Here is a 143,104-nt window from a genome sequence, read left to right on the forward strand (position 1 = left end):
ACAGACTCCCAACAAATCTGCTAAATGAATGTGTCCGTCCCAAATTCTAGCCCTACCCCGGGGTTTGTGAGGAGCCAATTCTTCCTGGACACAATGAAGTACGTCTTGTTCATAAAACCAAAGTTGTCATCACTCCGGCCTGGATGGGGACAGCCAAGCACCTTGGTCATCCACACATTATTTCCTGAGTTGGCACTGGCATTCTGAGGACTAAGGCATGGTCTTTCCCATTCCAGCTCTTACTGAACAGAGGATGAAGCCAGGGTGAGGGAGCTATGGAAGCACAGGCTAGCTCTCTGCAGCTTGAGCCCAGTCTCTGACTCTGCTGAGGCCTCAGGGTGACCCTCTGTAAAAGGAGAGAGACAAGTACCAGAATATCTGCTCTCTAGTGGATGGGGCTTCTAGGACCCAGGTGAAGGAATTGGAGTCTGCCCAGCTTGTTTCATTGCTCCCCATGAGGCCTTTCCGGGGGACAGGTAGTTACAATGGCATTGAAGGACAAAGACTGGGCTGTAGCCTAGCTCCCAACTTATGGTAATGAGCTGGGAAGTCCAGTCACTCAAGCCTGGGGAGGAGTCAAGAGCCTGAGAGGAGGGCCCAAGGGAGAGGGTAAGAGAGCCGAGGGAGTGCGTTTCGAGTGGAGGTGTGACCCACCGAGGAGCTGAGCCCTGCGCCTGACTCTCGGATCGCCTGGCACCCTGATGGGAGCCCGAGCGCCCAGACTCTGCTTGCTTCTCTCTTGCTTTTGTCTACTTAGGGTTGAGCCTGCTGCGGAGTTGGAGTTCAAGCGCACGGTGCAGCACCAGGGTGAGAAGGGTTGTGAGCTGGAGGGGTCTGGGGCTCGGGGAGCGTTTGGGGGAACAGGTCTGGACCGGGTTGTAGAAAAGAGAAAGATGGTGTGCGAGAGGGGAGGAAGACATCTAGACAGCCAGGCCTGGGACCAGATGCTTTTAAGGTAGTTGAGAAGAGCCGGGCGATGGGGAACTAGAGAGAACTGAGGCCCAGGGAGTGGAGGGAAAGAGGGAGACCTTCTCTGGAAGGATCCTGGGAGCTGGAGAAAGGGCTTGAGGAAGTGTGCTTGGGGATGGGGTGGGGCGCAGGCAGTGCTGGGTTATGGAGTTCAGGCTTCCTTGCCAGTGGGAGAACACAGTGGTGGAGGCCCCAGCAGAGGTGGCCTTATGCGGAGTGGAGAACATGGTCCCTCCCCAGCCTCAGCACTTACATGGAAAGCCGGTGAGGAGCTGCAACAGGAGCCTGCTCCTGAGCCCAGGTAAGTCACTGCCTCTCCCACCGGTGGTCCCACGCGGCCCCATCGTATTCTTGGCACACGGGACCAAGACTTGAGTGGAAGCAAGGCTGCTCCTATCTCCTCACATATGCCATTTCTCATTAGCCACAGCTACCAGATGCCCTTTGCAGTAGAAGATGTCACTACAGCTATGGAAGGCCAGGTAAGAGATGCCTGGGGGAGGGGCTTTTTCTGGGCCTGAAATAACAGAAGATTTTCTTGGGGGTTATGTGGAGGAGAGGAAATACTCTGGTGCGTGTCTGAGTGTGTAAATTCATGAAATCTATCTGTTCTCATTTTTCTAGTCTATTGGGTCCCTAGTATTTCTTTTTAGGAGAGGCAGGCACAGTTCCTTTTGGGAGACAGCTGAGTCCCCCTCCGCCCCAGAGGAGAGCAGGCAGGTGAGGGTTTAAGAGAGTGGCGTTCTCTTCTCATCTTACCTGTGGAAGCTGGAAATCCTGAGGCCCCTCTTTCCATACCCTGTGCAGAGCCACAGCAAGGCAACTCTGAGAGGCAAGGCGAAAACTGGGCCACCTGCTGGGGGCTGCAAGGAAAGACTGGTTAAAGAATGGTGGGTAGAGCGTGAGGAGGAGCTCTTGAGATTGTCCTCTGACCTGCACACTCTCACATGTATACACAGACACAGTCACACACACACATACATACATGCTCAGATACACAGACATACATGCTCAGACACATACATACATACACATACATATGTACTCACACATGCACATTCAGACATACATATACATGCTTAGACACATACACGCTCATACATACACACTGACACACACATACACACAAACATACTCACACATACACATGTTCAACACATGCACATACACACACACATGCTCACACATACACATACATGCTCACGCACATACACACATGCATACATGCTCATGCATACATACACACACATTCACACACACATACACATGCTCACACATACACACATATATACTCATACATACACATGTTCAACACACACACATACACACACATACATGCTCACACATACACACATACACACTCACACACATTCACACACACATAGGCTCAGACACACACATATACCTGCTCACACACTCACACACACACATGCTCACACACACATATGCTCAGACACACACACACACTCACATACATACATGCTCACACACACACATACACACACACACACACACTCAGTGACTCCTGACCTTACCCCCAGGGCCCACTGACTCCTGACTCCAGACCATCCTGTGGGGTCTTCCCGTCTGGGCTCTTCCGATTTTGTGAAAGAGGTTTTTTCCATTGGCCAAACTTTGTTGTTGATCTCCGGATTGGATAACTCAGATTCACTGTCTTATCCTGTCTTCCATTTGTCTTCTGTCTTTTACAACCACAGACATGTTACACACCAGCCAATGTTCTCTCAGGAAGCTTGACCCTCATGTCCAGCCTGATAATCAGCTCAGGGGAGCCCTTGTGTCAGGGAGCTAGGGGTGATAATTGATACTGTAAAAAAGTGTCCCTGCTATCTGCCCTTCAAAGCTGGATGCAGAAGCCCAGATGAATAGAAGCGGGCAGGCCTTCTCCAAGGCCTGTCTTTCATCTCATTGTCCTGCTTTTCAGGTTTCAGGATCAGAGTCCTACTCAGTTTGAGTTGAAAGGTGGAAGTTGAAAGGGCGTCCTCTTCATAGACAGGGTAGCTGACTTTCTGGAACCTATAATGCGCAGATACACCAACATGCTTGTGGAGCCAGACTTGCCCCTCTGCCCACATGACTAGAAATTCATACATTTTCATGGAGATAAAGGTCCTTACACCCAAATGCCTCATTCCCAGTGGGCAGAGTGACCCTTGGTGGTTTCCTGGTTAGGCAGCCTTGCCCTTTGCCACTGAGAAGTGTCCTGTGTTCCTTAGGGTTTTTATTGCTGAGATAAGAGAGTGTGACCAAAAGCAACTTGTGGAAGAAAGGGCCTATTTAATATACAATTCTCAGATCACAGCCCAGCACCGAGGAAAGTCAAGGCAGGAACTCCGAAGACAGGAACTTTTAGACAGGAACTCGTACAGAGGCCACAGAGGAGTGTTGCTCCCCATGGCTTTCTCAGTCTGCTTTTATATGGAATCCAAGACCACTTGCCCAGGGGTGGCACTGCCCCCAGTGAGCTGGGCACTCCCCATCAACCATCAATCAAAAATTCCCCCACAGATTTGTCTACATGAAAGTCTTAGGGGGAATTTTCTCAGTTGAGTCTCTCTCCTAAATGATTCTAGCTTGTGTCAAGTTGACATAAAACTAATCAACACAGGTCCTGAGCATCTATACCAGTGACATGGGCAGACATCACCCATTACTCCATAGAGTTAAAAGGATTGACAGTGGCCTTCCACTATAGTGACTCTAGAGCGACCGAGGCCCACATACTGTGAATGAATGCTTTGAGGGCTTCTATCCAGAATACTTGGTCTAAGCAAGTGGGGGCAGGTCCCAGGTAAACTTTCTTCTCTTCTCTTCTCTTCTCTTCTCTTCTCTTCTCTTCTCTTCTCTTCTCTTCTCTTCTCTTCTCTTCTCTTCTCTTCCCTTCCCTTCCCTTCCCTTCCCTTCTCTTCCCTTCCCCTCCCTTCCCTTCCTTTCTCTTCTATTCTCTTGTCTTTTTTCTTTTTCTTTTGAGACAAGGTCTTACTATGTAGTTGCGATTGGTCTACAACCAGCTATGAGGATCAGGATGACCTTGAACTCAAGGGAGATCCCCCTGTCTCTGCAGGGCTCAGGTATTCTCCAGAGGTCTAAGGTTGTAACCCGAAGGCCATGCACTAGGCTGAGGAAAAATATCCTTGTTATTTGAGACACCAAGTGAAATCTAGTATACTTTCAATTATTGCTACTATAACCACAAGCATATTAGCAGTGCCAATCAATCACTGACGGAAGTCAGGGATGTTTACTAGTACCAGCAGATGTCACTTATGTTTGCCGCTCTTACGCAGTCTTGGCTGTGAGGAAACTTGCTGATGGGTCTTATTTTATGTGTTACTAAAGAAGTATAATTTTACCCAAGCTCACATAAATAAAACATTTTCATATTTACATTATAACTGGTTTCCTTTGTAATCTTACATTTCATATATTTATAAACACTTTTCTGAGAAGGTACCACCACATGTTTTTTGCTAGATTGTTAAAGGGGTTCATGACATCAGAATGATCACAAACCTGGTTGGTCCTGAAGATTAATTATTTGGACAGGATTTAAAGAGTTCTCTAAGCTGGGGTGGTGGTGCACACCCACAGCTCCAACACTTGGGAGTAGAGGCAGAAGGATCGGGAATTCAAGTCTGTGGCTAAATATCAATACAGTAAAATCAAGAATTTTCCAGAAAATGGCCTTGGTGCTTTGCAGCTCTGGTTGTCGTCTGACCACAGCAAAGTCTCAGGAGCCATATCTGAGGTGGCGTGATGTACATTTATGAAGGCTAAGCTTAATCTGTCCCAGGACCATGGGAGGAGGGTGGCAAGTGTTCCCTCTACATACTTCTTCCCATTGCCCGTGGGGATACCCGATTCCTGGGGCTAGGTAAGAACTTCTGGGGAGATCCCAGAAACCAGGGGCCAAAGTGGGGCAAAAACACAGAAAACTGACAAAGAATGGGTGAAGGTCTTCTCATGTGGCAAGAAGGAGATGGTTTGAGTGTCCAGCAAACTTCACACACCAAGGAGGGGTGGTGCGTTTGACCAGGCTCCAGGAATGGAGGCTTCTGGACATTCCTTATGGTGAGAGTCCCTGCTGGGAGCCAGGCTTCATCTAAGGCATAGATGTCCAGGTTTAGATGCAGAGGAAGAAGACATGGAGCTTAATATCCCAGTGCACAGAACTAATCATTCTCTGTTCCTAAAAGGATGCTGAAGCCTTCGATGCACCGGCCATGTCTTCATGGGAAAGGCGGCTCCACCGGGCCAAGTGTGCGCCGTCTTGTAAGTTGCTCCCTCTCTGTGGCTATGTGGAGGAAAGTCTGGCCTACAGAAAGCCTAGGAGGGTACCATTTGCGACTCCTTTCTGTGCTTGGAGTCTCTTCCTATCTTCCCCAGCTTGACCTGCATGGCCTCTCTGTGTCCTGTTCACATCCTTGTGGCCCGGCTCCTACCCATATTGTCTGATTCATGAGATTGCTGCCCCACAAGATGGTTGACTGCTCACCCCACCTCATACTCTTCCTGATTTTGCTTCCTACTTCCAGTGGGATGACCCTTCAGTATGTTAATTCTCGCCTCACCTTTCTTAGCTCTAAGGCCTTCTCATCCCCTTCCTTCTGTCTGTGACCTAGTCACATGTCCTGTGTCTGTGCTGCCCCCCCCTTAGACTCCCATGTTTGTGTCCTGTCTGTGACTTTTTCCCTCACTATACTCTGTCCCCTCATTTGCTCATTCTCTCTCCTATGTTCTCACACCGATCCTGGTTCATACGTTGGGCTCTTCCCCTTGAACAGTGAATACTGGAATATCTCAAAGCAGTCATCCATTCCCTCCCGCCCCCAAAGGCTTCATATTCTTGGTTTAGCTGTCTTGCTTGCTAGCCAGGTCAAATGGCATCAGGACCACTTCATGCATACTAAAGGCTGAAGCTCTAAGACCACTCCCAGAATTCCCATCAGAAGAGGGACTGTGCTGTGGCCCTATGAACCCCATGTGGCCAGTATCAGGCTGTCTGGGACAAGGCCTTTACTTCTTGGTGCCTACTGGGAGGAGGTGTGTGTCTTGGCTCTGCTGGACTGGTGTAAGGTAGGAAACATCTCTGTGTCTCTCTTATAGACTTGTTCTCCTGCTTCAATGGGGGTGAGTGTGTGCACCCAGCTCTCTGTGACTGCAGACGCTTCAACGCCACTGGACCCCGTTGCCAGTTGGGTAGGTCTGATTTCTCCAGCCCCAGGAGGGACTGTGAGTGCAGAAAAGCTTTCGGGCAGGACCACAAGGATGGCCTTGCCAGATCTGGAGTCCCCCAGCCTCCAGCAAGATGCCCATACAGATCTAGGCTCACTTTGTCCTGTCTCAGTGTATAATGCTGGTCCTGAGAGGGACAGCATCTGCCGGGCCTGGGGCCAGCACCATGTGGAGACGTTTGACGGCCTGTACTACTACTTTTCTGGAAAGGGAAGCTACATGCTGGTGGGACACCATGAACCTGAGGGTCAGAGCTTTTCCATCCAGGTAAGGCCTCCTCTCTCCTGTCCTGCTGGTCCATGCAGGCTCCATCAGGACCTGGGAGCCTCTGGGGGCTGGAACCTGCTTGAGGCTAGAACCTTCCCTTTCCACTTTTCCCAGCTTCTGCTCAAGGACTCAAGCCACAGTCTAAGCCCCTGCTCACCAAATCTTTCTAGCTACCCATGGCTGTCCTTGGCTGCCCCTGTCTGCTCTTGGCCATTAGCTTCCATGGCATACTGTACTCTTTTTCTGAGTACGATGTTTCATAGTGGGAGGCCCTTAGGACAATAGCACAGACTTGGCCTTTGTCCACAGTACCTTCATTTTAATAGAGGAACCATAGCAAATGACATGAGTTATTTCAAGTGCAACTCAGAGAGCTGAGGTGACAAAATGTCAAAGACTGAAAGGCTTGGGAACCTGATATGGTCTATTGTGAAGGACAGCAATGACAAGGAAGTGACATCCATTGAGACAGAAGCTCATCGGAGCTAGCCAAGAGACGTGGGGGTGGGGTAACAGAAGGCATTCTAGAAGGAGGAACACTCATGTTAAAGAAGAGTATGATGCCTCAGAGAGGATGATGGGAATCTTGGAGTTCCTTTCTCTGAGGGCCTTCCTATATCTTTTGACATCCCAAGCCTCAGGGGAAACACTCTATGGGTAACCACACCTCACCCCAAGCCCTCCCTGTGTGCACATGTCTAACAAGGAGTGCTTCCACACGGGACCTTCTTGGCCAGACCATGTCTTTGGGCTTGTTCCCTGAGCCTTGATGAGTGTTGGACACCTGAATGCCATGTGAGACTCTGATCGGCAGAGGTGATGGGCGTTTCTGACAGATGGCGACTTGGTCAGTTGTGGATTGCAGTGGAGAGGAGAGGACTAGGGAGTTTAGTACTCATCCCTTTCCTGGCTGGCTGTGATCCTTCTGCCTCAGGCATAGAGTGAAGGTCATGGTGTCCTAGATGCCACGACCAGCATCACCTCCTACTCCCTGGTTTGTTTGTTTGTTTCTTTCTTTTTTCATCTTTATTAACTTGAGTATTTCTTATTTACATTTCGATTGTTATTCCCTTTCCCGGTTTCCGGGCCAACATCCCCCTAACCCCTCTCCCTCCTCTTCTCTATGGGTGTTCCCATCCTCCCCCTATTACCTCCCCCCAACAATCACATTCACTGGGGGTTCAGTCTTGGCAGGACCAAGGGCTTTGCCTTACTCCCTGGTTTCTTACTCCTCAGAGCTGTGTGTCATTTTCACAACAGATGTGTTACAATCACATAGTCGGATGAGATGCCACGTAAGTGAGTTATCAAATCGATGGAGTGAGTCACACCCTACATCAGCAAAGGAGAGAATAAACACACACACACACACACACACACACACACACACACACACACACACACACACACGTCCTCATTAATATGAAGATGTAGAAATACTTGATCTTGACCATTCACACACCTTGAAGTCCAGAACAGAGGAGTTGATCGACAGAGGCTGGTGGATCTCTGTGAGTTCGAGGCTAGCTTGCTCCACATAGTGAGTTCCTGGCCAGCCAGGGCTACGGTGTAAGACACCATTTGAACAAAAACAATGCTTGAACCTGAACTTGGGGAAAAAGTGGCTTCCATGATTCCTTCTTCCAGTTTAAGAGGCTTCAGCCTGGTCCACCATGTCCAAGGGTAATAGACTGGAGAGCTGGCTCCTGGGGAGTGTTTCCGCTCATGTCAGGTGACATTTGAAAACCTTTCCTCTAAGCACTAGAAACCTGCCCCACCTTCTGGATCTATGACCCTTACAGTCTGGGTTCTTGAATGGCTGAGAAGGTCACATGTAACAAGCAGCACAGGACGGGTGTGTGAGTGCAGGACAGGGCTAGTTTCTGCATCCCGGGAGTGTGTAGGTATAGAGTGTGTGCATTGAAAGTGTCCGTGAGCATGTGTCTCGGTGTGTCTGGGTTCACACACCTGTGTGATGGAAGGTGAGTTCATGTGTGGCCTTTTGATTTGATGGAACTTGGAGATACCCCAGTGCTCTGAGAAAGGCTTTGAAATCCGACCCATTTGGATCTAGGTCAGAATCCCATCTTTGCTATTTTCTAGTCTTGTGTGCATGTGACTTTTGCCCCTTCTCTCTGTTCCTCAGACAACCATGAGATACAGGTGGTCCTAGCTCTTCCCCTGCTGCGGTGTTGAAGAGGGCACTGAGAAAGGTCATGGAGGAAAAGTGTTCAGCACACAGGGGTCACACACTCACCCCACACTGGTGGACTGAAGCTTAGGGTGGCCTTGGCGGTTGCTGCAGATTGACCTCTGAACACCCTGCTCTGTCCACCCAATCAGGTGCACAATGACCCTCAGTGTGGCCCCGCCCACTACACCTGCCCAAGGTCTGTCAGTCTCTTCCTCTCGGGTGAACGTGAGATCTGCCTGGCCAAGGAGGTCACCCACGGAGGTATAAGGTAACTCCCTGATGTGAGGTAGGGGTTACCCCTGGCAAGCTGCATGGAAATTGATAACTGGGGACAGACACATTGTCCTCCTTGGGGGCAGAAACGCACACCTGGTCTGTGTGTGTCTAGCCAGCAGTACTGGTGATGGATGAGTGTCTTCACATTCTCCGCAGCTGTCAAACCTTGTGGACTTCCTACTGTTTAGGAAAACAGTAAAAGTTTCTAGAAAGTGGAGCTTCCTACTAGAAACGCTGTCCCTAAACTCACATACAGTTTCTCTGAGCAGACATGTATTTATCTTTTTCTGAGGATGGATGGCCATTTTGAATGGCAGTTATCACGCTGGACAATCAGGGACTGCTAGATGATCAGACCTATGGCTGACTGAACTTTTTCTCTTCCTGTCAGCTGGGCTGAGGTGGGACAGGTGTAGGAGGGCTCCTCTCTGTTCTCAATCTCCTATTACCTCATCCCCTTCCCTTTCTATTCTTCCTGTTCTGGATCAGCATAGTAAAATGAAACCCCTCTTACAAGATATCGGTTCCCTTCGGGAGAAAGGAGCTGATGGATTGGTTCTCTCAGGATTTATCCCTGCCCACAATATTATGATCTTTGAAGGCCCCTTGAAGATCAAAGGATCCTCGTGCACTTTGGTACACTTGGGAATTCTGGAGGATGAGGACATTAAAAAAACTCATGGCACTGGGTAGGGTGGTGGCAGCCATCTTTGTGGTAAAAGCAGGCCCCGTTGGAGTTGTGTGGACACTCTGCAGCCCTGGGCTTTGCTCTCAGGATCCAGCTGCCACAGGTGGTGGCGGGTGTGCAGCTGCAGCAGCTGGCTGGTTATGTCATTGCGCGGTACCCATCAGCCTTCACGCTGGCCTGGGATGGTGCCTCAGCTGTCTACATCAAGATGAGCCCCGAGTTTGTGGGCTGGACCCATGGGCTGTGTGGGAACAACAATGCCGACCCTCAGGATGACCTGGTGACCAGTTATGGTAAGAGTCTGAGGGAAGGCACCTTGTGGGATATTTTGTGGGGATGGAGACTGGGTTAGGATTGCTCTGGCCAGACCTCTGGCATCATGGCCATGGTAGAGAAAACCCAATGGGAGTCAAGGGCTTGCTTGCAAAACTCCGTCTTGCTAGGCATGTTCTCAGCCATGTTCTGAGTCTCAATCTCTTCAACTGTGAGGTGTTCATGATGAGAATTCCAACTGGGGAACTTCTCTAGGTGGGTTTGATCCCACATGGTTTCCAGAGGAAACAAGGGATCAGAGGGAGGAGAAAGGGCCAGGCTGGAGCCAAAGTCTCTGACTGACAGGTCGATGGGAGCTACAGGTGAAGCTCAGGGCACATCATGTTGGCCCTGGCAGAGAGCTTAACGGTGTCCCTTTGAGTACTTTATAGCTATAGTTCCTGGCAGCCATCTCCCTAGGTTTTAGTTCTCTTTTCTTTGGGTGGGGAAACTGAGGCTCAAATGGATGTAGACTCTGCTTCAACCTGCACACTGGTCCCTTCAACTATCCCGTGTTTCCTCTGATGAGTATGGAACAGCTGTGAGACAGTACAGGTTTTAGGACACTCACATCTCCTGATGAAACGGCTCCAAGAGACTGGCTGAGTTGGGAACCCAGCATAGGGTGGGAGCGGGTGGCTTCCCCCTAATGGCTCTCCCTTGTCCTCTGCTCAGAGCCCTCAGTTCTGCTGCCCACATGCCTTATCACGATACACGTTTTCCCCGCAGGGAAGCTGACTGATGACATAGGGGAGTTTGTGCACAGCTGGCAGGAGCAGGTCCCAAACAGCCCTCCAGTACCTGTGATGTCTTCCCTGCCTCGCCCACCATGCCTGCAGCAGAGTCCAGCGTCCATGCAGGTGTGTGTCCTGAGGAGAAGCTCCCTCCCCAGTAGAAAGCTATTGGTCACAGGGCCCAGGATGGCTCATACCCATAGCCCCCTTCCCTTCCCTCTCAGCCTACCTTTTGCTTATTTGGGTTCCCTTATTTGGATGGTGAATCAGGGAGCCATGCTGTACTCCCAGCCTAGCTCCTGCCTCTGCCCCACGCAGGGTGTGTATGAGCGCTGTGAAGTACTGTTGAGGTCTCCCTTCGATGCCTGCCATGCCTATGTCAGCCCTCTGCCCTTCACAGCCAGCTGTACCAGTGACCTCTGCCAGTAAGTGGGCAGCTAGGTGGTGGACTGTAGGGAGCGTCTTCCAGTATTGGGATAAGGGATTGGGATGTGGGCCAATGAGCCTGAGAATGCTTGGCCCTTACAGAACTGTTTGCCAAAGCTCTAAAATTCTTATATGCCAAGAAAGGGTTCAGCTGTCCCACTTAACTGAGGCTCAGAGATGGAGCTCAACTCCCTCAGGGTCACACAGCGAATTGGCACCAAGGTTGGGAATGTAGGCTTCCTGCTTTGAGTCTGGGTCTCTGTGTGGCTGGATGCCTTCCTGGAGGAGGATGCTCTGAGGTTCTGAGAGTGTTGATGGCAGCAGTTCTCAACTTGAAGGCTGCTGCTCTCTGGGGTTCAAACCACCCTTTCCCAGAAGTGATCTAAGACCATCAGGAAGCACAGATATTCACATTATGATTCATAATGGTAGCAAAATTACAGTTATGGAGTAGCAACGAAAATAATGTTATGGTGTGGGGGGGTGGTCATCACGTCCTATTATTAGGATGGTTGACAATCACCTGGTCTATGGGATGGTGATGGTTGGTGACAGGCTGGACTTTCTCACATTCAATATCCTCGCACAGATCAGGAGGTGATGAAGCCACTTGGTGCCGAGCACTGACGGAATATGCCCGGGCCTGTGCACAGGCGGGGCGCCCTCTGCAGGGCTGGAGGACCCAACTCTCACAATGCAGTAGGTTCGGGGTGGAAGTGGGCGGGGTGGGGTTCTGATGTGGGCTGTGGGTAGCAGCCACGGGCCTCAGCTCAATGCCCTGTCCTGCTCACTCAGAGCCTCGGCTGTCAGAACCTTAAGTTCTGAGGTTCCATCCTGTGGCAGATGGGAGAAGTAAGGCTGAGCCTGAAGGCTGGGTCTGGGGTCTCAGAGCACCCCGACTTTCACCAGTCTCTTGGGCACCAAATACTCTAATTGGGACTGGAGGGTTCAGGGAAATGAGAGTCCTCCCATTCCCATTCCAGGACTTGGAGTGAGGGTGGGTGCTGGCCAAGCAAATAGACCACAACCTCCCTCCCTTCCTCCCTCCCTCCCCCCTTCTTCCCTTCTTCCCTACCAAGCTGTGCGCTGCAAAGAGAAGATCTTCATCTACAACGAGTGTATTGCTTGCTGTCCAGCTTCCTGCCAATCCCATGCTTCATGTGTGGACAGCGAGATCGCCTGTGTGGATGGCTGCTACTGCCCCAATGGTTGGTTATGGGGAGGGTGGGGGGAAGTTCCTGGCCTGGCATGAATGCATGGCAATCAGGGGACTCAGAGGATGCCTGCCTGTGGAATGAATGAGGGGACAAACAGCGAAACCAATAAGTAAGTGACAGACTTAAGGACAGGAAGGGTGAGGGCAGAGCTAGGCTTCTCGACAGTTTGGTTCATCAAGTAGCTCGACCTCCTTTGGACGGAGCTGTCCAGGCGAAGAGAAGCCACTCATTCATTTTTATGCACACGCTTTTGCTTAAGCATCCATCCACAGTTGTGTTGTCCTGTGTCCAATGGCGTGTTTATGATGAATGAGGAACTTGGCTGGATGGAAAGGGGAGATTAGAAACTGTAAAGCCGGAGTGCTGGCTTAGTGCGTGCAAAGCCTGATGTCCACCCCAGCGTTGCCTGAGCTGGGCATGGTGATGCACACTTTAGCACTAGCACTTAGGAGGGGAGGAAGGCAGGACAGCTAGACAGGCAAGGTCATCCTCTTTATCTAAGGAGTCCAAAGGCCATCCTGGAACACGTGGGGCCCGGTCTCAACAAAGTAGAGTGACAGGCTTTGATTTTAAGTAACAGAGCCTGCTTCCAGGGATGTGGCACTGCAGCCTAAGCTATGGTGAAATGAAGGCTGGCTCAGGGGGTCAGAAAAGAAGAGTTCTGGGGATTTGTGTTATATGGGGAGGCCAGGAAAGGTCTCTGGAGGAGGCAGTAGGAGACAGCATGGCGGGGTTTGGGAGGTAGTGTGCAGTTTGAGGTGATACAATGAGTAAAGTCTATCTAGAAGGAAGTTGATATCCTGCCTGAGCTGGGATTTAGAGGAGAGTTTGAAAGTGGGCTCAGTAGAGAATGGACTCTGTGTATGGGGACTGTTATTCGAGAGCCCAGGAAGCCACCATAGTGGCTTGTGAGCAGAGTTGGAGTGAGTGGGCCTTTGGTCTCACCCTAGGTCTCATCTTTGAGGATGGGGTCTGCATGTCACCAGCCGAGTGTCCCTGTGAGTTCCATGGGACCCTGCACCCGCCTGGCTCAGTGGTGACAGAGGACTGCAATACCTGGTCTGTGTCCACTGCCCGGAGGGAGGGGCCTGGAAAGGCCAGCGCTTCCTGTCAGACTGTTTGCCTGGGGTTGAGGAACTCTGAGAAAACAGGGGTTACTCAACCTCTCTGAGCTCCAAGGGGGATGTCATTAGATCCATGGGCTGGGGTTGGGAGGAGATCCTCTCTACCATTCACTTTAGAGATGGGACGCTGCGGGCTGGGGGCTGGGACAGCATCTGGGCATTGAGGGCAGGGAGACCACCTTCTCCATCTTTGTGTTTCAGTACGTGCACTGCAGGGAAGTGGGTGTGCAGCTCTTCTGTCTGTCCAGGTACATCTGACCCTCACTCAGACCCTGCCCTCTTCTCCGTGTCTCAGAGGTTTGGGCAGGGACACTCTGGGGGCATGTCTACTCAGGGGCACTTGATTCATGGGACTGAACCTGACTCCTATTTCCTCTGCTGCTTTGGTTCTGTCCATCTCCTGCCGGAACTTGGGGCACTGCATTGAGACTTCATGGAACCCAGTGTTAATGCAGTACCCCGTCTCTCCTCGGGGGGGGGCACTCTAATGGGGGTTGTACTAAGTTTGCTCCTGAGCAGGCTTCCAAAAACAAAGGCACCCTAGCCTGACCAATTCCAGAGGGCAGAGCCTGCGTCCTGCCTTAGACTCGGATCTTGCAAGGCTGAGACAGTCCCCAGCAGGGGAGGGGAGCCATCCCATGAGGGAAGCTCATTAGCGTGCTCAGGATGCTTCCATGAGCAAGATGCCTTCTTCTCCCTCAGCTGAATGCTCTGTGACTGGCGACATCCACTTCACTACCTTTGATGGACGCCGGTACACATTCCCTGCCACGTGTCAGTACATCCTAGCCAAGAGCCGCTCCTCAGGCACATTTACCGTGACGTTGCAGAACGCCCCGTGTGGCCTGGTAAGGCTGGCTGGGTCTCCGTGTTCAAACAAGCCTCCCACAGACCTGGGTCTTCCCATGACTCAGCTGCTGCCTCTTACTGGGACACAGAACGGGTTCCAGAAACAGTTGGCACCCAGGCCCTCTGCTGGCTGAGAGTCTCTAGCGTGGGTCCTACTCTCCTAGACTTTCTATGTTTGTTTCTTTTTCTTTTTCCGTGTCTGGAAGGCCTATTTGTCTGATGAATTCAATCATCAAATTCTGAAAACCCGTTGGGGTCAGAAGCTGTACTGAGGTCTGACATTACTTTGTCTTCCAAGCCTCATAGCTTAGTGGGCCTGTTAGGCAACCCAGTTGCTGTGGGGGGTATGGATGGGGGCAGGGTAGGTAAACTTTTTCTTTCAGCTAGTCACTGGGTAGCTAAGGCAAAGGGAATCAGGAAAGGCTTCCTGGAGGAGGTGATCCCTGAGCTCGCCGGAGAGCATAGCTGAGACATTGGCCACAGCTGGTAGGGTAGGTGTGCATTTGTCTGTCTCAGTAGAGACTGCACTGTCCCTGGACTGACTGCGCTGAGCCACCCCCCCCCCCCACAGGCCGTGGTGTGGGTTATGCCCAAGCTCCTCTCTGCAGAGAAGAACCAGCGCTTTATGCCCATTCCTACCCCACATGTCTACTGTCTCCAGTTCCAGACTCTAGGGCCTTGAGCGTGAGCAGACCCCAGCTAGGAGGTCTGGATACAGTCTGGGAACTGTGGATAAGACAGAGGCTGGCTTTCTTCTTTTGCTTTGAGTGACCTCTTTCCTCTCTCTGCCCTAGTCCCCTCTCGGCTGTTCTCCATGCAGGATACTGTCTGTCTTCCAAGATGGTCACTTCTGTTGCATCTTGAATGTGGGAACAAAGAGGGCTGACAGAAAGACACAGAGCAGTCCCCACTTCTCTCGTTCATGCGGGTCAAGAGCCCAGAGCACAGGAGGACTGTGGGGCCCCAGGGTGCCTTGCTCAGCTGTCTCTCCGCCATGTCCCAGATAGACAGCTGGCTAGCCTGAGCCTGTCCAGTTGGCCTCATTGTTGGACGGTATTTCTTGATTGCAAGCTTTTGTTCCTGCCTCAAGACAGGGTCCTTCTTGTGCTTCTATTTGCATGGTAAACCTATGGCAGTCCCAATCCTGTAAGCTTAGGGCTGGGCACAGAAAGGGCTACACAGAGGATCCCACCCAACCCCCTCTCAGGCACGGCATACTGCGTGGTTTGAGGTGTGGAGGGGGGTGGAGTAGCAGCGGGAATGTCAGCAGAGCAGAAGGGAGGGTCATGTGGCAGAGGTGGCATCCAACCTAAGGGTGTCCCTGTAGAGTTAAGTACAGGCACAAGGAGGCAGGTCACCCTGGGAACTGACCATGCCAGAAAGCACTGGCAGGGAGTGGTCAGGATGGAGTGTACAGGGCACAGTGACAGAGGTGGTGGTGGGACCCGTGACACTCACACCCAGTGCACTGAAGTTTGATTTTCTGTACAGCAGCTGATGTAAGTGCACACCAAGGTGGTGGACATCACCGTCCTCCCTGTTTACGTTTGATGGGCTATCTTAGATGCTTGGGGGACTTTCATGACTACCCAGATCTTCACCTGACTCCAGGGCTGGATGCTGTCACGGAGTCAGGTGACAACAACTTAATACTTTTAGAGTGGCTTTGGAGTGTTATACAGTTCTTGCAAAGCTAGGACCAATTCCCACGTTCCGTTTCCTTTGTTAACATCTTATGCTACCGAATGCATTTTTGCTACTTGGTACTTCTCCTTTTTTTTCTTCCTCTGACAGAACACCATGGCCAATGGGAGCTTCTGGAACATTGATTTGGGCTTATGGTTCCAGAGGGAGTGTCCATAATGGTGGGGGTTGTGGGGGGAATGCACAACAGCAGGCAGCTAGAACAAGAGCTGAGCCCTCACATCTCAACTGCATACAGCAAACACACACACGTGGGGGCGGGTGGGAGAGGGAGAAACAGGAAGTGACACACTTTATCCCACAAGGCTCCTGTCCTAAAAGCCCCCAACCCCGAGCACCACCACCAACTGGGGCCATGTTCAAACACATGAGCCTAGGGGAGACGTTCACAGCAACATAGCACGGTACATCAAAAGCAGCCAACCGGGACTGATCCTTTGCCACTAGCTGAGGCCACGGTTTACTCCAATTTTATTGGTTTTCACCCAATGCCATTTTTTCTGGTCCAGCACCTCACGTTAGATATAGTTACATGTCTTCGGCTCTTCTTGGCTGTCTGTTAGACTTTCCTAGTTTACGATGACCGTGAAAGCTTGTGAAGTCCTGGCCAGAGAGGTTGCTACTGGCAGAAGGCTCCCTTGGGATTTGTCTCAGGGTGAGATTTGCATATTATTTGCATATTTACATTTGAGGTGACAATCTATAGCTTCTTTAATTTTGTCACTCGATTGCTTCAGATTTGGCCAACGATAGATTTTTCCGTTTGGGTCCTGCATCCCTTTTATGCACTCATATCATACGTGTACATACATGGTCATCTGCACGCTTCCTTATTTCTGGCCCTATGGGCAACAACACATCAACATGGGCTGGTTATGTGTAACAAATGTAGCGGCTAATATAAGATGTCAACACTAGAAACAGGTGAGCAAAGGGGGCAGGTTGGAATGAGCCATGCCATGGTGGATTAGAGCCGGAACATGGGTATGAGTGCATGTTTAGTTGACTTTGTGCTTTTAGATATATTTCTATGTATCTATACAGATGTGCTATATATAAATGCTGGTTCATATACCTGTGTCCATTGGTTATGCAGATACGTGCAAGGGTTATACATATATTTCCCTTTTATCAACTCGGAGGGCCAAAAAGAAATGTTGCTCCAATGCCAACTTACATCCCCAGTGCTGTGGGTTTCTAAGTCCATCCTTCAATAACGAGACTGGGAGAGTCAGCAGTATCTTGGAGGAATGGGACGGGAAATGCATAGGAAGCATGGCGAAGAGAGGTCACGGTTCCCACATGGCCCTGCCCATGTCACTCAACCATAACTCAAATGTCCCTTTTTGTGCCTCAGTTTTCTGATCTGCGAAAGGGTGATGCTATTTCCAGCTTAGATGTGGGTCTTGAGCATAGTGAGGACTCAGGAACAGAGGTTTAGCTCCAGGATCCTGGTGCGAAAGCCCGCTGTCATGAGCAGAACTCAGCAGGGTCGGGGCTTCGCTGCCAGCATTAGTCTTCACTATCGTCACGTCCCCTGGGACAGGGACAGCCTTTCCTACCTCGGCAGCAACCTCTCTGTTCTTTTGAGTGCTTTGCTGGTAGGTATCCTCTCCTTGCTTACAGCGGCCACTGCTCCTGTTACGGTCAGTCCACTTATTTAATGTCTCTGTCCCACGTAAGTTTGCAATCTTGAGCAGGAGAATGTGCTTGTTCAGTACTTGTCTGTGAAGCCCAGTCTAGGGCGGCCTGCACATGGCAAACACTTAGGACATCTGTGAATAGGATATAGATGTCTTCCTGTGGAAGAGAGGTATGAATGGGCATGCTATGTGCTGTTTGTTTCAAAAGTGGAGAACCCCAGGCCCAGGGACTATTAAGCTCATTTACTGTTCCCCATCCCTGCCTACTGTGGTGGTTGCACGGACCTTATTCATACATGCTAGGCAAGGGCTGACCCTTTACAAAGCCCTTGCCCTTTAAAAGTTTTTTTTTTCACTTTGAGGCAGGGTCTTGCCAAGGTAACGCAGGCTGGCGTGGACTCATTCTGTCTCTCTGACAGGTCTTGAACTAGGTATCTTCCTGCGTTAGCTTTCTGAACAGAGTTGGGTCCTTGCTTGCCCTTCAGTGAGGTGCGGCGTATGGCACATGAGCACATGAGTCTGTGTAAGACTGCACACGGATGCGAGTGAAGCTCTGGGGCTGCAGTTATATGAGGGAGCCATGGTTTCCAAAGCTAGACTGAGCCGTGTGGGAGCCACCTCTGACCTGCGCCTTTGGACAGCTCATTAACCATCATGCTGACTACTGTTATTCCAGCTCTTCAGCCAACCTTGTCCGTTCTGGGCCTGATGGTCTCCCCCATGAGTCCTTCATGCCCCCTTGTGGCTCTGCTTCTTACTCTGAGGAGCCTGCTCCTCAAGTTGGGCTGGGTCTCTGTCATGGAGGGTTCTCTTTAGGCTGTCAGGAGAGATCGCACCAACTAATGCTGCCCATTGGCCCTCCTTTTTCTCTAGAACCAGGATGGGGCCTGTGTCCAGTCAGTGTCGGTGATTCTGCACCAGGACCCTCGGAGACAGGTGACCCTGACCCAGGCAGGAGATGTCCTTCTGTTTGACCAGTACAAGATCACCCCACCCTACTCAGATGGTATGGCTCAGGACGGTGATAGTTCACGATCCTTTCCCCAGCTTATCTACTCAAGGGATCTGCGACACGGGCAGCCCCTCCCAAGGATCAGGCTAGGGGACACTGAATTCAGGAAACAGGACTCCGGCATGAGAGTGTGACAGTTCCTTCTGACAGTAGGCCATTCATGGGACTGTTTCCTGTCTCTATGTTCAGTATTTATTTCCCCTCCGGAAAATCGAATTTAAGAATCCACTGTGACTGTATGGTTGTGTAAAAAATGGGACATTACAGAAGTCTTCTTATGTTAGAGCAAGAAACTGCACTCCCTCTGGGAAAGATGGGTTATTACTTGGAACCCACAATGTGACATTTCTCAGTAGAGGCTGCCTGGTAGGTTATGCCAGGGTTTAGCAAACCAATTCCAAGGCAGGGGTTCTCTGTAGGATGAAGCCAGGGCTGCATGCAGATGTGGGGGTGATGCAGAACTCTGGGCTGCTGCACTAACGAAATTGCTTACCTCCCATTTGCCATTCTGTGGCCAGACGCTTTTGAGATCCAGAAGCTGTCCTCTGTGTTCCTGAGGGTGAGGACCAATGTGGGTGTGCGGATCCTCTATGACCGGGAAGGGTTGCGACTCTACCTGCAAGTGGACCAGCGATGGGTGGAGGACACCGTGGGCCTCTGTGGCACCTTCAACGGCAACACACAGGACGACTTCCTGTATGTGTTCCTGCCCTGTAACAGGAAGCAGAGGGAGGACTGTGGGCTCCTTAGTATTGGGCATCCAGAGACACTGCCACACACATAGACACACACACACACACACACACACACACACATACACACACACACACCACACACACACACCACACACATACATACACACACACATACCACACACACACACCACACACACACACACCCAACACACACACACACACCACACACACACCACACACACACCACACACATACACACACATACCACACACACACACCACACACACACACCCAACACACACACACACACACCACACACATGCCACACACACGCCACACACACACACCACACACACACACCACACACACACACCACACACACCCAACACACACACACACACCACATACACAGACACACACCACTAATTATTTGCTTTTCCACATTTGAATTGAAGCATAATTTGTTAAAATAATGGTTCCAGTCTTCTGCGGGTAGAAAGATCATCACTTGGGGAGTTTGGTTAAACACTGGGCTGTGCGTAGATGTGGGAGTGATCCAGCCAGGTGGTGGGTCCTACTCCTGAAGAACCTCATTCAAGCCTCGTTTTTCCATAAGGACTCCCATAATCCTAGCCTCTGAGATAGATAGGCTGGGCCATGAGAAGTTTCTGGGTTTGATTAGTCTCAGACATTTACTTGTTGAATCAACTGTGAGCACCGTTAGGTAAGATAAGCCTCACTAGCCAGGGGCACTGGAGTCCCCAGGTCAGTCCCAGCGGGCCACCATGACCATCCCTACAGGGTGCTTGAACACTTTTGAGTTTGTACAATGTATGCCTGCCAGTACTCGGAGGAAGGCCATTTCCCAAGAGTTGGAAGCTGAGAGAATTTGTTCTCTGGGTGTGGTCACAGTTCAAGAATTCAGAAGGGGACAGTAGTTAGGCTCCTCAGAAAGGAGAAGGGTGGGAATGATCTTGAGGCTGGAGAATCCTAGCCCGTTCTTCAAGATACATGCAGTGGCTGATTTAGAAACATGGGAGGCGTCCTGTAGCCAGAATGAGGGGCTCAACTTCGCTATGATGAACAAGAAGAAGCCTTAAGTTTGCAACGTATGCACAGAGATAAGTGAAGCTTCCTCCTGTCTCGCCCGGTAGGGCTGGTGTTTGGGCAGCTGGTCAGAGTGGTAGAGGTAGACCTTGGTTTAGTGTTTGGGCTGCTTGCCACCCTCCAGGCATGTGTGAGTTCTGCCTTGTTTAGTTAGAACACTCACAGCTTAGAGCAGTAATGCAGGCATGGTGAGAGTCATGGTGGGTGTCATGGTGGGTGTCATGGTGGGAGTCATAGTGGGTGTCAGGCAGAACCTCACCCGCACAGGATGCTGGCTCTTTTCCTGTAGCACTCACACTGGGTTTCAGTGACTGTCGACACTGCCTCTGTTGAGGAAGCATGCTTGTCTCGACTTTCTCTCCCCTCTTCCCCATGCACGATCCATTTCCCGCTTACATCCCAGGATGGGAGAAGGAGAAGGTCATAGATCGCTGAGGGCTGGTATCCTCTCTAAGAATTGCTTTTTTACGTGAAGAGCTGGGAGTAGTCGCTAAAAGCATGCAGTCCTACACCCAGTGGGATCCTTTTGGGTCTTCTTAAGTGTGATTGTGTATGTGCCCATCTCTAATTGTGTTTGTTTGAATGTGGTTATACAGAACACCTTGACAACTGGTGTGTCTGGAATGCACTTGTGCAGTGTGTGTGTGTGTGTGTGTGTGTGTGTGTGTGTGTGTGTGTGCACGTATGTGCACATTTCTGTGTGTTGATGTGTGTGAGTGGTCTATACAGAGCTGCGTGTGTTCCCCTGGAGCTGGCTCAGAGTACAGCCTCACGCCTCCCCTGTGGCCATGTGTTAGATGTAAGCATGTGGCTGCTCCTGTGGATAGATGTTCTGTGTATCCCTATGTCCGCATGGACAAGTGTGCAACTGTAGCTTTGCCATGGCAACAGGTCTCCAGTGGGGGTCCCTGAGAGCACCCCACAACTGTTTGGCAATTCTTGGAAAACCCTGTCTGCCTGTGTCCCGCTGGCCCCTGGCTCCTTGCTGGACCCCTGTGATGTGCATCTGCAAGCTGGTGAGGAGTGGGGTTCTGGGGAGGCCTGGGGGGTGGAGTAGAGGTGAGCTGTTTTGAGAGAGGTGAGAAGCAACCTGAAGTGGGGGTGCCGGTCAAACGCATAGGAGTGACAGAAGGAGAGGCTGCAGGGAGGGGACAGGAGGGGACGAAGGCCAGGCGGGTGGGAAGCTTCCTGCTATGCCACTGTCGCCGATACTCACCTCAGTACTGGAATCCCATCTCAGATGCTCACGTGTCCCACCAGGCCCCCTCCATGCTCACTGCCCTGTACTCTGCTCTAGCCACACAAGCGACCATGCTGTCCATGCTGCTCTGACAGGCAGGTCTGCCCTCCTCCCAGGCTCTGAACTCATGTGCCCCCTCCCTCCCCAGCCACACACTCTTACCTCAGGATGAAGCCTACCTCAGTCCTTCATTACAACTTTTGCTCGAACATTACCTTCTCGTTGAGGCCTTTCTGGCTACTTAAAGTAGCAGTTGCCTACCCTGCCCCTCCTCAGACTGCCTAGCATTTCCCTAGCCTTCTCAATGCCCTAGGTTCGTGGCTCTTCTATCTGACTAGCAAAATTGTTTACCTCTAACAATGGTCTCATCTAACGAGTTTGTCTACCTGAGGGTCTGGAATTTGGTTAGCAATGTTCATTTCTGTGTCTCCCTTAGCAGACAGATCCTGACCTGGCATGAGGTAGAATCATTACATGAAGTACCTGCTCATATTCCTGCCGTGTGCATGCACATACTTGTCTACATACATGTGCTAATCATAGAAGCACACACAAATACATGTGTGCACACAAACAAATGAACATATGCATGCACACGCACATGCATGCACATGCACACACCCCTCTACAGACCCTGAGGGAGAGCAGGAAAGGGGAGGCTGAGTCTTGGGGCAGCAGTCAGCCAGACCCCGCTCACTGACCGTATCTTCACATTCCAGCATCGTATGCGCTGCAGGCCTGCAGCGTGCTCACAGGGGAGCTCTTTGCACCCTGCTCTGCATATCTGAGCCCGATTCCCTACTTCGAGCAATGCCGTAGGGATGCCTGCCGCTGTGGGCAGCCCTGCCTGTGTGCCACACTGGCCCACTACGCACGGCTATGCCGGCGCCATGGGCTCCCGGTTGACTTCCGTGCCCGTCTGCCAGCCTGTGGTGAGTGCCCCACCCCTGTACATCCGTGGGAGCCTAGGCTCCAGACAGAGGTGTCCCCTAGCTCCAGATGCTTGGACGCAGTGTCCTGTCTCCTCCAGCCTGACTGCCATTCGTGGCCTTTAGGCTTAACATTTGGGACGTCATTGCTCCCGGTCCTGTCAGTCTGGCCAAGTTCAACCTAGCCCACTGCTTACCTCCGCTTCTGCCTTCTCCATGGGCAGAGCCGCATTCGCACTGCAGAAGAATGGGCACACGGAAGAACACTGGCTCTGAGGCCAGTTTGAGGTCACAGATCTTTTCATGTAAATGACCCTGTGGTGCCCCCTGGGTCTTGGTCCTTCCTGCCCTGAGAAAAAGGAATTGTGCTGGAAGACAGGGGCTCTGAGTTCTAGTCCAGCCAGGCAGGTAACGCGCTGTGCGACACTGCACAAGACTGTCGGCCTCTGAGTTAGTGTCTTTAGAGGTGTTTGGGACAGAATCTGTGGTTGCCAACTCTGGTTATACAGAAACTCAAGTAACTTAAAAATAACAATGCTCATGTATCCTTTATCTGCGTCCTGTGTCAACAAAAACATCACTGCTAACTGTGGGTTCCCAACATCTGCACTGGTTTTTTTGTTTGTTTGTTTGTTTGGTTTTGTTTTTTTTTTTTTTTTTGAGTAGCCTGGGATGGGAATAGCTAACTGTCCCTGGCAGTTTCAGTGGATTCGTAGCCTTGGTGCTGTGTGAGCTTCCTGGGAATGGGATGGTAGCCTCATATGGAGATGACAGGCCTGAACCCTAGGACAAAATGCTGGAGAGAGAGTGTGTGATCTTCCCAGTGAGGGATGCACGCCTGTGCGTGTTCATGCACCTTGGAGGGACATGTGTTTGTGTGTGCAAAACGGGCTGAGCACTGCAGCACTGGGGGCTCGACCTCCACTCTTCCCTAGGTCTCTTATCTAAGAACAGCACCTGCTTTTCCAGGCTGCAGGTAATGGATGCTGTACATTGAGACACTTCTTTGACCTTGGGCTGCTGTGTGACCAGGGATGGGACAAATGTCTTACCCTCTCTGAGTTTTTCTTTTCAAGATGCTACCCCCCGCACCCCCCCACAGTTGTGGGAAGAAGAGATACCAAGTTCAGTCTCCTTTCTCCCTACAGCGCTGTCCTGTGAGGCCACTAAGGAGTACAGCCCTTGTGTGGCCCTGTGCACACAAACCTGCCAGGACCTGGCCAGCCCTGATGTCTGCGGGGCTAACGGTGGTGGCAACTTCAGCAGGGATGAGTGTGTGGAGGGTTGCACCTGCCCACCGGACACATTCCTGGACACACAGACTGACCTCTGTGTCCCCAGGTGAGGGGCCAGTCCGGAACCTGGGAAAGGTGGGGAGGGAGGCTAGGGTCTGCTCTGGACAGCTGGGCTGAGCCTCTCTGACCCCTGCTTCCCCTCACCAATACGCAGGCCTTGTTGGAGAGGCAGGTAGCTCCCTCTTCTCAGGCCTCTCCCTCCTTCTGTAAAGCAGATTGAACTGGAGCCGCATCACCTCTCTCTCCTCAGCTTTCTTCTTCCAGGAGCATCTGTGTGCATCTCAGCATGCCGAGGGCATCCGGTTCTGAAAATCCAGTAGTGAGCAGAGCAGAGAGTAGTTTCCCAAATCCACAATTGAAGGTGGAAAGGCAGAACCCCCCTCCCAAACAGGTTCTTAGGGGCCTGGGGAGGTCAGGAGAGCTAGAAAGCCACATAGAGTGTGAGGCCAGAAGTCCTGGGTCACACACAGCTAAGGCAGAGGTGACATCTGAGGGGCCCTGAGGTGAAGGAAGGCAGGGAAGGAGTCTGAGAGGAGAACTGCCCTGTAGCCTGGCTGGTGGAAGCTGGCTGTGTGGCTGGAGGTAGACGGGGAAGAGCAAGCCACATGATTTTCAGATGACTGGAAGGCTCTGGGGTCTCAGTTTCTCCATCTATGAAGTGGTCTATTAATTACTCGGAGGTATACCAGTAATGAGGGGGAGGAGTCACTCCCTTTTAGGCGGCGAATGAGAATCACTCAGAAGCTTGTCACACTGCAGGGCTCTCCCATAGATTTCAGCTGTGTGCCCTCCAACACCCTTAATAAAAACCTCAGCGAGCTACACGGGAAAGACAAGGAATTGGCTGAAGAGTTCTGGGAAAGATGATTCCAGCCAGGGTCCCTCCCGTGGGTCCCCTGAGCCCTGGCCTGTTCTGCTGTAAGACCAGCAGTTTTGGAATCAGCTGTGAGAGCTGTGTGATAAGGACCTAGAGCCAGTGACTGCAGATAAAGATAAAAGACAAAGTGACACCCTTATACCCCAGAGGTCCCTGAGACGAATCCAGGAGAGACAGTGCCTGGGAGGGCCTAGCCTGAGACTCCAGCCAAAAGTGACCTGTCGGGGGAGTGACCAGCCGGGACAGATGCTGGGTCCGATTGACTCTGATGCTATCCCAGAACAGTATCCATTCTAACATGGACTGGGGCTGGGAGGTGGAGCTCTGAGTTGGTCCCCTCTGTGCTCTGACCTCTGAGTTAGGTTGCCTTTGGTGGGGGTGGGGGTGGGGGAGAGGGGGAGGCTGAAAAGTGGTAAACAGTGCTTTCAGAAGCCAGCCATGTCCCCCAGCCTGGCACTGAGTCCTGCGTCTGACCTCAGTGTCAGGCATGTCCCATCCCAGGGATTACTGTGACCTCTCTCTCCACCCCCTCGTCTGCAGCTGCCTGAGAGTGGGCCCTGGGTGTCCTGGTTTCCACTCCCAAGTCTGCTCTAATCCTTCTTGGTTTCTGTAGGAATCAATGTTCTTGCCATTTCCAAGGAGTGGACTATCCCCCTGGGGACAGTGACATCCCTTCTCTGGGCCACTGGTGAGCTTCCTGGGACCCGCTGCTACATGAGAGTAGCATTTACTTCCTTACTCCATGTGTGGGATGGTGGTGGGGAGCAGGGATCGTAAGTAGGGATGTGTCTGAAGGCCACAGGGGCCCAAGGGTAGTAGCTTTGTGCTGAGTGGGCCCCTAATGAGCGGCTGGGCTCATAACTCCCCTGACTCTCTGTAGCCACTGCAAAGATGGCGTCATGAGCTGTGACAGCCGAGCCCCAGGTAAGCAGGGCTGAAAAGGGGGGCTTGGGGGTGGAGGGGACTCCAGATGGTGGGAAGTGGCTGCGGAGAAGAGAGTGAAGAACTGGGGTGCTGGTCAGGATGGGGGAGAACCTACTCTAGCTTGCTCTGACATGGCGTTGGTGTTCCTGAACTCTTGGCGGAGGTCCCAGCATATAGAGTGGTACCCTGGAACGCCATCCTGACTTTAACCTCTGGAGAGCGCTTGGGGATCTGAGAAGTTGCTTGTCTTTGCTAGTCCTGGATTTGTTCCCCCCACTGAGCTGCCAAATGTCTTCCGAGACTTGTTTCGCAGAGACAGAAGGGCAGTTTGAACTATTTGAGCTTCTCCATAGCACAGATAGGGCAGGGGTGGGACGGTGAGGAGCAGCTCTCGGAGTGCCTGGAGGAGGACAGAGCTTGGGGGTTGGAGTCCTCAGAGGGCCTCCCTCTCTGGCAGAAGAGCCCACAGAGAATGGACAGAGATTGGTACAGAGGGTGACAGTAAGCTTACGGCTGATGGTTAAGAGCAAGCCTGGAGACTGGGTCAGCCGTGCAGCCCTGAGTCATATGCCTCATCTCTCTGAACCCCAAATCCTCCCTACCCCATCTCCCTACTGTCCCCCGAGCTGTCCCTGAAGGTGTCCCCAGAGCTGTCCCCAGAGCACCTCTGCTTCGCTCTTTCCCGGCTTGGGTTCTTCCTCTTTTCAGATCTGGCCCTTTCTCTGTGCTAGTCTATCCTGGCCTTGAAACTTAGCTGCCTTTTATTGGGTTTCCCTAAAACAGTCACTCACACAAGTGTGACCGTGCATGGTTAGACGCTGCTGAAGGCCGGGAGAGTTACGTCAGTGAAACGGACGCAGCGTGGAGTTAACTCTCCCTGGCCATCGTTCTAGACCACTCAGCCGTCCACCTTTAGGTCTCTGGTCATTCTGGGATCCTTCCTTTCAGTTTCTGCTGCCTTTACACGGCAGATAGTTCTCCCTTTTCTTGTGTGAGAAGGGAGGTGCAGGGTGCTTGCAATAGAAAATAAGAAGTTTGTTGTGTGGGGGTGCATGGTGTGCTGCTGACAGGGGCTGTCCTGTAGTGTGTGTGAGAAGCTCTATCTGCTTTGTCCCTGTGACGTGGGGACGCACATCATGTCTAGAAGCTGCCCATCTCTTCCAGCTGCCCACACAGCACTGACATCAGCCCAGGCCAAGGGCCTGCAGCATGTAACCCCCTTTCTTCTAGCTGCTACCTGTCCAGCAGGTCAGGTGTTCGTGAACTGCAGTGAGCTGCACCCAGACCCCGAGCTCAGCAGGGAGAGGACGTGTGAGCAGCAGCTGCTGAACCTGAGCCTGCCAGCACGTGGTCCCTGCCTGTCGGGTTGTGCCTGTCCCCTGGGGTATGTAATCCACTTACCAGTAATTCTCCTGCCTAAAGGGTGGCAGATCCAGGGGCTTCAGGTTGGGCATGGAGGTGATCTCACACAGCCTGGGATGGAGGAGACAGTGTGGCTGTGATGTCTGTGGGGAGCCTGGGAAGGAGCAGTACCTTGAGAGCTCAGCCTGAACTGGAGCCTGTCAGGTTCTGTTTCCTGTGAGCCATGGGACCTCAGATGAGGACGGCACCTGCTCCTCTGATACTCAGTATTTCATCTGTAAAATGGGCACCTAAAACTTGTCACCACAACAGGCGGATTAAACAAGGCTTCAAAGCAGAAGCTCGGAGATAGGTGTCTGATGTGCCCCAAATGCCTGAGGAACCCCATGATCAAAGACCAGGCACAAGAAACCCATGCTAGCTCTCAGCCTCCTTCCCTGATCACAGCCGTCCAATGGAGGGTGGTTCCCCTGGAATAATCCCGAAAGAAAGCCACACCTGACAAGAGCAGCCGCCTTCCTGGTTGTCCAGGTGCTGCATGGAGGCCGTGGGGAATTACAAGAGCTGGGCTTGCGGCTGTGATCTGCACACGGGGACCAGTGCTCATTTCTACCAGCATCATTCTCAGGCCTGGGTCAAACGAGGGCCCTGGAGCCACCTCCCTCCCGTGACTTGGCCACATGGGGTTGCGCCCTTCAGTCTGTGCTGAGATTTAATGGTCACTTGGGGGCCCTGGCTCCGGCCTGGCAACCAAAGGGAATGAAATGAGGGTCAGAGCTTCTGTGGTGGCTGGGGCAGTAGGCGGCCTGATGGAGCTTTATAGTGTTTAAGACACTGATGTTACCTCTGCCAATCTCAAAGTGGGGAGGAGCTTGCTCATTCCACAGAAGAAAAAACAGATCCGGGTAGGGTCGGAGGGAGGGAAATAGTCCACTAGAGGAATCAGGCTCAGACTAAGTCTACTTTATTGCCAGCTCGGCTCCTCGCTCAGAGAGGCGGGGTCCACAGTGTGGAGTATATGCTTGTCCCTTCCCCAGCCAGGGCACGTGCCTGCATAGGATCCTAGCCTTACCCACGGCCACCCAGGCCTCAGACTTTGACGTCTGTCACTGAAGGCTTCACAAACTACTGTCCTGTTCGCACAAGCCTGCCTCTCAGCCTGAGGTCAGGAATGCCCAGTTCTCTGCAGTCAGGAGCCAGGGTCGTTCACTGTCCAGAATGTGACCATATAGAGGTTCTGGCCTAGAGGATCCTAGCTCTGGGTTTGGGTCTGCTCAGGATGCTTGGAGGGTGTCTATAGAACGCCATGTGGGGAATCCACCTGTACTCCCAGGCGACTCATGAACCACCATCAACAACTCCTCCCCAGGCCCTACTGAGCCCACAGTTAGTTACCTCTGCACCCCGGTCACCATGTCTCTTTAAATTTATCTAAGAATCCACTATACTGGGCATTGCTCTGAAGGACCGTGGGGCCACTGTACGGGTTGGGCGCGTCAGTATCTATCCTAGTTTGCTTTCCGTTGCTGTGATAACTCACCCTGACCAAAGCAACTTAAGAGAGAAAGGGTTCATCTGGACTGTACTTCTAGGTCAGAGTCCATCACTGAGGGAAGTCAGAGCAGGAACTCAAGTGGTCTCTGAAGCAGAAATCATGGAGGAATGCTACTAACCGGCTTCCTTTCTAGCTCATGTAGAGCAAGTGTTCTTATGTAGCCCAGGCCTACCTGCCTAGGGATGGCGCTACCCATGGTGGACTGGGCCTTCCTACATCGTGACAACTCTAGAAGTGCTCTTTGACCACTGGCTTGCCGTGTCCTTCCAGCCTGCTCAGACATGGGGATTCCTGCTTCCCACCAGAGGAGTGTCCATGTACCTGGAAGGGGAAGGAGTATTTCCCTGGGGACCAGGTAGTCTCTTCCTGCCATACCTGGTAAGTCCCTGAGCTGGCCTCAGTTTTTTTCTGGAAAGAATGTGTTTGTTTCTTCCACCATGTTCATATTTATGTTCACCATGCTCACTACTGCATAGAGTTTGTATGATGTAATACTTAGAATATTTGTTACTATTTGCATGACTGATCAGACATGTCTATGGACATATACACTCGTATGTTTGCAACCATGATAACGTATTTGCATATTTAGATGAACATCATATATATGCATATGAGTGAACATATGAATGCGTGTGAGTGAACATACATGTATATGTCATATATGCATGTGAGAAAACTTATATAGACATACATTAAAAAAGGCAGGTGCCACAGAGTTGAGTAAATCCAGTAATATAGTGGCGAGGATTTGCATATGCATAATGGTGTGTGTATATTTATGTGCATGTGCATCTATTTAGCACATGTGTGTGCGAAGTGAGTGACTGCATTAAATAGACGTATGTTTGAATTCACTTCAATGAAGATTGTGAACCTGTGATTTGTGTTTTGCCTGTGAGTGTGTATGTGAGTGTATTTCTGCATTGTTCACTCAGTAACATTAGCACACATGTGCAGAAGTGTGCACCCAGATTAGATCGATTTCAGTGGTGGCAGGCTGGGGCCCAGCAGTCTAGCAGAGACTCTCAGAGAGGTCACTTTAGAAAGTCATCAAACTAGTGACAGTTGGCTTATTTATAATGGAAGATGCTCCATTTTCAGCCCAGAGGATGCCTTCGCATGTCAATAGTATGGTCACGGTCAAGGCCAAACGCCCAGACTGTTTTTGTATACACCAGGGTGTGCGGGTACCATCAGAACCCTGTCTGTCTGACTTAGGAAGTCCCCGTGTAGGTGTGCTCCAGTGCAGGAACTCATGGATGATGGCCCGAGGTGATTGGTTGGTTAACTAACTGAGTCTAGATGATTTGAACCTGTCAGGGTGAAACTTTCTGCTTCTGCACAGTCTTCTAATGTGACTATGCCTTCACCTTTCAACTGCTGTGGTCTACCCTGAGCCCCTGTCCTCTTGTCTCTAATTCATTGCAGTCACCTCCCAGGTGGCCTTTCCCTTCCTCTGGCCAGTACTAGTCAGGCAAAGGCACTTCTACCTCAGCCCTCCAGAGTCTTCCTCTCATACTCCTAGGAAGAAGTCACACCCTCATGTGGCTTTCTTGGACTTATTTTTTTTAATTTTTTTATTAATTTTTATTTATATGAGTACATTATAGCTGTCTTCAGCCACACCAGAACAGGGCATCAGATCCCATTACAGATGGTTGTGAGCCACCATGTGGTTGCTGGGAATTGAACTCAGGACCTCTGGAAGAGCAGTCAGTGCTCTTAACCTCTGAGCATCTCTCCAGCCCCCCTTCTTGGACTTCTACCACGCAGCTGTCCACTGCCCTCCAAACCTCTTCTGCCCTCTTATCCTTGGATTGTCCGTCTCAGTTGTTACCATGAGTATTCCTCAAGGTCGTCTTTGTAGGCTGCCCCCTCTTCCCACAATGCCCTTCTTCCAATGCCCATATCACTAACTTTCTTAGCTCCTTGAAGTCTTTGTTCCCATGTCTCTGATGACCCGGTTTAAAATCTGTGGACACATTTCTAAACACACCCTGTTTCCTTCATGCCCCAACCCTGCCCCAGCACAGCCTGGCTGCTAAGACAGCCACGATGCCTATTTCTTCTCTAGGATGCAAGCTTCACTAAATCACAGGGCTTTTCTTCTGTTTTGTTCATTGATATTTCTCAAATTCTTGGAAGAATGCCTGAGATGTGTTTGCCACTGATGGTTTGTTGAATGAATGAATGAATGAATGAACAAATGAATGAGTAATAAAGAAGCAGTCAGTCTGCCTCCCTGGCTTCTGTTGGAGGATGCTATGCTTGCTGAAGCCCTTCTCTGGTGCACACACCGTGTGCATTCAGCGGGCAAAGGCTTCCTCAAGAGCATTCTAATATGGTGCGAACTGTGTTCTGTGAGCTCTCTCTGTGTGTTTCAGTGTGTGCCAGCGGGGCTCGTTCCAGTGCACCCTGCACCCCTGTGCCTCCACCTGCACTGCCTACGGGGACCGACACTACCGTACATTTGACGGGCTTCCGTTTGACTTTGTAGGGGCGTGCAAAGTGCACTTGGTCAAGGTGAGTTACTGAGTGTGTTTACCCAGCAGTCTCTAGGGGCACCCAGACTAACCAGGGACAGCACCTGTCAGATGCGTAGATGATCTGGGCTCCAGGCTGATGCATAGTTGGGGGTGGGGGGATCTATAATCCCTGAAGTGCAACTTCTAAAGAAACCTTCCAGAGGAGTCAGTCTTGCCATGTTGCCCAAGATGAATGCAAACTTTCACGTTTGAGTTAGCTCTGTTATAGCCTCCTGAGCGGAGAGAGACATGAACCATTTTGCTCATATTTAAAAAAAAAAAAAAGCCAAACCAATTTCAATTAGTTTTGAGACAGAGTTTCTTTCTTTCGCTCTCCCCTCTCTCCCTCCCCCTCCCCTCCCCCTCCCCCCTCTCCCTCCCCCTTTCTCCCTCTTCCCTTCACCTTCTCCCTCTCCCTCCCCCTAACAATACTCACAAAAATGAATTAGTGGGAAAGCCCCTCAGAGTTCACATCCCCTTTCTTCTGTGCTCTTCATGGGATGCCTCCTCTCCCTGGTTGTCCTGGCTTCTTTTCTTCTCCTCAGAGTACATCGGAGCTCAGCTTCTCTGTTATGGTGGAAGATGTGAACTGCTACAGCGCAGGTGTCATCTGCAGGAAGTCCATCTCCATCAACGTTGGCAGCTCACTCATCATCTTCGATGACGACTCAGGGGATCCCGTAAGGACCTGCACTGGGGAGGGTTGGGCACAGATTGGTGGTGATGGGGTGGGGGAGGGAGGGTTGAGATCAGGAGTCCCACTGAGGCAGAAGCTCTGACTGGATTCTTTATAAAGGGTGGGAGCAGAGGGCATCAGGGAGGAGGCAGGGAGGGATGTTGATGAGGTCCTTGGGTGGGGCAGTGATTCATGGCCACTTCTGGTAGACTTGATGTTGAGGGGACACTTGGGTCTCAGGACTGAGTGACTAATTCTATCTCTCTAGAGCCCTGAGAGCTTCCTGGATGAGAAGCAGGCTGTCCACATCTGGAGAGCAGGCTTCTTCACGTTGGTGCACTTCCCACGGGAACACATCACCCTCCTGTGGGACCAGAGAACCACTGTGCATGTCCAGGCGGGTCCTCAGTGGCAGGTAGTCACGAGACCTGAGTGCCATCGCTGCTGTCCTTGGCTGAGATGTCCCTCTCTGAGGGGCCCCACTACTTCCCCCTCTGTTCTCTGGCCTCGCCCTATCCCTCTGTAACATGCTTCCTGCAGTTGCTTCTGGATCGATAGTCTTGGTGCTGCAGTTCAACCCCACGAAACTGTCAGCTAACATGGTGGCTCTCTCTCCTCTCAGGGTCAGTTGGTGGGCCTCTGTGGGAACTTTGACTTGAAAACCGTCAATGAGATGCGGACCCCAGAGAACCTGGAGTTAACAAACCCCCAGGAGTTTGGCAGCAGTTGGGCTGCGGTGGAGGTAAGGCCTTTCAGAGTAGATAGGACCCCTCACTCTCTTTGATGGACCATACAAATCCTGAACCCAGGCCAGGGAGAACCACAATGGTGCTAGGCTCTCCCTGGGAATACCCTCTGCCTCTTGACTGGGATCCCTAGCCTAAGATTCTATCCCTGACCCACAAAGCAAGCAGCCCACTAACCCTGCCCTTGGCCAAACTCAGGGAACTAGTAAAGCAGTGGGAAAGAGGCGGAGCTCCTATCCTAGGCAAGATGGCCACCTAGTTTGCTAGTTTGGAAGGCGGGACTTGTTGAATTATGTGAGGCTTATCCACCCTCCCCACCATCACCATCACTTCATGGAGGGTGGGATTTAGCAGATAGGCTATGTTTAGACAGGTGACTGCATCAAAGACATGGCCTGTGAGGTAGAGAAGATAAGCAGAATCATGGGGTTTCCACAAGGGTTGGGAGATGCCTGGCACTGCCAACCTGTTGAGTTGTCAGGGCAACAGCTCTGAACTGAAAGCAGGGGACTCGGATTCTTGACTTATCCTTGGGTTTGCTGGGCGATCTTAGTCTTCTGTTGAAGTAAGGGGGCTGTGCCAGGAGAAAAGTCTCACCAGTCCCAAGAGGCCGCCTGCAAAATGTGATTGATTACTTATGTCTACCTTGGGTGCGGCATTGGAGAATGGTGACGAGAGTTTTTCATGTATTGATTGTCTGCACTGGGTGGATCTTAGTTTTTTGTGGGAGGGTAGATGGAGAAGGGGTGAGGCAGAGCAGCTGGGCGTGGCTCATTCTAGAAAAGCTGAATGGATACCTGATCTATGTTTGTGATATCCCTAACACAGATCCATACTCTTCATTGCTGATAACCTCGGGCATGCTGGGTAGGCAGTGCATAAAAATGTAGATTCGGGGAAGAAGGACCAGTTCTGGGGAAGTCTGCGCTCACCATCCTTTGCTGTGTCACAGTGGTGCTCAACGCAACACCCACCACTAAGCAACGGGTGTCTTACTCAGTTCCTGCTGGTTGGGAATCAGAACATGAGGCTAGGGTCTCTACTCTAGGCCCCACAGGCTGCAGACAAAATGGACAGCCAGGGCTGGGAATCTCCCATAGGCTCCATCCTTGGGTAGCTGTGGGTAATTTCTGCTCCCGGACCTGTAGACCCTGAGAGCTTTGGCTTTCAGTAGCTGTCAGCCAGAGACCACCCTCAGCTCTTAGAGGCCACCCATATTTCCTGTCATGTTTTTAACAAAATCTGAAGCATTAGATTTTACCAAAAAAGAGTCAGGTGGTAGATGCTAGCTCAGAGAGATAGAGAAAACAACAAGCAGAACTACCTCCCCAGCCAACATCCCAAAAGGAAGTTCTTCACCATGCCTTCTCAAAAACACTTCAAACTCTGTCCCTCCCTTCTACTTCCTGTGCACCTCTCTATTTGTCCCCCTGGCTCCCTCGTGCTCTATGTTTTGTCCCCTATGTTTACTTCCTGTCATCTGGTTGCTTGCTGTCTCTTGACCTGAGGTTGACTTTATTTAATCCTGTTTACAATAAGCAGAAAGCCCGTGGCTTTAAGGTGTGTGCTACTGCTGAGCCGCACCACCACCAGGAACAGTTTCTACTTTTTTCCAATAAGTAACACACTCTCAGGGTTCACAGTGTGATCCAGTATCCTGCAACAGTTCCCAACATAGCTCCCTTCTTCCTCACACACAGGCAGGAAGGGGGAGACTCTGATGAGGGCTCTGAAACCTCATCTGACACAGTCATGTGATCACGGACTCAGAACTTGGTGTGTCCCCAGATCCTTTGGTGTGTACTCTTTGTTGGAAGAAGTTGGAGGCTCCTTCCACTCCCCAGGGGAGGGGATTAAACAAGGACGTGGGTATCAAGTGGGCAGTTTCAGGGCCTCTCTGTGACCAGGCACAGGCACTCGATGGCTAGGGAGATAGATCCTCTGCGCTTAGTGCCATAGACCAGCTCTTCTTTATCCTTCAGTGCCCAGACACTCCTGATCCCAGGGACACTTGTGTCCTGAATCCTCTCCGAGAACCATTTGCCAGGAAGGAGTGTGGTATTCTGCTCAGTGAGGTGTTTGAGACCTGCCACCCTGTGGTAAGTGGACCCACCTCGGCCCTCCTAAGTCCATCCAACATTCATTCCCAGGACCCCTTCTGCTCAAAGACTCCCTTACAAGAAGGGAGACCTATCTCTTCTCTGGCATTCTCCTGCCTCTGTTCTGCTCAGATGAGCCTTCCCTGAGTCCCTGATGCCCAGGGACAGTCAGCCGGACCTCTGTGATCTTGCAGGCACTGCTGGGCCTGGCTGTCCCTGCTTGTGAGGAAGTTCTGCCTCAGAGTGGGCACGAACCCCTGCTGTACCTCTGCCTTTTCTGTGTCCTCCATAGAGATGGGAACTGGGGTTCAGCTCCACAGGGATCCTTTAGGGCTTTAAAAACCATTGAAGACCAATCTTTGTGTCTCCATCCTGTTGGGGCAGGTCCCACTCTCTGTTCTTTAGTGATTCCCTAGTTCCCTGGGTCCAACGTCTGGGCTCAGGATGAATTTCACGAAGTGGGTATCTGCCAGTGCTTTCCAAGATGGCTGCTTCTCCCCATATACCTCATCCCATGCAGACAGCTCGCCCTACCAGTGAGCATCTTTATGTTGTGCTGTCACAAGAGAAGACACAGACTTGACATTCAGAATCCTTTGACCTTCCTAGGTTGATGTCACTTGGTTTTACTCAAACTGCCTGACGGACACATGTGGCTGCAGCCGGGGTGGTGACTGTGAGTGCTTCTGTGCTAGTGTGGCTGCCTACGCCCATCAGTGCTGCCAACACGGGGTGGTAATTGACTGGCGGACACCCCGCATCTGCCGTGAGTGTTCCAGACTGCCCCAGGGGACCAGTAGGATGTACACAATCCCCATGATGTATATATGATGTATATGGCAGAGAGAGAGAGAGAGAGAGAGAGAGAGAGAGAGAGAGAGAGAGAGAGAGAGAGGTGCACGCCATGCCCAAGGTCACTCAGAATAGTAAGGTTGCTGGAGCTCACCCCTGAAGAGGCCGGTGCAAGCCTGTGTCCTCAACCTCATTGCTAAGAGAGTCAGTCACAAACCCTGGATTCCAAACTGGCTTTGCATGCTGTGTGACCTCAAACAAGCTGCTTGACTTCTCTGAGGCTCAGTTTTCATCATATGAAAACTAGGAATCAAAAGTCCTTTCTCTGGCTTACTGCAAGCTCAAACAGGAGGAGGAACATAGAAGCCCTCCATCAGCTGAGCTGTGAAGAGAGGTTCTGCTTATTCGGAACAGGGCTCTGTGGATGCCTGTGTGAGATGAGAATATTCTGCGGGCACGCATGAGTGTGCACACATGCTCACACACATTTACATGCTCACACAGGCACAAACATATGCGTATATGATTGGGAGTATCTCGCTTTGGGGTCAATGGCAAGTGACCAGGTTTACAAGGGAAGATGATCTGGTCCTGATGCCAGTTCTGCCAGTCTGGGATCTGGGTTCATTCCCTTCTCCACAGCACAGGAGTGAAGCTAAGTCCCCACCTCGCAGATGCCAAGAACCTGGAGCGGTGTAAAGCTCACAGTCCTGGTTGGTGCTGTGCAACACTGCTAGTAGACACAGGGGTGTTGGCTCCAGGCAGGGGCACCTCATGGAGAAGGTGGAGGAACATCCTCCCTTTGTCTCCTTTTATTCTGCCTGCTCCCCCTGAGATCCTGGCGGGGGTCTCCTCTCTCCTGGCCTCTGATAACCACCCTTCAGGATGGAGAGGACCTATCATGAGATGCTACGTGTGTGCTGACTCATGCAATAACCAGGACTAGAGTGAAGCCCTTGCCAGGGCTGTGCACTTACAGGGACGCCAGAGAACCCGGGGATCCCACTCAATGACATTTGAGTGCAGTGTCTTTAAAAACTAAAAATTAGCTGCAAAAATACTGTTAGCGGATAGATATCAAAGGTGCTGGTAGCAGGCACCTTTAATCCCAGCACTCGGGAGGCAGACACAGGAGGGTCTCTGTGAGTTCTAGGCCAGCCTGGTCTACAGAGTAAGTTGCAGGACAGCCAGGGCTACACAGAGAAAAACAAAACAAAAGGTCTGTATTATCGGTTTCCCCTGTGTCTAAGCTCCAGATGGGACCCCATTACTGATGATTTTAATGTTTTGATATGTGCTTATCACGAACCTTTTGTAGTCACTTTAATGTGTTTAGAATGTCGAATTAAAGTAGAATCAGATATTGGCCAAAACAAAACAGAAGCAGTTTCTCCAAAGATTAATAAGGATTTTAGTGACTATTAAAATACCGTAATGGGAATACACGTTCCGTACTGGGCTGTGAGCTTGTGAGAAGTCGAGGCAAGGAGGGTAAAAGTGAGAAATATCACACAAGATATTTTAAAAATCAATAATCTTAGGCCCATTGGGATGGCTCAGGAGGTAAAAGTTCTTGCTGCCAAGCCTGACCACCTCAGTTTGTCCCCAGAACCCACATGATGGAAGGAGTTGTCCTCTGACCTCCACATCTACATGTACGTCATGGCACATGCATCCTTCAGACATGCACACACACACACACACACACACACACACACACACACACACACACTAAATAAGTAGGAAAAGTCCTTTGCTGACACATTAAAATGAGTGGTGTTCAGATCAATAGCAAGTAACGTGAGTCCGAGGTTGGACAGATAGGGGACAGACGTCTTTGCAAACGTGTTTTCTTGCATTGGTGTGAAGCCATTAGACTCCTTGGCCCCAGAGATCCATTTGCTTCTGTGTCCCCATACCGGGTTGAACTCACACCTTGCACTTTGTTCTGGTACCCAACTGAGTCATGCCCCAGTCCCATCTTAGAGTCTTATGGTTCAACATTTCATGTCCACATGGAGGACAAACAAGTGTTTGCCTGTTTGCCGGTAGCCTCATGAAAGCCAGCTCCTGACTCGTCTTGTTTTTGGTTTTTTGAGACAGGGTCTCTCTATTAGCCCTGGCTGTCCTGGAGCTTAATACATAGACCAGGATGTCCCGCCAACCTACAGATATCCTCTTGTCTCTGCTTCCCAAGTGATCCCTAATGACTTTGCAAGAAGGAAAGAGGATGCGTTGGTTGTGAGTTAGGGTGTGAAGAGGAGTTGGTGACTTTCTTCAAACCACACCCCTCTGTGTGAGGCAAATCTGCCCTCAGTCTTTACCCCAGGCGCACCCAGCTGGTTCCTCATAACCTTGTTTGTTCATGATTGGCATAGTCTGATGAGGTCGGCACGGCTCCCCCATCATGGACTGAAGAATCAGTAAGAGAGACGCTACAGAATAGATGCAAACCTTCCACTAGAGGGCGCAAGAGGTCCATGCTTTACCTCCTAAGAGATCTTTGGTGGGGCAAAGGAGGTTTTGGAGCCACCTGGGGTCCCTGAGGTCTTTTGTTCCCTTCCATCCAAGGCGGAGGAACTTCCACCTCATGCTTGGGTTGATTGTTTGGGGACTCTTTTGCAATGTATCCAACCAGAGCTTCTACTCTTTAGTTCCGTTATTGCCTTTGAGACAGGATCTCTTGTTCAGGCTTACCTCAAACTCCCTATATTGCCAAGGATGACCCTGAACTTGATATTTCTGCCTCCCCCTCCCACATGCTGGGATTACAGATGTGCACCACCATACCACAAAGCGCAGTGCTGGAGACTGAACCCAGGGCCTTGTCCATGCTAGGCAAGCACTCTATCTATCTACTCTGAGTGAGGGCTACACCTTACTCACATCCCTTCATTCTAATCTCTACCTTGATGGCTACACAGAACACACTCTTCTTTCCAACATTCATTCATTCATTCATTCGTTCGTTCGTTCGTTCATTCATTCATTCATTCATTCATCACACTGCTAACTGCTACTCCAAGCCAGGTTTTGAGCCTTGAGCTGGGGTGTAGGGAGGGACCGTTGCATTTCCTCCCCTAAGAATATGGATCTCTGGGTGGTGTTGCTGCATGCCTTTAATCCCAGCACTTGGGAGGCAAACCCAGATGGATCTTTGAGTTCCAGGCCAGCCTGGTCTACAGAGTGAGTTCTAGTATAGCCAGGGCTACACAGAGAAGCCTGGTCTCAAAAACAAAACCAGTCAACCAAACAAACAAACATTCCCCCACAAAAAAGAGACATATGGATCCAAGTCCATCCCTCAATCTTAGAGATTTGGAAATAGGTAAGACCCAGTTCTTGATGGAGGGGGGAGGCTGGGTGTGAGTGCCCTGCTCAGGAAATCTCTCTTCTTTCTTCTTTAGCTTATGACTGTGACTTCTTCAACAAAGGTAAGCCAATTTCACCCCAAGTAGAGCCTCAGGCTCTCTGCCCTTGGGCCACATCAATGCTGACCTCCCAGTGTGCTGCTGGCCCTGGAGAAGCTGAGATATGTCACTGGCAGAGCTGTGCCGTGTTAAGTCTTGATGGTGCCAGGCTCAGAGGTGTCCAGGACTACATCCATAGCTGCTCTAGCAGCCCTGTGAGGTCCAGGGCAGGAACCTTCTCAGGGCTTTCCATCATTCAGGGCAGACTCACCAGGCAACAGACACCCATCCGTGTGCTCAGCCCACATGGGCCCAACAAGCCCATGGAATTTACCCAGAGTTCTCTGAAGACCTGAGTTGTCAAAAGCAGGATGATGGCTGAAAACCTAGATGGGTCTTCAAATGCCCAAGGGTTCAGGGAACCAAGATATGCACCAGTATTTAGATTAGAAATGAATAAAAAAAATACAAGTCAATGCTAAGGACCAAGGGAGACTAGTGTCCAGTATTAGGGCCATTTAGTCAACTTGATCAGAGGTTGCCTGGGCTGTGGCAAGATGGCTACCAGAATAGTTCTTAGCAACAAGCTTTGTCCACTTGGGTCAAGGTGTTGTCCTGGAGGCATTTAGTGCCCTAGTCCTTTCAAGACCCTTGGTCTCCTCCCAGCAACAGCCTGCAGGAGTTGGCCTGTGAAGGTGTGGGCACAGGCTTCGTGCACATTTTGGTGCCAAATTTGGGTTTAAGAAGCATCTTTCCGGGGCTGGGGATTTAGCTCAGTGGTAGAGCGCTTACCTAGGAAGCGCAAGGCCCTGGGTTCGGTCCCCAGCTCCGAAAAAAAGAACCAAAAAAAAAAAAAAAAAAAAAAAAAAAGAAGCATCTTTCCAGGCAAGACTATCAAATGAAAAAAAAAAAAAAAGAAATAAGAAGAATGTAATTGCTCCTAGGTAAGGCAGAAGAGAACATTTCTTGTACTCAGGAAACATCAGAGGCATTTGAAAGAGTCCATCGTGAACCTGACCCTGAGCCAGGCCATGGGAGGAGAATGGGGGAAGGGAGCCAAGAGGCCAGGAAGCAAAGGCCGAAAAGTAAAAGGATAAAAAAGGACTGTAACCAAAATGGCTGAATTATATAGGGCAGAGCAGCTACGGCAGGATATGTCAGCCAGGAGGACCCTGGGATGCCGGGAGAACCTGGTGGCTGGCATCAGTTTTAATATGTTATCGGGCACCTCCCTTAGCCATTTGTCCATGGTTTGAGACCTAACGACTATGGGCTGTGGAAAGGACACAGAGACAAGACTAAGGATCTGTAGATGATGGCTGGACCAGCACGGTCCCGCCCAATGGTAGTTCCAAGGGGCTGCTGATGGCCCCAGATCGTCAATGCCCACAGGGATGAAGCGTCCCTGTGACATCAGGCAAGGCATTTCAGTAGCACCGTTCCCAGCAGTCCTCTCACTCTGCGGCATTTGGGGTGTCAGTAACTTGCAAAGGACAAGCTGCTTCTGGTATCCTCCACCCACCCTCCCTCCCACTCACCCATTCCTTGCCTCATTTCTTTCTCCCAGCATTTTCTGTGGTCCAGGCCTCATGGGGTTCTGGGAAAGAGGACCTCTGCAGAGGGACCTGGGAGCACCCAGAGCCACGTGCGTGCTCTGAACCCTGCGTCTGGTGAAGGCGGCCTTTGCTTTGGGTGTCCACCCCATAGAAACTAGTCAGTGCCACACACTGCTTTGTGTTTGCTTGTTGTTTGTTTGTTTGTTTGTTTGTTTGGGGAGCTGGTTGCTGCTGCTGATTTACCAGCACAGCGCACAGGCTGCTTTCCAACAAAGGATACAGGTAGGGAAGCCCAGTGCAGAGCCACACCTCAGAGCTGTGGCTCCTGTGTGCTTGCTCCTAGGGCTGGCAGAGTGTTGGGGGAAGAGGGTGCAGGGAGAACTCCCTCAAGAAGGTGACATACGAGCTGGCCTCCAGGGACTGGGCAGGTGTCCTTCAGGCGTAGAAGGAGGAGGATTTCCTCAGGGAGGAGAGGGACAGACTGTGTGGTAGAGATGAGCCAGGGCTCCTTCAGTGAAGCAGGAGTCCCAGAGTGACAAGACCCCTTGTGGGGCGGAGGGCAAAGGCGGAGTCCAGTATGGGAGAGCCCTGAATTAAAGCTGTGCTCTGAAGCCTGTCTTGTGGGTGAGGAAAGCCAATGAGGACAGTGTCTAGGAAGGTGGCCCAGACACCTATGGGACACAGCAGAGGCAAGAAGATCATTTATAAAGCTGTCACAAATGTCTGAGACACCTACGCCTTCCACCCTCTACCCACAACTCCACCTCCCCCAAACACAAATGAGACCCATGCATGAAATAAACAGAGACAAGCTTTGAGCTCCAGGCTCCTGGCTGTCACCTCTCAGGATAGGGTGGGCAGAGACTGGTGTATCGTATTTTCCCAAAGGCAACCCTGATGGAACACTGTCTGCTATGCTAATGGCCCATGCTTACAGGGACAACTGTCACGGGTACCCTGTGCAGGGGCTTAAGCACAGAGGGAGGTCTGTCTCCTTGGGGACTGCTAGCCTGGGGTTTCCTTATAGTTACTAAGGGTCCTGTGGTCTGGGGTGAGAAGCCATCACGAGCCCCTCTCTAGCACGCTGCCTCTTCTGAACTTCTGACTGGTGGGACATAGGGGTTGGGCGGTGACACTTGTGACAGAGTCTCTTTTCTCCAGCGCTAGGTAAGGGTCCCTACCAGCTGTCCAGTGTGATGGCTGGCAGTGCTCTTGTGGCCATGAGGGCAGTAGATGGAGACATAGCCCTTGTGAGAGCAGAGGACCTGGTGCCAGGGGACATTTCAAGCTTCCTGCTGACAGCTGCCCTGTCCAAGGCCAAGGCGCATGGTAAGGCCCACCCTTTGGCTCCTGTCCAGCCGTCTCCGAAAAGGCGGTGTTGATGAGGGTGTGGGGGACACTGAAGCTTGCAGCCACCCACAGGGCTCCAGCCCCACTGTTTCTAGTTCAGCCTAGTTTCTTGACCTCTGTGACCCCAAACTGCTTAGGACAGGGCCCAGACAGCCCCCCACCACTACTGTTTTATAGAATCCCGGGGAGGGGGTCAGCAACTACTCTCCTTTTGTGTCCCCTCTCTCCCTTCGCTTCTGGCTTCTTGCTCCCTTCCTCTCCTTCCCCCCCCCATCTTCCCTCCTCCCCCCTTTTTCTTTCCTCCGTCCTCTCTCCCCCTTTCTTCTTCTCGCTGAGTCTTAAGCACAGAGCAAGCACAGGAACCAGAGACATTAAGGGACCCAGTCACTGTCCAGCAGGAATACCGGGGTTTTTTTTTTTTTTTCAGCAAGAAAGACACTACTTTAGAGTCAGGTCTGCCTGGTGGGGCAGCTTCTGGTCTCCTGGGATAGGGGATTACTGTGACGGGAGGAAATGGAGAATGTTACACATTGTGAGTGTGCTGAGCTTTCAGAATGACCACATCCACTGGACTGTCCAGAGGATTGTCACCCTGTAGAATGACTAGTCCTACCTGGTGCCAAGCAGAGTAGGTGCCAGGGTAGGCAAGGTTTTCTGGTGGGAAAGGAGAGACAGACAGGACTGGAGACAGCAGCAGCTGAGGCCTTCTGTAACCTCCCACCTTCATCCACAGAGATGATGGCCGAGGGTAGCTGGAGAGGTGGAAGGGAGAAGATTGAGGACAGGGAAGAAATTCAAAGAAGCCGAGGCAGTGACAGGGGAGCAGGGTCCAATAGTCCCTAGGATGCTGTCATCCTCTACCACTGAGCCTGAGAGCACATGCCGACATGCTGCACCCCCAAATCTGTTCTTCCTGCATACTCACCTAACTCCTGTGGCTCTGCAGACCCTGATGTGGTGTCCCTGGAGGCGGCTGACAGACCCAACTTCTACCTGCATGTCACAGCCAATGGCTCTATAAGGCTGGCAAAATGGCGGCGCGATGAAGCCTTCCATCAGCATGCCTCCTTCTCCCTGCACCGGGGGACATGGCAGGCTGGCCTGGTGGCTCTGGAGTCCCTGGCAAAGCCTGGCTCCTTTCTCCAATCATCAGGCCTTAAGCTGGCTCTGCGGACATATGAACACACAGAGGCATTTCGTGGTGGTGCACTCTTCCGCCTTCTGGGTAAGGGTCCGCCCTGGCACCGCTCTGCCTTCTGGGTAAGGGTCCGCCCTGGCACCGCTCTGCCTTCTGGGTAAGGGTCCGCCCTGGCACCGCTCTGCCTTCTGGGTAAGGGTCCGCCCTGGCACCGCTCTGCCTTCTGGGTAAGGGTCTGCCCTGGCATTGCTCTTGGGTCTGGGGCTCTGCCTCACTCAGGTACCTTCCCTGTCCTCTCTCCCTGAGGACAGAAATTTCAGCCTGTTGGCAAAGAGCAGGCTCCCTGGGGTTTACTCCTGGAACAGGAAGTGGTCTGACCTCCATATTGGCAGCTCAGGGAGTGGTGGCAGGATGGGCTGAGACACAGGCCACTTTTGTGGAAATAGGCAGCTTGTGTGGAAGTGAGAGATAGCGCACTTGGCTTCGGTTTCCTGCCGAGGGCACATATTGTTCCCAGGACGCCGGGCTGAGAAACTAGCAGGGTCTCCAAGGCTCTCCAGACCCTGTCCGCAGTTGTCATGGATGCAGCCTGCTTTGACTTGTTTCTTTTTTTTTTTTTCTTTTTTCTTTTTTCTTTTTCCCTGTGTGTACTCACATGTCCTCACCACAGGGCAGGGAAGGCATGGGCTGATCTGGGATAATTCTGGGCACTGGTGTTCAATCTCTCTCAGTCCAGAGACTTGGAGGAGATTGTCTTTCTAGATGCCAAGCCTTCGGGGGCTGCCTACCCCATCTGTGAGTGGCACTATGATGCCTGCGCTAGCCCCTGTTTCCAAACCTGCCGGGACCCGCAGGCAGCCAGCTGCCAGGATGTGCCCAGGTGAGACCAGGTGGTACGGGCATGGTGTCAATGCCATTGAGAGTTTGAGTGCAAGTGCCAGCATGTGTGTAGACAGACACGCGTGTGGGCGGGTGTGTGCGGGCATGTGTACTAAGGTGGGTATAGGAGTGTGTGCGTGTCAGGGAAATGTGCCCTGTGTATGTCTTAGCCATTTTTCTTTCATGATGGAATAGCTGGCAAGAGAGGCTTAAGGGGGTGGGGTTTATTTGGGGGCACAATTTACAAAAGGACCAGTCCATTGTTGTGGGGAAGGCAAAGCAGCGAATCTATGGGTGGGGGCATTCACATTCCAATTACAACAGTATGTGTGTGCCCTGTATAAATGTTACATATTCATACTGTCTACTGGTGCATGGTGTGCACATAGCTTAACTGCCTGCTTGTATGCATTAACCAGGTATGGGCTGTGTGTGGCCATATTCACACACCCGTGTGAGCTGACTCTGTGCAGCTGAGCGTGGTTGAGAATGCCACAGGGGTGTGTGAACTGGTGTTTATGGGCATCTACATAGGTATACACGTATGTGTGCAGTGGGTCTACATTTTAGCTTTTTCACAGCCTTAGAAAGGGCCTGTGGGCCACGTGAGAGGGGGCCAGTGCAGAGAACCTGAGCATGTGCACAGGCATGAACAGAGCCACACGCGTTCACATGTGTGTCCCTGTTAGCCAGGGAATGAGAACATGAGGCCCACATACGTGTGCATAGGTGCTGTTGTACACGTTCCCAACAAGGTCTCTGTAGAGCTTCCCATGAGCGTGTGCCTGATTAAGTATGCATAACACACACGTCACAGGGCAGGGCTGTGTTCTATCCAGGTAAAAGAGGGGGACCAGCTCTATGTTCTGGTCACTAGCCAGCTCCCTGCTCTGTCCTTAGGGTAGAAGGCTGTGTCCCTGTGTGTCCCACTCCTAAGGTCCTGGATGAAGTCACACAGAGATGTGTCTACCTGGAAGACTGTAAGCAGCTTGGGGTTCTCCTTTCTCCTTCAGACTCCAGGGTCTCACTGAGGAGGGTGCTGCTCAGGGCCCTGCATCCCGGAGCAGCAGAGTCTACACAGGGCCCTGGAAGGAAAGATCATCATTGCTCTGGGGTTTTGTCTGGTCCCCATTTCAGAGAAAGGAAAAGTGGAATGTAGAAATCTTGCTTGGGGTCTTGTTTTGGATGCACAGGGCAGCCAGGCTCAGGCAAAACGGACAGAGTCCATCTTGTTGGTCTCTATGGCAGATACCGGCTGTCTACCATCAGAAGCTGTGCTTATTCTTACGTAGGGCACCTCAGCACTGCCCCATGAGAACAGCAAGGGACAATCACCCTTTGTCTGAGCCTCTTCTCTTGTCTACCCCAGGTGTGGAGCCAGCCCTGCGGGGTCCCAAGGAGACCCTTGGTAATGAGACTCTGGCACCTGGTCAAGTGCTTCCCACCACCAGTGACAAGCAGCAGCTTCCACAGGAGCCCCCTGGAGCCTCCACCCACATCCCTGTCCTTGATCCACTAGCCCCACTCACCTCAGCCCCAAATCCACCAATGGCTGCCACTGAGGGGCCAGTGGCATCTCCAGGATCCACCCAACCCACGCTGCAGACATCACTGGGGCTTACAACATCTAACCTTCCTGCTGGCCACACAGAGGCCACAGCCAGAGAGGAAGGGGCTGCCAGCCTCCTAGCTACTTCTCCTCCCCCAGGGTCCTCCTCATCCCTCCCCAGTTCTCTGCAGACACCAACATCTGGCATTTTATCAAGTACAACAGAGACAACCAAAGTGACCTTAACCTTTGCAGGGAGTCCCAACACCACCGTCACTTCCCGGTCACCCCCCGTACCTCGCTTCCCACTCATGACCAAAGCAGTGACAGTCCCAAGTCATGACTCCTTTCCTGTTAAAACCACACCCCTGCGGCCCTCTTGGAGCCTCTCTTCCAGACCTACGACTTCCCCTGGAGTGACGTCCTGGCCCCCCACCTCCCTGGGATCCCACCTGTCAACTGTAGTAACTAATGTGACAAACAAGACAGAGACATCCCTGTCTGTCCTGGCCCAGAGCACTAAAAGTTCCAGCCAGCCCCTGAGCACAGCATACAGGGCTCCTGCCAGTCCTCTTGTCACCAAGGGCTTAGAGGGAGCGTCAGCCACAGAGAAGGGAGACGCTGGGCACAGTCAGCTTACAGAGTTGCCAGTGTCCCCGCCCCCAAGCTCAGCCCCCATTGACCTGCCTCACCCAGCCCAACATACCACCACAGCCCCTGGGTCTCCAGCTCTGTCCCCAGGGATCCTGGGTGCTGGCAGCCCATCCACAGGTGCTCATGGACTGGGGACCACAGCTTTAGCTTCTCTAGAGACAACTCGGCCACCCCACCTCCTCTCTGGCCTGCCTCCTGACACCAGCCTGCCCTTGGCTAAGGTGGGCACATCTGCCCCAGTGGCCACACCTGCCTCCAAAGGTTACGTTCCCACCCCTCCCCCTCAGCACTGGGCTACAACTTCAGCCACAGCCATGACTGTGACCCCACTTACTCAGACGACTCTCAGTCTGACAGCGCCACTCATGTCTGCTGTGGAGGAACAGGCACACTCACCTAGCCCCACAGCTCCCCACATAACAGCTATGACTCCAAGCTTTGGCGCCTCAGCAGGGACTGCTGGGGTGCCCCCCATGGTGTCTGTTGCCCCGCAGAAGAGCACCACCCAGAGAGCAGCCATTCTCTCTAAGAAGGTGTCTCCACCCACCCTCATCTCTGACTCTGTCCAGGGTGGGTTCACAGAACTCACGCCCACAGTGAGCCACACCGTTGCTCCCTTGGTGACTGAGGCTGAAGGCCCCCAGGCTGGCACAGTACCATTGGTGCCCACAACCCACTCCCTAAGCCGGGTGTCAGCCAGGACTGCCTCCCGGGAGGGCCCACTCGTTCTGCTGCCTCAGCTGGCAGAGGCCCACGGGACCCCAGCAGGGCTCCAGCCCCAAGAGGATCTAGTGCGTCAGGCCACCACGGAGCAGACAGGGCGCTCAGCTCCAGCCCAGAGCATTGCAGAGGGATCGATGGAGGCCGAAGGGAACACTTCTGCCATCTGTGTGGTGAGTGACTTGTTGGGTCCTTCTGTTTTGTGGATTGTCCCCAAGACCTGGCTTTCTCCCTGTCTCTAGGATGACCACCACCATAAGCTGTGCCTGTTGAGGCTCCTGTCCATTTTTACTCTATGCTACAAAGTGGCGGTAGTGTCCCTAAACTTGCTCAGGGTTTGGAAGAGAGGCTCAAGAGGGCCGCAGGGGTGTGGTTTTAACAGGAAAGGAGTCATGACTTGGGACTGTCACTGCTTTGGTCATGAGTGGGAAGCGAGGTACGGGGGGTGACCGGGAAGTGACGGTGGTGTTGGGACTCCCTGTAAAGGTTAAGGTCACTTTGGTTGTCTCTGTTGTATCTGAAAAATCGCCAGATGTGAGCGTCTGCAGAGAACTGGGGAGGGATGAGAAGGACCCTGGGAGGAGAGAAGAAGCTAGGAGGCTGGCAGCCCCTTCCTCTCTGGCTGTGGCCTCTGTGTGGCCAGCAGGAAGGTTAGATGTTGTAAGCCCCAGCGGTGTCTGCAGTGTGGGTTGGGTGGATCCTGGAGATGCCACTGGTACTGTAAAACCCACCAGGTCTCCCTGAAACCACAGCAGGGCCCCACCTTGCCTTTTTGGGTCCAGGGCTAATTGAATGCTTGGTGTGTTTCTGCAGGGTGTGGTGGGAACGAGCTTTGGACTGAAAGAAAGAATGGATGCATGCATCGAGAGAAAGAATGAATGCATGCATGTGTACTGCTCAGCTAGCTTTTTCTATGCTCACACAGTCTGGGGCTCAAAACCAAGGAATGGATTGCCCACGTTCAAGCTGGGTCTTCCCGCATCAATTAAAACAACCCACCACAAGCAGGCCCACAGTCTGACCTGATCCAGACAATCCCTCATTGAGACTCTCTTCCCAGGAGACTCTTGGTTGACTCAAGTTGACTATTGAAACCAGCCATCACAGGGCATCAGTCCCTAGTTTTATCTCCATGTTAGCTGTCCTGCTAGGACCTGGCTTGTTCCAGGAGAGTTGAGGTAGTCATTCCATAAGCTCCAAGGAGGCACTCATGTTGACACTCCACTTCATGCCGCAGCCCATCGCCGAACAAGACTGCGTCCGTCACATATGCCTAGAAGGCCAGCTAATCCGTGTGAACCAGACCCAGCACTGTCCTCAGGGTGCCGTACGCCCTCGCTGTGGGGTCCTGGGCCTCGCTGTCCGGGTGGGCGGAGATCACTGCTGCCCACTCTGGGAATGTGCCTGTGAGTTATGGGGTTGGCCAGAGCCTCTGTCTTTTCCCTACCCCAGCATGCCTTGTCCCCTGACTTGTGTTTCCTCCCATACTTCTGTGGGAAATCCCATTTCACTGTGACTCCTGCCCTGACAGATTTCCTTCCCTTGTGACCTGTGAACTCTGTGGGACACCCGATCCCAGGAACTCTCCAACCCCAGGGTGTCTGACTCACTTGCCCATCTTCCTGGTGGCCTTGGAACCTGCTTGCTCTCCTTTGTCCCGGTCTCCAGGCAGATGCTCAATCTTCCCAGACCTGAGCTTTGTGACCTTTGATGGCAGCCATGCCGCTCTGTTCAAGGAGGCCATCTATATCCTCAGCCAGAGCCCAGACGAAATCATCTCTGTGCATGCCCTGGATTGCAAGAGTGCCAACCTGGTATAGTACTGCCCCTTGCTCTCTCCCTGCCAGGGCCCGAGATCTGAGCTAAGCTGAGAGGGGAGATTGGGTGGTAAGATGGAGTTCAAAGAATGCCAGAGGTTACGGCAGACCCTGGGGAGGGTCATGGTAGCATCTCTCTCTGCCGCCCTGGAGGTTTATGAGATGGTAAAGGGTCAGGCCAGGTGACCAAGGGGACGGGTGGAGCAGAGTGTGCCACCTCCTGACCCTGGGATCTGCAGGACTCTCGTCCCTGAAGCTTTCCAGTCGCCTTTGAATTGACACTTAAGTAGAGAGGAGTGGGCAAGCCATTCCAAGGTGCCACCTGTAGGGGCCGGCTGCTAGGATAACCCCACAACCAAGTGGGTGGAGGAAGTACCCTCCCCCTCTCGTTTTCCTTCCCTCCCTTTCTGCCTTCTTCCTCCCTTCCTTCTTCCCTCCCTTTCTTCCTCCCTCCCTCCCTCCCTTCCTCCCTTCCTTCCTTCCTTTTCCCCTCCCTCCCTTCTTCCTTTCCTTCCTTCCTTTTTCCAGTCCCTCCCTTCTTTCCTCCCTTCCTCCCTCCCTTCCTCGCTTCCTTCCTTTACCCCTCCCTCCCTTCTTTCCTTCTTTCTTTCCTTCCTCCCTCCCTTCATTCTTTCTTCCCTTCCTTCCTTCCTTCCTCCCTCCCTCCCTTCTTCCTTCCTTCCTTTTCCCTCTCCTCTCTACCTTCCTTCCCTTTTCTCTTCCTCCCCACTTTCCTTCAGCTGGGCCCGCATGAGGTCAGGTAGGAGCCTATGTACCTTCTACCCAGGCCTGCAGGTGTGCTCATGTTTCCTAGACTCACGCAGTTGGAGGGGAACTTGGGGGAGGGGCTCTGGGATGACGAGGCTGGTCTTTCTGCAGGGACACCTGAACTGGCCCCCATTCTGTCTGGTGATTCTGAATGTGACTCACCTAACCCACCACATCAGCATCGACCGCTTCAACAGGAAGGTGAGCACATCGAAGAGGTGGCCTCAGGGCCGGGCAGCAGTCGGAGAGGGCCAGCATAGGCAGGAGCGCGGCCCTGAGACTTATTTGTAACTAGGGGCAGGGATTGGGAAGACTCTCTTTTAAGAATGATGGCACATGTCTGTAATCCCAGCACCAGGAAGCAAAGGCAGGAGGATCGCTGTCTTTATAATGCCAGCATGGGCTACATAATGAGACTGTCTGAAATGAAAAAGAAAAAGAAAACAAGATAAGGTGTACTAGAAAGTTACTTCATTTAGGACGCTTCCTCCATTGTTACGGGCAGAAGGTGAACAGGCGACATCAGACTGGCAAGACATTGTGACCTTTAATAATTGCTGTCAGAATGTCACCTTTGCCATGTTTGTGAGGACACATAGCCAGCCACACAGAGGCATTCCCAGGGCCTTTTCCAAGCAGGGACTATGTAAGGGAGGTGCCCTCGACTGAAGGTTCATGACTCAAGGCTAAAGTCACCTCAGTCAAGGAAGCTGGAGTGCCCAAGAGCCCACCCGTGGGTGGGCTTCCCTTCGCAGTGAGGGAACGAGCGTCCACACATCCACCAGCAGTGGCTTGCCCTCGTACTGTTCCCCAAGATCAACACTTCCCTGCTTGGCTCTGCCCTCCATCCCCGATTGCGAAGGTTCTCTGAAGCAAGGTTTGGTTGATGCAGTTACGATGAGGTGGAAGTTTAAAAAATAAATAAAATAAAGTCCCTTTATCAGTTGCTTTTTCTGTTTCTGTGATAAAACACTGTGAACAAAAGCAGCTTACAGAAGGGAGAGTTCACTTTGACTTACGTTTCCAGAAGCAGTGGGGAGAGTTTGGCAGCTGGCAGTCAGAGCAGGAGGCTGAGAGGTCACATCTCAACCACGCACAGGAAGTTGCTGAACAGGAAGTGAGGCCTGCACCAGAGATGAGCTTCCTCCAGCAAGGCTGCACTGCCTGAAAGTTCCATAGCCTGTCCAGATAGCACCAAGAACTGAGGACTCCATTCAAATAAGGAAGCCTGTGGGGGACATTTTCTTTTCTTTTCTTTTCTTTTCTTTTCTTTTCTTTTCTTTTCTTTTCTTTTCTTTTCTTTTCTTTCTTCCTTCCTTTCTTTCTTTCTTTCTTCCTTCCTTTCTTTCTTTCTTTCTTTTTCTTTCTTTCTTTCTTTCTTTCTTTCTTTCTTTCTTTCTTTCTTTCCTTCTCTCTCTCTTTTTTTTTTGGCGCTGGGGACCGAACCCAGGGCCTTGAGCTTGCTAGGCAAGCGCTCTACCACTGAGCTAAATCCCCAACCCCATGAGCTAAATCCCCAACCCCTGTGGGGGACATTTTCATTGAAACCATCACAGTTCCCAAAATCCGTTCCTAGTTTTTGTTTTTGTCTTTTTAACATTTCAATAAAAAGGGCATAATTCACACATACGTGAATTTACTATATTTAATATATACCTATAAATACTTCCTTCTTATTAGCATATATTCAAAGTATACCTATAAAATGACCCTATGAAATATTGGTTTTCATGAGGACATTTTCACACATGAGCATCACAGGTTTGATCATTTGTTTTGCCATTATCCTCTCCTGCCTTTGTACCCTTTCTCCTTCCAAACAGTCACCTTCTGCATTCATGTCAACATGTAATATATGTGGATATATATTACACACATGTGCACCACAGGGGAGGTCTTGCTTATTCATTTAACATGATGCTCTCTGGTTCCAGCCATATTTTTTTTTTGCAAATGACATAATCTGATCCTTTTTTAATGGCTGAGGGAAAGTTCATTACACGCGCACAAGTGTATGTGCATGTGTGTGTGAGCACACACATACACACAATCGGCCTTACTCATTTGTCCATTGTTGGGGGTTTATGATGATTCCACAAGCTGGCGATCATGAATGGCTGCAGTAAGCGTGGTGTTTGGATGCCTCTTCTTTAGGATGTCCTAGGTCCTGCCAGTGGGCGAGGCACAGCCGGGTCATATGGTCATTAAGTTTGGGGTTTTGTGAACCCTCTGTGCTGATTTGCCTGTGGCTCTCTGACTCACATTTTGAGTGCAGTGTATAAGGGACCCTTTCCAACCCTCACTACCTGTGCCTCTATCTGTTTGCCTGAACTGTGGAGAGAGGAACCCTCAATCTCATTTTTATTTGCATTTTCGATGACTAAGCATGTTTGACCATTTTCTCATATATTTACTGGCTATTCTTACCCCCCTGGAGAATTCTCTGTTCAATTCATTTTCGCATTTGTTGACTGGATGATTGGGTGTTTGGTGTTTAATTTTTGAGTTCTTTATACAGTCGCTACATAGATCCCCCTCTTAGAGGAATGGAAAGATTCACTCCATTCTACAAGCCGCACTTCATTCTGGTAATGTTTTCTTCACTGTACAGGATTTCTTCAATCTGATGAAGCCTCATTTACCAAATTTGCTGTTATTTCTAGGGCTATTATTTCTAGGGCCACTGGGGTCCTTTTCAGAAAGTTCCTGTCTATGTCAGGAAGCATTCCTCAGTTTCAAAGTTTTCACATCTTATGTTAAAGCTTTCCCTCCATTTTGAATTAAGTTTTGTATAGGGAGAGATAGAATTCTGGTTTCCGTCTTCAGAATGTGCGTCTCCAGTTTGTTCAGCACTGTCTGCTGAGGAGTCTATCCTTCCTTCGATGTGTGTCTTAAACCTCTGTGAAAAATGAGATGACTATAGGTGTCTGTTTACTCCTCAGTCCTCTGTTTCACTCCGTCTATTAGTCTGTCTCTCTGTTGGTGCTGTGGAACATTTGTTTGCCCCCACCCGCCCACCCACTGCGGCTCTAAGGGTAACTCGTTGCTGGGTATTGTGGTATCTCCAGTTTCTCTTCATTACTGGGTTTTTGGCTATAGAGAGACCTTTGTACTTAATCCATAGGAATTTTAGGATTGCTTTCCTATTTCTGTAATGACGGTTAGAACTTTGGTGAGAACTGCATTGAGTCTGGATATTGTTCTCGGTAACATAACCAGTTTTGCAATATTAATCCTGTGGATCCGTGGGCACAAGTGCCCTTTCCATGCTCTCTCTTCAACGTCCTTCTTGGATGCTTAAAGTTCTTATTGTAGATAGATTTGTCTTCTCAGTTAAGCTTCTTTCTGTTTTTTGTTCTTTTGAGATGCTTGACAATGGGATGGTGTCCCTGCCCCTTCACTGAAAGCATCAGGTCTCAGAACTCTCTGATGATGTCTTCTGGGGTTTTTGTTGTTGTTGTTTGTTAAATATAGGATTATATTATCTGCAAGGAGGGATGCTGTGATTTGTGTCCCCTTTCTTTTTTAAAGATTTATTCATTTATTATATATAAGTACAGTGCAGCTGTCTTCAGATACACCAGAAGAGGGCATCGGATCTCTTTACAGATGGTTGTGAGCCACCATGTGGTTGCTGGGAATTGAACTCAGGACCTCTGGAAGAGCAGCCAGTGCTCTTAACCACTGAGCCATCTCTCCAGCCCTTGTGTCCCCTTTCTTATTTGTACTACTTTTGTTTCGTTCTTTAGCCTTCTTGCTCCAGATAGGACTTCAAACGCCATATTGAATAACATCAGAGGGTTTGTCTGTCTCTGACTTTACAGGGGACGCTTTCGGTTTCCCTGGTTACTGTAACACTGCCTGTAAACTTATCATCCAGGCGTCATTGCGTTGAGATCTGTTCTTCCTATTCCTGGTTTCTTCTGGGCCTTCCTTTATCATCAGAAGAGGTTGGACTTCATCAAAGGCCTTTCTGCATCCACTGAGATGATCGCATGATCTCTACCCACGAGTCTTTCTGTGCACTGTTTTACATTTACTAACGTGTGTGCATTGAGTCAGTCATTCTTGCAACTCTGAACCCAATTTTGATCCTGGTATATGATAGATTTATTTTATGAGTGAATTTGTTTGCAGGTATTTTATTGAGTCTCTCTCTCCCTCTCTGTCTCTCTCTCTCTCTCTCTCTGTCTGTGTGTGGGGGTGTTGAAGGAAATTTGTCTATAGGGGTATGTTTTGTCATATTATTAGCCAGCGCGGTATTAGAGTAATATTGAGTTTGTAAGATGTGCTTGGTAGCACTCTCTTCCTCTGTTTTATGGAATAGTTGGAGGAGCAGTACCATTAATTCTACAAAGTTCCAACAGAATTTGCATGGGTGGAGGATGGTAAATCATAATAAATGTTTTATGATCTTAATCTTTTCTGTCTTTTAGTTTTATGGCACAAAACTCAGTCCGCGCTGCTTCATCTTACATACAATTTTAACCTTGTTAATCTGTAGTGGAAGCGATACCCTCGAATTTAAAGTGTTTGTGAGAACCGAGGCGTGCTCAGGAGTTAACAGAGATTGATTGAGCCCTCAGTTGATGCCAAACCCAAAGACAAGTGCTAGGAATCCAAACAATCAGACGGATCCTGCCCTGAAACAAACCATGATCTGGTGGTAACCATAACTTGGGGGCAGCTGCACTCTTCCCGGATGGTCAGCATGAAATGAGCTGATGCCAGGGAGGGAGCACCTAATCCTCAGGCTGTAGAGCCAGGGAACGAGGGCCTGCTTAGAAGGGACGGGAGTTTGTTTATGCGTGCACTGAGGGGTAGCCTTCCTCCTGCCATTGCAGTTCTGGTTTTATTGGACTTTGCACATAAAAATATTTTCAGAGTTCTCCCATGTCTATGCTCTGGATGCATGTGCCCCAGACAACCTGGCACATGGGAAGTGCCTAGTGAGAGTTTGTCAGTTGATTGACGGACAAAGTAAATGGGTGACACAGCAGTAGCTGGACAGATGGATGGATGGTTGGATGGATGGATGGATGGATGGATGGATGGATGGGTGGATGGACAGACAGGTAGATGGATGGACTGAAGGATGGATGGATGGACAGATGGATGGGTGAATATGTAGATAGATAAGTAGGTGCATGGATAGATGAGTGGGTAGCTCAGTGGAAGCTCTGCTCATACTCAATTTCTTACTCCTTAAGGTGACCGTGGACTCTCAAGTTGTGTGGCCCCCCATGAGTCGATATGGCTTCCGAATCGAGGATACGGGACACATGTATATTGTCCAGACACCCTCACACATCCAGATCCAGTGGCTTCACAGCTCAGGACTCATGATCCTGGAAGCCAGCAAAGCCAGCAAGACCCAGGGCCACGGCCTGTGTGGTGAGGAGGGACCCAGCTGGGGAAGGGATGTGCTCCCTGGTCCCTCTCTGGTACCAGGAAGGTTCCCTCGGATCAGGATATGTTGGCACAGTGTCTCAGGCCAGAAGAGGAACCAACAGAACTGTCTGTGTCTGGGGCTGAAGCTGTTAGCAGGGAATAGTTCAGGGTTTCCTTGCCAATTGTCACTTCAGCCAGGTTTGTCTGTCAGCATCCCTGACAGCTTCCTAATGCCAGATAATCTTTCCTGTCTGCATGTGCAGAGGCCTCTTTGCCAGACACTTCCACTCTTGGAGATCATTTACTCCAGGTCACCCACACAACAGTCCCGGGAAGTGGCCCTTGGTGTCTCCACTGAACCAGAGACAAGCAGGGGCTCAGAGGTCAAGTGGCTGTCTGACAGGCACATGGCAGAGTTGCTCTGACATGCAGAGCTAAGGCCCCTCAGACCACGGACAGTACTCTCTTAAAGACTGCATGCTAACTAGGAACACAGGTGCAGGAGGAGCCTGGGCAGGCTGTGACTGATGTGAGTGGCATAGGTTCTCTCTCTCTCTCTCTCTCTCTCTCTCTCTCTCTCTCTCTCTCTTCCTTTCTCTCTCTCTCTCATACACACACACACACACACACACACACACACACACACACACACACACACCATTCTTTAAGTACCAGCCTCTGGGAAGCAAAACAGACCAGGCTCAGGTTTATAGAGCTTCCGTTCTTACTGAGAAAACATCTTTCCTTTTGTCTACCATCACCACCACTCCTACCACCATCACCACGAACACCACCATCACCTCCACCACCACCGTCGCCACTGTCACCATGGCCACCATCACATCTCCTTTCTCTTCCTTTCTACCGTGCTCTGTTTATCACTGGCAAAGGTGACAGGATCCAGGAGGCCATGTTCTTTCTGGGATGCCCCTTGGGGATTCAAAACCCAGACCCAAAATGTCACTATCGAGAAAATTAATAAAACCAAAGAGTTCTGTCTCAAGGAATGCTTTATGTCTGAAAAAGGGGTGGTCAGAGATGTCAGAACAGAAGCCATCACATCTCTACTTTATCTGGACTCACCTTTGACACATGTTAGGCCACAGAGGGAATTTCAGTGAGGTCTGGGAAAGAAAATCCCTTGGCACTCAGCTAAAATAGTTTGTGTACTATTCCTGCAAGCTATTGCTGTTGCACAGGACTGGGAAGGTCCTAGTTGGGTAGATGGGAGACACTAAAGGATGCTCAGGAAAGCACTGTAGGCCGGAAGAGCAGCACAGGCAAGAGAACGTGCATCTGGAGCTGAGAACGCACTGGGAGGTGAGGGGCGCTGGGGAAGTGCAGTCACATGAGCTACTGTAGCAGATAAACCATATTCTTACCCTCATCTCCATACCCAACACAACAGGAACATTTTCTGAGAACATGGCTTCTCAAATGACTAGTGACAACTCATGCCCCCAGATTCCCATCTTCTTATAGCTCTTCACTGCTCCACGTGAGCTCCCAACTCCACAGAGGGAAACCGGTAGGAGCTCTGCAGCAGGTAGTGAGTACCCTTCACCTTAACTCACGCCATTCGCTGGGCCTCAGCCACACAGTCACATCTAGCTGCAAGGGAGTCTGGGGAAAATGCATGGCTGATCCTAGAAAGCAAATGAAACAGCCTTTAGGATTAGCTAGCAGTCACCACTAGCAGTCACCACTGGAGCAGTTCCTAGGGGACAACTTTCCGTTGTGATATGTCAGACATAGAAACTGAGAGAGTAGACTAAATGATCCCTACTGACTTTTACTCAGACATAACTATTCATGTTTACTTCTCTTTGATATACACACATATAGTACATACATATGTGTAGTATATACATACGGTAATATGCATGTATCTCTGAATTTGCATATTTTAAAGTATGTCCAAACCACGGAGTCCCTTCTCCCTAAATATTTTTGGTGCACTTTCCTACACAGCGGGTGCCCTGGCTCCCCCTGCCTCCCTCCCCTTATCTGTCACATGGTACAATGTAGTAACGCCTTTCAGATCCGCCTGACCATGGCTCAGGGTGAGAGTCATCCTAGGGTAATTAGTAGTGGGCTTTGTGCCTAGTGAGATCATTATGCCCCTCTCAGGTATCTGTGATGGAGACACAGCCAATGACCTCACCCTGAAGGATGGCTCTGTGCTGGGCGAGGCAGAGGACCCTGCTCTCTTTCTGGATAGCTGGCAGGTGCCCAGCTCCCTGACCTCAGAGGGTCAGACCCGCTTCCGCCCAGACAGTTGCTCTACAGCGGACTGCTCGCCCTGCCTTCGCATGGTGTCCAACCGCACCTTCAGTGCCTGCCACAGCTTTGTAGGTGCCCATGGAGTACGGCATGGGGAGGGCACCCGGGGAGACACCATGGACTTCTGGGCAGGGTTAAGCTGAGCTGGACCCTGGGATTCGGGGCATCAGGATGGGCAGCACTGACTAATGCATTCGTCCAGGTCTCCCCAGAGTCATTCTGTGAGCTGTGGATCCGGGACACCAAGTACGTGCAGCAGCCCTGTGTGGCCCTCACTGTGTATGTGGCCATGTGTCACAAATTCCACGTGTGCATTGAGTGGCGGGGCTCCGACTACTGCCGTGAGTAGCGGCCAGGGCACCCTCTCCTGTAGATCTCTTAAACTCATCCCTCAGTATGTGGAAGGCCTCCCAGAGCCACCTCAAGTCAACCCTTCTCCAAGCTTCGTCATTTCTTCACTCCCTGATTATATTAATGAGCTTATAAATATTCTGCTTGTATTTGCATTTTATGCTAATGAGCAATGCCTGTTGCTATATTTGCATTAATGAACGATAAGCGACCACTTTGCTTTAATTGATTGTTTTTAATTGGATCATTTCTCTACACTGTGGGCACGGTAATGCTTTGCTTTCTCCCAAAGTGCCGTGAGTCAATAGGAGATCAGGGCTGCTCATTTCTCCACACCCACCTGACACATGATTCTTGGCTGGGAGTTCCCTTTGCTTGACCTTTCTCATCTTTTGGTCCTTCCTTCCCTCCTTGAAGACAGAAATGGGACCCGCCTCTTCCTTACCTCTCTCCTGTTAGAGTTGGGTCAGGCAAGGGTGGAGCGTTTTTATTTCCAGGAACCATGGAGACCGATTCAGAGAAGGCCATATCTATCTATGGCAAATAAGAAGGGAAAGACTCAAACCAGACAGAGTAATATTTTTAAACCGTGGACTGGCGCAGAGGGTATGGGGCCAATTTGAGGAGGGCAACACCAGCAATTAAAAAAAATGCCACAAAATACAAAACATAGTATGTATCATGGGTAGTAAGATTTTTTTTCTTTCAACTTAGCAACCATTTCAACCCAGCTGTTCACACAGGGAACTTGGGAAAAGCTGGGCCTCATCGGAGGTTTACTTAGTGTGGGATGGGGTCCCAGTAATGCGATTTCCAAAATGCCAAAGGACTGCCCAGCATCCTTGTGTGTGCTGGGCTAAAACTCCAGATCCACTGTCTCCACCAAGACCCCTGGGAAACATTGATCTGGAGCAAAGCTTTTCAATGGGCCAGATGGGAAATACTGCGTCTTTGTGAGTCATACACACTCAGTTTCACGGACTCTGTGCTACCCTTGCAGGGCAGAGACAGCCAGAGACCACATGTACATGAACAGGGTATGATGACTGACCCCTGTAACACTAGTACTTGGAAGGCTGAACCTAGAAGATGAATTTTGCCTCAAGTATAAGACCTTGATTCAACAATGACAACAACAACAACAACGACAACACAAAACCCCTCAGCAACACAAATAACATTTACACAAACACTTTGGCACATCTGTGTTCCAATAAAACTTTATTTGACAAGCAGGCGATAAACAGCAATTGGGCTAGGGAGCAGTCCATCGATGACTCCTGACCTAGAGGAAGGAGGTCCAGTGCTAAGCCCCAGACTTAGGCACTCAGCTGGGCAAGGTCGATACTCTGTGCCCCTCCTCACCCCTCCCTACACTTGCTGCCCTCAGCAGGATCCCTGCCCCGGAATTAGACTAGCCCTGATGTCCATTGTACCCCTACAGCCTTCCTGTGCTCCAGTGACTCTACCTACCAGGCCTGTGTGGCAGCGTGTGAACCCCCTGAAACGTGCCAGGATGGGGTACTGGGCCCACTGGACCCAGAGCAGTGCCAAGTGCTGGGTGAAGGCTGTGTGTGCTCCGAGGGCACCATTCTGCACCGACGCCACTCCGCACTCTGCATCCCGGAGGACAAGTGCGGTAGGTCATCGCCCTCCCCAGGCGGCTCCCCCAAGCTCAGTCTCACACTGGTGTCTCCTTTTCTTCCTGAAGACCATGGCAGGGGTCACTTTGCATTTCCAGGTCTTGGCCTTGGGGTGGTTCATGTTTGGATGAGAGGGGTCAGAGCCCGAGGCAGTCTGGTCCTTAGTCCCTGTGCCCCGATCCGCCCCCACTGCAGCCTGCACTGACAGCACAGGGGTACCACGTGCTCTGGGGGAGACCTGGAACAGCTCCCTCAGTGGCTGCTGTCAGCAGCAGTGCCAGGCCCCAGACACCATCACACCCATGGACCCGGACTGCCCTGGTCCCCGACCTGAGAGCTGCCCACGCTTTGGAGAAGTGATCCTGTTACAGCCCACAGAGGACCCCTGCTGCCTGGGGAGTGTCTGTGGTGAGTCCCACTCTTGACTTCCCTGGCCTTCAACTGTTAGGCAGTGACTGGCTCCAGTTGTGTCTGCTGCATGGCCGTGACAACTGGGATAAGACCTGGAAAGTAAAACATCTTTTGGGGTGTTCACTGGGGGTGGGGGGGGAGAACCAGGCTTTGGGGGACAGGAGTAGAGGCTTGAGTTGGAGTGGAAGGGACAGAGCTTCCCAGTCAGCTCTTCCCCCTGTAGACCCTGTAGACCACTATCACCGTGCCATGCCTGGTTCTCCTGTAACTACTCGCCTGCATGAGGAGTTTCACACTGGCATGCACTACACCTAGATGAATGTCTATTCATCTCAGTCTCTGTCTTGAGGGGTCCCCAGAGGCAGCCATTGGAGATTAGGGCAGGGCAGGGCAGGGCAGGGCAGGGCAGGGAGTGTAAGGAGTCCATGTCCAGGCATTCAGTGGTACTGGTGAGCCGTGAGGACACTGGCCACCAGGTGATGTGTTATGTGGCCTGCTGCCTAGTGTGTAACCAGACCCTGTGCGAGGGCCTCGCTCCTACCTGCCGCCCAGGCCACAGACTCATCCCCCACTTCCAGGAAGACTCTTGTTGTCCCAGCTACAGCTGCGGTAAGAGGCTGGGATGGGGCACTGGGGTGGGCCTGAGACACTGAGAATCACATTTGTGTCCTGAGTCCTGGATAAAAATGGACAGGGACAGAGAGGAGTCCGGACATGGCCAGGCAGGGCCTGCATTCAGAGTTTGCACTCTGCTTTTTACCGCAGAGTGTGACCCTGGTCTGTGTGAGGCTGAGCAGGTCCCCACCTGTCGCCAGGACCAGGTCTTGATCGAGGGTCGCCTAGGAGACTCCTGCTGTCCCTCCTACTTCTGTGGTAGGTGGCTGTGGGCTGTGCATCAGCCCCTTCCTCATTCCTGCTTCTGTGGGTGACTGGGAAGAAAGGCTGGTGCTCGTGTGAGAGGGGTAGAGGGAGAAGGATGAAGTCACTATTCAGAATGAACTGTGGGACAAAGAGAAAGGAGTCCTGTGCTACCCTTTGATCGCACTGTGAACCCCAAGATTGTGTTGTTTACTGAAAAAAAAAAAAGCAACCGGTTTCTAGATGCGGTATGGCTCAGCCTTAGCATAGACCTTTAATCCCTCTGCCTGGAATACAGACGCACCCTTAGTACATATCTTTAATCCCAAACAGTAAAGGTAGAGTTAGTCTGTAGAAGGAAGCACACGTGTTTGAAAGTGGTGTCTAATTGAGTGGCAGACAAAGTAACGAATCAGGGAAACAGAATATGCCCAACTCTCAAGAGTAGAGAGAGGAAAGGGAAGCGTGTATATATATATATATATATATATATATATATATATATATATATATATATATATGAGAGGGGAGGAGAGAGGGAGGGAGGGAGAAAGGGAGGGAAGGGGAAAGGGAGAGGGAGAGGGAGAGGAAGAGAGACAGACAGAGAAAGAGGGGGTAGTTTTCTTGGGACAGTTGTACAGACACAGGTTACAGAGAGAGAACAAGGCTCAAGACAGGTTAAGACAGAATAAGCCAGATGATGAGAGGAGCTGGAAGATTAGAACAGGTTGCCAAAGTTAGCATGAGGTCGAGAGAAGCCAGCTTGATCCAGTCAGCTTGGGGAGGAGTTTGAGCCAGAGGAGCTGAGCTGAACCAGCCAGCCAGAGTTCAGAAAGTCTCAGAGGTGGAAAACATTCTAGGCCTAGATAAGATTGTATGGAAGCTAGACTCTTCCAGGACTAGGCCTGGGTTAGCAGACTGAGGCAGTGAGCCTCTGAGATGACAATTATATCAGGTGAACTAAAGTTACATCTATACTACCCCTAGATTGCTGAGCACAGGAAACAGGAGTGTTTTCAGGGCCATCCTGTGAGTAGACACAGGATAAACATGTAGGATCTGATGTCAAAATACCTGAGACCCCAAAATGCTGCTTTGGGCTAGGTAGAGTTCCCACCCCCTTTCTGAGGGGAACTTATATGGCAGTGGTGACCCTTCTGTCCCCACAGGCTGTGGTGAGTGTCCAGATGCCATGCCTGAGTGTCAGGAAGGAGAGGTGCTCACTGTGCACAGGAATAGCACGGAGCTCTGCTGCCCTCTGTATCAGTGCGGTGAGTCCCAGCGGGGACTCAGTGAGGGCGTGTGTGGAGAAGCAGTAGCCTTAGGGGTGTCTGGGTACACGGATGGGTATAAGCAAGAGGTGGGAGGCAGTGATCCTGCATCCTGAGCATTTGTAGAAGTCCGAGGTGTCCGAGACTAATTTGTCGCCTGTCTCCCTACGCCTGCCGCATGCACCCCAGTGTGTGAGAGCTTCCGCTGCCCACAGATACAGTGTGGCATGGGCACTTCCCTGGTGGAGGTGTGGAGCCCAGATCGCTGCTGCCCCTACAAGTCCTGTGGTAAGTTTCAGTCAGGTATGGGTGGAAGAACGAGCCGCCCCCAACCATCCACTTTGCCGAGATCCCCTCCTCCTGCCTCACTGAGCATGAAGCAGCCCGACAGCCTCCAACCCAGGATCACAGATGGTCTCTCATTCAAAGTGTCCCTCTTGCCATCACCTGACAGTCCAGATAGTCCGAGTACTCAGGTCTTCCCAGAAGGCCAACAGAAGCCTTACAACAGTGATCAATACCGAGCAGTAGTGAGCTTTACGCAAAACTCTTGAAAGTTACTTTCAAAAGCTTGGAGACTGCTCTGCTTCCAGCTTTCGGTGGCTCTTCTAGACCTCAGTAGATGGGTGCTACATGAGGACAGGGTCATACTCAGCTTTACTCATCGAGTTGTCTTCAGGGCACAGAAGGAGCAGCCATCCTGGGGAGCATCCAGGTTCCTCTGTTGGATGAGCCCAGAAGAGACTTTCCCAGCTGCTCTGGCCGGCGGCCCTTGGTCCTCAAAGTTAAAACTGCCGTGCCCCTTACTTTAGTCACTGGCACTTCCAGGCCACTCTGCACAGCTGGGGCTGCGCACAGGTTGTGCTGCAGGGCTCGGCTGCTGGAACATCCGTGTGGATATGCAAGTGGGAGGAAGCTGCCTCTTTGGTGCGATTATTCCAGGGGGAGACAAGGGGAAACCTATGTGTGTTCTGTCTGATTGCTTCACTTCCCTCCATACCCAGTTGGAAGTGTGACATTGGGACTACCCACCCATCTAAGCAGGAGCACTCTGTCCCCTGCATGTCGGGATGAGAGGAGGGTGAGAGTTTCTCTGCCCATCTCCCTGGGGCGAGCTAGGATGGGAGTTGTGCTGTTGGAGGAACTGGTCTGCAGTGAAGTGTCAGGACATCCCTGTGAGGTAGGTCCCGGCTTCTTCTGTTTTTCAGAGTGTGACTGTGACACTATTCCTGTGCCCAGATGCCATCTGGTATGGAGACCCTGCCCTTCCCACCCGTGCTGTTGTCCTACCCCTCTTTTCTTTCCTTCTCTCCTCTTTCCTGGAGATTCTTCCTTTAACCCAGTGCAGAGAGCCCTGGATTTCAAATCAGCACACGTATCCCAAGCTCGGTCCCTAGCTCTGGGCGCCATGTCCTGTCTTTGGACAGTCAGCTTAACTGTGCCACCGAGGAATAAGTACGCAGATCCTGCAGGTGGTGGTGACCATGAGGGAGATGGTAGGGAGGACAGCCATGACGGGGAAGATGATGGTGGCCATGACCGATGGGCGATGATGGTGGAGTTGGTGGGAGGATGGTCAGGATGCTGAAGACGATGAAGGTGGTCATGATGACGATGCGATGGTGGTGATGGTGGAGGTGTTGATATCCCAGTGGCAGCTGCTGAGACCTTAACCATTGGCCTGCGATTTCCCAGGTCTTTTTAATGAATTATTTTATTAGTTGTTATGACAAGTCCAAGAGACTGTCTGTGATGGTCTCAACTTCATAAACAAGGGAGCTGACTAGGGCACCTGGTAAATCACTGAGTCAGAATGTGAGCCCTTAACCTCCAGGGAGCGTGGTCGCGAGAAATGTGTATAAAGTCACACTAGTCTGTTTCTGCATCATACACCCCCTACCTTGTCCCAGCAAGTGCTTACCCTCTCGTGCTGCCCTCCCATCCCCCTTTCTAACTGGAAACTGACAAAGAAAGTGAGACGTGGGTAAGGTGTGAGCCAAGTGGCTCCCTGCGCGGAGGTTTCACATCTCCCTTGCTGAGGGCAGGAGGCTGGACGGTGGGGAGAGTGACTGAGCTTCTGGATGCCAAGGGATCCAGGCTTGCTATCTTCTTCCTACCCACCACACACGGCCCCGAGGCACTGCTTCTGAGGGTGGGGTCGGGTTGCTCAGGGTGGACACTGACTTCCTCGGTCACCTGCAGTGGGAAAAGTCGCAGCTGGATGAGGAGTTCATGCACAGCGTGGAGAACGTGTGCGGCTGTGCCAAGTACGAGTGTGGTGAGTGGGAAGGGGCAGATGGGAACCTCAGGTGGGCCAGCTGGGAAGGGCCAGGGTGGGCGCGTGGGCTCTCTGGGACAGACCCTCCCCTGTCCCCCATTCAGTGAAAGCCCCCGTGTGCCTGAGTCGTGAACTGGGTGTGATGCAGCCAGGCCAGACTGTGGTAGAGCTCTCGGCGGATGGCGTGTGCCATACGTCCCGATGCACAGATGTGCTGGACCCTCTCACCAACTTCTACCAGATCAACATCACCTCCGTCCTTTGTGACATGCACTGTGAGGCGGTAGGGACAGTGTGGAGTGCCTGTCGGGAGGGCTGGGCTGGCCGATCCTTAGCCTGTTCCAGAAATGGAATCTAGAGAGCAGGCATCAGAGCCTCCCAGCTAAGGGAGGCTGGGGCAAGGACAGCAAAGGGACTACGTTAAAGTCTGGCTTCTACCAGGGTCTAAATAATACTGCTTGAACGGAGGTGTTAGAATGATGCCCGTCTTTCAACGGAGAAACGGGGACTTGGTGAGGTTGAGTGGTTTATCAAAAGCACAGCAGGGACTGAGAGGAAAGCCAAGCTCTGTCTGCCCTGATGCTGACAATGCTGCCTCTGCAGTGGTGGGGGTCCATGGTCCCTAGGGCTGGGTCTAGGTGCTAATGGGGTTTCAGGCAGAGACAGGAAAGCCCTGCCTGCCTGGTCAGGCTCAGGGAGGCTGTGGGTCTCCTTTCTGAGCTCCTGTAGGTCCTCTCCCCGAGCCCTGAGCTCCATCAGAGACAAGCAGATACCAGACACCTGGAGGATGGGTGTGGGCTTAAGGCTAACGTCACCTTCTCTGCCCCGGCCTTCAGAACCAGGAGTATGACCACCCACGGGACCTGGCGGCCTGCTGCGGCTCCTGCAGGAACGTGTCCTGTCTCTTCACCTTCCCCAATGGCACCACTTCTCTGTTCTTGGTAAGTAGTCCCTAAGCCCACCCGGGAACGGGTCCACTAAGGCCCTAACGCTAAGTCCACGGTTCTCCCTGGGCCCCACACTGGGGCTTGGCTGTGGAGCACTAGCAGCACCCGGTCCGGGGCTCTGCATGTCATTGGACATGCTATACTGTTGGCCAGAGTCCTCACTGCCTGCCCTTGTATTCTCCAGCCTGGTGCATCCTGGATTGCAGATTGTGCCCGCCATCACTGTGGCAGCACTCCCCTGGGTGCTGTCCTGGTTCGCTCGCCCATCAGCTGCCCTCCGCTCAATGAAACTGAGTGTGCCAAGGTCAGTGTCTCCTTCCCCTGAAGCTGGCTTCAAGTTGTTTTACTGGTGGGAGGAAACTGGGTCATAACCCTATACGTTCTCCTCAACCACAGCCCATATCTACCAACATATGACCCCAAACCAAAGCATGCAATCACACGGTCAAGGGTCCCAGGACCCATCCTAAGTCATTGATCATTCCTACGCCACAGGGACATCAGTACATATACTATGCACTGACACACCTGCACATACATGTGCTGGGCTTTTGCATACATGTTTAATTTAGAATGATAGGTTGGCATGCATCCAGCCTGGTGGAGAAGGCTCTCGGTGTGGGTATAGCTCAAAGAAAAGGATGGCTGGAGGGCTAAGTGTTTCTGTTGGGATGATAAGGTTCCTAAGATTAATAAGAGACATTTGAGGATTTCTGCATCTTGAGATAATACACACACAGGGCTATGGCTCATTGGGTACAGTGCTTACAAGCATGCCTGGGTTCAGTCGCTCCTACAGAGCTCTTGCTTTGGGACACCATGGGAGAAAGACTAGCTTATAGTCTTTATGTATTGTTTGTTTTTGAGACAGGATTTTACTTTGTATTCCTGACTAGCCTGGGACTCACTATCTAGACCAGGCTGGCCTAGAACATGTAGACATCCTCCTGAGATTATAGGCACACACTGTCATACCCACTCTCTAAGACTGTTTTTGCCTCTACCCGGGATCTTGGCTCCTGGCCTGGAGCATGGATTCTCCGCTCGCTCCCTTTCTCCCTCTAGGTCGGCGGCTCTGTGGTACCATCTTTGGAAGGATGCTGCCGGACGTGTGAGTGAGCATGGCGGAGAGCCAGGGTTCAGTATGCAGGAGGGAGGAGGCGCAGATAGGTGGCCAACGGGCCGAGTTACCAGCCTGGTATCTATGGGATGAGTAGACAAAGTGATGTCCAATCAACTGAGGGTCATGGCAACGGCACAATCAGGTAGCCAGAGGTTACATGTTCATGAACTCTGTCCCAAGACAAGGCCTCTTCTTGATAGAGATAAAAGACAGTAGCCACTCCCTGAAGGAAGTCCTTCACTCCTCAGTCACCCTGCCTCTGTCCCAGACAGACTCCAGCTCACATGTCCTCTTTATTGATTCTGTGACCCATGAGCCCTGGTCTCAAAGCTGCCTCTTTGGGGAGACTTAAGTTTCCAGACCTCTGCTGTCAGAAACCTGTCTCTCACTTTGCTTCTGGAACTCTGAATTCTAGGCACCAGCATCTTACATGTAACAGTAACTACATGTGCTTGAATGAACCCATCAGCCTCATGGCCTTTGCTCACAGGCCTGCCCTTCTGTGAGGCTCAGACCCTGTGTCCAAAGGACCATAGGCTTCGAGCTTCTTATGTCCACAAAACTTACTACATGAGAGCTTGTCTCCAGACCTTGGCTGATCCATGACCCATAACCTCATGCTCCCTGAATGTTCCGTTTTCCCCATGTGGCCTGAATCCTATGCCCCTCTCCTCAGTCTCCTAAGGGGCTTGTTTCCTATGGTCACTATTAGACCGACCACTCCTCCATGGGCTAGTGTCCACTGCTGCTGTTACTTGTCTCAGAAGCACATAAAACAGGAAGCAGGCAAACACATAGCTATTCCCAAGTGTCCCTTCTAGGCGTTCCCAAGCTCTGAGTGTGATGGAAAGGGAAACTCTTTGCTTCTGGTGAAGTCCATTTAGCACCACATGCATGCTGGGTATTGAGAGACATCTCCTGGGTTGTACTAGCTCCCAGTTATCTGGTACCCACCCAAGTCCAAGGCCACCATTCCTCTCCCCGCACTGAACACATAGTCTTCCTCACTCCAGGGCCAACAGGTCTATGGCAGCCCTCGACTCTCCTGCCTGTCTGTGCTGAGCCTCTAGAAGACATATAATGAGTGCCACCGTGTGCCAGCCACTAGCCTGAGAACTGTGGGTGTGGCACAAGAAAGCGTTGTGGCTGTCACTTTCATGGATGGAAGAACAGGCGTAGTAGATTATAGGCTGGAGGCTGTGAGTTCTGCAGGGTCCAAGTCATGCAGACTTTGGTGGGGTTTATCACACCAGCATCCACAACCATCCATGCCTCCATACCCAAGCCCCAACACCGTCTGCCATCTCTGGGTACACCTTCTCACCTCCTCTGAGCTTCTGACGTATGAAAAAACCTTTTGGATTGAGAATAGAAGTCACACGACTGCAGGGAGGAAGGCCCCAGAGCTTACAAGCTTCGGTCTCCCTAGCACAGGTAGAGGCATGCCTCTGGTCAGACAGATTGTGCCTGGGACAGAATAAACCAAGGAGGCCTGAGGAAGGGAATTGCATTTTCCAGAAGAGGGGCTCTAGAAAGGTCTCGGCAGGGGTAGGGGTGGAGGGTGGGGGAGATTGGAGAAAACTGCTCCAGATGAGGCCAAAGAGTGCCTTGTGAGTGGTTGTCTGTCTGGGAGAGATGTGACCTAGGAAGAAAAAAACCTCTACACTGCCAGTTTGCACCTGTGGCCCCTGCTTGAGAGCTGTTGAATCCCCATGGATCTTGCCATGTGGAACATCCTGTTTGCCATTCATGGCAGACTCTTACTGCTAGAGTCCTCTCGGAGCGGAAACACTGATGCTCAGAGGAGATGTGAGGATGTACACAGGGTTTCTAACAGGGGTGACAGGTAAGTGCTGGGGCTTGGGTATGGAGACAGCCTGCTCTTGTCTCATATCTTATAGCACAGAGACCTGAGGCTCTCTTTAACCACCCCATGTGTCTTCCTCTGTCTCACTTGCCTCTGACTTCCTTGGTCCCACTTCCTTCTAAGACAATGGGTTAAAAGTGTTTCCCCTTGCTGGAGGGGACATAAATGTGTGGGCACCAACCTGGAAAAGGAACACTCTCACATGACAGTAACTACCCCAGGCTGGCCCATCTTGATGTCAGTCTGGGACATGACTCTTGCCCACTCTTCCCCGAACCAGGTAAGGAGGATGGGCGATCTTGCAAGAAGGTGACCATCCGCATGACCATTCGCAAGAATGATTGCAGGAGTAACACCCCTGTACGTGAAGGAATGGATATCTTGGGGTGGTGGCTGTGGTGGTGGTGACTGTGGTGGTGGTGGCTGTGGTGGTGGTGGTTGAGGACCTGGAGAGGCGGATGGTCACCAGACTATCTTGCTGACATGGTTGTCCCTAGGTGAACCTGGTGTCTTGTGATGGAAGGTGCCCTTCTGCCAGCATCTACAACCACAACATCAACACCTATGCCCGCTTCTGCAAGTGCTGCCGTGAGGTGGGACTGCAGCGCCGCTCTGTGCAGCTCTTCTGTGCTACGAATGCTACCTGGGTGCCCTACACAGTACAGGAGCCTACGGACTGTGCCTGCCAATGGTCCTAAGGCTTGGGTACCGGCGCTGGCTAGGTCATCCCTGTCACTCTCATGTTCTCCTTCCAGCTAGTCTAGGTGACAAGGGGGAGAGGTTAAAGGTGGGAGATCTTGTTTGTGGTGTGTGTGTGTGTGTGTGTGTGTGTGTGTGTGTGTGTTAACAGTGAACAGCATCTACAAAGGATCAGAATAGGCCTACTTGCCCATTCTCTCTCTCTCTCTCTCTCTCTCTCTCTCTCTCTCTCTCTCTTTCTCTCTCTCCCTCTCTCTCTGTCCCTCTACAAGCACATAGGAAAAGTGCCATTGCTCAGAGCTTTTGGAACCCAATTCTACATGGCTTGAGGTCAGGAGGGAAGCTACAGACCCAGCAGCTGATGGCCTGATTCATCTGCAACTCTGGCCAGGATTTCTCGGGAGAGGAGTTGAGCCTTTCCTGATACACTGCAACCAAAGTAGAACCAATGTTGGCTTAGGTTTAAAATTTAGTGGCCTGTTTCTTTCTTGGCCCTCTTAGCAATGGGAAAAACATAAAGAAAAGGAACTCAACTAACATTTCTGTCCTCATCAAGAGGCCAAAACTCCCCAAAACACAGAGGGTGGGTTTGCGGCTCACGTCAGGGCTGCCCATGGAGATCTACAAGGCCCTGCTATGACCCAGCAGTTGGCTCTAGAGTCCTCGAGCCTCAGAGGGTGCCCTGACATTCCGGTATCTAGAAGAGCAGGTCCAGGTCTGTGCCTCTGTGTGTCACATGCTCACCGTTTGGGCCAGTTTTGCAGATGTGTGAAGGATGAGCTTCTCAGTGAGGGCCCAGATACCCATCCCAGATGGTGGTGGACGGCCCACCCCTCTAAGCAGTCCTGGAGTGCAGCAGGCACTTCCAGCCCAAAGTTCATCCCTTTCCTCCAAGTGTGTGAGAAGTGTATCTGTCTGTGCAAGGTCTTACACATATGTTTGTGGCTCAGTGCTGCCTGGGACTGTGTTGGTGGAGAATGTCTGCAGGTGAAAACACAGCCATGTGAGTCTGTAGCCCAGGCGGCCCTGAGTGTCTGTCAGAGCCTTGTCTCTGAACCAAAGTGTCCTCCCTAAAGTCAGGGCTGGAGCTCCTGTCAACAAGCCACTCTGCACTACTCTGTGCTATTGGGTCTCAAAGGTCATGACCTGCTGTTGTTCAGGTCGCAGCATTGCCCTGATACCCCTATGGGGTAAAGGTACTGTGTCAAGATGGTCCCCACGTCTGCTTTGTCTCTGTGACCCATCTGTGTCTTCATCATGTATCAATAAACAGCAAGAAGTCTCCAAGCATTCCAGGATGCCAGGCTGGCCTTGAATTCAGTACAGCATCAGCTGTGAAGACCCCCGGGAGGGCTCTGGGAGTCAGATGGACTTCTGCAGTTTACCTGTTTTTTCCTTCATCACCCCAACTCCCACCCAGGCAGCCCTACTGCCTGCCTCGTCCCCAGCGTTCCAGCCCACACTCCCAGTGCTCCTGTTAGGTCCCTCCTGGGAAGACCAACTACTCCAGGATAAAACGCTCCAAGGAAACAAAGATGAACAAATCAGCAGCCCTGCCCTGCACCGTGGGGCGTGAGGGTGAGGACTCCCCTGCTGTGCCCACACTGTGGAGCAGACAGGAAGGAGGTGAGGCAGAAAACCATAGTTAGCGGTGTTCAGTTGCCCTCAAAAACCAAGACCAGCAGCACTGTCGTAGACATGCACAGAATTCAGAAAGCTGGTTAAAAGTAAACTCTTCTGCTATGTCATAATGCTTTTAGGCAGCTAGAGTAGCTTGGTCGTTGCCCTCTAAAGAGGTACTGAGCATATCCCTGAAACCCGTGAAGAGGACATCATCTCGCGTGTCAAAGTGTCTCTTGGGTGTGATTGGGTTTAAGAGGAGGCAATTAATGTGGATTACTCAGATGGGTCCTTGGAAAGGGGGCAGGAAGGCCAGAGTCCGAGAGCAGACACAGTAACAAGGAGGTGCTCTTCAACGTAGGAGGAAATGGTGATGCCCAGGAGCTCCAGGCAGCTTCTAGAAAGTGGAATTCAAGAAGCGAATTCCACGGGGACACGTCTGGTTCCACAATTAATGAATGAGACAGAGAAAAATGGGATCACAAGAGCCTTTTGGAGCCTCAAAGCTTACCCTCAGTGATACACCTCTTCCAACCTCCTAGTTTTCCCCAAACAGTTCCACTAGCTGGAGACTAAGTGTTCAAACCCCATGAGCCTGTAGAGGCCATTCTCATGCAGATCGCCATGGCTTCAGATGGCTCAGTTAGCGGCCGTGCTTGCCATGGAAGCTTAAGGAGTTCAAGTCTTGGGCCCACTTTAGAAAGCCAAGCATCTGGGCTAAAGAGAGTTTCATGATTAAAAGCATGCACTGCTCTTGTAGAAGATTTGGGTCTAGTTCATGTTTGTGGTGAATAGACATTCGGGTAGAACACCCAGACTCCAGGTAAAACTACAAAAAAGCTGGACATGACGGAATATGTTTGTAACTCATACAACATCTCAAGAAGGAATCCAACAAAGAAAGCCAAGCCAGGGTGCGAGTTGCAAGCACTGACTAGGTTTAAACGTAGATACCAATGGTAGCTCTCATTGGGGAACAGTTAAATAAGCTGGTACAGCCAACACTATGCAGCCTTCTAGTGAACTGATGTGTTGGGCTTTCTAGGATGGGTTACATGAAAATGGCAAACTATGGGTAGATCCCACAGAACCTACCTCCTTTATTGCCTGCATGCAGGCCACACAATCCCATTCGTACTGGTCTTCTGCTTCTGAAGGGATTTCACAGCTGAGTACGGCCTTTCCTGGCTAAGCTATCCGAGTAGCTAAGGACATCTCCAACATCCCTGATTCGTACCCACACTGCATATAGGACCTAAAACTCAAGAGAAATCCAGAAACCACACATCCCACTGGTAGAGAAACAAAGCCACGGCCAACCCAGTCACTTAGAGGGTCGGTGGCCAAGCAGGGTGGCTGCCCGGGCTGCAAACTCCTGTGAAGTATTTGCAAACACGAGGGGCTCTGAGCTGCAGAACCAGCCCATTCTCCTTGGTGTGGGCTCAGGTTCCCTGCTCTGATTTTCAGGGCTTAATCTTCTTCCTGTGGAAATCAATGAGGACATTGTGATGGAATGATTCATGTTCAAGGTCAGGCCGCAGCAAATTGGTGGCGACATGCTGATTTTAGTGCCCTCACTGAGAGGGGATCCAGTCCTGTGCACAGATCACTTAACCCTTTCCTCACCAGGCCTGTCACTCCTGTCTAGATCCACATCCCACCCCAGGCTTTTGCACCCCCTATGTGTCCCATCTGAAAATGTGGCATTTTCCTAAGATCCTGAGGTTTCATGGGTCTGTTGAAGACAGGATGACAAATTAGGAAGGTTTCAAGTTGAAATAAAATGTGTAACTTTACCAACCTGGTTTGTCCACAAGAAGCTCTCCCTACAGATATGTTGCACCCTAAGCCTCTGTTCCAAGTTCCAGGCTGTCTATGCTCCTTCACACTGAAAAATGAGGAGGCAGGAGGCTGGAGTCCTGTGTGTGCATGTGAAGTATCTTTTCTGTGGTTCAGATATAGTGAAAATTTATTTCCCCATGTATATATATTTCAAAAATGGGTGGGTCTTAGTTGCTTCATCTTTATGTTCAGAAAAATATAGAGACCCTGGTTCCTCTGTCTGAAAAGTCCACATTGCCCATCCAACTTTCCCATGGTAACTATGGCCATTTCTGCCAGGCGCGTACCTGGGGGAATTCAGGGAGCATGCATTGTAGGAGTGAGAAGATGCTCTACTAAGTGATAAGTGTCATACTTCCTGCCAGTCTCATTATCCTGGCCTGAACAGAGCCATGAGGTCACACCTAACTGCAAGGGAAGCTGGGGGATGTAGTCCTCCTGCATGCCCAGGACCAGGAAGGCATGCCTCTGATGGGTGGAGTCTCGGGAGGAAGCAGAGGTGGTGCAGAAGACACCACTGAGAAGTGGTCAAAGAAGGCAGTAGTTTGAAACGAAATGGTTAAGATAGGACCTTCAGAGAGAAATCCAGAGTCACAGAGGACATATACTGTGTGAGGAGGGATTAGGGTGGCTCTAACTGCCCCTGGCTGGGTAGACTCCCCCTTGGATCATCTCTATTGATTTGTATCTCAACACATAGCACAGAGGTTGCAGAAAAATTCATCTGAGAATGGTGGTAAACCTGAAAGTGAGAAGCCAGGACAGCAAAGAGTTAAAGGAGGCTGGCAGGGGAGGGGGGGGCAAGCAGAGCTGAAGAGCCAGGTGCCCCCCCAACACACTGTGGCTGTGGTGTCCTTTAATCCCCTGCAGCAGGCAGGAGGCTGCACAGCTGTCTCTTCCAAGCTGGAACTGTACCTTCCCCCAGCTGCCCCTGCCCGCCAGCCCCTTGCCCAGGGTTCTGAACTGCCCCAGGATTGGGTGAAAGTGGGCAGCACTGGGCAGTCAGCATAGAGGGGGGACTGGCCCATGCCTGGTACCCTTATAAAGTCCATTTTCTAAAGCTAAGTTGCTTTCAAGGCTTGCTGTGGATTTTCTCATTTGTCAAGATACCTACCCCCCCAACACACACACATGCACACACATATACACACACACACGCATGCACACACATATACACACACATACATATACATATACATACACATGCACACACAAATAAACATACATACACATGACATACACATATACATGTACACATATACACATATAAACACACATACACACATATGTATATATACACACATACACACAAACACACCTACACAAATATGCATATACATACACATGTACACACACATACACACATATAAACATACACACATATACATGTACACACACATATACTTATGTACACACATACACACACACACACACACACACACACACACACCTCTTCCTCTGAAAGGACCTACTCTGAGCCAGCCAAACCTGAGTTCTGCCCCTGCTCCTTCCCTAATGGCATTTATTCCTGCTTCTATGCCTTTGTCTCATCTGCAGTGACGTGTCGCCCCTCTTCCCTAGGCAGTCCCTGCCTGCCCTGTGGCTTCAGAACAGCTGCACAGTCCCAGCGCACAGAATCCCTCCTGTTGGCATCTATAGTCTAACCCACCACCACACAACCTTCGATTCTGCCTGTCTGGGGCTTGCCTACCAGCTTGCATCTAGGACAGGGGCAAGCAGAGTTACTCCTGTAGTAATTCCTGTATGCACACACATATCCCTCCATATTAGACAAGAATGTAAGGCTCAGGAAGAGTAAGGCATGTGCACAACTGGAGAGTAGAGGAATCAGGACTTGAGCCCAAGCATGTTATACCAGGCCCCATGTTCAAACTTCCCTTCTCATCCAGGAAAAAGCAAGGAGAATGCTGGGGTCTCTGGCTGGCAGCTAGTGCTGTAGGTCACTGGTCTGGAAATCTGTGGGAGCAAGAGAGCCCTGGCCCCTCTCTGGTCAGTTAGAAGCTACAGGACATTGAAGGTTCCAAGCTGCCATCCTTCATGGTGAAGGGGAACAACAGGTTCTGCGTTCCAGGGTTGGCATGAGGGTCAAGTGAGATCATAGATGGGAAAAGGCCAGACAACTGCAGAGGCTTCTGAGCCAGGGATCCCATCCCAACTGGGCCCAGGACAAGAGAGAAGCAAGAGCACAGAGCCCCAAGCAGCCCCAGCTCATCTCCGTCCAGCAGGCTCAGGGCCAAGTGTTAGGTATGTGGCCCAGCCAGCCGTGCCATCCTGCCTCAGTTTCTCCTGGACAGAGACACTGGTTAGAGACAGAGATGACAAAGGAGCAGGAAGCCTTAGAAGAGACTGGATTGTGGAGTCAGGGTGTGGCTGAAAATAGTTGTGCGATTTATCCTGCCCAAAGCTTAATTTCCTCAACACCAGGCTAGCAAACAGAGTTTAATGAATTGCTGTAAATATATATATATATATATATATATATATATGATAATATATATATACACACCATATACATACATATATATACATACATATACATATATATATATAGTGTGTGTGTGTGTGTGTGTGTGTAGTATGTACATACATGTGCCACTCATGTGGAGATCAAGGGTCACCTTGGGGAAATCTATTCTTTCTAACTGCCATGTACACTCTAGGCATTGAATACAGGTTATCCATCGATCTTAGCAGCAGGTACCTTTGCCTGCTGAGTCATCTTGTGGCTGAACCAAAGTTGTCTTCTTCAAGCTCCATGTTTTCAGGAGCCAGAAGCTGATCCCGAAAGAAAGAGCAACACCCCCAAGGTCTCATGGCCCTGCACTATGGGGGAGACCTGGTGTTTACCGCATGCCTCCCCTGTGGATTCTTCCTTCCTCCCAGGATATCCTCCCTGCTCTGACCACACAGCCTCTGTTGTCTGGTCAGCCCAGGGGCTTCCAGGAACCTGTTTCTTCCTGAGTCCCTGAGTCCCTGAGTCCCGGAGCTCTCCACCTGTAGGTAGGACCTGGTTCTGTGTGAGTCTTTTGCAAGTGAGTTACTACTAGGATGGAAGTCATTTCCTTGAGGGGCCACCTGGGACTTGACTGATCAGGGTGACATCAACTCTCAAGATGGAGAGGAGAGAAAGGAAAGAGAAGGAAGGGTTAAAGGCTCAGCGGCTGGAGTGGGCAGCCTGCAGACAGCCCAGCTCAGCGATGGGAGGCCTGAACCATTCCATTCCTCTGCAGATCAGTTACACCCAGCTGTCTCCCTCCCTGCTGCCAGTGCCCCTTGGATTAGGCGGGAAAGGCTTCCCGGCCTGAGGCCTGCACACGGCCCATGGGGAACAGCGCCTGCAGCCCACGCCTCCACGACAGCTGCCTAGTGTCAGGAAAACACATAGATCAGCGGGATCCTGGCAGAGGTGCCCCAAGCCCCGTCCCCCTCAACATGTGCAGGGGGGGCTGCCTGAGGAGAGGGGGTCTGTAAGGGATTTGAGAGGTACAGGGAAGGGATTGCTCCCAAAAATATCCCCTCTGCCCAGATGTCATTGTGCTTCAAACTCCACCATTAGATGTCTTGAAACTTTGGGTCACCCAAAGACACCAACTAAAAATAATGTTCATGGAGTCGCTGGAATTCTGAGGTTTTTTTTTTTTTTTGATAAAATACGTGAGAATTTTACTCTGTTTTATAGGGTGCATGGCTATCTTGTTGTCTCAGTTCTAATGAGAACTTTAACTCAAAGGTTCTATCTTAAGTAAATCATGTATTATATTTTTTTCAGAAATGAAAAATTTCTAGCATTTTCCAGAAAATTCCAGAGTAAAGCAAGCAAGCGATATTGCAGAGGGCCAGTTGGACAGTTGGCTAGTGTTGGCCCTTGTCGCAGGCTGGATGCTGACTGCTGTGGACTTCGGCTGGCTCCACTGGAACAATAGTTACCATAGTCAGGGTTGGCCAGGGGATCAGAAGAGACCATTTGCAGCAAGCATCCCTGAGATCTACCATCAAAAGACAGGGCCAAGAAAACCAGTGTCACCTCTAAGGCTGGTTACGGTAGGTCCTCCCACCCCCCACCCACCAACACTGCTGGGGAGAGTGTTCTCGGCGCACGCACCAATTCTAATTAAGCAATGCTGGTTGTTATGCCCACTATCTTTGTTTATTTGAAAACAATGGACGATCCCAAAATGGTGCCTGAGTTAAAGGAGAAGGGTAGACAGATGGCTTTCTGTGAAACACCATCTATCCAAAAAAGGGGAAGATATTCTAATTCACGAGTCCTGGGATGGTTCATGAAGATGTTATCCACATATGATATGATATATGTAATAGTATAAACACACACACATGCGCATGCATGCACACACACATGCACACACACATGCACACACACACACACATGCACAAGAACTTTTATGAATTAACCCCTCCCCTCTGCCCCATGATCTCTGTTTTCATCACCAAGAGCACCTGGTACCCAGATTTATAAACAACTAGAAATTTGGGCAAATTCCGTGAAATATGTCTTCAGACTTCAGACAAAACACAATTTAAAGCTGGGGCTCCCAAAAGAAGAGGAACAATAAATCAAACAATTCATACTAGACAGTTCCAGCCTCTTCTCATTCCGCTCTCTGGAATGAGGGACAGGGAGAGACATCTAAGAAGAGCCTGGTCATCTCACTGAGTGGAAGAGGTGAGACCCAGTTCAGGTAGACGTTAGTAACTGGACCCTCTAGGGCAGAGTGCCAGAGATAGGGGAGTCAGGCATAAAGAAAGGATTTCCCGAATTTGCAAAAACTAAGGCAGTTGCTGGACATCCTGTGCTCCTGTAGTGTAGTCAAGCCACACAGTTAGGCAAAGCAATAGTCAGTGGTGTAAACTGAGCAGCTCCTGAAGTCTACCCGGGGCTATGAGGCCTTAACTTCATACCTAACCTGGAGCAGACACACTTCATCAACAATCTAACACACTTAACTGAGCCACAGAAAGGATCACACCTGAGAAGTAAGTTGAAATTACCCCTAGAGTAGAGGACTTAACCTAGCCCAATTCAATATTGAAATTAACTTTCTTAGTTAGGGTTTTATGGCTGTCAAGAAACACCATGATTACCACGGTTCTCATAAAGGAAAACATTTATTCAGGGCTGGCTTATAGTTTCAGAGGTTTGGTCCGTTATCATCATGACAGGAAGCATGGCAGCGTGCAGGCATACATGGTGCTGGAGAAGGAACTGAGAAGTCTACATCTTAATCCAAAGGCAGCAAAAGGAGACTGTGAGTTACACGGGTGTACCTTGAGCATAGGGGACCTCAGGGCCCACCCCTACAGCAGCACACTTCCAGCAAGACCATACCTACTTGTGGTGTTTTCAAATATGCTTGGCCCAGGGTGTAAGCACTATTCGGAGGTGTGGCCTTATTGGAGGAAGTGTCTCTCTGTGGGGATGGACTCCTTCCTAGCTTCTCTCCTGTTTGCCTTTGGCTGAAGATGCAGAACTCTCAGCTCCTCTAGTCCCTCATCTGCCCAGATGCTGCCATGTTCCTATCTTGATGATAATGGACTGAACCTCTGAAACTGTAAGCCAGCCCCAATTAAATGTTGTCCTTATATGAGTTGCTTTGGTCATGGTGTCTGTTCACAGCAGTAAGACCCTAACTAAGACACACGTGAGTCTACAGGGGCCATTCCTATTCAAATCACCACACCAACCCCCCAATTCATTTCTGATATGTAAGTAACTTAAGCACAAGATATGCTGAAGTCTAAAAGTTCTTTCAAAGAAAAAATTTTAGATATTGAGCTACATGATAATAGTTATGCCCAGAATGCAGCAAGAAATTGTTAGACATATAAAGCAGAGTATGATTCATGTAGCAAAGAGGAGAAGTCAGTCGATAGGAACGGACCTGGAGAAGTTGTCTTGAAGAAGACAAAATAGGAACAGGCTGTAGCTCCCCTGCTTGTTTATTTTTTTAAATGCTTTTTAAAAAATGATCCTTTAAAATGTGCATGGGTGTTTCGTCTGCATGATGTCTGTGCATTGTGTGTGTGCTAGGCACCTGTGGAGGTCAGAAGAGGGTGTCACAGTTCTTGGAAGTGGAGTTACAGATGGCTGTGGGTGCCTGTGGGTTTGGAATCAAACCTAGGCCCTCTGGAAGTGCAGCCAGTGCTCTTAACCATGAGACATCTCTCCAAGCCCACACCTCTACAAATACAAAAGGAAATGTATGATCCACGTCTGGAAAAAGGAGGTGAGAAAGTATGGAAAGGCAAGGGGAAATTGAATCAACAGCAACTGTGAGAGAGTAGATAAAATACGGGAGTATACCATGCTGGATTTATGAGGGAAACAATAGTCTTTAACCTAGAGCGATAAGCAAAGCAGCAGAGAAGGGGAAGGAGCCCACGATGCACCGCCTGCCATCTTTTTTTTTCTTTTTTTTTTTTTCAGAGCTGGGGACTGAACCCAGGGCCTTGCGCTTGCTAGGCAAGCGCTCTACCACTGAACTAAATCCCCAACCCCAAGTGCCTGCCATCTTAAAAACCTATTACAGTGGGGAGTGTCTGGAGCAGATCCCAAGGAAAACTACAACCAAACTTCCCTGCTGGGAATTGTAGAATTCCCACAGAACTACATCCCCAGGTCCTAAAGCCTCCCCTCAAAACATTTAAAAGCATGAAACCAAGAGAGCTTCAGAACCATGATAACAAATTGTGCAAGCAGATCTAACAGGAAGGTCATTGACTCAAGCATACTCGAGCTGAGACCCTCTGTGGTGGTTTGAATGAAAGTGGCTCCCGTAGGCTCATAGGGAGTGGCACAATTAGGAGGTGTGGCCTTGTTGGAGTAGGTGTGGCCTTGTTGGAGTAGGTGTGGCCTTGCTGGAGGGGGTGTGGCCTTGTTGGAGTAGGCGTGGCCTTTTTGGAAGAGGTGTGGCCTTGTTGGAGTGGGTGTGGCCTTGTTGGAGGAGGTGTGGCCTTGTTGGAGTGGATGTGGCCTTGTTGGAGGAGGTGTGGCCTTGTTGGAGTGGGTGTGGCCTTGTTGGAGGAGGTGTGGCCTTGTTGGAGTAGGTGTGGCCTTGCTGGAGGGGGTGTGGCCTTGGAGTAGGCGTGGCCTTTTTGGAAGAGGTGTGGCCTTGTTGGAGTGGGTGTGGCCTTGTTGGAGGAGGTGTGGCCTTGTTGGAGTAAGAATGTCATTGGGGGCTGGGGGAAGAGAACTTTGAGGTTTCAAATGTTCAAGTCAGGCCCAGTGCCACTCTCTCTTCCTGCTGTCTGAGTATCCAGATGAAAAGCACTCAGCTACCTCTCCAGTACCATTTCTTCCTGCACGGTACCATGATTCCTGCCATGATGACAGTGGACTAAACCTCCGAACTATAAACCAGTGCCAATTAAGTGCTTTTACTTTATAAGAATTGCTATGCTCATGATGAGGCAATACGAACCTCTAACCACTGACACTGTTAGACGATTAGAGCTCTGGCAGGGCAAGAATAGCCAGCTGTGGAGTGGGACTAGGCAGTTGCTGTGGTTGCTTCTATAGCCAGTGCTCCACTCTCAGAGGACTTCCGTAGCTTGTACCCAGACCTGAGCGTGTAGACCAATTGCTTAGCTACAATGCTGGAAGGAATGATACTTCAGCCCTACTATACGATATAGTCCGGCTTGAGTATTATAAACACTTCAACTGAAGAATACAGGTAGTGAAAATAAAATCCAAGCAACAATCTAATCCGGAACAGAAATACAGACACAGGGCAGAGCAAGGCAGTACAACACCTTTAAAAACCAACAGCTTCTGCAGTGAATTCCAACGAGAGTGAATTAGATAAAAATCACAGGCAAATAATTTTTCAAAGTCATAAGAAGGCTGAATGAAATCAAACACGTTACAAAATCCTGTTTGAATTAAAGAGACTACAAATAAGTAACTGTGGTGCTTTAAATAAGAATGACCCCCCCATTGGCTCGTACGTTTAAATACTTGGTCACCAGGGAGTGGCACCGTTTGAAAGGATTAGAAGGTGTAGCTTTGTTAGAAGTGTCATGGGGATGGGCTCAGGCCCAGAGTCTTTCTCTTCCTGCAGCCTGAGGATCCAGCTACAGAGAGCTCTCAGATACTATGTCTGCCTGCCATGGCCATGCTTCCCGCCATGATGGTAGTGGACTGAACCTCTGACACTGTAAACCAGTCCCAATGAAATGTTTTCCTTTATCATAGCTGCCTTGGTCGTGGCGTCTCTTCACAGAACTAGAACGTTGACTAAGGCAGCAACCAAATGATACAAACAAGTCAATACGAGGTATGGAAGTGGATCCAATTAGAAAGAGAACCAGTGAAGACAGCCAAGCCGAAATGCTGGAAACCAAAAGCTGGAGTCAAACGAACAACTTGGTGAGCTGAGCTGGAGAGGCAGCTCGGTGGCCACGCAGAGACAGGAGATGGGTGGGCTTTCTGAACAGCCAGCCCTGCTGACTTGGTGAGTTTCAGATTCAGTAGGAAGCTCTGAAGAATATAAGACAGTGTGAACACAAGCTTCTGTCCCCGAGTGTGCCCCCATGTCCAAGGCACAAGTAGATCTGTACACATACACCACGCACACATGAATAAACCCAAAGTTTAAAAGCTTGGTGGAGAGTCTCGACAAGAAAATGGGTTAAGGGATAGACATAATGTCAGGCCCTGAAGGCCAGGCGAATGGATTAGAACATCCACACAGCAACAAAGATAAAGTGATAAGCACGTATGAGCAGAACATACAAGGCTTTTATATACACCGAATATAATATATTCAATAAAATTGCCCAGAAAACACCTTCAGGAGGTATCTGGGGTGCCATCTGTAAGGTCAGAGGAAGAATCCCCCACACTGCATTGCAGTTAAACTATGCAGAAGGACGTAGGCTGGAGGCTTCTGGAGGGAAGTGTCAAGTCAGCATAGTTCTCTCAGTGCTGGGCAGTGGGGACTTCCGGAAGCTTCTACTCACATCTGAACATTGTCATCTTCCGAGCCATGAACCAGGATAATGCCTGGTGTACGGAGGTTGTGTTCATTACCACAGGTTTTACTGTCCAAGTCTTGCATGCCGTTTGCTAATTATCCCAGGTATCCTGATGCTACTGTACACGACACTGCTTTTCACGTTCTAAGCTGCAGCTCGAGGGGTGGCTCAGTGATAGAGTACTTATCCAGCATCCACGGGGTTCTGGGTTCAACCGCAGAGGTTCAAAGTAAAAAAAACATATTCTATGTTACCCTTGATTCCTTATTTATAGAATATGGATAGCTCACATTTTTTGAGCCAGGGTTTTACTGTGTAGCCCTGGATGGCATGGAACTTGCCATGGAGACAAGGCTGGCTTCAAACTCACAGAGATCTCTGCCTCCCAAGTGCTGGGATCAAAGACATGTCTGACTATAACTGATTTTTATATATTGACATTTTATCAGAAATGAATTGGGGGGGTTCGTCGTGTGGTTGTTGAGGGATTTACTTACTAATCCAAAAAGATCATTTGCATATTTGTATATCATACAACTGATGAGTAAAATAGAAAAAATATTATACTGAATGAAGGGGCGCAAGTTTCTACAGTGCTATCTATGATCTTTTAAATCTGCATTTGTTCCTCACCTCTTTTATTACGTTATCCTGTGCAGTGTCAATCAGGAGTACTTACGGTGAGCAGCCTACATTTCTTCTCAAACTTAAAGAGAAAGAATTTGGTCTTTGATTTTTAGTTTGCTAGATTTTTTTTAATAAAGATGAAGGATTGGAGAGATGGCCATCAAGAGCACTGCCTACTCTTCCAGAGAACCCAGATTAATTTCCCAGCACCCACATGTCAGTTTCAACCCTCCATAACTCTAGTTCCAGGGGATCCAATTCCCTCTTCAGTCTTCCTCAGGCACCAGGCATGCATGTGGGTCACATAGATGAGTGCAGGCAAAACACCCATACACATTAGATAGGTAGGTAGATAGATAGATAGATAGATAGATAGATAGATAGATAGATAGATAGATAGATAGATAGATACACAGAGAGATAGATAGGTAGACAGACAGACAGACAGATAGATAAGTGCAGGCAAAACACCCATACACATTAGATAGATAGGTAGATAGATAGATAGATAGATAGATAGATAGATACACAGAGAGATAGATAGGTAGATAGATAGATAGATAGATAAGTAGGTAGGTAAGTAGATACACAGAGAGATAGATAGGTAGACAGACAGACAGACAGACAGGTAGGTAGATAGATAGATAGATAGATAGATAGATAGATAGATAGATAGATAGATAGATAGATAGATAGATAGATATGTAGGTAGATACACAGAGAGATAGATAGGTAGACAGACAGACAGATAGGTAAGTAGGTAGGTAGGTAGATAGATAGATAGATAGATAGATAGATAGATAGAGTAGATAGATAGATAGATAGATAGATAGATAGATAGATAGATAGATAGATAGATAGATAGATAGATAGATAGATAGATAAATTAGGTAGGTAGGTAGATAGATAGATAGATAGATAGATAGATAGATAGATAGATAGATAGATAGATAGGTAGGTAGGTAGATAGATAGACAGACAGACAGACAGATGGAGAGATAGATAAGAATGTTGGAGTTTATCGAACTTTATTAGTATGCACTGACATGGCTTTATTCTGTTAACGCAATGAGCTACGCTGATGGTATCTGGTTACAAACCGACCTTGCGATTCCAGTCTAAAGCCCACTTGTTCATTATGTGTTATTATTTTACAGTGATGAATTGGCATAGGTAGCTTTTGTTAAGAATTTCTGCAATTGTTTTTATAAGGAAAGATGCTCTCTATTTTCCCCTGTGACATCTTTGTCCTGTTTAATGTTGGCATTGCACAAGCGAGTGAGCAGTGGGGCCTTACCTAATGCTATGGGCAGCCAAGAGGAAGGGCAAGGGCAGTACTGTTTTCTAGGCCTCTGGGGCTTCCCTGACCTGTAACAACTCTGAAGGAAGATCTCATCCTTGACATTGGGGTCTTGACTCAATAATCCACAGGTTCTAGGAGCAGCTTTGTGCAGCCATGCAGTGTCTCTCCTCCCAAACTCTTTTTTTGAATCCAAAGTGTGTGTGTGTGTGTGTGTGTGTGTGTGTGTGTGTGTGTGTACATATGTATATGCATATACGTATACATATATATTTTAATTTGGTTGCTAGATAGTAAGTTTCTATATAGATTTTCATACCTCTCACTTTAGTTAACACTTCCTCCCTCTGGTTTCTCCTACCTTGCAATCCCCTCACTGCTTAGACTTTCCACTCCCAGTATTCCCTGCTCTATCTTCATTTACCTGTGTTCCATTGTCCTACCCTCCAATAAAGCGTCCCTTCCCACCCTCTTTCTAGTTTCTTGGCTTCTATGGGAACTCCACATTAGACACAAAAAAATCAGAAGTTGGAAGCCACATATGACCTACGTATGAGAGAAAACGTGGCATCGGTTTTTCTGCGTCTTGTTTAATTCACTTGATATACTTTTCCCAGCTCCATCTGTAGGTTGCACGATGTGGAGAAATCAAGCTGGAACTGAGCTGGAAACTTCCTCCCTGCCATCTAGTTTCCATAACCCAGAAAGGCGCCCTGCAGGCCTCGGGAGGAGGAGAGGCATTAATACCCTCACCCAGCTTTAACCCTGTGCGGTAAGAAAGCAGCCTTCCAGGTGAGATGTCTCTACGGATGCAGTAGTGGCACTACCGTTGGGTAGGGCTAGCCAATACCCTTGAGTAGATCTGAGGCCTGCTCCACAGGACTAATCTATGCCTGTTACTAGGATGCTGGTCTAGACTCCCCAGTATGGGAGAAATTATAGACAGAGGGGACACTGAATACTGTTATTAGCTTAAATAACACAATGCCAAATTCCTTCCTAAGTGTTTGTGGTTATACCCAGAGACAAGTGCTCTTTTCAGCCTTGATCAGAGACAGTGGAGACTAGTAAGTGCAGACTCCTGGTGGCACAAGGCACTGTGAATAAGTGACAGATTAGCACTCAACTCTAAAAATGATTCAGGGGCTGGAGAGATGGCTCAGTGGTTAGAAGAGATTGCTGCTCTTTCAGAGAATGGAAGGTTGGTTCCTAGCCCCCACATCTATATCTTCAGCATCCAGGGGGAGCTGGAGATCTCTTCTGGCCTCCGTGGGCATCTGAACACACAGGTCCATGCACATACAAGCAAACAAATAGCAAAAGAGTTTTCTGAAATTGACATTTATGCCATCCTCTCAGTGGCTTAAGGAAAATTACTTAAGAGAAGGTAGAAAAACAATGGAAGAGCCCCCAGTAGGGAAAATGGTAGTAAAATGCCGCCGTTGGGCATTCCACAGACATTAGAACCACAAACGTCACAATGGTCTACACCAGGTCTGCACCAGAATGGGCCATCAACAGCCAGAGGTGTATGGAGGGGAGGCTCATGTGGTTCTGCTCTGCGATGTTGAGCTCTTTTCTACTGATTGTTGCAGGGAGAGAGGGGGCCGTTGCCCTCAGTTGTGTACCCACCGGTGACCTCTCCAGGCTCCAGTGGATAGTTTCAGTCCTGTGGTTGCACAGGAGGCCCCTGATTAAAATAAATGGATCATGGAATGAAACCAAATGTCACAAATCTGGGGGAAGGATTGGTAAGGTTCACAGGGTGGAGGGGAGATAAGAGAGGCTGGCGGGAGTGTAATCAGAATGCATCATACATGTGTGTCATATTATTTTGAAAACAAAATTAGTATAAATCAAGAATGTCCAAGAAGGTATTCCCTTTGCTTCAAATACCTGGAAGACTTTGCACAAAATTGGAATTATCTTATTCATTTTTAAAACCTAGATTACACCTGCCATAAACTTGCTTTTGTCTCCTCCAGTGCTTTTGGTGTTCATTTTACTGGCAATGGCTTCTGTCAGCTTTTGTTTGTCTGAGGGAATTTCATTTCTGAGGGTCCGTGTTCTTTTTCTTTCAGCATGCTAATGGCATTTACCCCGCTGTCCTCTAAGGTGCACCGTTTCTGATGAGAACTCTGCTGTATGTATCAATCTGTCCTTAAGAGTGTAATGTGTCTCCTTGCTCCAGTTCCCTTCATAGAGTCTTGTTCTTGATGTTCAGCAGTTTGAATGTGGAGGGTTTAGGTCCTTTCTGAGTTGTTTTGGTTGGTCTCTTGGGTTTCTTTTGCCTGTGGGTCTCTGAGTTGCCTGACGCTGTGATTTGTCGTCTTTTACTGCGTTTGGAAACTCGTGTGTCTTCACCTGCCTGTACTGCTCCCCTCTTTTTCTCTGGTCCCTCTGTGGTTCCAGCTCATACCGTTTCCAATTGTGTGATGCTCCGTTCTGTTCCCTGCCCCCATTCTTTAGCTTCTGTCTGGTGTCACCCCACTGGTTCTGTCCTTACATGCATCCCTGACTGTGTATGCCACCTTGCAACTTTTGCCATCATTTCTCATCCTAACAGCTCTGCTTGATGTCTTCTTACGGTTTCTCTCTCCTTTAAAAAACTCCTTCTTGATTCTTTGTGAATTTCACATCATGCACCCCAATCATATTCATCTCCCTCCATATCCTCTCTCTACCATTGTGTCTTACTTAGGGTTTTACTGCTGTGAGCAGACACCATGACCAAGGCACCTTTTATAAGGACAACATTTCATTGAGGCTGGCTTACAGGTTCAGAGGTTCAGTCCATTATCATCAAGGCAGAAGCATGACAGCATCCAGGCAGGCCTGGAGCAGGAGGAGCTGAGAGTTCTACATCTTCATCTGAAGGCTGCTAACAATATACTGCCTTCCAGGCAGCTATGGTGAGGGTTTTATAGCCCACATCCACAGTGTCACAACTACTCCAATTGGGCCACACCTAATCATGCCAACCGTGTTCACATTTCCACCTCTACCCCAAAAGAAAACAAACAAAAATAAACTAAACAAAAAAACTTCTCACCATGGAAGTTACCGTGTGTCGTGGTGTGTCACAGTGTGTCACACAGTACATCCTTTTCCCCAAACAGCTTTAATTGCAAATGTTTACTTGTTGGTGTGAAGGAAGTTTTGTGAGACGATTTGAAAAACTGATTTGGAGCCTAGTTATTTTGTTAAGAACTTACCTCTGAACTGTGATAACCTGAGCCAAGACAGAGGCAGCCTGAAGTCTGCCTTTAGGACCTTTCCCCAATAAGGCTGTGATCTTTTACCCCAACTAGCAAAAGTATCTTTGAATATGGCACAGAGTGAAAGTAATTTGTTACTTTGTGGCAGAAGCAGAGTGTGGAAGACTGGTAAGCAGAAGAGGAGAGGCTGTAGTAAGTAGAACCATGACTCATCAGACAGTGAGTGAGTATACAGAACCATGCCAGCAGGTCATGAACGAATGGCAGCATGAGTCAGCAGGCCATGGATGAATGGAAGCATGAGTCAGCAGGCCATGAATGAATGGAAGCATGAGTCAGCAGGCCATGAACTAGTAGCAACATGAATCAGCAGAGGTCAAGATATCAAAAGGAACCCTAGTAAAGAGAAGGTATGAACCATTATATATGACAAACATTAGAGTCTGTGCTTGTCCATAGCTGGCACAGAACAAACAATATTGTGGTACTGGAAAAGAGGATTTGAGATCACACTGGTTGTGAATGGCTTTCCAGTTTCTGAATGGCTTTCAAAAATCTATGAAATTTACTAGATCATTGCTTCTCAGTTTTCACGGTCTTGTAGCTCTCACTTAACAACAGATTCTAGCATTTGTTAGTTTTTCCCCAGACCTAGTAACCTGCCCCTTCATAATTGTATGTGATGTCCACCTGCCTTCCTAGTAGTCAGGGTTTCAGAGAAAGCTGAATTCCACCTCTAACTTCAAGGATAGATATAATTAGTCTAAGCCAGGGGAGGGCTAACTTTTTCTTAGAGAGCTAAATAGTAATTCTTTTAGGCTTCGAATGGATATTTATAACCATTAAGATGTAGCTATTTAAAATGTAAAACTAGTCTTAGCTTATGGCCTTTAAATAGTCAAGTGGCTGTCTGGATTTGGTCAGTGGACCATGGCTTGTCACCCTTCAACAAACACACAGTTTTGCTGGTGAATAATATTGGTTCAGGAGGTAAGCATGTGACTGAATGTTGCCCCACTTCTCCATGGTGGGGGGAGAGACTATTTGCCCCATCCTATTAATTGAACAAAAGAAGAAAAGATCACACCCTTTTCTACAGGAGGTCATCTTGTACTGCAGTCAATGAGCTAATGAAATAGAGGAAGGGAGAACTAAGAAACAAAGTCCAGAGCCTTGATACAAGCAGGGTTGAGGTGCTGAGCCAAGGAGCTCAATGCTTGCTTTTTCTCTGTATTCGTTATGAGTTAATAAAGGTGCCACATGCTTTGACCTGGTCTGCACTAAGCGTTCTGTGTAGATAATCCGTTTGCACTCTTGCGATGCCTTCCTTTACTGAAGGCATCTCTTTTTCATACAAATAGACTAATGCAGTCAGGTGCCCAGTTAAGATTAGATTTGTCTTTGATCCTGGGCCGTGTAGTATCTCCTCATCCCTTAATCATCTTACAAATAGGTCCTTAACTCTTGCTTTAACCCACCCTTCGTCTCCGGTCTCTGGAACTTAGACCTGTCATGAGATACCTTTTGGACATCCCTTACTGTCACTGATTATGGACCCAACTTAGGCCTCAGGTTAGGATCAGCAAGGCATTATCTGTGCTTGTCATAGCACCATATGGGAGTGAGTCCCTTGAGCCTAGACACCAAATTCTCATGCTGGCCTGATCACTTCCCCTCCCCCAGTGCTCCTCTGGATGCAGTAACTGAATTAGCTGTCTGTCAAAGTCTCTGCTATGTCTGAAAACCAGGATTCTTAGGCATAAGAAACATCAAACTCTACCAACCATGGTGTCTTAGGTAGGGTTCAATTGTTCTCAGGAGACACCATGACCAAGACAACTCTTATAAAGGCAAACATTTAATCGGGGCTGGATTACAGTTTCAGAGGTTTAGTCCATTATCATCATGATGGGAAGCATGGCAGTGTGCAGGCAGACATAGTGCTGGAGGAGCTGAGAGTTCTACATCTTGATCTGAAGACAGCCAAGAGACTGTCTTCTGCAGGCAGCCAGGAGGAGGCTGTCTACACTGGGTGGACCTTGAACACTAGCAGACCTCAAAGCCCACCCCTAAAGTGACATAATTTTTTCCAACAAGGCCACACCTCCTAATAGTTCCATTCCCTGTGGACCAAACATTCAAACACATGAGACCATGGGGGCCAAACCTATTCAAACCACCATAGGTGTTTAACCCCATGATTTATTTTTCAGTTAACATAGCCGTCTAATGCTGTTTTCTGATTGGTGGGATGAATATGGATAGATGCTTCCAAAGTCTCTGAATCATTGGCTCTTAAACCCATGGTTTGAGAACACCAGTGAGCTTTGCCTAAACTAACTCCTGATGGACCAAGAAAGCTGCCTCTAGTGTATAGAGACACCCAGGAGAATGGAGGAATATTGGGTAATGGTTTCTCAGGATGTGAGGCAGAGAGAAGAACTGAGATTTAGGGCAGGTATGTGTAGAAGATGAAAAGGAAGGGCCAAGGGTCCTGGCTGGGGTGAGAGACAAAGCCTGACCACCAAAGCTCCTGCCTTATGCCTTGGAACCTCTGCTGGCCATTCTTCTCCCCCCATTCTCCCTACCAGCTATATTGGCATCCTCTCCTTCCTACCTTGAGCCTTACTCCAATTTCAAAGCTTTCTCTAGGCCCAGCTCGATTGGGAAACAAAGGAAAGAAGAAAGCATCATATTTAGGACTTTGTCGGAGGGAGGGGTTATGAAGGAAGGGCTGGGTGGAAGAGAGAAATGAAGCCTTTTGAAATGAAAGCCGAGCCAAGCTCATCAGAGATTACATAGGCAAGGCTCTGTTTGTCTGATAGGACCCAGGTGGTGGGCAACTTGCAGGAGCTCCTGACAGATCTTGATGGGTCACAGCCGGCCTCCAACTCCTCATCTTGGAGGAGAAGATGCAGCCCTTACCCCCATGTCCACACTCACCTCAGAAAACTCAGGGCTTCCCTAGGCTGCCTCCAGAACAGGTAGGAGACAGAGATCCACACGGAGGCTCACTCTAGCTCCCTGCACACACAAGTGTGTACTCACATTCACACACACAAAGGAGTAGAGAGTAGACATTTGACTCAGGGACATTACTCTGAGACAAGTCTGTCCAGAGGAGAAGGGCCCTAGCTGAGAGTTAAAGGGAAGAGAGTCATGGCCTCCAATGTAGCTCAATCCCATCCCCCAGCCTTCCTTTCTGTCCCGTTTCTGCCATGTCTTCTCTTTCCAGTCATGCCCCTGCGGCCAGCTATTTCACTTAGCGTATTTCTCTTCCTCAGTCCTGCCTTCTGGATTTTATTCTTCCCTCCGTTGAGAGCTACCCTCTTTTGATCACATGTCACCTCCTAGATTTCAGCAGCAAGAGACAGCAACTGCTCCTGTCCTCCCTTCTCACTCAGGAGCAGTCCTCCTTGGTCTCCTTCATTGGCACCTCTTCTTTATCTGTCTTTCATGGCTCTCTCTCCTGTAAATGTGGGAGGCCTCTTAATGCCCTCACTTTCTTCTTTCACTAAACACTTCTTTTCCAAGAGCTTTTAAAGACGTATTATCATTTCTTATCTACATGCATGTGTATATGGGCACATGGGTAGAGATGTCTATAGAAGCCAGAAAAGGGCATTCCATCCCCCATAGCTGGAGGGAAGGGTGTTTGTGAGCCACCATGTGGATGCTGAGAAATGAGCTGCAGTCCTCTGAAAAAGAAGAAGAGTCCAAGAACTAGTCAGAAATTTAGAAGCCATATTCAGAAGCCTGTGTGGGCTGAGAATATGTGGGTGTGCCAAGGAGTCTCTGTTTTCTGAGTCTGGCAAGTGCGTAGATGAGGGCATCGGTTCCTGATGAAGAGATACCATGACCAAAACAACTTTTATAAAAGAAAGAATTTAACTGGAGGCTTGCTTACAGGTTTTGAGGGTGAGTCCATGATCATCATGGTGGGAAGCAGACAGGCATGGTGCTGGAGCTGAAGCTGAGAGCTTTACATCTTGATTTTCAGGCAGTGGACAAGAGATAAAGGGGGAGGGGAAGAAAAGAGTGGGGGAGGAAGAGGGAGAGAGAGGGGGAAACTGGGCCTGGCATGTACTTTCGAAACCTCAAAGCCCACCCTCAGCAACACATGTCCTTCAACAGGGACACGCCTCCTAATCCTTCCTAAATAGGAAACTAACCATGCTTCTCCCTATCCCTAACTGCTTCAGGCCCTGAACCTCTTGCTTCTCTCCTGGAAAACTGTAAATTCCTGCCTGGTCCACCTTCATCCTTGCTCTTACCCAATTCACTTCTCAAAGGCATTTCCTGATCATCATTCTGTTGCTATCGCCAGTCTACTCCCCCATCTTGATTGTAGCTATCACTGCCTATTCTAGCATTCGAGGCTGTTTGAATCTGACCCATTTGTCCTGACTGCTGACTTAGCTCTCCATCATCTGGGTCTTTGTTCCACTCCCACAAATGCTACAATCCACTTCATGCAGTCTGCACCATATTCCACACGGCATACAGCCCACTCCACGCACCCTACAATACCGACACAGGGGTGCACAGCCTGCTCCATGCCTTTGTTTGCACTGCCTGAAATTCCTTGTAGCTTCTCACCTGGAAACTCTGGAGAAGATACTGACTCTAGGAAGCCTCCATTCATTCCCTCAGCAAGAGTACGTTTCTCTCTTCTGTGTGTTCTCCTGACTCCCTTTTCTGCCCCCAGTGCAGCACTCGAACTGGCTTCAACTTTCACTACTCTGGTTCCACTTTCTTGGCTAGACCTGAAGTCCCTGAGGACAGGAAGAGTGGTGTCCAGTTCATCCTCAAATAGCCAGCCACTCCTTAGCTCAGGAAATGGGACATAATGAGTGATCAAAAAATGTTTAGTAGGCATCTGCATGGTTCTATGTTAAGTGTGGTGGCTGCCATCTTGATCAAATCACCATTGGCTTTGTTCTTGTGTGCAGAGTCTAGGCTTCTGGGGACTAGGTTGAGTATAATGCCTCAGATAGAGTATAATGGGAAATGGATGTTTCCCAGCTGGGCGGTTTGACTGTACCAAGCAGTGGTGTGAATATCTTTGTGGATGAAAGTATTTCTTGAGTTCAAAGCCTGACCTTGGGGTAAGTGAGAAAGAACAGCAACCAGATTTCCTGATGTTTCTCTGGGTAGTGATAGGCACTGTCGTTGGCATCCTCTGAATCCTCTAGGTATTTATCTTAGAGTTTGACACAAACCAGTAGTCACTGGCCACAGCTCATTAGGAATTTATAGAATATGAACAACCAAGAGACCTGGAGACTGGACAGAACCACTCCACCTGTCATGTTGAGAATCAAAGGCTCCATGAAGATTGTCTTAGATAGTCTTGGTTCAGGTTATCCGCTGAGTGGAGCTTAAGAACTGGAATTTCTTGACTGGTCATCTTCCCCTTGACTCATGTGTGCCTACTTTGGAATGTCCAGCACTCAGAGAGTCCCCCAAGAAACCTGCCTAGGGAGGTCTCAGGGAGCAGCAGATTTGGGGAGATGACTTCCCAAAGTCTCCAAAGCCCTTCTCATCTCACTGTCCTCACAAGGAGATTAGTTTAGGTTCTTCCTAAGACAGTTGGGAATCGAGCTGGGGTGAGGTGCAGAAACTAAGGCATAGAAAATGATCCCCCAGCCTCAGCACCAGCATCCTTAACATAGCAAATAACAGCAAGAATACTAGCCACTCAGTTACCTCAGCTTCTTAGGGGCCAAGTCACAACATTTGTTATCCCCGTTATACCTGTAGAAATTGGCTTGGAGAAGTCTAGCCTATTCAAGGCCACACAGCAAATACTCAAAGCCTACCTGCCAGATCTCAATGCTCATGGAATGATGTTAGGATCTCTAATGTGGACATCACCAAATGCTGCTGAGGATATGGAGCAGCCGGAACTCTTCTTCATGGCCTTCAGATGACAGAGCAGTAAGGACACTTGGGAAGACAGTCTGGCAGCTCCCTACAAGATTAAAGATGTCCTTGTTGTGTTATACCTCATTATGTTTACTCAGACCGGCTGAAAACATGTCCACCAAAAAGTGCATGTGGATGTTTACTGCAGTTTCATTCATAATTTCTGGAACTCGGAGGTAGTTCTTTAGGCTATGCTTGGGAGCCACACCAGCTACTGTGAATGGTGATCAGTGGGCAGGGTATGGGCAGAGGCTTGCTGTTCTGGGTGACATGGACTTTCTTGAACTGGCTGCATTGCTACATTAAGTGTGTTGTGAAAGACATGATTCATGACCTAGTGTGGTGGCTCCCCTCATTGTGGCTACTGTCCAGGATCTTTATATGTTCAGGAGACCAATAGTGCTGTTCATTTTGCAGAGAGCATCCTCAGGGGGCAGTTCACATGTTTTGTCCAGAAGGCCCACCTCCACCAGGGCTCTCTGCTCTCCCTTAGGCACTAGACAATTGGGGGAAAGCTTGTGCACAGAGGCAAGCTGGCCAGAGCCTCTAGGAAATATAACTTCATCACTTCCCAAAATTCTCTGACCAAGAAAACTGGGGGAAAAAGTCCTGGATCCCAAGACAGTGATGACCTTGGCAATAGAGCTGTTGTTGGTGTGATGTCTGGCAGGGGTGAACTGGCAACCTGTCTTGAGTGTTAGCTGTTCCTACTGTAAATAACAGGCAAAGACACTCTGCTGATCACTAGTGAAAGTAGGGGCATCATCCCACAGAGCTTCCTTCTGAGGGTAATAGCCACCAGCAGATCTTCTGCCATCCACAGAGATTCCCCTGCTGGGTGCACACTGGGACTCCTGGCTGCCTGTCCAGATGTCCCTGAAACCCAGACAGTGTGAGAGAAAGAAAAGTGGGGCCCAGGAGTTCAATAAAGTCCATCCTTTGGCCAAACAAACAAAGCTTAGAGGCCACCAAGATGTCTGTTAGTAAATAAAGGGGCTGATAAATGGACAGGATGGAGCATTATTCAATACTCAACAGAAATGAGCTGTCAACTTACAAAGAGACACCATAGAGTGGGGGAGCTCAGTGCTTATTGCTAGGTGAAAGCCACTGATTTGGAAGTCTTACATCCTTTGTGATTCCGGCTGTATGACAGGCTTAAAAGGGAACACTGTAGGGACAGTAAAGTGGGTAGTGGCCATGAGGAGTGGGCAGGGGAAAGTAGGCACAACAGAGGAGACTGAGGGAATGATTCTGTGTGATACTAAATGATGGACACATGCTCATACACGTACCAAAGCCCAGAGGGTGTTAAAAACCAACGGTGAAGCCCAATGCTATGGAGTGACATTTGTGTGTTAGCTATAACAAATACACCACTCCAGGTTAGCACACTGGTGGTGGGAGAGGCTGTGCATACATGGGTACAGGGGCGATGTGTAAACCTTGTTACTTTCTGTTCAATTATGTTGTGAACCTTTTTAAAAATGCTCTATTTTAGTAAAAGTATGAGAAGTGTGGTGAGGTGCTGTATCATCTACTATTATAAAGCTAGACAACACAATTTTTTTAATGGCAAAAGAATTGAACGAGCATTCCTTGAGAAATCTAAATAGCATCCGAGTAGCTGATCGTTGTGTGATTTTTCCTGGAGAGATGTGAACAAATGTCTACTTTCTCCAGATAGGGCAACAATGACATATCAAAGACACCATCTCACCTGAGTCTAACTCAATGAGCCACATGGCCACTTACAGAAGCGTGAGCCATTCAGCTGCAACTGTGTACCAGAAAGCCCAGTCCATCATGAGTGACAGCTCAGGAAAGCTGCATCCCTGGAGCTTTCTACAGAGCTTACAGACATCTCCCTCAGGAAGTCTACTCTCCTCAGCAATATCTGCTGCATATACTTGGTTATGATGTCTTCTACAGCAGTGGAAAGGGAGCTAGGATGTCCACCCTGGAGAGGGACGAGGGAACCATACAACTGCCTGAATGAGAATGACCCCCCACAGACAAGCTCATGTTTGACTTCTTGGTGAAACTGTCTGGGAAGGATTAGGAGGCGTGGCCTTGGAGGAGGCGTGCCACAGTAGTGACTGAAGTTTCAGAAGATTGTCATCATTCTCAGGGCTCTCTCTCTCTCTCTCTCTCTCTCTCTCTCTCTCCCTCTCCCTCTCCCTCTCCCTCTCCCTCTCCCTCTACCTCTCCCTCTCCCTATCTCTCTCCCTCTCCCTCTCTCTGCTTGTGATTGTGTTTCAACATGTAGGCCCTTAGCTCCTGCTCCAGCACCATGCCTTCTTGACTGCCTGCCTGCTGCCATTCTCTATGCCATGATGGTCACAGGCTCTAACCTTCTAAACCTGTAAGTACCAAATGAACTCTTGTACAAATAGCCTTGGTTATGATGTCTTATTACAGCAGTAGAAAGGGAACTAGGATGTCCACAGCAGCTCCCTGATTCTTATAAGCCTTCCTGCTCCTGTCAGTAGGGAACATTTCAATTAGGAGGAAATAGTCACAGCATATGAGTACGTGGATAAAATAAGGCTCCCAAAACCCACCACACTGATGAATGACCAGGAGAAAAGAAAGAAAACATCAAGGTTTGGGGGAGATGTAGAAGGCAGGACTCCGTGAGCTTCTACAGGGAATGTTCATCAGATAACCACTTTGGAAAACTGGTTTTCCAGTATTTGTCAAGGATAAACTTTATAAGCCCAAAGATCCCTTCTTGGTTTATGCCTGCAGAAATGCACATATTCACATAAAGATTCTAGAATGTTCACAACAGTACACCAACACAGGCAGAAGCTGAAACTACCCTATGCCCATTAACAGTGGAGCAGGTAAATAATTCACGGCAGAGAAACCCAATGGCCTACATTGGGTTGACAGCTCTCGGCTACACTGTACAAAGCTTGCAAGCATGGTACTCACTCCAAGACACAAAATTTTACAGAGACAGCCAGAAAAGTTAAAAATCCAGATTGAAAAATTTGGGTAGATTTCTTGTATCAGATCATATTATATCAACATGGAAACTTAGTAAGAGTATCTCAAGCTAGCTTATGGTGCAAGCTGTCAGGATAGGGCTTATGTTAGTAAGAGTCCAAAGTTCTTGGACTGAAATAGACTTTAGGTTTCTGCGATACTGCCAAGTTCTGCTTCATTGATTGGTGGGCTTAACTACAAATATATTACCAAACTATAAGTGTATATGTGTTTCTCCCATGGATACTACGGTTTAATAAGAATTTGTTTTTAAGCATACCATTTAAAACCCTTCCTGGTGAGTTTTTCTGTTCTCAGTTTGAATTTGGGCCCCAAAGCATCTCCGTCATCCTCTTCAACTTGTAGACTTGTGCAGGAGCAGAAGTGATGTAAGGACCCCTTTCTACAGGCAGGGGAAGCAGAGAGCTCCCCTATCCATAGGGAAGGATGAGAAAAGATCGATGTGTCCTGGACTTGAGAGACCAGGAAGCAGAAAGACAGCAGACACTACACAGGTTTCAGGACAACAAGAGTTTATTCGGCCACATCTTTTCTCTACTGAAAGCAGTGAGGCTGGAATCTAGGGGTAGTCTCCATGTGCTCTGTAAAAGGTGACTGAGAATTAAAAGTCGGAAGGTCTACCTGAAGGTCCCCGTGGTATGGAAGTAACAGGACCCCAGGGTTGGAAGTCTGAAGAGTCCCCTTATCAGGGCTGTCAGCAGGCAACTGTGAGCTGTAGTTGATTTGCACAGGGACAGCAGCTCCAAGGCTGAGAGCAAGGCAAGAGGGCCATATTCTAGAAAAGCAAGAGCATTTCCTGTTCTGAGAAAACAGACTGGAATAAGCCAAGAACAGATAGTACGCCGCGCAAGCTCAGGAAGATGCAACCATATGGGTTGAGCCATTTCTTCTTCCAGTGGTCAAAGACGAGAGGCCCTCCTCCATGCCACAGGTAGGAAGCATTTTGTCCCCTCTGGGTGTCTTCATAGGATTCAGGGAGAAGGGGGGAGAAGAAACAGAGAGGGACAGGAAATTGCCTTGGGGGCCATTTTAATCAGACGACCCAAGCAATGAATTTCAGGAATCGCATCTTAGAAGACTTTAAAACAAGAAGGAAGTACATAGAGGGTAATAAGAGGAATTACATTTTCTTGCATAGCAATCCAGTTACAAAATGTATGGTGGGCCGTATCATTGCCCTGGAGGTTTTGTAAAAAACCAACTGTTTCACATCACAGCTCCCACATAAAACTCTCGGTTGAAAGGATAATACTCTTAAAAAAAAAAAAAAAAAAAAACCTCTCATGTCATGTGCTCTGGAGCACATATGACGGTCCTCTGATCTGCAGATTCTTTAGGGGGAAGGATTACCGTGTGTCATTTTTCATCCTGTAATTGATACGGCAACTGCTCATTGAGACAGAGGCCTTCAGAGACGAGCTGAAGTTGTGGTTTTGTTTGCATTTCTTAGTCCGTTCCATTAAGAATGGGGGACGAGTCCAGAGCATGAAAATGATTCTCAAGTAACAATCGGAGGTGTCAGTAATGCGGCACGGGGTGAGACCTTCTAAAGCCAGACCAGCAGGAACCCCAACTGTGCTCCCTGAGATGTCTACCGTGAACTAGGGTTAGCTGGTGCCACTGTCTCTATCTCTCTATCGTGTAGTCTGTTGTTTCCACAGTTCCTAGCCCTTTTTGCCTTTGGTAGATATTCTTTATCTGCCTTAAAGATAAATTCAGAAGCTATCAGAGGCATCTGCAATGTGAAAGAGCTTACGAAAAAGGCCTCGGTCCACTGGAAGTCACTCTTTCCCCTCAAGACTGGCTTAACCAGACTCTAGCCTTAGTAATCTATACAGTCCTTTATATCAGTGGAGTTGTGTTTGACCATTATATTATCAAAACTTCTTTAAAAACTCCTTGCTTATCTAAAGGATGTGTATTCTGTTTTGAGCCATGAATTAGAGGAATTCCTGATGGTTAAAAGGAGTATATGCTGGGGCTGGAGAGATGACTCAGCCGTTAAGTGCACCGGCTGTTCTTCCTGAGGTCCCAGGTTCAATTCCTAGCACCCAAATGGCAGCTCACAACTGTCTCTAACTTCCGTCCCAGGGGATCTGACTCCCTCACACATGCAGGCAAACACCAATGTACATAAAATAAAATTTGAAGAAGGCATAGGCTTAGTTATGGTAACAAGTTCTTTAGCACTGGGCAGGAGGCCATTGGACCACACATCGAGGTCTAGCTCTCCTGCCTGAGGGCCTTGCAGCCCTAAGTACCTCTGCTGTGAACCATACTGTCCTGGGCAGAGCAGACAATGTGGGATGGAACCGGACAGGAGGAGACAGCCTCAGGGACTGAGTACCATCCTCACCAGGGTAATGGACGCTGGATGAACTCTGCTTCCTGGTCTCTCAAGTCCAGGACACATTGATCTTTCTCATCCTTCCTTATGGATAGAGGAGCTCTCTGCTTCCCCTGCCTGTAGAAAGGGGGTCCTTACATCACTTCAGCTCCCGTACAAGCCTGCAAGTTGAAGAGGATGGCGGAAAGCTTCAGGACACAAATTCAAACCACCGGGAATAGAAGAGCTCATCAGGAGGGGTTGTAAATGGTGGGCGAGCCCTGACCTATGACCCTGATGTTTTTAGGGACTGCACTAACATGGAGACAAGCGCTAAGGGCCCTGGTGCACTGCATCGGAGTCCTTGGGGATCAGTGCTTAATGTTCAAGCTCCTCCAACACAGATCAGACGATAAACAGCCTTCATAGGTCCTCTTAATCCACTGACCTGATAGATGTATATTATTTCACATACAAAAATAATGCAGGGGCCAGGGAGATGGTTCTGTGTATAGAGTGCTTACTGCACAAGCCTGGAGGCTTTAGTTTGAATCCCCAACACCCGTGTAAAAGCCGAGTATGGCCGTGAGTATTTGTAACCCTGTAGTGAGAATTTTGGTTTCTTTGAAAATAGCACAGAACTATTACAGGAATATGTTTTCTTTTTAATCCCAGGTGTGGTATATGGGGCTGCTTCAGATTGCCTGCAGCAGGTGATTGTGATTTAACTCAAGCTCCAGCAAAGGCATGGTTTTGCCCACTGCAGATATTTTCTGTGATTGTGTGACATTTAGAATTCTGGGGACTTTTGAGAAGGTCTATAAATGCCGGGCCTGAGAGGCTGGGTGGTTGCTGTTGGCTGCAGTTTGTTAAGTGTCTGTGTGCAAAGAAACAAGAAGAAATTAGATATCCTGGCAACGAAGGTCAAACTCGCCCCCAGGAACTTGACTCCCCGAATCAGCAGGAAGCAGTCTAACCATAACATCGTTCCCTTTCCCCTCGACCCTTCTTCCTCTGCCTAGTGTTAGGGGCTTGAAATGGTGGAAGAAGGGGGGTGGACAAGGGTGGAAGGAAAGAAGAACCTACGAAGTAGTAAAAGGTAGCTGTATAACTTCAGTGTTGGAGGGCAGAGACAGGCAGACCTCTGCCTCCTGTTGACCAGTAAGCCTAGTTAAAATGGCCAGCTTCAGGTCTGTCGAGAGACTCGATCTCAAGGGAATATGGTGAAGAGTCATGGAAAAGGGCACCTGAGGTTCTCCTCTGCCCCCTCACACAGGTGTGTGTGTGTGTGTGTGTGTGTGTGTGTGTGTGTGTGTGTGTGTGACACACGTATACCCCACTTACTTAACACCGTTGAAAGCAACGATTATAAGAGGACTCTTTTACAAAATGAAGTGTAAATTCCGAGAGCTAAACCTGACTACTAAGGAAATTTCTCATTTTGTTTTTTTTTAAATTCAATACTATCTTAATTTTCATCAATGCAGTGTACTTTGGTCTTGCAACCAGGTAAGCAGTTTAAAACTAGGACAGTTATCGGGCAACAGGGGTAAAAAGTCACAGTAGGAATCTCACAAAGCTGTGATTTGCTCTTCCTCCCTGGCACTGTTAGCGAACCATGATGGCGTCACGATACACCGAGGCCCAGAGCCTAAAGCCCCTATTTGATCACAATGAAGCACATTATTTGTTCTTTGCTAATTTTCAATGCTAAGCTCTCGATGCCTTGTGTGTGTACAGTCAGTCGTCTTGTCAGCTCTGTGACATGTGGATCCCAGAGCCACTGGTATCAGCGAGACGTTTTGAAGTCCTCCTCTTCTTTCTGGGTTTCTGGCTCACTGCACCTCAGGTAGGGCCTGAGACTAGGCTTGTTCTTGTCTAGACAGGTAGAAGATGTAGCTGGAAGACCATTGACCACCACTGGTCAACCTTCAAAACGCTTAGCCACCTAAAGCCAAGGTTAGGACCTTATTAGTCTTCAAGTCTCCTTCCTCCAAATAGAAGGGAAAATTGGCCATGTGTACTGAATTTAGGTGTCAAGTAGTTTATAGTCACGACCTCTGCACATTGTTATCTTTTATTACCAAAGGAAGAGAAGTTGGGGGAATCAAGAAGCTACTTGGGGGAAAAAAATCTAGCAGTTTTCAATAGAGGTGCGGTTTGAGTCTACTGGATCCCAGGAATCTATTAAATGTGAAGCTAATAAATGTCTGCGAGGGTAGTCAAATTAGCATCATATTCAGCCTCAAATGCTTGTGCCTGTTGGGCAGGGCATGAAGGAGACAGAAATGGCAATATTCCCGATTAGCCTACGAGAGAACAGATTCAGAATATAAGACAGGAGTTAACCTTTAGAAATGAGATTGGAAGAGTTTCGAGAGCTGACTAAGGAGAGACATTTCAACTCTGGAATCAGCCAATGAGAGCTGCACCTTGGAGGGCTGATGAGACCAGCCAATCAATAACCGAGAAAGGAGGATGAGTCACCAGAACTGACCAATCAAGAACTCTCGCAGCCAAACCTGCGGCTCCTTGGAGAAGTAATCTGACTTCTTAGTGGCAAATTGCCCACTCTGCGGCCTGACTGGCGCCAGGGTTCCAGGAATCATCAGTCCTGAGACCATTCCTGCGCCAGCGGTAAGTGCCGAGACGCCTTTGCTCATAGATCAGCCATGAGGTCAACGGTTCGTGTGACTCACTTTGTGAAAATGTGGCGACAGTGTCAGGCCTTACTGTTTCTCTGGAGGCATTTAAATTGATTTTTCCGGCTGGTTAAATGGTCCCTTTGTTTTTAGACAGAGGCTTAGGATGCAGGGATAGCAGGTCCAAACACAGTACCAGGTAACACAGCCCCAGGGACCAGTGCGTTGAAACCTAGCAGTCTCTGCTAAGACAAGCCTTGCAGATACTCACTGCCTGAGACAGTCCTGCTGACTGACAGTCTGGGAGAACGTCCCTAGCAAGATGCAAGACAAACAGCACCTTTAAAATGTCAAGAAATCATTTCCAGAGCCCTCAAGCCCTGTGACATTTCTCTTACAGAAAAAAAATTTCAGGATAGTATATATGGAGAGTCTCCAAGGGAAAAGAAATGTCCTATCAACCGTGTTCCTTACAGCTTACCTTCTAGTCTAGTCTCAATTATTTCCTACCACTGCCAGTGTGTGCCAACACCAGCCAGCCCCACACTGACCGTTCCTGCAGCTGTCAATGTGTAGATGTGCCATTTTGATTTTGATTTCACTGAATCATGAGCCAGGACAAGGCTTGCCTGCTGGCTGTCTGCTCAGATGAAAGGCCAAGGAGGCAGAAGCATGTTGTAGGAAGAACAAGGTAGGGACACAGGGAAGGCTGTGCCTGTTCTTGGGTTCTAGCAATCGGTACACAGCCCGTTCCTCTAGAACTTGTGAGGAGTATACAGAATGCTTCCTGGAAGTACCCAGCGGAGAGGTGGCCAGAAGCTTTACCGTCCTCTTCCTCACTGTTGTCTCTGGGGAAGCTAGATGGCTTCTGGTGTAAAAGATTGCATGCTATATTCAAGGTCTCTATAGGAAGCAAAAGAAAACCCTTTCGTTGGAATCTGGAGAGACTGACTCCTCCTGGAGGCAAGGGCTTTGAGAATGAGTCTCTGTCAGCTTTCCGTTACTGAAACAACTGACGATGAAAGTAGGAAGAAGAAAGGTTTCCTTTGGTTCTGTTTTAGAAGTTTTTGTCAGTGATCAGTTGTCCCTGTTTCCTGTGGTCCGGCAGCACAGCAGGACAGGGAGCCAGTGACTGAGTTTGGCTGCTTTGCTCTCATAAGCAGAAAAACAAAAGAGGAGACTGGGGTCTCACAGTTCCCTTCAAAGTCTCGCCCCAATGACCTAAAGACCTCCCATTAGGCCCTGCCCTTCTGTGCTTGCCCGCTCCCTAAGCACTGGACACATGTGTAGGATCTGCACTGCATCTGAGTCTGGGTTCTCAGAGAACTGTCCATAAGGCAGTAACTGAAGTCTGAGGTTGGACAAGGGCTGGTGGTACAGCTCTGGGTGCTACACTCACAGATTGGAATTTTCCTGAACAGTTTTCCTGAACGCCAAAGGAGAACCACAGGGAAATGGACTCAAAGAGAAAGAGAAACTGGAATCAGTTTACTTCACTCAAAATGAGGTACGTCATAGTCCACATTTCTGCTTGAGAGGCGTTGGAGAAAAGAACTATTGAGGGGCTGGAGAGATGGCTCAGTGGTTATGAGCACCGGCTGCTTTTCTAGAGGACCTGAGTTCAATTCCTGGCACCCACACAGATGCTCATAGCCATCTGTAACTGCAGCCCCAGGAGACCTGAAGCCCTCTTCTGCCCTCTGAAGGTACCAGGCACATACAAGGTGCACGGACGTACATGCAAGCAAAACACCCACAGGCATAAATTTAAATAAATAAAATAATTTAGGAGGTATAAAGAAAAGCAGTCTGAATGGTGTACAAAGGTCTAGGTACTAAAATAATAGAGCCATGCAGAGAATGTCGACCTTTAGAGAACTGTCCTGACCTCTCAAGAGCTAAAATGATGCAGACTCTCTGATGTCCACCGTGTCATGGTCTGAGTTTCCATACTGTTGCGTGAAGCATGCAGTGTGCTGAAATGGGCGGAGCCAAGTTCCTTGGAAGGGTGTCCCCCTGGTGCCCAGTCATACCACCCATGGTCCTAAACTGTGGCAACGACTGTGCTATCTACATGAGGCTTTTGAAAACTTACTTACTGCCCTTATTTTAATTGTCCTGGACATTTCATTCCTGGAACTCTTCAAAAGGACTGGAAATGTGACTTTTCCAATCTGGGTTAAAGGTCACATAGCCGAAAAATCACCTTCCCCAACCCTTTCTGCCCTAAGCATCTAAGGATAGATGGGACCCCCAACATAGACCTGTCCAATGTGCACATAGAAGTGTACAAAGAACCAGTCATCTGCAAGAAGACATCTCCAGGAAGAGCACAGGCCAACCAAGACCACAAAGGCTAGAGTTCTTGAACAGTTTCTGCCATCATGACCTTGGGCAGGTGTCTCCTGATCTGGGCTCTTGTTTCCTTCTCTTAAAGGTGAGGGGTTCAGATGGGATATGCTGGGGTTCTGCAGAAGCCAGCCCTGGGGGCTTGGGCAGAAGTCTCTAGACAGCAGGGATTTTCTGAGCCTCGCCACGAAGTCCCTGGCTTAGCTAGGGGCTCCTGCAGGGCAGGATCACATTGCCCCAGATTCCAAGACTGGCTGTAGCACAGACCTGGGATCGGGTGACAGATCCTTCCAGCCTGGACTGGCTCAACCCTTCTGCTACAACAGCAGCCATGGGGGCTGGAAAACCAAAGCTAATGCAAGCCAGCTGGAGGCCAGGACAAGATTGATGAGGGACAGGGAAAGGTTTGGCCAAGGTGTGCATGGGGGGTGGGGTAGGGTGTGTGAAGGGAGCAAGGAAGGGGAGGGAATAATTAGTCTCGCCTGCTTCCCAGGGGGTTCCCCATGCCTTGTAAACCTCATTAATTGGGAACCCCCAGTGGGGAACGTCTGCTCATGACCCAGAGAAGGAAGGGCTTGTTAGGAGTTAATTAGTAGTGAAACTGCCAATGGGGAAAGTGTTTCAACTATTAAGTGGCTGAACACCTGTTTATCTACAAACAACTGATATATCAATTATCTGTTCACCAAAGCAGATCCCCAACAATAGTGATCCAACTCAGTGACTTTGAGGGTCATTCGAAAACTGTGCTATCTCTCAGCTTCCAACACAGTGATCCTTCTTGGTCAGCCAAAGCTGACAGTTACTGCCCTAAACCTTCTCCTAGCCCACGTCTTGGCATGAGCTCAGTGGCTACATCTGTCAGCAGACCAACAGGTATGACCACTACCGGCCTTCTCGAAGCATTTGGTATTTACTACACAGCAGACACAGCGCTAGGCTCCCAGGATGCCTTGTTTCTTTTACTCCTTGCTACAGAAGGTCTGAGGATCCCTTATCTGTAACAGCTAATATAACAGATAATGGATCTCAGAGACAGGAGGAAACATATAAGACCTAACGGAAGTAGAAGGTGGCTGAGATTATATTTGATCCCAGACATTTTGACTTCAGACTCCAATTCCTTTTAAACAGGCTCAATCTCAACAATCCTCAAAGCCTTTCCTGTAATTTGGGTGATTAAGACAAGACTTAGTTATGTTCTGAGGATAGCCACAGTACATACAATCCAAGATGTTATCCATTATACAGACAGAAAAAACAAGTCCCACAAAGCAGCTACTAATTAATTTGAAGGTTCTCATGCCCAGTCCATTTTCAATTAGAGCTATTACCCAAGGGAATGGACTAAAAGAAAGAAGAAAAATGGGCTTCAATACTGGTCGCTAATGCACATACCCTGCTTTTCAAAAGGCACAGTGATTTCTGGCCCCAGTCATACCGATAGCATTAAGTGGGACCCAAGGCAAAGCGTTGAATTTGTGCGGGTTTTAGCTGCCCTATCTGTCAAATGGGAGTACTTCTTTCTAGTCTACCTCTGCCCTGTGAGCAGAGAGGGAATGAGGAAAAGACACTGTTGTGGCATAAAAGGTGGCACCTACTGGTGGAGAGATCCTTTGCACAACTCAATGGCCACATAAGTCTCATAAAAATGTCCCATTGGGTCTGAGCTACAGAGTCCATCTCAGAATTGAAGAAAAACAAGACATTTCCTAATGTTCTCTAGGAAACTTGTGAGATGGTTGACCAGATGGCCATCTAGACCTTCCTGTGACACATGGGCTTGATATTAAAGGCAAAATTATCCTTATAGCCATACCCCTCAGACCAAAGTCGGCCACATCTATAACTGCACTAGTCTAAGAGCCCCACCCAGATGCCCACATAGTTCCCTTCTGGCCTTGGTGGAGACAGGAACCTTCCCCCCCCAACCCCCACCTCCTGCTCACTCCTCGGCTGCCAGCCCAGCAGCTGTTGCCTCAGATCAGTGTGGATCATCTAATCCGCTCTCCAGAGCCCTGGCCCCCTCCTCAGGCAGTAAATTAAGGAGGATGTAAGAACAGAGGGCACCAACGTCAGCAGAGCGGCATCCAAAACATCCTCCCCCACCCCGCCCGAGTCACAGGGCCCTGAGTTGGCCTCTCTGTGCCCAAGTTGAGGGAGGAGGAGGAGGCAGGGACAACCAGGCTGGAGAGAAGAAGGAAGCAAGAAACCAGAGACAGGAAAGGGCGAAGGCTTACAGAGAGGAGCCTGACTAGACTCTTGGAGGGGGTGGGGGTTGTTCTTGCTCTTTCCCCTTCTGTATGACTCTGTGTGAGACCCCATGTCCCCACACCAGAGTTACTGTAGGGTTGTAAGCCCAGACAGGAGATTGTTTGTCATGCTCTGGGTCTATATCCCCATCTCTTTCACATACAACACCTAATCCTGATTTGATGATGCTGATTCTGCATCGGAATATTAGGTCACTCAATGACTAAGGGTAGGAATCCTCACTCCAAGGTCCATCACCAATCCTTCTGTTGAAGTGGTGTGTCAGAGGACCCTGAAGGCACCGATTACATGGCTCGTGTAAACTGCGCAAATGTCTATCATTCTGTGACTTTAAAACACCATCCAAGATTCCAGGTACAGCACTGATACTCATTTCAAGAACTTCCTGACCTGAATCCGGTCGACCAACAAACCAGAAATGGAGAGAGAAGACTAAATGCAGTTGGTATAATATTCATAAGTAAGACTGAAGATGAAGAACGACGTGGAGATGTTGCCTAGTTCGTTTGAGATGCTGCCTGTGTTTCCTGATACTGCATTACACTAAGCTGATAAACCCTTTCCAAATTCAACACTAGGTTCCTTACCTCTTCAGCTCACTGTCATCCCAGAGCCTCAGATCCCTAGTCCACAAAGCCAGGGTCACCTTTTAGACTTGATGGAGACAGTAGGACGAGACTCATTCCTCAGAAATGGAATGAAAATGCTTCGTAGACACAAGATGGGTCTGCTCAGAGGGGAGGATGAATAATCCTGTATGTAAAAATAGCAGCGTTCAGACTTCTTTAAATATCATGTATAGGCTGGAGACTGCCACATTTCTATCTTCTGTCCAGACCACTCAACAAAACTCCAGATACATGTTTGTCAGCTTACCAGAAGTCATGGCTTGGATATTCAGCAGATCAATCAACCTAACCCATCAAAGCTCCCTTCTCCCCCAACTTGCTTCACATACTGGTCTCATCTCTATTTTCAGGGAAACAGCATCATTCACACCATTTGGACAAGCCCTCAATGCTGTATTAATCTCTTCTTTGTCTCCACTGTCTGCTTCCACCATACTCAGTTTGTCATGAGAGCCTGTTAACTCTGTTTTCAAATACTGCATTCGGACGCTAGCTTCTTTTTCCATCACTGTTAACCATCATAAACCAAGTTGCAGTTACCTCTCATTTGAAATGTTTGCAGTACAAATACTCTCTAGGAGCTCTGTCTTTCACCTTTGACTCCACAGTCCCGTCCCAACTATCCTCAGTATGGGAGTACATTTCTCCAAAAATGCCCACTAGGTCTCGTATGTCTTCTGCTCAAATTCTTCAAGATTCCTCACCGTTCAAGAAAAGGCCGAAGTCCTGGAAAAGCCTCCAAGACTGTTCTCAAGTTTGTTTCATTAATACTTGGCCTCATCTTCCCATACGGTGCTCCAAGTAAACCATCTCAGTGTGTATCAAACATTACAAACACCATCTTGCCATAGAACCTTTGTTATTACGGTTTCTTCTGCCGGGAATGTTCTTCTGCCAGACCTTCCCAATTTCTCAATGACTTTGAGTCTTCCCTCAAATTTCACCCTTTCGATACATGCGTGATGGCTTACACCTGTAATTCCAGCATTCAGGAAGTAGATACAGGAGGATCATAAGTTGGAGGTTAGTCTGAAAGCCTGTCTCCAGAATAACAGCAATACCTACTAAAGACCAGATGTCAACAGAGGAATGCAAATTAAAACCACAGTGAGGTCCTACTTCGTACTCATTAGAATGGTTCAAAGTGTTTTAAAGTCTACACATATCTCCCCACCATTGCTTCTACTAGGGCTGCTAATAGTGACCAGCATTTTGGAAAACAATCCGATGGTTCCTCAAAAATTGAATGCAGAATTCTCATAGGACCCAGAAAGTTCACACAAGAGACTTGAAAATACATCCCCACGCAACAATCCGCTCACAAAAGTTCATGCAGCTGTGTTCATCACAGCCAAAGAGCATGCGCATGGGCTGGTGAACTGACTATGATGATGTGATCCCTACATACAATTGAGCGTCAGCTATGAAAGCCGCACTCATGTGTGCAATGGCTTACGTGAAATTTGAAAAACATGCTAAGCAAAAAGAGAAAGACACAAAATGTCACATACAATGTGTAACGTCTCTAAAAGTCTGTGGGCAAACAGAGTCCATTCAAGGACTCAGGAAAGTGAAAGGAGAAAGTTAAGGATGTTTGTACAATTCTGTGAGTTAAGAAAACTTCAGATTCTTGACTCTAAAAAATGCCCACTAGTTGGCTCCCAATTCTGTCCATCGGAAGTCTGGGTGGACTTATCTGGGCTCTAGTTTTAAGGTCTCAGAGGACTAAAATCAATGCGCCAGTAAGTAAGAGGATGGGCAGAAGATGTGGTCTAAGAAACTTCTTCCAGGCTCGATCTGTTGGTAGAATCTAGTCCTTTTGGTTATGAGGCCGAAGCTGCCCCATTCCTCCCCTGTCGCCCCTTGCTCCATGCTGAAGACCCCTGCATCCATTTTCAAAGGGCCCTGTCTTCAGACCATTGATGGCATACTGCATCTTTCTTAGGCTTCCAATGTCCCAGACTTCTTTGCCACTCAAGCAATTACCTGCTACTAGAGATCGGATCTACAATGCACACCACAAAAGACCCATATGTTGAAGGCTTGCTTTGCAAGGTATCACTCTCAGAAGGTTCTGGATAGTTTAGGAGATGGGAGTTGGTAGAAGGAAGTTGAGCTATCAGAGGCACGAAAGGGAGACTGGAATTTTTTTCCACTCTCTGCTTCCTGACTGCCCTGAGGTGAGCAGCCTCCTCCAGGATGTAACCCTTGTCACAGGCCCAAAGGCCACGGGCTGAGTGCTCTGAAACCATGGCTGGAACAAAACTTCCTTCTAAGTAAAGATTTCTTTAACTTATCTCAAACATGTTGCTACTGTGACAAACTCCTAACTGACATGGGTTCCATGTTATAATCCTTCTTCAAGGCCTGAGCATTATCCTGGCAGACCTGTGAATAATTTGATCTTTCACACCCTATCTCTCTGGTCAGTCCTAGAGTTGTGTGTGTGTGTGTGTGTGTGTGTGTGTGCGCGCACACATGCACACACACTGAATACTCACTGAACATTTGCTGAAGTGACCCTACTCTGTGAGTGGTAACTGAAAAAAGAAAAAAATCCCTACTTCAGGAAGCTCCTGAGGGCTCTTTACCAGGAAAGCTGAGGTAGTGAGAACACATGGAAGAATGTAATGTAGGGAAGGGCCTTGCAGAAGCGGGTCTGACCCTTTAGATGAAGCGAGGCCATGGGAACCCAGAAGGATGCAACCTTCTTGAAGGCAGAACAAGCCTTCAACATATGGACCTTTTGTGGCTGCAGATCTGAATTCTAGTAGTGTGTAATTGCTTGAGTAGCAGACAAAGAAGTCTAGGACATTTGAAGCATAAGAAGGCATAAGAGCGATACAGTTGTGTTCAACCTTCTGATAATTCCAGGAGCTGAATACATGAGATATACTCCAGGTTTGGAAAGCACTGTCCACAAAATAGAGAATGGAGATAAACAGTCATGAGAACACATGGGCTATCTGAGGTTTAAATACATTTCAAATTTTCACTGTAAAGAGTATCCATGAGGAGAAAAGTGAGGCGGGGTGGGAGAACGAGGAACTGTATGAGGATGGTAGTCAGTAGGAATAGTGTTCAATCAATAAACATCTACCAAGGGACCACGGCTCCTGTACGATGACTATTAGTGCTGCCTGCTGCCTGGTGTATCGTACTCTCTTCCCTCTTGACATTCTGTAACAATGGGCCATCACATCTAAGCTTGTTTCAGGTGCTCTCTGTCTTTGCCTGTTATCTTAGTTCACTTACTCTAAAGAGAAGTCAGCAGCCATGTTGTGAGCTGCACCACATGACAAGACACTGAAGCTTCCTGTCATGAGTGGCTGGAGTAAGATGGACGTGGCTTCTCCCCACCCCAGCCAACACCTCCACCTGAGATCTGGAGGAGACCTTGTGTCCTGCAGAGACCTGCTGCTGCTCCTGAAACTTAACCCATAGAAGACACGGGGCTGCAAACATTGGTTGGATTAAACTGCCAAATATGGGGATAACTCCATGGGAAGCAATAGAGATCTAACGTAGATTGCTGTGCTTTGTAATTGTTACAATAAAATAAGCAGAAAGTCAGAGGCAGGACACACATCTGAAGCTGAACCAAAGAGGATTTCCCATTTTTTTATTTGCTTAGTGTTTGTGTGTGTTTCACATTTGCTGGGGGTGGGTGTAGGCGTTCAGGTGTGCCTGTGCCACAGTATGTGTGTGGAGGTCAGAGACAACCGATGGGTCTTTCTTCGACCACTTCCTAGAGACTGAACTTAAGTGGTCAAGCTTGGCCGAAGGCACCTTTACCCTCTGAGTCATCCTTGCCACACTGGTCCAAAGAGAGGGCTTCTGGGAAGAGAGTTGGGGAGGAAGAGAACCCATCTATGGATAAGATGGGAAAGTACAGAAGGAAGCAAAAAAGGACCTTTCCAAGCTCATCCTGTATCCACTGTCCCCAGGGGGCTCTGGGAGACCCACACTGCTCCATTCTGTTCTTGGACGTTACCAAGGTTGAATGGAGTCTACTGGAAGCAGACTGAAGCAGCAGGAATGGGACAAGATTGTCCCGGAGCTCAAGGGATGCAACTCTGGCTCCCAAAAACACACGAGATGCTGTGTGGAAGCCGAGGTGGTACCTTAAAGAGTCACCTTCTTTTCTTTTCTCTCTCTTCCTTCCTTCCTTTCTTTCTTTCTTTCTTTCTTTCTTTCTTTCTTTCTTTTGAGAAGCCATTTCCTGAGCTGGAGCAATGGGTGTCTTCTCTCCAGATGGATGGGATTTGGGGGACAGGGGTGTTTCCAGAAAAAGCTTAACAGCAGAGGGAAAAGCCATCCTGAGTGTGAGTGGTATCACCCTATAGACTGAGGGCCAGGGCTGAGTAAAATGGAGAAAAATAACTGAGCACAAGTCTTAACATCACCCCCTACCTTTCTCTCTGCCTTTGGACTGCAATTGCAGTGTGACCAGCTGCCTTAGACTCCTGCCGCTCTGTCTCCTCCACTACAGTCTGTGCTCCCAAACCCTGAGCAAAATATAGAAAACAAAACCAATGAAACAAAATAAAAACAAAACAAATAAACATTCTTTTCTTTTAGTTGCTTTAGACTTGTACTTTGACACAGCAGTGAGAATGGTTACTAATACAGATTCTAACATGCACAGCCTAGGATCAGGATGGTGGTCAGGAAAAGAGAGGAGGTCTAAGCTGGATTGCAGGGGGTGTTTGTGAGCTGGGACCCAGACTAGAGTTTTCTACACAGCTGAGGTCTGTCAGTTGCATTTAACCATGTGGCCTTGTGTCACCTGCGGCTTGCACACACACACAGCCGTGTGCAGATGTGAGTGTGTGCCTCCAGAAACTGCACGTGTATTTGTGTCAAGAGCAAGTCGTTGAGAAAAGCTGAAGGGAAGTGGGCAGGGCACTGCACACGATGCCCAGGGTGCTTAGACACAGCAGCAGCAGGAAGTTGGTCAGTGGGTCAGGCAGCTGGTCACCCAAGCAGGAGAGTGACAGGTGGGCCGAGCTGTCAGGGGTGACCAGCAGGCTCCCACCTGCCGGAGCTGTCCATCAGCACCACTACTGGCTGCAAAGCCAGGACCACCACGGGCAGGCCAGGTCCAGAGAAGCATCCAGAGGACTTGCAAAGTGGTAGCGACCCCGACAGTCAACCCCAAGTCCTGACTCAGTCTTAGACCCCACGCCTCACCTTCTTACTGAAGTAAAAGCAACCTTGACCTGCTAAGCTGGGAGCTGAGAGACAAGGTGGAAGTCCTCACCCATTCATTCCTATGAGGAACCCCAAAACCTGTCCTTGGGTTGGAAATGTAGTTCATTTGGTAAAAATGCTTCCCTGGGTTGGTGCCAGCAGTGCATAAACCTGTGGGGGATGGGGGAGACACACCTGTAAATTAAACACCTCAGAAGGATGTTAAAGAATCACAAGTTCAAGGTCTATCCTAAGATACATAAGAAATTAAGAAGGTCCATCTCAGGTCATGCAAATGAATTTCTTTATTTTTTTAGGAAAGTCAATGTGGGATTCAAAGAGGTCCTGAGAATCCCCCATTCCTGACACAAAGACCCTAGAATCTATCCCATCTGGCTATAGGATATGAACAGAAGGTGGTATGATTCCTGCCTAGTGTAGCATAAACAGGTAGATAGTGGTGGGTAGGTGGTCCCCAGACTATAAAACAGACAGGGAGAGGACCCCAGATCTGGCCAGCTGTGAGAGGCAACAACAAAGAACTGAGATCTGTGGAGGGCCAGACCAGGCTGCGGGGTAGAGCAGAGAGCAAGCTTCCCCACTGTAGCAAAGGACCGCAGGTGGACCAAGAGGAGGGGCCTTGTAGGCAGTCATGAAGATGCTTAGAGTCCAGGTTGGGGGCACAGGCTCAGTGGCCTTCCGCTGGGCTAGGGATCAGGGTGCAGTGCACATGCCTGGGGTGGTGGGGGGGTGGGGAAAGCTGGGCTGCGGTGAGGGGCGGCGCGTGGCCGGCCGCCCCCAGCTGTGGCGTTGCTCAGGCCGGGCTTAGCGGGGCGGGCCAAGGATTATGGGCAGTGGCCGCACCTGGCGGGGCGGCCGCAGGGCTAATGCTGTGTGACCGCGGCCGCCCCGCCCGACAACTGGTTCCCTCCCGCCGCGTAGGGCTGTGGGCTTGTTAGCCCGCGCCGGCGTGTGTGCTGGTGTGTGTGGCGGGCGGCGGGCGCACGTGTGCCAGGAGGCCCTGCGGCTGTTGCTGATGGCCACCGGCTGCGCGAGCCTGAGGGTCCCTGGAGTACGGCTGCTGGGATAGCCATCCGAAGGGTCTCACTGTGTTGAGGGTCAATTACAGGCCACTTGATTGTGTGTTCTTGTATTGTGTAGAAGTCACTATGGGTAGTGGTGGTTTGGGAGGAGATGGGTGGGGCTTTAGGCAGTTCCTACTATCACTGTGTGTGCATAAACTCTGTGTTATTTCTAGAACCTTAGCTCATGTTGTCTGTACAAGAAAAACTCTTGAGGACACCTCCATATTCTAAATGTGTGTTTAGGGGTGTTGGGAAAAATTCCCACATTCCTTGGGCCCTGCTGCCCAAGTTCCCTCTGTGGATAGAGCTTTGGGAGTATAAATGTCCGGGAAAACTACTTTCTACAGAGGTCTGGGCCATACACCCTACAGGCCCAAACCTCTAGTGTGGAGACAGGGGTTACAAGAATGTAGCACTGCCTCCCCCATCCCCCATTTTTGCCCAAGCTCTGGTCTGCCCTGCTAATTTCTCCACCCACCCAGGCCCCATCTTAAGAACCCCAGATATGCTTTTCCAGGCCATAGTTTACTGGAGTAATTGGACCTAACACAGCCTGTATGAGAGTTGGGAGTCCATGATGTGATGCCATGGGTGAGCCCGAGGCCTTTACACTTGTGGTTCATTCTTCCTGGGAGGAGTTTCCTCCAGCTCCCAGAGGTCAGGAGTCACCCACACTGGGTAGCCTTCTCCGATGTATCCTGCTCCATCCCAGACTTCCTTTTCCTCGTAACTTTCCTTTGGTTATACCTTGCCTGGCCTATTCTGATGTCATCTCCACCTTACGGAGCTAGATGAGGACAGGGCTATTGAGACCAGAGATAGAGCCCACACTAGGACTGGAAGCAGTGATGTTGGATGTTAGCACAGCTGAGACACTAGGAGAGCAGAATCATCCATCCTGACCCTGCCATAGTCTCCTAGAAAAAGCCTGCCAACACAGGAGCTTCCATTTCTAGTGGACAAGAAGCTTTAGCAGGTCCTGTCTCTGCTACTGAGAATATGCCCCCCACCCCCACCTTCCAGGGAGGCCCCCAGCTGTCAGAGCAGCCCTGTCCCCACAACCACACTCTCAAGCAGTGAGGAGCTGGGATGGGCTGTCCTTACCCGCCCTCCAGCCTCATCCTGGCCAGTCCATGACCATGCCCGGGGAATGCCAGCACCCACAGCAGGTGCCTGGACACGCTTGGGTTAGAGAGAGCCTAGGCAGAGCGGGCCAGCCTCTGGCAAAGAGCAGAACTCACCATCACCACCCCCAACCTAGCCCTCGGATTTGTTAGCAAACCACAGCAGCCCACTGGGTGCTTGTCACCAGTCTTTGCGGAAGGCCTGGCTTCTTTATTTGTGTGGGTCATTTCCACTGCGTATTTTCATTTGTACGAGGTTCTGTGTCAGATTTTTGATACAACTGTATAATGTGTGGACATCTCCACCACCCCCAGTGCTCCCCACCCTTCTGCTTAGTCTCCTCCGCACCCCAGCCCCAGTTTTCTTTTTACAAGCATGTCCTACCGACGTGCATGATTTTATCCAGCTACATAAACGGAACCACATATGAGGAAATGATACAAGTGTTTCTGAGACTGACCTATTTCGCCTAATAAGATTATACCTCCATGCATTCACTTTCCTTCTTTCTGAAGGGAAAATGACCGGACATGTCCAGTATGGGTCTTATGTCACACTCTGCTCTATTCTTCGATCGATGGGCAAACACCAGGGTGAGCTCTGCACCTCAGCACTGTGAATGGGGCTGCAGTGAATGTAGGCATTTCACAGGGCTTGGCTGAGTGAACGCTGAAGGGTTATTTAGTCTCCATCCTTCCCCATGAGGTAGGAAGCCTTCAGACAGCTTACCGTCACTGCCCCGAGGCCACCCACTGGTCAGCGGCCATATCCCACCTTTCAAGGTTTGCATCCTCTGATGCTGGCTCCGGGGCTACTTCCCTTGCCTTGGGTGACAATTCTAGCATCTAGTTCTCATCAAAGACAGAACCATGGATGAGCAAGCTCTGTCCAGTCATCCCAGAGGAGGCATAGGGTCATCTTGGCTATCAGGTGATACAACATAGTGGCCAGATGCACAGGTAGCACGGGTAAGAGGTTGGGTCTCACATTCATTTTTTCCTTGTCATGGTAGAATGCTTGTCTTTCTGCCTTAATTGCCCCATCTATATAATGGCTATATTAATGACAAATGAGTGGTGTTCAGAAAGTCGACTTAGGAACTACTCCCAAGTTTGCTGTGAGTGAATGCTCCGCCATTCCCTCTCAGTGGGGCCTCTACATTCCCTCTACATGGGCTCTGCTCCACTCTGCTGTACTCCCAGCCCTCAGCAGAGCAGGGTCTCCCATTCTTTCCTCCAGAAAATGTGGCTCATTCACACCCAGCTGCCAGCACTAAGGGAACTGGTGCACCTCACAAGGCAAGGGTTCCATCTATGACGGCACACGGTGTGACTAGGACAGAGCCAGCCTGGGCTCTCTTGAACAGTCCACCTTTGTAAGCACCACATGTCCTGCCCATATGCATCCTAGTTACACCCTGGTCCTGAAGGTGCCTGGAGCCCTACCAGAATGTAGCCCTCTGCCATGTGGAGAAAGGCCCACAGGGACATTGTCTTGGTTCTTTGATGCCTCCTCTTCCCCTCTTCCTGGACTCCTTAGAGAGACTCACAGCAAAGGGCTTTCGGACTAGAGTTGGGAATAGAGAAGCACTAGGCTTCTCCCAGAACAAGTTCCTTTAGGAGCAGGACCTTGTCCTCAGATACAGCCTCGGTGACACCAGCACACAAAGCAGAGCGAAGGCCACTAAGTCGCTCTAGATGCACTCCCGAGTTCCTGTGACTAACTGTTATTTCACATAAATATAGTGCTATCCTCCGTCCGATACAATACTGCCCAGTGTAGGCACTAATAATTGTTACTAAGGGCTTGGTAGGTCAGTAGGGGGAGCGGAGTGGACTGAGGCTATTTTGATAAACACATTATGAAAAGTGAGGATGTGTGTGAAAACTGGAGATCCCCGTGAGTTAGAAACTCTAAGCCTCTGCATGTCTAGTGTGCTACATATAGAGTGTGTAATGGCTGGTCAATACCAGCCTCTCCTTTGTGGCTAGAGAATTAGTGTCAGAGCCAAGCTCTTCTTGCCCATGGGATGGGGTCTTTCTCTACTCTGTGCCAGTAGACTGCCATCCTACTCCAGGCATCTCCCAGCAGCCACTGCTCCAAGCCTGAGGCAGGCAGGAGCCAGGACTTTCCTACGGGTTCCAGAATGGGCTCAGTTCCTAACATTCGTCACCCATTGCCCAAGACCTACTACTTCAAGCTTTGGGAATACCCAAAGAGTGTAGATTAGTAGAACCTCTTAGGTGGGTGAAAGCAGGGGCATTAACATAGTCATTGAGAACCTAGGCAGGGGGACACAATGGAGCACCCCACAACATGAGCCCCACAGCATTTGGGGGCATTTATGGGCCTTCCTATAAACTTCTGAGACAGTAATTTTATCCTGCTTCTTTCGGCCAAGTATCCTCCTCCAGCAGCTGGTCACAAAGCCAGTTAATCTCCCAGAGTGCTCAGCTTAAAACCCGTGACTCACAGCGCAGCCAGTTGGGGGAAGGGGACAGCCGCCTCCAAACGTGGCGCCCAGAGTCAGCTGTTCCTGGGTCTTCTCCGGTTTCTCTAGCTCGGGCCTGGGGTTGGGGCCTCATCTTCCTTCCTGGAGTCCGGCGTTTCACTGGCCCCCTAGACACCAGGCATGAGAGGTCAGCGCTCTGGGAGGATGGCCAGTTCCAGGGCTTTGAGATTGGCCAAGCCCTCAGGCTGTCCCCAGGATTGGGTCTAAGGCATTGGACTTCAAGGGAAGGGCATGGCCTCCAGTGCAACTCTGGGAGAAAGTTAGTTGGCCCCAACACTAAGGTCCCTGCCTTACTTGCACAGACTTAGAAAATTTTCTGTCATCCATGACCCTCTCATTGTTACACTGTTCCTTGTCACCATGTGACAGGACATGCAGAATAGTTGGAGTGAGCATGCTAAGAACACACGTCACACATGTCGAGTGGCCTACAACTTGACATCAGCAGAATAAACAGGCCTTTAAGGGAGAAATGTTGAGTCAGGTGTTGTTTATGGAGTTGAAAAGACATGGGTTCAAGTTCAACTCTGCCACTTGCTGGATGAATAGCTTCTTGGAGACTCCATTTCCCTGTTTAATGAGAGTAGGACTTGTTCTTATCTTGCTGAATCAATGAGATTTCTGCTTGGCTGGCTTAGGGAGCAGGAGCTCCAGATACTGTTATTGGTGACGTCATCACTTCCTGTTGCTCATCAGAGGGGTGAACTGTGGTTCCCGGCATCAGGATCTGTGTCTGTGAAGTGGGAGACGCTAAATAACAGCTTAGAAGGTGACTCTGTTCATTTGGTATGGAGTTACTTTACATGAACACAGCACTGCACAGGATAAGGGAAGACCCCCCCCCCCAGCCGGTCTCAGACTGTTAGAGTTGAAAACAACCAAGAAGCAGCTATGACAGACGTGTGATGAAGAGCTCTCTGGGGACCGTGTGGAGCCTAGCGTCAATCAGGAGCTGACGGTGTTGCTGCGTTGGCTGAAGAGATTCTTAGTACCTTCCACTAATTTGAGCAATCCCGTAAACACCCAGATGGCTTGATTATTTTATAAATGCCTACTGTGGGTGAGGCACGATACTAAATGCTTATGTCTGGCCATCTCTATGTACTACAGTGCATCCAGGGGTACATGACCACTATCTCCATGTGGCCGCCTAATTACACCAACCAACCCAATTCTTCACCTCACCTTCTGAAATGTGACTTTTAAGCAAATGGTTCATTTTTCCAATTCTCTGTCCTCCACTTGGACATGGGGTGTGTGCTTTTGACTTGGTCTCATTACTGAGATAAAATCAAATGAAGGAAGATTTGTTTGGGCTCACATGTCAAAGGCCTTGTCCATCATGGCGGGAAGTTGTGGCTAGGGGAGTTTGAAGAGGCAGCTGGTCTCATTGCACTCACAGTCAAGAAACAGAATTCGACTGGCAAGAGAGCCGAGCTGGATGATAGGATGCCCTCCTCCTGCTGCTGATCATCTAAGATGAGATCAAACCCCATTTCTATGGAGCCTTCCCCACTCTGCTCCTCCCCACTGCAGCCACAGTGCTCATTGGCTTAACTTCTCTGAGCCTGATTTCCATGGCTCACTTTGCAGATTCTGTGGGTGCTATCCCTGAGGCACATCCCGAGATCACAGACTGACCGCAAACATTCCTAACTACCCGGCTTGGTAGTATTGAGGCCCTTTTGTTTGATTGATTGACTTGCTTGAGTTTTGAGACAGAGCCCCATGTAGAGTCCTGACTGCCTGGATGGAACTCACTCTGTAGATAGAGCAGGTTGGCCTTCAACTGGCAGGGAATCTACCTGTGTCTGTCTCCTGGGTACCAGGATAAAAGACATGAGCCACAGCCTCACTACATTGAGATCTTAGGGATGATTTTCTTCAATGAAAACTACTCTCCTACGGAAAAAAATGGAGTCTGATATGTTTCTCCCTTCAACTCAAGCGTAAAGAGGAGTATGTGTGTGTGTGTGTGTGTGTGTGTGTGTGTGTGTGTGTGTGTGTTAATGAAGAGGCCGGAGGTCACCATGGGTTCTTTCCTAATTACTCTATTTTAGAACAGGGTCTGTTGCTCTTCTCTTTGGCCTTTTAAGATGTGTTCTGGGGACCAAACTCAGCTCTTCACGAAGCTTGGTGGCAAGGGCTTTAATGGATAAGCCATCACGCCCAGTGTGAGCATGGCTATTTGTAAGACACATTCGAGGGACCCAGCACTCCTACATTTAGCTAGAAACTAAGCGCTGTTAAGTACTGTTGAGACTATTAATTGCATATTAAGTCTGTATTCTAAGCAAATCCTGCCTGGTACTAAAGACCCAGTCAGCTACGTAGGGCCAATGAAGTCATGGATCTTGGAACATACAACCACCACTTTACTAAACCAGCACAATCCTTAACTATATTCTAAATGCATTTTCTTATCCACAGAGACGAGTGTAGTCCTCATCCCTCATCAAGGAAGTGTCTCTTTGCAACAAAGGAGGCCATTATAGAAACCACACCCGACCATATTTTAGAGCTACAAAGCCCAGCCTCAATGGATACATCCATAATACTCTTGAACATAGGGCTCAGGGAACACCGAGGAAGAGAGATGGAAAGATTGTAAGAGCCAGACTCTGATTTGCTACGAGACTGTGTCTCCTAGCAATGTCAGAAGCTGCCTCCATCAAGTCTCATCAATGAGACTGTGGTGGTTTGAATATGCTTGGCCCAGGGAGTGGCACTATTAGGATGTGAGGCCTTATTGGAGTAGGTGTGGCCTTGTTGGAGGAAGTGTGTCACTGTGGGGGTGGGTTTTGAGACCCTCGTCCTAGCCATGTGGGAGCAGCCTTCTTCTGTTTACCTTTGGACCAGGATGTAGAACTCTCACTCCATCTCCAGTGCCACGCCTGCCATGCTCCTGCCTTGGTGATAGTGGACTGAACCTCTGAACCCGTAAGCCAGCCCCAGTGAAATGTTGTTCTTTATAAGAGTTGCCTTGGTCATGGTGTCTCTCCACAGCAATGGAAACTCTAACTAAGACAATGACTGTCTAAACACAAACTGAACAAGGACAATGCCAGACATGCCAGACATGGGGAAAGACCACAAACTCTCAACCCTGCACAAAGAATTACTGGCAACTAAGGAATACTAGAGAGGGAAAAATGGTCTTCCCCAGAAAGAGCATGCCTATTGCCTATCCAATCCCAAATGAACAGCCCCAAAAACCTTCATATGAGTAACATTATACAAACTGAGCAGGTTATATCTGAGAAGATATATGTATGTACAAATACGTATTTTTAACAGAAAAAGAGTCTATTAGCTTGTAAGAGAGAAAAGAGGGGTACATGGGTTTGGAGGGAACAAAGAGTGTGGGGAAATGATGTAATTATAATATCAAAAATAAAAGAAATAATACTGGGTTTTCTTTTTAGTGTGTTTTGTTTTGTGTGTAAATAAACAAGGAAAGCTATTGGGAATAAGTAAGTCATTTGGCCTCTTGAATGACAGTTATTATGTATGTAATGTATAACTTCTCTTACCTATCTCTACCTTATGTGGGGACCTGTCAGCCAAGGAGCCCCTTTAGCAATGGTTAGACTTCCCTGGAGGCATTTGTTCTTTCCCTTGTGGTACTGGGAGCCAAACCCAGAGCTTCAAACAGGCAAACACTACCACTGAGCTATGCTGCCAGGCAAGCACTCTACCACTGAGCTACACTGCCAGAGCCTAGGCAAACACTCTACCACTGAGCTACACTGCCAGACAAACACTCTACCACTGAGCTACACTGCCAGACAAACACTCTACCACTGAGCCACACTCCCAGACAAACACTCTACCACTGAGCCACACTGCCAGACAAACACTCTACCACTGAGCCACACTGCCAGACCCTGAGCCAGTTTTGAACATTCCATAATCAAGCTAAGGAAATGCCATTCCAGCTACAAAGACCACTGTGACCATGGCTCTGCTGAAGCTAAGACCAATGTCTTGGGAGGCTTTGTCCCAGCCATGGCTACTCCATAAAACTTGTATTCACTTTAGAAGACCCCACTCCAAGCAAGACAAGCCATGGGAACTCTAAATGACTGGGGTTATCAAGAAACTTTTCTCACTCGCTGAGAAACCAGGAAATGTCTCCTCAGTCCCACAGCAAGGAGCCCATGATTGGAGTGATGTAAGACTTGTGAGTGCGTGTAGTGGAGTTTGTGATTGGTGGAACTGGAAGACATGTGACTGTGGCTGATGAAATTATAGCCCAAGGACAAGCATGTCATTTCCCTTTCCTACCTCTGTGTGAAGCCATTTTCAGTCTTTGGGGTTTAGTCTGGAAGGCTTCTCCTTTGGAATCCCTTGGTATTGTATCTCCAGGCCAACAAAGGCTCTCTGGAATGATTTGTTGCTTACTGGTGGCCTTGATCATGGCCAGAGTGGGCTGAGATCATAATAGAAAACAAGCAAAATGTTGGCCTTCCAGCTCCAGGCATTCTGGGATTCCAAGGCTCCTGGGGTCTCAGAGTTATAAGCCTTGAGCTCACTCCACAACAGGAAAGTGGGTGCAGAGCTCTGGGGAAAAGATGAATGAGACTATGGAGAGCTATGGAGACACCAAGAGGGTGAAGAGTATCAGTGAGCTAAGGGTAAAGCAAGAGCTACAAAACACACTGGCCACTACAAGAATTCCCTAGGGCTTTAGAGTTAGGAGTCAGGAGTCCCAACATCCAAAGTTCAGGGACTACACTAGCTGTCAGGTCTAAGCCATTCCCTGAAAAGGCCCAAAGCTTCTTCTGACGTGAGCATTAATGACAATAACCTTTACCTTTGAGAGCTTGAAGGCAAAATTCTCTAGTGTCCACAGCCTAGAGTCATAAACTTTTCAAGTTTAAAGTCTGTCCTAGAAGTCTCTGGCTCTTGGGATCTCGGGACTGCCAACACTGAGTAAGTTTGGCCCTGTGTCTTTTCACGATTTTCATCTACATAGAGACAAAGGGCTCCGGTTTACAATACCTAGGGGTCTTATCATGTCTCACCTGAGGTGTGATGGACATGGTAGTGGACATTTGAGACATGCATACAAAATGGTAAGAAAATAGACCAAACAGCCAGGGCTGCCGACCCAATGGTGGCATTCCTACAAATGCCCAGCAAGGGTGCATGAATATTTCTTGTGAGCCATGGGCAAGAAAGGGCCAACACGGAAAGTCTTAGCTCTCGTCCTCAAGGCTGTCGAGAGAACAGTGGGGCCTCAACTGAAGGAAACTGACGTTTGACTTTCAAAAGCTTATGTTGCAAGGGAGTATGGGTAAGAGAATGCCATTGAATATCCAGGGCTCACGGAGAAGCCAGGGTGGAAGCAGTAAGCTTTCAAATGGATGTGCCGTGTGAGATCCCTGACCTCAGGGAATCAGAGCAGGACTTGCCACTGCCCCCACATTTCCTTCCTCCCCAAACTCTGCAGTTTCCTACTCATTGCAGACCCAAACCAGAGAATCAAGGAGGAAGGCAGCCTCCACTAAAGTCACTTCAGCAGTTTGCTTTTCCCAAGGGAGCAGAAACTATAATTTCTGATTATTCATAGTCATTTTCCACCACTGGATAACATCACCATTTTAATAAGTGTGCCAACCTGGACTGGCACCGTGGCTCGTGAGTCTGGGTGTGGAGTGCAGAGCATGTGGCGTGGCTGGGTCCTCTGCTAAGGGTGTCAAGGCAGAGCATGACGTCAGCCCTTTATAGATGGGGCTCGGTGGGCTGACTTCTTTCCTGGAAGCTCCAGAGAGAATCTATGCCCAAGGTCACAGGTTATTGGCAGAATCCAGTTCTTCACAGCTTTATGACAAAGGGAGTCTTGACTGGGGTTTAGCAAAGGCCTCTCTCTGCTTCCTCTTTTTTCTCCTCTTCCTCCGTCTACCCCTCCTTTCCTTTCTTCTCTTTTCTTTTCAACCTAAGACCTTCCCAATATCTTTTTCGGGATGACTTTTCACCAGGCATTCTTGATGGCTGGAATGAGTCCAGAGCGTACCTTAGGCTGTGTGAGCCAAAAGTCAACAGCTTGAACCACGTCCCTGCCTCCATTCAAGTGGCTTTTCGTTCTCACCATCCCCAAAGTTTATCCTAGAGGCTTCCTTTCACCCTCTAAGACAAGCGATCTCCTGGCCCAACCTGCAACATAAGGAAAACAACCTACCTGCCTGACTATGGTCTGCTTAGTCCAACAAAGAATGACTGTTCTTTCCAGCTTGTTCACATAATTTCCCCAGCACATCCCCAACTCTGCACTCAGCATATGCACGATACTAATAATTCTCCAGTGCCTGCATCATTGCCAAACACGTAGTAGGTTGCATGTTAATGAAGATGTGCATTTGTCAGCTGTGATGATAAGAAGGACAGCTAAAAGAAAAATCTGTTCCTTTCTTACAACACATTACAGACAATGTGGTCCAACACTTGTCTCTCTCCCATCACTCTGTGGATCTTCAAAATGCTAGTCTCCCATCACATCACCTAAGTTAAGGGTGGAAGAAATTACCATAAATTCAGTGGTTTGAAATAATCATGCATTTAGTGCCTTATGATCCTGGAAGTTAGGAGCCTGAGTTGGATTTTAAAGAGATGTTGTTGTTGTTGTTGTTGTTGTTGTTGTTGTTGTTGTTGTTGTTTAGATAGAGTCTCAGGTAACCCAGGCTGGATCCAAACTCACTATATAGCCAAGGATGGCCTTAAACTTCTGATCCTCCCACTCTACCTCCTAAGTACTAGAATTTTAGGCAAATGCCAGCTCTAGGCAGTGCTAGCAATCAACCCTAGGGCTTCATATATGTCAGGTAAGCACTTTACCAAGTAATCTATGCCCTGAAGTGAGGCTGGTGGGCCAAGACCCAGGTGCTGCAGCTCTTGCATCATTACAACGGTTCTACAGGAGAACGTGCCCTTGTCTTCTCCAGCTTCTAGAAACTTCCTCCTCTACTTGGCTTATGTTAACATCATCCCAACCTTTACTTTTATAGTCATGTTTTCATCTTTGATCAATGGCCCTGCCTCCCTTTAAAGGCTCCCTTGAGAACACTAGGTCCCATGAATAATCCAGGTTAATTTTCCCACTTCAACCTTCATTACATCTTCAAACCCCCTTTTACAATGTAAGATAATCTCTCCATGCGTTCTGAGGATTCCAATGTGAACGTTTTGGGGGAGACATTATTCTAACATGCATAGATAGCTACTCCCATCAATCATCCACATTCCTATCAATAAGAATGTAGGCAGAAAAAGTCAGGTGGTATTGGTACATCCTTTAATCCCAGCACTTGGGAAACAGAGGCAGGTGAATCTCTGTGAGTTTGATGCCAGCCTGGCCTACAAAGTTCTAAGGCAGCCAGTGGTACAAAGAGAAACCCTGCCTCAAAAAATAGAAAAATAAAAACAAATGGAAGAAGAAGCAGAAGAAACAGAAGAAGCAGGAGCGGAAGCGGAAGTGGAAGCAGAAGCAGAAGAAGCAGAAGCAGAAGCAGAAGAAGCAGAAGCAGAAGCAGAAGCAGAAGCAGAAGCAGAAGCAGAAGCAGAAGCAGAAGAAGCAGAAGCAGAAGCAGAAGCAGAAGCAGAAGCAGAAGCAGAAGCAGAAGCAGAAGCAGAAGCAGAAGCAGAAGCAGAAGCAGAAGCAGAAGAAGAAGAAGAAGAAGAAGAAGAAGAAGAAGAAGAAGAAGAAGAAGAAGAAGACAGAAAAGAGAACATTGGCTGTATCTTAAAGTCATAACCAAGAGGTTATGCACAAATTCCTTCCACCCATACTCTGTCTGCCATAACTTAGTCATATGAACTATCTAGCTGCAAGAGAATCTGGGAACTATAAGTGGCCATACGCTATGGAAGAACTCCTATAACATCTTGCTACAAAGAACCACACACAAATTCTTATATTGAGGGCCTGACCTTCAGTGTGACTGAATTTGAAAGCAGAGACAATGAAGAAATAATTAAGGTTACATAGGGTCATCAAAGTGAGAGCCTAATCCAATATTATTAGTGTCCTTATAAGAAGAGAGACAAGGGGATTTGCATACACAGAGAAAGGCCATGTGGGGACACATAGAGGGTAGTTGTCTAGAGGCCAGGAAAGAAGCCTCAGGAGAAATAACCCTGCCAACATGTCACTCCTGTACTCCAGGCCTCCAGAACTGTTGTTTAAGTCACACGATCTTTAGTAACATGTTTTGAGAATCCCAACCTGATGAATACACCGTGTTCTCATGTAAAATTCACATTGTCTTATAAAAATAAAATGAAGTATGGATGTTGAGGATAAACCCTCAGACTTTGCCATGTCTCTAACAACAACAACAGTAACAACAAAATAAGTAAATTTCCCTCCCTTAATGTGCCTGCTGTGTGGGAGGGGCTGAGGCAGACCGGTGCATGAGGAAGGTAACAGTCAGGGTGGCATTCAGTGACTAAGGTAGAAGACTGAGCAGAACAGCCCTACTGTGGTATAGAAGGCCACTCTCAGAGTCATAGTGAAAGTGCCTTTCACACTGCTCGTTTGCATTTTGAACTCATAGTCAGGTGTTTCACTCATATTGTAATTCTTTACACACAAGGAAACTGAAGAATGGGGATAGAGATGGGGTACTGGATCCTGAATATGTGGATCAAGGATCAAGGATGTGTTCAAGAAGCTTCTGTAATGTACCATCTTGACCGAGTCTCCAAGGACTAGTGACTAGTGGACCATAAAAAGGAGAGGAGCCTTATAGGTAGAAGGGAAAGGAAGGAAAGGCATGACCATATTGAGCTATCCTGTCAGAGGAAGGCATGTTACTTCTTGGGCAAAGGTGCATTAAGCCATGTGGAAGCAAGCAGGGAAGCAACTGGGACGGCACTGAATGCTGCACCAGGCAGGACACTTGGACTTTATCCCTGGGGTTATAGAGAGCCATGTAAAGGTGTTATACAGTTGGCTCCTGTTACATTTCTGTTCTACAGTCATATGCCTGTCAGTGGAAAAGTGTATTTAAAGAACTTTGAGATTCAAGGCTGAGAACACAAGGTGAGGTTTTTGCCAAAGAAAGGATACCACTGACTGCCCTGCCACAGAGTCTGGAAGAGCAAACAGGAAGTGACTTGAGGGATGTTTGGAAAGTGAAATCAGTAAGACTGAGTGGCCAGAAGAGGATAGGGGAGGAAGGATATGAGAAAAGACATCCAGGCGCCTACCTTCGGTCACGGTTGCAGGGGACACTGAAGGAGAACTCTTTCCTGAGGACTAGATGCATTCCTAGAGCAGATAACAGGCACATTAAGGGAGGGACATGTTGAATTTGAGAAGCTGTGAGACATCTGAGTACCGATGTCCAGTGGTTCACTGAATGGGTAAGTCTGATATGGAGAGATTCATCCATGTGTACGTGGGTGAGTGTCTTGAAAATTAGCATCTACAGAGAATGGGTCTATGGTAGAGCCCAGTGAGGACTTTAGGGACTTTAAGGGGCAGAGAGCTACATGAGGAGATTGGGAACTAAGGCCCATCTTGAGGAAGAGGGTGGCCTCAACTGTGACTTTAATGAGTGTCCTGCAAGTAGAGGAGAAATGTTGTTGTTGGCCATTTTGATGAAGAGATATCAGCTAAAGCACATCTTTGGGAGGCTAGTAAGAAAGGAAGATGCGAGGAAGAGGAGTCAGGAAGTGGACACTCCATAAGAAGCTTGTCTGAAGACATCCACCTACTATGCATTCCCAAGGGAAGACTGCAATGTCTCCTACAGAGCCATCTTGCCCCAACAGATCAGATCTGAATCTGGCCAAGGTAATGTTCAACCACCATGTTTTAGAGACTGGAGAGGACAGATCAGCATATGAGCTCACACACAGCACATCATTCTATTTTATTTTGTCAATACACAAACTATAAAAGAAAAACAAATACACATGGAGATGGAACTTTTAAATTAAAAACAAAACCACTTATAAGACGGACTGGGGATGCAGCTCAGAAGGTAGAATGCCTACTGCGTACACAAGGACCTGAGTTTGAATCCCCATCACCCGTGTAAAAGCCAGGCTTGGTAATGTGCCTCTGTTATCTCAGTGCTGAAGACTGGGGATGGAGATGGGATGATGTGTGGATCTCACTGGCCATCTAGCCTTATCTAATTTATGAATTCTGGGTTTGGTGGGAGACCTGCCTCAAAGAATTAAGAAGGAGAATAATTCAGAAAGATCCCTGATGATACTGACTTCTGGGTCTCCATACACACACATTCACTCACATGTCCGTTCTCTCTCTCTCTCTCTCTCTCTCTCTCTCTCTCTCTCTCTCTCTCTCTCTCTCTCTCTCTCTCCCCCTCCCTCCCTCCCTCCCTCCCTTCCCTCCCCCCCCTCTCCCCCCCCACACAGGATGGCTCATTGGATAACCCTGCTTGCTGTCACACCCCATGACCTGAACTCGATCCCCAAGACCCCCACAAGATGGAAGGAGAGAACTGACTCCCCAAAAATGTTCTTTGTCCACCGCCCTCATGCCATGACAAGTATGTAGGTGCACATACACATTCACACATGATAACTAATGAACCGGTGACATTATTTTTAAAATCTTAGAATGTAAATCAACTAATCACAGTGTGTGGACTCCATTTAGATCCCAAGGCAAGCAATCAAAATATATGTATATTGGGGTTGGGGATTTAGCTCAGTGGTAGAGCGCTTGCCTAGGAAGCGCAAGGCCCTGGGTTCGGTCCCCAGCTCCGAAAAAAAGAAAAAAATATATGTATATGAAATAATTGGAAATGTTATAATTGACTGGATACTTGACGGTGTATGGAATTAATTTTTAGTATGTTGATAATGTTGCGCTTCCGCTAAGAAGGACCCCTTGTGTTTTAGAAATATGTCATCAAACGTAAGCAAATGAAGTTAGATGTCTAAAACCTGCTTCAAAATAAACGAGGAGAGAGGATGGGGGCTTTAGTGGTCAGGCTGAGATGCTAATGGTTGTCAGAGCTAGTGAGGAGGTTCTTTAGTATTGTGTCTATTTTCATCTATGTTTGAAGTTGTCATGGCAACAATGACAATGGCTTGACAGGAGGTTGATAAGAAAGGACAAGGAGGTCCTAAAAGAGTGCAAAGCAGATCTGATGGGCTTAGCAAGGCCCCAGAGGCAGACATGTTATTCCTCCAGTGTTTCCTGCCCATGCTCACCTCTCTGTTCCTGGGACGAGACCACGTAGAGCCCCCACTGCATGACCAGAGACAGTGACAGTCTAGATGCCCAAGTCAGATGGTTTGAGTCAGAAGAAGGGCAGAAATGGTTACTTTTTGACAACAGGGAAACTGAGTCAGCTTTAGCTCTGGGTGACCGTGTCTGCCTTTGTTCATAGTGGCAGTGTCCCTCCATCAAGGACCTAAAGTCGTCGTCTCTTATCTACTGGGAAAGTCATGTCCAAAGTGTAGACTGTTCCAGTTGTGGCTGGAAACATGAACCCAGATGGCCTTCCTGGGAGATGGGACACGGACATGGCTCACTTGGTCAAGCACTGATGGCATAAGCACGAGGACTTTAGTTCAGGATGCAGCACCCACATAAAAACCTGGGGCTAGAGAATCTCATGCTGTCAAAACATGCTCTGCTCTTGCAGAGGGCCCATGGTCTGGTCCCTGCACCCACACAGGGCAGCTGACAACAGCCTATAACTCCAGCTCCAGGGGACTCTGAAGCTTTTCAATTCCTCGGGGTGCTCCACTCACGCATATTCCCACACACATACAAAAAATTAAAAACAAAATACACCTTAAAAACAAAACCCCAAAATATAACACAGTGGTATCTATTTGTAATCCCAGTGCTGGAAAGGCATAGGCAGATGGGTGCCCGGGGATTGTTGACCAATCGACCTAGTTGAACTGGTGTGCTACACGTCTCAGTAAGAGACTGTCTCAAAAAAACAAGATGAGTGGCTTCTAAGGCATGAAGTTGATCTCTTGCCTGCACACAGACACACATGTGTACTTACACATGCTCTCTCTCTCTCTCTCTCTCTCTCTCTCTCTCTCTCTCTCTCTCTCGTTCACTCGCTTTCGCTCTTGCTCTCTCCTCTCGCTCTTTTGCTCTCTCGCTCTTGCTCTCTCACTCTCTCGCTCTCTCGCTCTCTCTCTTGCTCTCCCTCAGTTTCCCACTCTGAAATGAGGATACATGTGGTGTCTGGTGTGAGGAAGGATGGAGGCACTGAACACTGAGATGTAGACTCTGCAGGACCACAGCCTTCCGTGGAACCCTGCTTCCTCAGGCCTCCCTGCCCCCTCCCCGCCCTGTCTGCACCAGCCCCTCTTCATCTGTCATCAGTGTTCTGCTCCCCGGGGCCAGGCTTTGTCTGGGGGTGGCTGGCTGGCTGCCTGTGCTGCCTCATGTCCTACACCGCCAGCCGCCTCCCACCACACCATGGCCCCCAATTCCAAGAGGTCCTGAGCCCAGAATAGCCAGCCAGGCTCCGGACTGCTTCATTCCTACCTCACCCCACCCACTGCTTGCTGAGAGCTTCTAGCCAAGGCAAAACCATCCCCAACTTCCCGCTGTGCACTGTGAGACAGGAACACCACTAGCATACTGTGTGTCTGCCTGTCCGCAGAGACCTTGCAGCTCCACGTGCTAGGTGCTAGAACTGGGCCCATTTTATAGCTAGAGAAAATGAGACTAAAACCGGAATTTACACAGGTAAATTCTCTAGTTCACAAAGGAACGTTGCTGCATTCGAGCAGTTTATCAGATCCCTGATTCCAGTGGAGAGTCCTGGGTAGTACAGCTCTAACCCTGGGGATCCAGTTGCCGTGTCTGATAAGGTCAATTCCAAGTTGAGAGTCACTAGGCCAAGTCCAGTGGGATGTAGGATTTCATGCTGCATCTGAAAGAGAAGAGACTGTGATCATTCATGTTTCCCTGGTTGCCCTGGAGGTAGGGACCCTCAAATTCACCGGGGAGCAAACTTCTAAACTCATAGTGAGCTCAGCCTCAGGCCTTAGGTTCTCAGTGGACAGGGGCATGTGCTCTGTCCTGCACAGAGAGGGGAGCACAAGAAAGAGAGAGAAGCCTTCGAGAAGCAGAGTCCCCTGCTGGACTTCAACCTGAGTGTGAGCAGAACCCTTGTCCAATGCCTGCATCCTTCGTGTGGAGAAACTGGGCCCTGGGGATGTCATCAGAGGGCTGAGAGAGGACCACACCACAGTGCATCACAGGAAGAGGGAAGCCCAGGTCACCAGACTAACAGTCAAGCCCTCCTTATTGACTAAGGTGACCATCTTGTCCCTCCATACACATGACCTGTTGTCTGTAGGCTTCCCCTAAGACAGCCCAGTCATCCCTTTAGAGACCCAAGGTGGCCTAACTGGTCCTGGATAAAGGTTCAGCAAGGTGTGGGGCATCCCTGAGCATGTTGGTGTGTCTCCTGGCTGTCAAGCATGGTCCTCTAACCTTGGACTGCCTTTCCCTTTAGCTCTCCTACCTTCAGTACCAACACAAATACCAGCGCTTCTGTTCAGGGAGGTCTTGATCACCCACCAGCCTTCTCTGGGCACTCTATGGGATGCTGTGATGATTTTGCTGTGAGTTTCTCCAACCATTAGGAGAGTTCTCTGAGACCAGACTCTGAATTACCCTCATATCCTGCTTCAATTTCTGGCTGGTGGCTTAGAAACAGTATGTTCAGGGACACCAGAAGGGTGGAAAACACATGGATCATAAGCCAGTTTCCCCCAAACGGGGGGAGGCAGCAAGCCAGGAATGCTTCCTGGAGGAGGCAGACAGGAGGTGAGCATAGGCACCCAGACAGCCAGAGGCTTCTGAGTGTCTTGGCCCTCTGTCCTCTAGCCCAGAAACCTCTGTCCCTGCTGCTACTGGCCAGGGGTGGGCAGGTTTGGCAGATCAGCCTGTCTTCCCCTCAAAGGCATGTGGCTAGGGCAGCTGTTGTGGGCAGCTGGCACCTGTCTCTAGAGTCCAGTGGCTGTGTGTGCCTTAATCCAAGCCCCTTGGAACCCCCCAGGGGGGCAGGTGGACTGATTAGGCAGGAAAGAGGCACTACCACAGCTGCCCTGGGTCCTGTCCCATACGGCTTCCCTGTCGCCATACTTCCCCTCAGCCCCTGAGCAGCCTGCTCCTATATCAGCCAGAACTGGACATCTGACCTCCTCTGGGCAGAAAAGGCTGTCTTACAAAGTCCCAACTGCAGACAGTAAGGAAGAGGCAGGGCCATGGGCTTAGTGTCTTCCTCCTCCGGGCTGGGCAGAGGATGGCAGACAACAGTGCAGACAGAAATTCACAGCAAAACCAAGGCGTAGAAGAACTTGGACTAGACTGAGAGCCATGGTGGCATGTACTCGGCTTGTGAGATGTATCCAGTGGGTACTGAGGCATGCACTTAGCATGTGAGATGTATTAATGGGTACTGTGGCATGCACTCGGCATGTGAGGTGTAGCTGGTGGAATAGAGTACACGGCCTGGAAGATATACACGAGTAAGGACACCTAGCATATGAGGTATAATGCGAAACACAATATGGAAGATATGTAATATGTTCTGTGTGTAAGCTACACTTACATGTGAGATGTGTGTGCTATGGAGGGGTCACAAAATGTGAGAATGAGGTTACCTGAAATCAGAAAGAAAAAGCCATGTTCTCCCTCATACGTAGATCCCTTCATATACATGCATGCATATACATATACACACATACATATGTACAAACATACATACACATATACCAAACATACATACATACCAAACATACATACATACCAAACATACATACATACATACACACACACATACATACATACATAGTGATGGTATACTATAGCACTTAGAAAGGAGACTGAGAAACCGCAATACTGGGTGATGTGGAAGGACAGATTGAATGCTGGTACGCATAGGGTGTGAATGAGGAGACCAAGCTTGTTGTTTGTCTCAACTGTGAGAGTGGTTCACAGAGTGTGGCATCACACAGGCTGAGGTGTGTGCATGGTGTGCATGTGTGAGTTCTACATGGATGTGATAGGTATGTAGTGTAAAAGGTGTAGAGTGTGTGAGGTGGCCACAGCGCTGGGAATGCACAAAGTGCAGAGTGCATTCAATGCACACATGAGGTATGATGTGGATGTGCGCACAAAGGAAGAAGGATACAGAGTACTGCATGTTCGTGTGTCCTGGTTAGTTTTAAGTCAACTCGACCCAAGCCAGAGTCATCTGGGAAGAAGAAATGTCAACTGAGAAAATACCGGACCAGGTTGACTGAAGAGCAGACCTGTGATGTACTAGCACATCGAGGGCAGTGCTGCCCCTGGGAAGTGGTCCTGGGCAGTGGCGTAAGAAAGAAGATTGAGCAAGACATGGAGAGGAAGCCAGTAAGCAGCACTCCTTCGTGGCCTCTGCATCAGTTTCTGCCTTGAGTTCCTGCCGTGATTTCCCCGGATGATTGACAACAAGCTATAAGCTGAAATAAACCCTTTCCTCCCCAAGTTGTTTTCAGTCATGGTGTTTATCACAGCAACAGAAACCCTGACTGTAAGGTGTGTGAGAGACGCACACCGCGTATGAGGTCTACAGTGTCAGAGAACTAACACAGAATGGGATGGGCACCGATGTTAGTGCTCTACATAGCTCTACACGCACAAAGTGTGGCAGGGGCACACCAGGCACAAGGTGAAGTTCACATGGCGAAGGCACGCACATCCATGCGAATGTGTCAATTCTGCAATAGGGGTGCACAAACACAAGGCTGCGCTACATGGAAGATATACTGATATGAGAAGCATCCATGGAGAGATATGTTCATTACATGTGAGGTGTTCCCAAAGCAGTGTGCACTGTGGGAGAAAACTGGGGCGGAGCATGAGGGGAAGCCGGCGTGGGAGATGGCCATGGTGCCTGTGCTACTCACATAGGGACGTGGAAGGGTGGGGGCAAAAACCAACAATTGTTGCACGCAAGTGTACTCATCAGCTCTCTCAGGCCCGTGGCTTGCACCTTCGGACTACCCTCTGTGGAACAACACAGGCAGAGGACACAGAAAGACACCCTCTGGTGACCATGACTGCCTACATGCATGAGTCGAAGGCACCTTTGGCACCTTCATAGTCAGCCACGTCAGCTCAGCTCGAGGTCAATCCCAACTCACACAGCACATGCCGTTCCCTCCTCACGTGCCACCTAGGCCTCGCACAGACTACACACGCTGTACACACAGTTCACACTCACCTGCCGTTTACACCTTACGCATCGTCCACATTGCACACGCCATTCACAGCTTGCACGCCATTCACACCCCACCATGCTGTTCACACCACTCATGTCGTTCACACCGTTTCTCCCATCTGACTTAAATCCCACCCCCCAGTTGTTTCTTTATTCACTGCGACCTCTCCTTTCACACGGCTAATGTCCTTTCCCAGAATGACTGACACTTTCAAGAGCCCTTTTAGCATCTCTAGCTTTTAAGCCGTATCCTCTGTCCTTTGTTTGGTTCTGTTAACTCGGTGGGTTTACATTTAGGATCTTAAAAAAAAATCTATGTTCCACTAGAACCCAGAGCTCACCTCTCAGGCAGGAAAGGTCTTCAGCGACATAGAGAATAAGCCTACAGGGGAGTCCAGATGAATAGCTCTCAGGGTGTTCCAGAAGCCAGGCAGCAGGTGGTGCTTACAGGCTCCCGACCCTGCCAGACAGTCCTAGGTCCTGGTGATTTTCATTTCCTGGGCGCCCTAGTCTTGAAAAAGAACTGGGGGGTGAGGGGTATTATGGCGTAGGCATAACATGTGCATAGCGTGGCATAGCATATGTCATGTGAATGCCATGTGAAGTGTGAATGGCAGTGTGAACACTCATGAAGGGTGAATGGAATGAGGAACGAGAAAGACACGTGAGGTATAAATGACATGTGGAGTGTGAATAGCATGATAAGCATGTGGGATGTAAATGACATGTGGATAGCATGCGGGGGATGAAAGCCATGTGGGGTATGAATGGCATGTGCAGTGGGAATGGCATGTAAGGTGTAAAAGGCAGGCGAATAGCATGTGGGGTGTGCATGGCATGGGAGGTTTGTGGCTTATGATTGACATGCATGGTGTGAATGGTACTTGAACTGTGTGCGTGGCATGTACAAAGTGATTACCACGTGGAGTGCGAATGGTGTGTGTGGTGTGAATGGCATGTGTGCAATGATTGGCAGGTGAGGAGTTAACTGCACGTACAGTGGGGATGGTGTGTAAGGTGCAAAGGTGGCTGAAGTATGAATGGGATATGAGGTGTTCGTGGCATGTAGGTGTGAATTGCATAGTGGTGTGCTTGGCTTGTGAGGTATCTGTGACCGATGGAGTGTTCTATGTAAGTGGTATGTGCATCATCTGTGAACTGTACAAAGGATGAGGCATGTGTGTGAATTGTACATAGGATGAGGCATGTGGGGTACTGATGTGTGCCTGGCATGTGAGGTGCTCATGGTATGTGATATGTGCTTGACATGAGAGGTATACAGGGCCTGTGATGGGTTTATGTCCCATAGGGTGTACATGGCCTGTGGATGTCTGTGAGGTGTGCCTGGCATGCGAGTCATGAACAGTGCACGGCCGGCGTAGTGAAAAGTTGGGGACTATTGTGATGTCCTCCACTGTCAACTTCATGGCAAGCCACCCTGTGCCTTCTGCCCCTTACATGCTGAGCTGAACGGAAGTTTACTTCTCCGTGAATTTATAACTAAAGGAAAATGTAATAGCTAGAAATTTCCCTCTTGAGAAAAAATGTCCACTTTAGGAGCTTGTCGGTATGGGAGGGAGCTTTTCGTGAACGTATTAAATAGGGAGCAGAAGAAACTGCCATAACCTGTTTAAAGAGTGCCCTGGGGGTTGGGGATTTAGCTCAGTGGTAGAGCGCTTGCCTAGCAAGCGCAAGGCCCTGGGTTCGGTCCCCAGCTCCGAAAAAAAGAACCAAAAAAAAAGAGTGCCCTGGTGGTGTTTGGTTAGTTTGGCAGATGGCTCAAACAGCCCTACTCTGAGTTCTCTCCCTCTGCACACCCTCACTGAGCACACACAGCACCAGACACTGAGTCATGGCCTCCTTCTCACTTCCGGAAGAGGTCTCCTTCCACAGAGGATGCTCCATTATGCCTTTTTCTCTTCCTGGAACATTCGTCCCCAGAGGTCCCCTGGGCTGGTCCCAGATCTTCTTTTACCATTTTGCACAAATGTCACCGTGTCACTCCAGTTAACACACTCCCCACAGTGCACACCTGTGCCCTCCACTTGCTCTGCCTTTAGTGTCTTGTACCAAACATCCTACCTTTGTGGTGGGCTATGAAATTGACTAATTGGTATATTTAGTGTTTGTCGTCTATCTTGCTCTCTCAAAATATCAGCTCCACGTGACTGGACACTCTTTTGCTTGCTGCATTCCCAGCACTTGAATACATGTTTGTTGAATGAAAGAACGACCCATAGACTTCTCCTCCTGAAGGGTCCCACGGTGCGTACACCACCTCCTAAACCCACAGACCCTGGACCACCTCAGTGTTCTTGTCCCTCACTGCTGTGAGAACATCTGACATCCACCACCTAGTTCATTTGCCAGACTCCCAAGGTCCTGTACATACCAGAGTCTGGAAGACTCCCATGAGACATAGGAGACATCTCTGGGACCCTGGTCATGACCAGGACCACATCTGCGCCCAGCCACAATTCCTCTAGATCAGCTTACATTGGCCAGATCTTTACTTGGTAGCAGGCAGTTTCAGGCTTCCTGGGAAGCGAAACCGGAAGAGAACAGAGCAGGATACATGGGAAGGGAAAGCCTAGGACAGAGATTGAACCTGGGGCTGGTCCTGTTCAACCTGACCTCCCCATGGTTTCATCCTCCAGTCCTTCAGCCCCCTAGACACAAGCCAGCAATGCAGCCTGCAGTGGCAAAGTGCAGAGGCCACAGGTTCAGTGTGGGTAGGGCAGAGGTGCCCGAGGCTTGGGGCAGGTGCTGGTTGGATCCGGTTTCCAGAGGCTATATATATAAAGGCTGCCGCTCCCCATGGTGCAACACCCCAGAGGCCTAGCCAGACCAACATTCCTGCCCAAAAGCCAGCTCTCCATTTATAGCCCCTGGGCAGACTAGCCAAGGGGGCTGAACAGCAAGCCCTGGAAAGGACAGGGGGGAAATCAAAGGAGCCACCTATGGGGACAGGAGAACTGAGCCCCAGGGTGAGCTGTGTGCTTCTCCAGGTCAGTGGGCCTATAGCCTAAGAGGCCCTGCATTGAAGGGACAACACCTCAGCCCAGAGCCAATGGCATTCTCCTGGGAGAAAGTTTTGACGACCATAAAACAAAAAGCGAAGTTGTAATTAATCACTTAGATTCTGCATAAAACTTATTTCTGTGTTTGCTGTTGCTTGCTCAGGTTTGAGAGAAAGAAAGACAGTAGATTTGCACAAATGGTTTGAAATGCTCCCTTCGGGAAGCCGAGGCACTGCATACTGAAGCGGACTTGCTTGTTCATCAGCCAAGGGACATTTGTGGTGTGCCTACTGTGTGCTGAGCACCTGCAGCCGAGGTTCAAAGATGGAGGAAACAGTATTTTCCATCAAAATCACTGCTAGTAACAATCACTTGCAACCCTCACCGTGGATGTAAGTCAAACGAAAGGGCGTTTATGATGAGCACCACGTCTCTTGGTAGCATACCGCTGCGATGTTTCAGCAGGTCAATGGGAGGGAGCGTGTCCCAGGCAGATGAGGCTCTACTTTGCCGGGGAAGACGCAGTGTGAGGGCTCATGTGAATAATCACTTACACAGTACCCAGGTTTGCTGGCATAGAATGACCTGTAACACATTTTGCTAAATTCAAATATAAGGATAGAAATCGAAAGAACCCAAGGCTGTTTATTCATTCACTTGACACGTAACCACTGTTACCGCCGTGGAAGATGCCACGGTGAGCAAAGCATTCCTGCACTCTGGTTGTCTTCATGCCCCTCAGTGAATAACAGACAGGCAGACAGGATCGTTATAGAGGAAAGGCTGAGTGATATTCCCCAAGCCTGGGAGAATAACTATCTGGGAAGAAATGGCCACAGACATTCCAAAGGCAACACTGGAGTTGAGACCTGAGTCCTGAAAAGCTGCCAATCATGGGTTGGGCCAGGGGAGAAAGCAGCAGGCTTGGGGCAGCAGGCATGAGACTCCATGACTCTGAGGGAGGCTGTGTGGGGCTGAAAGAAGGGAAGGGCAGGGCTATCTGAGGAGAGAGTGGCTCCAGCGGAAGTTTGGAGACAGGGTGAGTAGGGTTCCTGAATGACCATATAGTTGGGGAAGGACATGAGATTTTATCTGGCCCAATGGTAAACAGGTGCGAAGAACTCAGGGACTTCCTTCATTCCCTGAGGCTGTTGTACAAGGACTGAGCTTCAGGGACAAGTGTGCTAGAAAGTGTCCTTCCAATCCACCCCTCTTCTTCCCCTCCCTTAAAACATGATCAGACCTGAGAGGGAAAGTGAGGCAGGAACAGCTGGAGGTGATGGAGACCTCAAACGCTGGGTGGGTGCAGCAAGGAGCAGACTTCTAGGGAAGCAGTCTCCATGGAGTAGCTCCTTTAATTGGGGGACCAAAGGCTATTTAAATTTGGAGAGGTGAGTAGAAGCTACAGGGGTGCGTGTACATCATTGTTCTGGGCCGGGCTACTGGGGATGCCTCGTTTGCATAAGGAGGAATTCCAGGTACTGCTGGACAGGACATGACCTCATAAGGAGAAAGCCTGCCTGGCTACCTGACCTTCTCTGGTGGGGCATAGGTGGGGGTATGGATTTATGTACCCTGGGACATACAGGCTCAGGGCAGGGGTTGGGGAGGAGGAGTCCTACTCCTGCAGATCTCAGGGTGAGATTTTGGAAACACCTTAACCTGACTCTTGCTCCAGATCTACTCCCACAAGAGAGGGGAAAAGAGATTAGTGGGGCCATCTAAGTGAGTCAAGGGCAGGAGTTAGCATAATCTAGATGGTGACCTTCGAAGCGACAGACCTGGGAGGTGTCTTACAGGAGCAGTGGACAGCACTTCATCATGCCCAGCCTTCCCCTCTGGACCTTCGGACCTCTGAACCTCTGGCCACATGAATTCTTCTCAGACTACAAATCCACCTTGAATGTTTGTTGTGAATTTCAAATTTTGCCCGAACTGGATCTTTGATCTGACACTCACTCACCCACTGTGTCCCAGCTCCTTCCTTCCAAAAGCCGTCTTTGATGTCTCCCTTGTCCCTGCGTCCGCATTCAGTCATCAAGAAATCCTGCTAGCCCCATCTCTATTTTTAGAGATTTAAACGTTTTTATGTGCCCTCAGGCTTTGCCTGCAAGCACGTCTGTGACCCACCAAAGTCAGAAGAGGGCATCGGATCCCTAGAACTGGGGTTATGGGCAGTCGTGAACAACCATGCAGGTGCTGGGAGTCAAGCCCAGGTCCTCTGCAAGACCGGTGGGTACCCTTAAGTGTTGAGCCACCCCTTCTCTGCAAGCCTGCCAAGCTCCATCTTGACAGTGTACCTGGAATTCAGCTACTTTTCACCAGATTCACTTTGCCTCCCAAAAGTAAGCAGCCGCCTGAGTGGCCATGAGCACTCGTTCAGACTGTGGCAGTGTCCTCTGACTGGGCCACCTTTTATGTCCTCACCTCCCACCTACTTGTAGAGCACTGAGCCGAGACCCGATTCAGCCAATCCCAGGGAAAGACCAGGGAACAGAACTAAAGTTGAGAGTAGCGAGAATAACTCTGAGGATGGATCCCTGTTCAGTATTAGAGGAAAGGGGTGGGGGAGGAAGAGGAGGACGAGAAAGAAGGGGAAGAGGAGGAGAACTGGAAGAATAAAACTAGAACAGAGCCATTAAGAAGAATGGTGGCTCCCAGTCAAGTTGGGGACACAAGCTGAGTTCGAGCCTGCTTGCTATGCATTAAACCTATCGAGCAGTGCTGCCCCAGGACCTTTACACATGTTTGTCCCTCTCTCTAACCCTAAATATCTGCTAATAGTAGCTTCTGTCTCCCTTCATCCAGGGCACTACACAAACACAGCTATCCCAGAGGATCCTTCCCTGATCGCTGGAATAAAGATTACTTCTTGCTTTATTTTAATTTTTATTTTATTTTGTGGAGTTGGTAAACCCCTGATACCACAAACACCCTTGCTTGATTGACTTCCCTATAATTCAACTACGTGAATAGGACCTTGGTTGTGTTTACTGCTGGGTCCCCCATACCCGGACCAGTAGCTATTGTGTGCTAGATAAGCCACAGTGAATGCTGGATGAACAAACAAAGGCGAAACCATGGGGTAAAGTGTGAGCACTTCATGATGGAGACCATCAGCCCCCCTGGTGTCGGAGACATGAAAACCTTTGGACTCCAAAAGAGGTTCCTGGCTTGGTCTGCTGGGTAGAGAGGGCTTTCCAGTCTGTACGATGGGCCAGTTAAGATGACTTCCAGAAGTTTGTGGGAAAGACACCTACATAACCCTTGCTTAGGTTTCTGGCATCCAGGAGAGAAGACATAGCCAAGGAAGACTTCTAGCCAGAACCCTCAAAAGCATGAGCATCCCAGGGTTGGGGTGTGTTGGGTTGTGTAGGAGAGACAGAGATCCCACAAGGTGGCCCCTTCCTTTTGATCCTACCTCCCCAGTGAACCTGCTGGAAGAGACTCAGCTACAGTCTCCAGAGAAACAGAGCCAGAGCCTCCAGGGGCCTCTGCCAGGGCTCAGTGTCCCAGGCAGTCTGAGAAGCTTGCTGGTTATACTATGCAACTGGGTGCTGGAGACAGAAGCAAGAAGATGGCAGAGTCATGCACCTCCACTGACATTTCCACATCCTTCCCTGATTTGGATTCTCAATCATCACCACAGTTACTCCTGGACATTGTCATTGTTCCTGGGTATGTAGTGGACACGGACTTGGGAAGAGGTCATCTCAACAAAATTGTGTGGACTCTACTGTAGGTGAGATCCTCAGGCCAAGTCCTGGCCATCACGACCCTTAAGAAAGGCATTTCCCATTGCTCCCCTCGGAGCAAAAACGGTTTTCTTCTTCTCTGTAGAAACAGATCAACCTAGACACCCCCCCCGCATCCCCCTCCCCACCTTGGGTCTCTAGACACTTCCAGAAGGAATCCTGTTCACAGAACAGACCCATAAGTTGGGTAGAGCCTCCCTCTCCCTCCCTCTTTTCCTTGGGCTGTCCACCCCAGTTTGAATAGAATGGCTTGAAGTTTTGATGATGATTCCCACTACACATAGATAAGCCGGGATTCTAAGCTTCCTGTGAAAGATCAGATGTTCTCTGAGCCATTCCCAGGTGGAGAATGACCAGATAACACTGTCAGTAAATCATTTTTGTCTCCGGTTTGCCCACCTAGACATTTTGAGTCTCACTGTCTCTTGCCCACTTCGTCCTTGGCTCAACTTCTCTGGGTGTCACCATTTCTCCGATCTTCTCTAGAGGTCTTTGCCCCGTGGCCCTGAGTCTCTCTCTGAACCACCTGAAATCTGATTTCTAACTCCTATGCTGTGCCTGGTATCCCTACAAATCACAAGACAGAGTGGAGTCCGAGGTCAGCTCCGAAGTGAACACTGAAGTCAGCACACAGAGGCTGGAGGAGTAGGCACTGGAGAGACTTGGGCAGGCTGCACCGGATAGCCAAGTGCTATCGCGCTTCTATCGCGCTTCTGACTGCCAGTCTCTGCCCTCCTCCCTGGTTAGGCAGCTGCCCCAGCACAGAGTTGCGGGAGGGGGCAGTTCCTGGCCCCAGTGGCTACCCTGGGGACCCCAAGCTCCGCCCTACTACACTCCTATTGGCTTGAGGCGCCCCCGCCCCCAGCCTCCCTTTCCAGCTCCCGGGCTTTTAGGCTAGCCTGGATAAATAGCCCCGGGCGCCTGGCTCTAAGCTAGGGGCCAGGACACCCCAGGACGCGACTGCTTTCTTCACCACACCTCTGACAGGACAGGACAGGGAGGGAAGGTAGAGGACAGCAGGTGTGCATTCCAACCGTCAGAACCATTGTCATTGTACTATTGGGGTTCAGGAGTGACAGAAAGTTAAGACGACTCTTCAGGCTTGGGTTGAGCGAGAAGCAGGACCCAGAACTGGGACATGGAGCTACTATCGCCGCCACTCCGGGACACAGACTTGCTAGGCCCCGACGGCTCTCTCTGCTCCTTTGCGACAGCCGATGACTTCTATGATGATCCGTGTTTCGACTCACCAGACCTGCGCTTTTTTGAGGACCTGGACCCGCGCCTGGTGCACGTGGGAGCCCTCCTGAAGCCGGAGGAGCACGCACACTTCCCCACTACGGTGCACCCAGGCCCAGGCGCTCGCGAGGATGAGCATGTGCGCGCGCCCAGCGGGCACCACCAGGCGGGTCGCTGCTTGCTGTGGGCCTGCAAGGCGTGCAAGCGCAAGACCACTAACGCTGATCGCCGCAAGGCAGCCACCATGCGTGAGCGGCGCCGCCTGAGCAAAGTGAACGAGGCCTTCGAGACCCTTAAGCGCTGCACGTCCAGCAACCCGAACCAGCGGCTACCCAAGGTGGAGATCCTGCGCAACGCCATCCGCTACATTGAAGGTCTGCAGGCTCTGCTGCGCGACCAGGACGCCGCTCCCCCTGGCGCCGCTGCCTTCTACGCACCTGGCCCGCTGCCCCCAGGCCGTGGCAGTGAGCACTACAGCGGCGACTCAGACGCGTCCAGCCCGCGCTCCAACTGCTCTGATGGCATGGTAAGGCTGTGACCAAGGAGGATGACAAGTGGAGGCAGCGCCTAGAGTATCTGCAAAACATTTCCAAGGCCCTTGGGGTGGGGGTGTCCTTTATGCCCAGATGCTCATGGTATCTGTCACTGGAGTCGCTTTGGAGACCCAGGGCATCTATGATTCTGCCAATTAAAGGTGTTATTAGAACCCTGCTGCGCAGACCCTGGGATACGCTTTTCCTCCTCAAATCCTTATTACCCTAATGCAGATTATTGTTCTTGGGTGACTGTCCACTCTCAGTTTGGCTCTGCATGGGACAGCTTCCAATGAGTGCTGGCTCCTACCTCCTAAATGGGGCTGCACCAGTCCTGGACCCGGCAGCTAACACTAAGGGAGTGAGGGAGGGGTGATGACAAGGAGTCTTGCTTGAGACCCACTCGGGCCCTATAGGCCTGACTTCGTCGTCCTTGCTATTCGCAGATGGATTACAGCGGCCCCCCAAGCGGCCCCCGGCGGCAGAATGGCTACGACGCCGCCTACTACAGTGAGGCGTCCAGCGGTGCGTATTCTCAGCTGTTCCCAACTAGCGGGCTCTCATCGGCCTTCCGTGTCCCCCTTGAAATTTTTCTCTGTCCCTAAGCTTGGTACCCTCTTCCCACCTCCACCACATAAGCACCCATATCTTGGGGTGACTGAGGGAAGCGTTGGGGGTGGGGAGGGGAAGAACTATGATATGCGCCTTCCTCTCCTTTTCCCTTGCAGTCTAGCAAGTCCTCAGTTTCCCTTCTACCACAAAGTTCCGTGCCTAGGGGCAAGAAACTTGAGAAGAGACTTAAGTTTGGATTATTAACCTTCCCCTCCCTTCACAGAGCCCAGACCAGGGAAGAGTGCGGCCGTGTCGAGCCTCGACTGCCTGTCCAGCATAGTGGAGCGCATCTCCACAGACAGCCCCGCTGCGCCTTCGCTGCTTTTGCCAGATGCGCCACCAGAGTCGCCTCCGGGTCCGCCAGAGGAGACATCCTCAAGCGATGCAGAACAGGGGACCCAGACCCCGTCTCCCGACTCCACCCCTCAGTGTCCTGCAGGCTCAAAGCCCAATCCGATTTACCAGGTGCTCTGAGAGGTTGGCTGCAGCAGCAGAGGGCGCCCGGTCTGCACTCATGGGGATGGTGCCCCTGGGTCCTTCATGCCCCCCCAAAAATGAAGCTTAAATGACACTCCTCCCAATTGTCCTTTCAAAGCCATTCTTCCAGAGGGAAGGGAAGAGCAGAAGTTTGTTGTCCTACATCCGGCCCCAAGGAAAAGACGAAGTCTGGTTGTTGTTGCTGCTGCTGTTGTTGTTGTTGTTGTTGTTGTTGTTGTAGTCATGGGGTTTTTTGTTTGTTTGTTTTGTTTTTCATGCGACTCACAGCGAAGGCCACTTGCTGTCCCTCACTGGGCCAGAGCTGATCTTTGAGTGGCCAGGACCTCTTTCCTTTCCTCACAGTCCCTAGCACAGGGTGAGCCTCGCACACTTAAGCCCTGCCTTCCACATCCCTGTTGTTTGTGGAGACACTGTTCCCACTTTCTGGAGCCCCCCCCCGACACCCACTCTTTCCCACAGCTTGCGGAGGCCACTCAGATCTCGGGTGTAACAGGTGTAACAACCATACCCCACTCTCTCCCTTCCCATGGTTCAGGACCACTTATTTTTTTTATATTAAGACTTTTGTAATCTATTCGTGTAAATAAGAGTTGCTTGGCCAGAGCTGGAGCCCCGTGGGCTGTATTTATCTCCGAGGCATGCTGTGTAGTGCAACAAAATCTTTGTATGTTTATTCCTCAAGCGGGCGAGCCTCGAGGCTCATTCGCTCAGGTGTTGGAAATAAAGATGCTAATTTATACAACAGTGGCTCTGGCTTTTCCTAGGGGATCAGAAAGAAACTCCACAAACTGAGCAGACTGTCTCCCAGCGACCCCTGTAGGTGGTAGAAGGGTAGCACAGAGACTGGGTGCTGCTGGGTAATGAAGGACTAGGCAGACCTCCAGCTGTAGGAGATTCCTGAGGCCTTGCCTGCTCCTCCCAAGGAAACCAGTGATTGCAGTGGAAAGGTGCACGTAGGCTGATGTTAGTTTAAGGATAAAAAAGGCGGACATGCTGGCTCATCCCTGCAATCTCAGCACATTCAAGAGGTTGAGGCAGGAGGATGGCTGCGAGCTGGAGGCCACCCTGGCTAGAAAGTAGAAACCCTGCCTCAAAACAAATACTCTCTTTAAAATAAAAATGAAAACTGAGTGCCGAGGAGGCTCAGTTGATAGCGCACTGGCCTAGCATGCACAAAATCCCGCGGCGCGCTCAGTCCCCAGCACCATATAGACCTGTTATGGCGGACACAGCTGCAGTGTCAAAGCCCAGGAGGTAGTACAGGAAAATCAGAAGTACATGGTCATGCTCAGCTACACAGCAAGTTCCAGGCCAGTCTGGGATACATGAATCCCTGCCAATAGATGGATTAATTAATTAAGATTCCGCAAGAATGAATCTGTCCAGAACCAGTTATTGTTGCTTTCCAAAGATCTCCTTTTAGGGACTCTGAAGTGTGTGCTGAGTTGAGAATGGTTCCCGTCCATGATGTGTGCAGAAGGCACTGTGGGAGCTTTTGGCCCTGGAGCCACACAATACCCTCCCAAGGGTGGAGAAGGGTGAGATGCTCCAGTGCAAGAAGAGACACCTACAGGGCCCTGGGGATGGGTTCTGAACCGTGTGGTGCATGCAAGCTCTTAAGAATAGTGGAACTGCACAGAGACAGCACCGTCAGGAGCCAACCCTTAGAATATCTGCCACTGTCTCAGCTCATCAGAAGGTGGAGGCTCAGAGCCTGTGGGGGGAGGGAGGGGCGCCTGGGACCAGCGTATCTCTAGAGCTGTGGGGCTTCCCTCAGGCTGTGTAGAGGGCAGGGGGAGGCCATTGGTGCAGCCGGAGTGCAAGGCAGGCTTTCTGGACAAAGTGCTATTTCAGATGTGTCGGGGGAGACAAGTGTAGGCAATGTACAATGGCTGTGAGGGACACACACACACACACACACTACACACACACATAACACACCACACACACACACACACTACAGACACCACAGACACCACACACACACACACACACACACACACACACTACAGACACCACAGACACCACACACACACACACACACAGGGACCTC

The 143,104-nt window shown here is 49.6% G+C and overlaps 2 protein-coding genes and 1 long non-coding RNA gene across 5 annotated transcripts; 2 read left to right on the forward strand and 1 right to left on the reverse strand.

Moving 5' to 3' along the window:
- Window positions 1-659: 659 nt before the first annotated feature.
- Otog (otogelin) lies at window positions 660-69,748 on the forward strand. The gene is given in 56 exon segments (NM_001106262.1): window positions 660-807; window positions 1,210-1,270; window positions 1,394-1,451; window positions 5,187-5,262; window positions 6,097-6,189; window positions 6,338-6,492; window positions 8,836-8,954; window positions 9,738-9,943; window positions 10,692-10,822; window positions 11,015-11,121; window positions 11,712-11,821; window positions 12,202-12,330; window positions 13,290-13,398; window positions 13,665-13,711; window positions 14,166-14,311; window positions 18,533-18,665; window positions 19,190-19,367; window positions 21,365-21,489; window positions 22,433-22,645; window positions 23,791-23,983; window positions 25,428-25,502; window positions 25,695-25,738; window positions 26,969-27,122; window positions 28,926-29,033; window positions 31,043-31,181; window positions 31,729-31,863; window positions 32,128-32,274; window positions 32,482-32,601; window positions 34,588-34,704; window positions 35,314-35,470; window positions 38,904-38,930; window positions 41,624-41,791; window positions 42,759-43,037; window positions 43,713-43,830; window positions 44,730-44,809; window positions 45,199-46,925; window positions 47,990-48,158; window positions 48,421-48,566; window positions 49,449-49,538; window positions 54,548-54,731; window positions 56,859-57,079; window positions 57,214-57,352; window positions 58,807-59,001; window positions 59,201-59,413; window positions 59,921-60,025; window positions 60,182-60,289; window positions 61,444-61,545; window positions 61,735-61,833; window positions 62,754-62,794; window positions 63,748-63,823; window positions 63,928-64,106; window positions 64,660-64,764; window positions 64,955-65,074; window positions 65,836-65,881; window positions 68,041-68,120; window positions 68,258-69,748. Coding segments are annotated over 56 exon segments (8,709 nt in total). The 5' UTR covers window positions 660-701; the 3' UTR covers window positions 68,459-69,748.
- Window positions 30,204-43,047, reverse strand: LOC134485120 (uncharacterized). Of its 3 annotated transcripts, none has more exons than XR_015646387.1 (3): window positions 42,738-43,047; window positions 42,426-42,564; window positions 30,204-31,876 (listed from the first exon to the last, which is right to left on the reverse strand). It is a non-coding gene; the product is annotated as an uncharacterized LOC134485120 (long non-coding RNA). The 3 variants fall into 3 exon arrangements; XR_015646388.1 differs by lacking the exon at window positions 30,204-31,876 and adding an exon at window positions 40,638-41,769; XR_015646386.1 differs by lacking the exon at window positions 30,204-31,876 and having other exon boundaries at window positions 42,204-42,564.
- A 69,349-nt stretch (window positions 69,749-139,097) lies between the features above and the next one.
- On the forward strand, window positions 139,098-141,808 carry Myod1 (myogenic differentiation 1). The gene is made up of 3 exons (NM_176079.2): window positions 139,098-139,934; window positions 140,388-140,466; window positions 140,777-141,808. The coding sequence occupies exons 1-3, from the start codon at window positions 139,308-139,310 to the stop codon at window positions 141,025-141,027; spliced, it is 957 nt and encodes a 318-aa protein (NP_788268.2). The 5' UTR covers window positions 139,098-139,307; the 3' UTR covers window positions 141,028-141,808.
- The last annotated feature ends 1,296 nt before the right edge of the window (window positions 141,809-143,104 follow it).

The sequence above is a fragment of the Rattus norvegicus genome, chromosome 1 (genome assembly GCF_021556685.1).
Source record: "Rattus norvegicus strain SHRSP/BbbUtx chromosome 1, alternate assembly SHRSP_T2T, whole genome shotgun sequence".
NCBI lineage: Eukaryota > Metazoa > Chordata > Mammalia > Rodentia > Muridae > Rattus > Rattus norvegicus.

What these genes read in the sequence shown, in the direction of transcription:
- Myod1 (NM_176079.2), top strand. Translation starts at nt 139,308, where the DNA reads ATGGAGCTACTATCGCCGCCACTCCGGGACACAGACTTGCTAGGCCCC. An exon ending in CCAACTGCTCTGATGGCATG is followed by an intron (nt 139,935 to 140,387) that starts GTAAGGCTGTGA and finishes TGCTATTCGCAG; the next exon opens with ATGGATTACAGCGGCCCCCC. An exon ending in CTACAGTGAGGCGTCCAGCG is followed by an intron (nt 140,467 to 140,776) that starts GTGCGTATTCTC and finishes CTCCCTTCACAG; the next exon opens with AGCCCAGACCAGGGAAGAGT.